Source organism: Crassostrea angulata, chromosome 1 (genome assembly GCF_025612915.1).
Source record: "Crassostrea angulata isolate pt1a10 chromosome 1, ASM2561291v2, whole genome shotgun sequence".
Classification (NCBI taxonomy): domain Eukaryota; kingdom Metazoa; phylum Mollusca; class Bivalvia; order Ostreida; family Ostreidae; genus Magallana; species Magallana angulata.
In genome coordinates this window covers 10,789,130-10,933,308 of record NC_069111.1, presented here as the reverse complement: position 1 = coordinate 10,933,308, position 144,179 = coordinate 10,789,130, and the positions used below count along the sequence as shown (strand labels likewise).

The window sequence follows — 144,179 nt, the reverse complement described above, 5'->3', positions numbered from 1 at the left end:
ACACTGCTTTTTATTTTTCAATTTTAATGTTGTGTGAATCAACATTCCTTTAAAATATGACACTTTAAGATCTGAATTTCAAATGTTTAAGATGAATATGAGATTATGAGACTAAAGATTATGACAATCAGTTTTTCTGAAATCCAGTACCTTTATTATTTACTAGCATTCCTTTACAAAATTTACAAGATCATATCTTTTTTCTCTGAATACTCTGATGATGATGTTGATGTATATATCTAAGAGATTTATTTATCAATCAATATTCACAATTTTTGGAGGTTTTTTTTAATATACAGCAAAACTTGTTTATAGCGAAGGGACCATGGAAAAAACTTCTCTATAACTGTAATTCATTATATTCATAACGAATTCATAAGAAATCTTTTAGCAAATCTGTTATAAATAATAAGCTGTCAGTTCTTAAACTGATGTAAGTTATAAAATCAATATAACCGTCATTTATAGAAAAATTGTCGACATTATCTATTCACTTCATTTAAAAAATAAATCTGTATAATACAGTACCAGGTAATTTGAGAATTTTATGTACGTATCTTATAGCCATGATTGTTATATGCGGTAATTATATATAGGTTTAAATAACAGTGTTGCCGAGACATAAATAAGCCTTAAATTCGCTATATCCATGTTCGTTATATTCGAGTTTTGCTGTATATATTTGATAGTGTACAAGATGTTAAGATGGAATCTCTTGTTGCCATTTCAGTTTGTAGATGGTGCTTTTGAATTGTAAGAATCTCAGTAATGTAGAAGGTAGATAGATGTTGTGTATGTTTGTAACAGAAGGTTGAATATTCATAAAAGAAAACCAAACCTTTTTTTTGATTTATGCATATTTTAAAACTTGCCAAAATTGTTTTATAACGATAAAGATACCAGTAATTTCTTTGCTTTGGTATTGGCTTTCATGTAAGTATTACATCAACCTTTTTAAAATCAAAATGAAATTTATTCTTAAAATAACATTTTTTAAACCAATGTTTCTCAGGAAGCGTTGCTTCAGATTAAATGTTTTCTCATTGATTAATAATGTATTCATATTGAAAAAAAATAAAATTAAATTTTTGAGTTGTTAGTAAGGGGAGAAAAATATTGTGTTGCCCCTTTTCAGTTATTGTGATAAAAATTGAGAAGCTGTCTGACGCATTATAATCTAAAATTTTCGGCTCAGAAACTTACAGAAGTTAAAAAAGAATGCGGGTAATTAAGCTATAAATACTTAAATTTTTGTTTTTGGAATAAGTTTACAAGGCGGACACTTGGCAACTATGAAACTGGATTGTCTCACAAACATGCAATATAATCAGTTTTACCGTCCTGTTTCCTTATCACATTTTTGTACATTTTATTATCATTCAATTTAATCAAAACTCATATCGTGTGTTTAGGGTAGGCCAATATCTAGAGGTTTTTCTTATCCTTTTACTTTGAACGGGGTTAAGTATGGAGACTGAATCCTGCTAGTTAGGACGTCCCTCATACGTTCCTAAACCCCACTCCCAGTGTGTGCTTGTTTAGAACTGATTTATGTTACATAGTTTTTGGGTTTTCTGTTGTAGACTACGCTTTTACAGAAATTAAGTATGCATTTTTTTATTGGAGAAGCAAGCATAAAATTTGTTTTGAATGTATTGTTTTCATTATATAATAAAGTTTTGTTTTGAATAAAAAAGTCTTCTCTTTCATTTAAAGGCAACATTTTGGGATATTATTTTTAATTATCAAAGTATATTTTGATTGTTCAGGTTGTTAATTATAGCATGTAGTCATGTAGACTGTCTCATTAATAAGATAGTGAACCCAATTTATTTCACTAAATATTTAATGGATATACAATGGAAATTTGAGCTGATAATAATAATTCAAATTAATTAAAGCTCCTAACAAAAAAATTAAAATCAGTTAGCTAGAGAATAGTTTGAGATACTAGTATACTCCAAGAGAATTTGATACCGAGTTGGGTAAATATATCCATAACTAAAATTTCTGAGCTCAAACTGAAACCATTTCATATCACCACAGTGCTTAAATCCAGTAAAGTAATGTGTGCAATAGCCTGGACTTCATGTACGGTATAAGGTTAGTTTGTTACTCTGAAGTACGGTATGTTATTCTTTTAAAATACAATAGGTATACTCTCATGTGAATTAACACTTCTTTATTGTTATATTGTACACAAACTCCTTTATGAAAGGAAATCAGTTGCCTGGTCACAATATTTTTAATATTAAAAACACACATATGTGTCAAGCACATGAAATAATATATTTATTGTATTTTGATGAAATAAAATCACAGACACACCTCCCGATCAACTCTTGCAGAACATAATGGGGATAATATGAATAGCTAATACAGAGACACAAAAAATCCTATAGATTGTTAAAAGCAAGATAAAAATCAAATCATAAAGATCAATCAAAACAAAATGAGAGTAAAAGTAAGAAAACCATCAAATGATTTTATAAAATAGTTACCATCAAACAATTAAATATTGGTACATATATTGTACCCCATACAAAACAATGCATTCAACATGCTGAGGACTATTTAAAATACTGTAACAGAAAAAAAAATGGCCAGTCCAAATGTTTCGAATGATAGTATTATATATGTTAGATACATAACCACAAGATGAGCAAGTACTGTGTCACCTTTGCTCAGTATTTATCGCTGTTAAAACACACTTCTTGACAATAAAAAACAACATTTGGTGTTGATTAATGATCATAGCTTGATCACAGCAGATAAGTTCTCATCTGGTCAATCGTGAATAAAAAATGATGCATATCATACCTGTACTTGGATTTTACAGTATAATATTTTTTACATCTTCTGTATCATTTCTACTAAGAGGCATTAATATTTGCTGAAATCCTTGAAATTTTCAATCTATTCTTGCCTGTGTATCTATCATATTAGAGGCCAGAATGTCCATAATTTGTTAAATCACACGGAGACAATTGTTTTAATGTATTGTAATAAAAGAAGAGACAACACAGATATACATGTAGTAAGTTAAATTCACTAATACCCTGCATTGGGACTTAATCTATTAAATATTCAGGAAACTTTCTCTGACATATGTTAATGATTCCCTCCCCCCATATGAAACTTAATTGATCAAACGTACACGTACCAAAGATAAATGTCAATGATTAGTCAACAACTCAAGTAAAATTTAAAGAGTAAAAAAGATACTGGCTTATAATGGGTTATGGGACTTGTCTTGTTATTTAGCCGAACATAAAAAAGGATCTGTTGAGTGCTGACCTAAGATCAGTTTTAGTTTAGAAAAAAAGAAACATTTGAACAAAAAAATCATTGTAAACCGGTAAATATTCTAATGATGCAACTGAGTATTAACAACACTCTTCATAGGTTGTTTAATGAACAATAATTCAAGGGCACTGTTGGATCACAGTTGATGGTACTTTGGCAGCATATTATAAAAGTGGCCACCACTACAACCAAATTCCAATAATTATTAATAAATTACAGAATGTTTCAATAAATATCAGTGAAATCTACTGATAGAGTTTATAACAGCTTAGAATAAATTGTTTTGTATAAATTGTGTATATTGAGGATCATGTTATCACACTGCAAATATTTCTAAGTTTTTCAAATTTGTAATATGCGGCCATTGTCTAGGGGTACATTCTTTTACCTTATCAGGTTCAAGTAATTTCACAATTTTTTTTTGTGGATATCATATTGTAACACATGCAGCACTTATAAATCTACTAGTCTGACTGTAGCACCCCCCCCCCAAAAAAAAAAATGTTACAATTTACATTGTAAATAGATCAAAAGCACATCACATGGCCTTTACATATAAAAAAATATAAATTAAAGTTCACAATTAAAGCCTGTGTGAATTTTTTTTTTGATCTACCTGTATCACTCCTGAGCTCAATAAAATTGCTGACTTAACACAGGCAATACAAAACACAATTCTACACATTTTGATATTTACACATAATTTCAGGATGAAAACTATTACTTCCTCTTACATCATCTTGCAAGAAATATTCTAAAGAATATGTGTTGCAATCCACACATACAAGAAAACATTTAAAGGCCTCTAAAGTTATAGAAATAATTCAAATTGGATAATAACCACTGAAATTTCAGTACTGCATACAGCAGCTTGGAAGAAATATTCTGGAAAATTTGTGTTGCAGTCCATTCAAAGAAGCACATGTCTAAATTTACGAAAAAAAATTCAAAGTGGATAAGGTTGATCTGTTCAGAAATGCAAGTCCTACAAGGACAATTTCAAACTCTTGTTCATTCCATCTACCAGTACTTAAGCCAACTTTCATTGGCATACAACATCTTATTTATTTTGCTATTCACCAGTATTAATTTTTTCCCCACTCATATCATGACTGAATACTAAAACAAATCAGTTACATTTACATATAATATAAGTTCTGTCCAAATATTTGTGACTAAGAAGCACCTAGAAGGTCGCAAAGGCATACAGTATCCAGAGCAGTCTGGCCCCACCGTCACCAACTTTCCTCGAGTCAATACTCAGCCTCACATCCAAGTAAAGACCTCAAATTTATGCACTTTTCTTTTACAGTAGTAATTATTTGAGATTTTGGTAACAGGAGGACCTGGCCATTTTCCCTGAGGAGTGAATCAGAATAAAATGAAACAACCTTTCACAATCTTGAGGGACAAGTTTGATCTAAGTCATCATAACCATTGTACAACTTCCAAGTACATTTTTACACACAATGGAAAGCACAGTTGACACCAACTAGTTCAATATCAAGTTGCATTGTTTGGAATACAGGCTTTGAGAGTGGATAAAAAGCTAAACAATCCATATCATATCCAAAAAAAAATTTATAAAAATACCCATTCAAAACATTCTTAAAATGAAAAAATAACCTATTGAATGTTGTATGCCAATACCGGTTATATATAAATGTCTGAGCATGCCACCTTTAAAGACTAGCCTATTGAGAGAGTGGATAGAAATACTGGATTACTATTCTAAGATTACTCCACAAGCTATAAATAAAACCCTGACCAATGAATGCATCACTTGTACCAAAAATTAAAAAAATAAAATGATTGTACACACTTTTCATACATAAATATGTAAAAAGAATAAAACATTTCGGCAGGTGTTTCTTGCACACGTCTCTACTATCCAATCATCTGGTTTGTTTGCTTGCTGCCGGTGATTCCTCTCATGAATTTTTGGTGGTCTTTTTAGGAAAAGGCGTAACAATATCAAAACAATATATCCCTAAAAATTGACAAATCTGTTGACACACGGCCATACAATAGCGGATAATGTCCTGTATTACGTAAATCTGAAAGTAAAGAAGAGCCTAATCATAATTGGTTGATCATCCCTCGGGTCATTCATATACAGTTTTTCTCTTTAAGTGATTATACTAGTGATTTTTAAAAAAAAAATCTAAATCATGTTTAAAGATCATACAACTTCAGCACTAATACTGCAGTACATAAAAGTTTTATCTATTTTGAGTTATCTCCCTTGCAATAGACCTTAATACTAAAGAGAAAAAATGTGTATTTACTAGATGAGAAATGTATTCTACATTTAATATAATTTAGAGCCAGAATTGGGAAAAGGAGATGAAATTTAACACCGAGTCCTTCAAAAACAATAGATTTGTACTTCCTGTTCGTATACTCACACTACTCTTGATTGTAACTGGTGACAACATTTGATACAGAGAGTATTGAAAGACTCTACATCATATGATCAAATATAAGTACTTACAAAGCAAATCCACAGGACCAGCGTTTCATTTACTAAACAGTTGAAGTATTGGTTCACGAAGAGCAACAGAGGACCTACAATGCCCAAGTCTAGCAAATCCATTTCACTCTTTGTCATGTGAGCTACCTGTAAAAAAATTAAAGCAGATGCATAATTTAATTCATTTACCAACAAGAGATGTTTGTAAAACACTTATGCTCCCCTTCCTTGAAATCATCTGCGAAGAAAACTGCAAAAGACAAAGAATTGTAAACTCTGTATCTTGCTTATAACTCTACGACTGATACTCAAATTTTCCTTAATCATTAGAAATGCAAAAGTCGGCAAAAGCATTGTAAACAATAAAAATAGAAAAATAAAATTTGACCAAAATTGTGACCATGCCCCTTTAATGGATTAACATTTTACTATAAAACAGCTTAAAGTACATGTACTTACTACTTATCTAGGTACTTACTATTAATCAGGGTACTAAATTTAACCTGTTGATAACTTTTGCTGACAGTACTTACTATTTATCTGGGTACTTACTATTAATCTGTTGATAACTTTTGCCGACAGTACCTACTATTAATCTATTGATAACTTTTGCTGACAGTACTTACTATTAATCTGTTGATGACTTTTGCCAACAGTACTTACTATTAATCTGTTGATGAATTTTGCCAACGGTACTTACTATTAATCTGTTGATGAATTTTGCCGACAGTACTTACTATTAACCTGTTGATAACTTTTGCCGACAGTACTTACTATTAATCTGTTGATGAATTTTGCCGACAGTACTTACTATTAATCTGTTGATGAATTTTGCCGACAGTACTTACTATCAATCTGTTGATGACTTTTGCCAACAGTACTAACTATTAATCTGTAGATGAATTTTGCCGACAGTACTTACTATTAATCTGTTGATGACTTTTGCCGACAGTACTTACTATTAACCTGTTGATAACTTTTGCCGACAGTACTTACTATTAATCTGTTGATGACTTTTGCGGACAGTACTTACTATTAATCTGTTGATGACTTTTGCGGACAGTACTAACTATTAATCTGTTGATGAATTTTGCCGACAGTACTTACTATTAATCTGTTGATGACTTTTGCCGACAGTACTTACTATTAACCTGTTTATGACTTTTGCCGACAGTACTTACTATTAATCTGTTGATGACTTTTGCCGACAGTACTTACTATTAACCTGTTTATGACTTTTGCCGACAGTACTTACTATTAACCTGTTTATGACTTTTGCCGACAGTACTTACTATTAATCTGTTGATGACTTTTGCTGACAGTACTTACTATTAATCTGTTGATGAATTTTGCCGACAGTACTTACTATTAACCTGTTTATGACTTTTGCCGACAGTACTTACTATTAACCTGTTGATGACTTTTGCCGACAGTACTTACTATTAACCTGTTTATGACTTTTGCCGACAGTACTTACTATTACTCTGTTGGTGACTTTTGCTGACAGTACTTACTATTAACCTGTTTATGACTTTTGCCGACAGTACTTACTATTAACCTGTTTATGACTTTTGCCGACAGTACTTACTATTAATCTGTTGATGACTTTTGCTGACAGTACTTACTATTAATCTGTTGATGAATTTTGCCGACAGTACTTACTATTAACCTGTTTGACTTTTGCCGACAGTACTTACTATTAATCTGTTGATGAATTTTGCCGACAGTACTTACTATTAATCTGTTGATGAATTTTGCCGACAGTACTTACTATCAATCTGTTGATGACTTTTGCCGACAGTACTAACTATTAATCTGTTGATGAATTTTGCCGACAGTACTTACTATTAATCTGTTGATGACTTTTGCCGACAGTACTTACTATTAACCTGTTGATAACTTTTGCCGACAGTACTTACTATTAATCTGTTGATGACTTTTGCGGACAGTACTTACTATTAATCTGTTGATGACTTTTGCGGACAGTACTAACTATTAATCTGTTGATGAATTTTGCCGACAGTACTTACTATTAATCTGTTGATGACTTTTGCCGACAGTACTTACTATTAACCTGTTTATGACTTTTGCCGACAGTACTTACTATTAATCTGTTGATGACTTTTGCCGACAGTACTTACTATTAACCTGTTTATGACTTTTGCCGACAGTACTTACTATTAACCTGTTTATGACTTTTGCCGACAGTACTTACTATTAATCTGTTGATGACTTTTGCTGACAGTACTTACTATTAATCTGTTGATGAATTTTGCCGACAGTACTTACTATTAACCTGTTTATGACTTTTGCCGACAGTACTTACTATTAATCTGTTGATGAATTTTGCCGACAGTACTTACTATTAACCTGTTGATAACTTTTGCCGACAGTACTTACTATTAATCTGTTGGTGACTTTTGCTGACAGTACTTACTATTAATCTGTTGATGACTTTTGCCGACAGTACTTACTATCAATCTGTTGATGTCTTTTGCTGACAGTACTTACTATTAATCTGTTGATGACTTTTGCTGACAGTATACCAAAGCTAAGGAGGTAGAGACTTGGATGGTTTTCATATAAATTAGAAGGAGACTTGTGGGCTATCACCACGGCTAATGTTATCACGATTCCTATTGGAAACACAGGAAATATGGTACTGGTTCCCTACAAACAGTAACACATCAAAAATTATTCCAGTAATCTACAAATAATTCAATTCTAATAAGATTGTGACATTTCATTTGATTGGCTAATTAAATTCATTTATATTGTTTAACATATCTTGCCTATGTCATAATACAACAATATGCAAAGCATATTAATTTGCGTAATGTTACATTTAAATTTTGAATACTGTAGATTCCTTATTATATGTGAGTACTACAGTTTCCATCTAATTGCAAGAAAATAAAATTGGGAAAGCAGAAATTTTATCATAGTTTCATGTTGTTTACCAATGTCAGAAAATTAAAAGCATGATTGTAAAGTCACGATACCGCTTCTCACGATTTTACGGAGCTATAAATTCCTCGCGTTTAAATAGGAATTAACAGTATACAGGGTAAACTGCCCAAGTTAAATTATATTGATTATATCATATAGCATAGGTAGAAATTAAATTAATCCTTAAATATCTAAGTTACAAAGCATCACTAATTTACATTTTGAAAATGGCATTCGAATATTAACTGTTTCTATTTCAGCATAAATTTTAAACCAAACATGCCGGAGAATTGCTGTGATATCTTTTAGTAGCCTAGTGGCCTATTATAACATTACAGTATAACTCACAGCTATTGTGGATTTATTTTTCCCAGTACCACCATGCAGAATGATGGCTATGTTGTTGTAAAACTGTAAAAATGCCGGAACGAGGCTCAGGTACACTACAATTTGACGTAGCGGAATTCCCAGCACGGGAAGCTGCAAAGTAAAGCAAAGTTCTATAAAGATGGCTGTTTTCAGGGTTATATTTTGGAAATTACAAAGGTTCACACTAAGGCACTGAATGAAACATAGGCTTATGCAAAATAAATTTGCATGTATGTTTAGTTTCTCGGGAACAGCCCCATCTGGCCATTACATATATACTGCTACATGCCATGTTAAAAGGGAAATTACTTTAAATTTCAATTTCATGTTTGATATCTTTAAATTTGAGTTATTCCCCCTTTAAACAAAAAAAAAAACAAAACAAAACAAAAAATGAAAATTCCTTTCATGACATAAAAAATCTGTACAAGATGTTAAAATATTATAAACAAAGGATGAAATCAGTTTTTTGAGTTTCATCTCAAATATTTCTATCCAGTGTGTCTTTAGTCAATGGAAAACAGTCATTTTGATTGGTATATTTGTTAAATAATATTTTGTATTATTGAGTTTTACCTGAAAGCTCCATATATGAGATCCAAATAAAAAGTTAAACAGGTGTAAAGTCATGATCATCACTTGCGTCTCTGTGACATCAAACCTAAATTAAGCAAAGAAAAAAACATGCCAATGGTATGGTTCTTTTAACAACATTTATTCCTTCACTATCTTTTACTTTTATTCTAATTTGTATGGTATTAACAGGTATGTCAAATATATTAACAACTTACACTGATTTGCAACAATAAACTTATGATTTTAATTAAATAAAGAAGACAAGAATCATCCCTATTGCTCTAACTATTGAAGTGGGGTCTTTGTATACTCAAGCCACAGAGTTATACTTACTGGGAGAATTAGAGGGCACCTGCATGTGATGTACTTTACCAGTGAGTAATACTAACTGGGAGAATTGGAATGCTCCTGTGACATAAGTCAGTGAGTTATACATGTACTTACTGGGAGAATCGGAGAGTTCCTGTGACGTAGGTCTGCCAATGAGCCATATAGAACAAGAACAGGCCCAGAAAGACGTTGAACATCATCCAGTATACGTCCTTACCCAGCTCCAGGGCGATGGTCACCCCAAGGCTCACAAACACTGCAACAAAACCTCATAGCATTCATCAACCGCTCAGGTACAGGTCAATCATCAAGAATTATGACCTTCAATTTAGGGTCAAATTTCAAAGTGATTTCATATTTATTAATTATTTGAGTCCTTGGTATGTTTATCTCGACTATACTCAGAAAATGCATAATCTATACTCTTATCGTTAGTAAAATTTAATCTGGCCCAGGTGAGCTAAATAACATGGATCTGACAGTGTTCTATAAATGTATGTGATGCAACAAAGTTCATTGACATCATCTGATGATCACCCCAGATAGTTGTTATGTAGGTAATCAGGATGTAATCTACATTATAACATACATTAATTACACCCTAATTAAGACCAGCTTCCCTTCAGTCGTCACAAATAGCTGCATGGACTCCCTAACGTAGTTATGACATTGTCAATCTGTGAATGCAATTGACAGTGAGTATTTGGAAGCTGTCCATCTGTTGTATTGGATTACATACCTTACCAAGTAGTAGATAAAAGTACAGGAAAAGTGTCATAATTGACACATCAATCAAACAAAATTAACATATCGTACACACCCACTTGTTTACTCCATCAGCTGATAAATCACCTCCTACTTTCAACAGAGGTCTCTAAGTTTATCTTTATATTAATATTTAAGCTTTTAAGTGATTTATTAACAGTCTTACTTATCTAACGTCGAATTTATCCACATTCTTTCATAAAGCTAAACACAACTCAAAAATAAGCCCCTTCAGTCCTGCACACAGGTTTATAAACCCTTCGATTTTGTTACATACTTACAACCAGCTGCACACCTGACACTTGTTGCCACTTTGTAGAATTCCTTTAGTAGTCTTTGATTTTGTACATTTATTTCTTGTTTCATGTGCATTTTCTGTTCGTAAATAATGCATTAACCTTTATGCTTGATGTTAGTATTTCTCTGGCTTGGAAAAGGTGCATAAAATTTGATAATTTCATTGCGACCGAGTAACGTAAGATGTACATCCACACAAGTGAGACCTCTAAAGCAAAATACTTTAAACTGCTAAGAGGTTATGGCTTATATAGGGGTTGCAGGGAAAGTGGAGATGAAAGAGAAATATGGCAGACAATGCCTTATATGAGTAGAGTTCAGCTTTGATATGGATAGTCTTACTTTTGCACTGTCTTACTTATGATAACTTATCCACAGTCTTACCCGTGGATATGGAGTCACACCCATGGTCAAACAATTCTCCCAGAGGAGTGTTGGTCTTGGTTCTTCGTGCCTGCTTCCCATCAATTGCGTCTAAAGCCTGGTATATAAAGAGGCCCACAGCACATAGCAGGTACACTATTCTTGGAGCCTACAAAAGAAAGTGAGATGGTAGAATTTCTTGTTCATTACCATTTCATTTATTTGTTCTTATGTATCTTCATGTAATGTCTGTCACACTTTGTTGCATGCGATATGGATGAACAATGAACTAAAATGAAATGTGCAGGCAAATACTGAAAACGAAACAGAAATGAATGAGCAAATTCACTTTTACAGGCTGTGGTATACACAGTCATATACAAAACTATACATTATGTATATTATTTATACATTAACTAAGATCTTTAAGATTATTGACAAATTTTATCTATAAATAGCCACAAACAAGTTTTGCAATCTAGTTATCAACAGCAAATTATGTAATACAACATGGACTGCTGATGAAATAACATGCAAAAAATAACTAGAATATCATGTCAAGAACAGTCTTATTTTAGCAACAAAGAAAAACTACAAATAATAACTAATAACATGTTATATATTATTTTTTTTCTTCTTCTTTATGAAATGTTTCAAAATTATATAATACATGGAATTTGTAGTGGCTCAAATTTTGTGGATTTGATGTGGGTACCCCCACCCATAACATACGGGGTAATCCAACTGACTCAGTTCATGAACAGGATATTCATCTTGAATAGTTTAAATTTCAGATCTATAATCTTTTGGAAAAACCTTTAATTTCCCGGATATTAATAAGTAATAAAACCCAAGCTATTAACATAAATTTTTCAAAATTCAATGGGCTTTATTCAATTAGTTTTTATGGGAACTACTAAAGTACACATTTTTTCCTTTAAAACATTTCCATATAGAGCATGTACCAGTATATACATTATAATGTACGTCTTATTTAAACCTGTACAACTATTCCCTTTCAGTGTAACTAGATACTTTATAAATAGATTTCTTTGAACTCATGAAAATCATTTACTGCCTATTAAGTATATAGTGTCTTCTATTATATTTTAACAGCATTTAAAATTTAGTCCTATATGAAATAATTTGTTTTCACAGCAAAACTGAAAGCTTAGTTTTCCTGTCTAAAGGTCAATGACTCAATCATCTGTCTCATGTGATCTTTCATTTCCAAAGAGTATTGTTGTTCAATCTACAGCTGTTAACTACATGTTAATATATTGGATGCAATATTAGCACAAAAACAAAATAACTAAACCTAAGCAGTCATCCGTAAAGAAATTAACAGCTGTACGTTGATAAACTTTCCTAACTCCTGAGAATTCCCCTAAAAATGTTCATGAGATAAACCGGAAATAGATATTGGCCAGAATATTTACCTCGGTTGCTCCGTCTGGAGAACAAAAAACTAGCAGTAGAGTGGTCAGAATGTTGATTACAAGACCGAGTAGAGTGATGCTGTTGGGGGCCCATGTCAAAGGGACTTGTTCGATCAACCACCGCCAGAAGACTTGAAACCACGGCTCGATAAGCGACTGTCCCGAAGCACTATATTGATGCTCTTTTAAATGTTTTAACTGTGTTGGAGACAAAACCTCTTTCATTATTTCCCACAAAGAAGTCCAGAATCCTTGAAAGATAATGTCGATCTATTTTTGAGCTTCTAAACAAACTGCGTTGCACATTGTCAGTGTACTATGACCTCAGCCTTCCAAAACAAACAGGACAACATGGCGAGAAGCCATTGGACATGCGCAGCCGGAAATTCTCGACTAGGGGAATGTCAAAAGTGTTTATGACCTACGTCTTTAGATCTGTGGATCAGTCAGAACTTCCATTATAAAAGGGGTAGGTGGGTGGGATGAGTGGATATTCAAATGATAAAAAATTTCAGTTCACGAGAAGCTGTTTTAGCTCACCCTGAATGAAATGGCGGAAGGGGGGGGGGCTCGATATGCACCTCCCCCTCTTAAAAAATCAGTTTAGATTAGTTAGATAAATTCATATATAGAGCAGAGGGGGAAACTGCAAATTTGGGCAGGATCAGGATGAACAAATTTAAAAGGTTATTTTTCTCTGAAATTGGAGACGATGATTTGTTATATTAAAACATGGTTATAAAAGGGTTGGATGACTGTGGTTATTTAATATTTAAAAGAGGGTTCGGTGGTCGTGACCATTTTACAGACTGCAGGTATTGATCTCCTTAAGAGGAAAACAGAGACATAAATAGCATTTATGTCTCTTGAAAAAAGTTCTTTATAAAAAAAATACCAAATGTATAAGGTCAAATATATGGATTTATTTTTTACTAAAACAAATGTTTATAGTTAAACAAATCGTATCTTAACATTTTAGGTAGATCTGACCATGCATCTGTTGACCGTGCACCTAGCCTCCTTATCAAGACTATATTCCACTGGCGTCGGAAGCAAATTGAAAGTGGGGGGGGGGGGGGGGGGGGCTAGACTAATCCTCTGAAATATTGAGAAAAAAGTATTTCCCAAAATCATGGAAATCGTAATCCGTGGGGGGGGGGGGGGGGGGGGGGGGCGGTAGTATGCTTCTGAATCCAACTTTTCAATCTTTCAAGGTAAATTTAGAAACAATAATCTTTCCTGCGAGAAAATAGTGGGGGGGGGGGGGGGCTGAACCCTCTATTATGCTATGTTTCTAATGGTAAGGTATAAATTTGCAAAAAAAGTGGGGGGGGGGGGCTAAGCCCCCCCTAGCCCCCCCCGGTTCCGACGCCTATGTATTCAGTCTTGTTATTAATAATTAAAACCAGAGAAGTGTTTTGTAGAAATATTTAGAAAATATTCAAATTAAAGCTGAAATTTTTAGGTTTTCAAGGTAAATCTGAATGTTAATTTGTGGACCATCCAGTCTCCTTAATTGACACCGAAACAATTTAAGCTAGGTATGTACCGGTATATTTACATGAAGTGGTGAAAATGCAGCAATCATTTCGAATCATAAAGAGGTCACGCGAAGAATAGTCAGTTTTTACATAAAAATCACAGAAAAGAAATCTAATGAAAAAAAGGAAGACTGTTATGAGTAAAAGTAATATAAAGATACAGGTAATTTATTTTCAAACAAATATTCAGTAGACTGCTACCTATGAATGGATCTGGCGGGGCGATGTCACTAGTTGAGTGAGGAGTAGGCTAATTGATTACATCTAGATAAATACACATACTAACATTCATAACAGAATGAAATGAGTACGTATTGAGTACTTATTGATATTTTTGAACTCAAATGTTTGCTTTCTCTAATAATCAAGTAAACAAACCGAACACACTACAACAAATTAGCTGTATATACAGGCGTTGTTTGTTTAATGGAGGCGGGGTATGGTTGCATTGACAATACTCGATCGGGTCACGATATGAAGTAATGATATATTTTGTTCCCCACCTTTGCGATATAGAGCACAGTAGTAACGTATCAACAGATTAAATGGGACCTGGAATCTATCAGTTTATTTATGGCAAGAAAAACCTGACGATAGTGTAGTTTGTCTTTACATAGTTTTCTATCAACAACTGTTCCATATATGCCGGTTTTAAATACAGTAAATACCAAATATTCATTTTTTTCACTTGCGTTATATTCTATACTTTCATTTTTATTCTAAGACTTGAACCAACTTGTAATTGAAATTCAGTTTGCACACACATTGACTTCCACTTCAGCAACATATGCACAACCCTGAAAATTGACCCAGTAGGAGTTATCTCTCTTGTCAGAGAGATATTGTACTGTAAGTTGAAATCATCGTATCATGCGCGGATCCAGGTTTTTTTCCGGGGGGGGGGGGGGTAAGTCCGACGGTTATTTAGTTTGCCCCGGGGGGGGGGGGGGGTCCGAGGCGTTTTTTGGTAATTTTATAATGTGATCTAAAGAAATTAAAATTTTGCAGGTGTGGAGGGGGGGGGGGGGGGTCTGACCCCACAATTTAAGAACTGAAGACCTGAATATTTCAGCATGACACAAAAGCAGGATAAGACTTATCCAAAAAAATAACCCAGTACATGTATAAACAGCTAGTAGCGAGGATGATGAATAAGAAAGACTGACGATTTTCACCTCTGTTGCAAGAATGTCAACTTACACAATCATCTGTATAGACTTATGCAAACAATATGAAATTAAATTATCAATGCAGTATAATTACAACTTTATTGATTCTTCTACATTTACCAGCATCATTTCCGAAAAAAAATCTTGGAACTTGAAAGCCTTAAATCTTTAAGACTGCTTTTTGTCTAGTTTGGATAAAATTTACTCCGTTATATTATTTAGCAGCATATACTTTTATAGGAAGGCGCAAAGGAGCAAAACGTTATACCCTGATCGTTATAAAATACAATAACTTTCTACATGAAATTTCAGTCATTTTTGGCAACAAACCGCTTCTGCTCAAACCATAACACACGATAAAAAATATGGCATGCACCGAAATTAATTTTAGAAATAAATGGCCGTTTTTAATCCAATCAGACTCTGTTGCTAGGTTTCGTCAACATAGCCATCGGACCTGATCGAGTACCTCTTCATTGATAAGAATGGCCATTTTTCTGAAACTGTCGCTAAACAATATTCCGCAGCAGAATATGAGTTCTATATTAAAACGAGGATAATCTTCCTCTAGACAATCAGCTGTCCGTATGCTTCATATCCATCCACTGCTTGACAACACTGATGTTTTACGCACGCGGTATTAAGGTGCTTTTAATTTTTTCTTGATTATTCGGAAATTCATAATTGATCGCTTTGTGATTTTCTAGTGCTTGAACCCGACGATAATATGATGGGAATACATTGGCTGATAGCGACATATAAAGAGTTAACTCTTTTGTACCCAAAAATACCAAGAATTCTGGCGTGTGATGTTACAGAGAAACCAGAAAGTCATGTCGAATACGACTTTTCAGTTTACAACAAGAGACGAGATATACGCCATTTTAACTGTGTGCTCCTCATCATTGTCGATTTTTGGAGGCGTCGGAATCATTATCATTTATGTTTACTTTAAGGATCTTCGGACGTGCGGCCGGAAGCTGTTGGTGTATCTAAGTCTGATGGACGCCTTGACAGCGTTCGGTAACATTCTCGGTGTCGTCTGGTTGCTGTGTCGCGCGGGAACCACGTGTTGCAGTGTGTATGAGAGCATGGAGTTCTGTCGTCTACACGCGTCTCTCACCATATTCTCCAGCATCAGTTCTTTCCTATGGATGGTCATAATCGGTGTGAGCTTACTTAAAAGCATCATCTGGAATATGCCCTCTTTTGCACGGAGATATATGAAAGTTTTCTACATTATTGCATGGCCAATTCCAGGTTAATTCTATTTACAAAAGTTGCATGGATCTTTGAGTGAATCATTATCCTTTGATAAATGAATAATGGTCAACATTACCATGTACTTATTTTCAACCAATCTGCTTAATTTTGTGAATCAGGTTTAATGGTACATGTAGTTCCTTTTTAATACATTTCAGATAGCAATATGTCTTTTATTCTACATAATTCCGTGTCATCTTCTTTATCATCGCAATTATCAAGATGACCGTTAAGAAACATGCAAAAGTATTTATTGGAAATTGACATAATGCGGATGGTCGAGTTGTACTGACTCGTTGATTCCTCTTCCAGGTTTGGTGGCTGTAGTGACTCTTTCGCTGGGTGTGATCGGCTACGACAAGAACATCGCCAGTTGGTGCTGGATCGACCCGGACACTCCGGCCATTCTGTTCTGGCAGTTCTTCACAGGGAAGGCGTGGGAGATGTCCACCTATCTACTGACCATCGTCATGTACTCTGTCGTCAGGGGCTTCCTGTTCAAACATGTAAGTCGACGACTTGCTACATGTTGTAAATGGCCTTGTTCTCTGGTCACTAGGGATTGGGCTTGGTCATCCATTGTTTTTTGTCCGCTCTGCTCAGACTATGAGTTCCGGAAATATTCATTTCCATATCCGTTCGTTCTTAGGTATCGCAACAACACAAGCACCTGACGTTATATATTTTACTCATAATAAAAAATATGCCCTCACTTAATAAAACACTTTGTGCAGGCACGTAGCATCACTTTATCTCGCAACAACAAATTTTTTAAAATTGACATTTAAAAATTTAAATTATCATGGAGTTGGCTCCCTCCCCCCAATTTTTGGAAATTGAAGTTATATACTACGCCAGCCCCCCCCCCCCCCCCCCCCCCCCCCCCCCCCGGTTTAGGATTTTGAAGATTTGAAGATTTTGGGAAATTCCAATTTCCTTTTTTTTTTTGCTTGTCAAGATTTTTTGGACGAGTCTGCCCCCCCCCCCCCTTTCTAAAATGATGCTACGTGCCTGTTGTGTACACTGCTTTATTAGGTAGAGAGTATTTATCCTGCAACTACCCCTTGCACTGACCGAATAAAGGTAACCCAATAAACCAAAGCTATATTCGGTCAAGCCTCGTGACGTACGCCATCTTTCTTGCTTCGTTTACGCCATGGCGTCATAGTTTCAACTGCAAAATTGCAACGAAATTTGTCGAATAAAGCTCATTTTAGGCGCAAAATGTGATATTTTGTTGCAGGATAAACAAAATAGATGACAACTGCCTTGAAGTAAAAGCGATATTTGGGCTCGAGTCGAAAACCTGAAGAAGGATTGGCAAGCCTCGTGCTCTGTCACGTTTTCTTACCTTCGCCCAAATAAAGCTTATATTTCAAGATAGTAACCATGTATTTTATATATCTTTAATATGAGAAAAATATATTACGCCAGTTGCCTGTGCACGAAGAGACCACCGTAAAACAGAGCTACCGTGCCGTTTGCTACCGATGGTGTTCGTCTGTGTGCGTATCAAGAAAAGGTCTAAATAGGTGGATATTGGTAAATTATCTGTTTTCTAATACGTGAAAGGTTCTCGAAGGGACACAAAATAATCTTTATGTACAATGTATAATTTCTAGGCAAACAAAAGCTTGGCGGTGAGTAAGAAGAAGTCCAGAAAGGCTGCGTTACAGGAAGCCAATCTGAAGTTGACCTTTGTCCCCGTAGTGTTCATCGTCCTGCGGGTGTGGGGTACTCTCCGCTTCCTCCTGGGGAGCCTGGCTCACTACGACGCCCCCTGGATCTCTTACCTACAGGTCAGCTACTTTAAACTTATCTTCAAGTTCGTTGTCTATATACATGTGTAAAATGCCAGACATCTTGCCAAAACAAATACAGAGTTTTGATCAAAACCCATCTTCTTTTACATAGACTTAGTGACACAAAATACTTATTTCTGAAGAACCCGTTTTACCAAAGACTAATTATATTTTAGAAGTTGTAAATGCTGTAACGTCAAGTAGTAACCCAGCGGGTAAGATGGCGTCATTACGATGTCGACGTAGATTAGGCGTCCAAGCTAAACGTTGTTGAGCAGATACTTGCACTAGCATTGAAAATATATGTTTTGGTCGTCATTAGCAAATGTCTAAATTACGACATGTAAATACCTTTGAAATTAGATTGAACTACTGTCAATATACATGTACTCTATTCTCCATGTTAGGTTTTATGTAGAACGCATATAACCTGTATTAAACGATTTTATAGTATAAAGCAGTTATACGTCGAGAATTTAGCGCCCGATCGAGGATTCTTGAAAATGCGTCGAGTACCTAAACATATTGTGCCATAGCAACAGATGGTTGTATGAAATGTGTATAATTGATGTATTTTCTGTATGAAACAGATTTACATGAGAAACGAGTGGCATAAAAATAATGAATTACACACAGTACTGTAACTCACCATGTACCATTTGTCATAAGCTCATTTACTTTAATGAACAAATATGGTTGACATCACTTTACACTCCAGCTAATGACGAAATGCTGTTGTTTTTTCAGGGAGTCGGAGATAGTTCCCAAGGTTTTGCCAACTTTATCCTGTACTGTGCGCTGACTGACAAAGTCAGGGAGCGGGTATTTGCCGCCATCTTTCTCCGGAAACCCAATCACCACTCGACAGGGGATAATTCCCGCCGACTCCGGGCGTCCACTGTGGAGACCCAGCCGTCGTCACACGAGGTCACGCGGACAGAGGAAGTGGTTAACTGACCTACAATTTATATAATTAAAAATACATACAACCATACCAATTAAATTTAAGACATTATATAGTCTTGTAATGTATGCACATGTACTTATCAAGCTGAAGAAGCAATTAAAAAACAAACAAATAAATAAATAAATAAATAAATAAAAAGACACAAAGAAAAATAAAATCACCAACGTCTCTAATGGTTCGGGATCGTGTTATGATGGCATGTTGATTCTTTTCGACATTTCTGCCAAATAGGGTGTGTCTTTCTACCATTGATTATTGTCTCAAGAACACATTGAGAGCTGTCCTGACATCTCACAACCCAGTGGCCACACACTCAGTAACCTGCAGCAGCTAGCGGCAATACCTGAACAAAACAATCGAGGACTGATTAAAATTTTAGAATTGATTTGAAATGACAGCACTTTATTTTTTTAGAAACGTGACAAAGGGGGGGGGGGGGGGGGCGTCTTGGGAGCCCCCCCCCCCCCCACCACAACGACGGATTAAAAATTATTTGAGGCTAGGTGAAGTACATGTAGTTTGTTTTGTTTATTCATTTTAATTTTTTGCATGGCAAATGGCTTTAAGTAGCCCCCCCCCCCCACCCCCATTTACATAACTTTCAAATATGTCTATGTGATTGGTGTAAACATGGCCTATATAGACTGCAAACAGTTACATTTCGGATGTATATTGTATTTTGTTGTCTTAATGGGTGTCAACATCAACTTACTTTTCGTGATATTCGAATAAATGTGAATAAATGATATTGGTTATTTTTATTATACTTTTGTAACATGCGAATGCTTAAAATATGGAAAGAGCGGGTCTCTTTCTAAAACTCTAAATAGGAGGACAGATGCGATTCAAGATTTTTTTTAACAAAACAAATATAAGCTGATAATTGACCGACACATGTGATCGTGATCAACATTTACTGTTGAAAAGATCATAAGTACTTTTTGGGGGAGGGTTAAGAGTCCTCTTCGTGAAATGAGGTCTCATAAAGAAAAACTTTTAATGTAGTTGTTTATATGGTCAAAAATTGTTTCAAACACTCAAACTCTTCTCGGGGGACATTATTTATTCGTACTGCACTTACAATCTGTTCAACATTTGGAGCTTTAAAATATTTCAAATACGTTTTCTTTGGCTTTTTTTTTGTGTGGATTTGATCAAGGTTCCGACTGTAATGATTACCTCATAAAAGTCAAAGAATGATTCCCTAGTCCTTAAATTGGTATATTCAGAGAGAAGAATTGGAATGTGTAAAAAAAAGAAGCTGAGTTTTAAATTTAATATGTTAACAGGTTGCACGTTTTCGCATCGCTGAGGCTGCATGCACGTTGAAAAATCAAGATTTTATATAGTTAATGAGTATGCAATGTCTTGTCTCTTATTGTACAGGTAGATATGTTTTTACAGTTCTTCATAAAAAGGTCAGTTATGCAAAAAAGTTAACTGCTTAACTAAGCAGAATCGTTGCGTAATTGAACTGTTTGTGACTGGGTTAACCCACCATTCCATATTTCTGTCTCAATTCCAATAAAAGTTGGGCTTAAAGAAAGTATAAAAGAATGTGATTAAGAGCTAGTTGCTAGTTGACTAAGGGAACGCCCACACGGACAACAAATACATGAAAAAAGTATGACACCATAGAAAATCTTCTAATATTAGAACTTCATTCGGACTCTTAATTGCTGGGAACTCTTAATTGCTCTAAACAACTGTGAGGAATTTGGATGCTGAATCAGTTAGCATGTGACAAGGAGAGAACACACAGCTTTGATGAAGTCATCCAAAACTTGACTCATAAACAATTTAATGCCATTTGTCGTTTAGTTTTGGGTTGAAGACTCATGTACTAAGTATATATGTACAAGAATTTATATATAAAAATTTGGACCTCTAGCTGGCGTCTCTTATTATCTTTTAAAACGACTTGCAGTGAAAATGTAAATAAATCCCTAAAGTCAACTATAGTATCAATACTTTACAAACGCAAACTTTTCATTGGATTTTAAAAAATAATTAAATACGTATATTGTAGTGCAACTCCCAATCGTAACTACTCAGCTCTCAAAAAAATAATTTTTAAAATAGCGCCGCGAATCGTTATTGGTACAAGTTAACAAAAAAAAAATAAAGATCGGAAACTCTCTAACTTGACCCTTCTTCACTGTTCGAAGAAAAAATGGCTTCAGGAGCATTGTTTGGCAGTACCGGGCGTTCCCAGAGTAAAAATCTGGTCGAATTCAGGGCCGGTAAAATGTTTATGAAGGGTAAAATGGTCCATCCTGACAAGAGGAAGGGAATGGTATACGTCTACCAGTCGGACGATGCTCTGATGCACTTCTGTTGGAAAGACCGTACGAACGGAACCGTTGAGGATGTAAGCATTTTTGATTTGTCATCATACCGAATTTCCTCTGTCGTATATTTTTAACTTCCTAACTTTCAAATCAACAAATTTATTATAAAGTGTAAATGCAAGAGTATCTGCAGGAATAATTGTCACGCGAATAACGCTAGTGTTAGATTAAGGTAAACTAATATGAATAGAATATTTCTTTCTTTATTATGGAAATGAGATGATGGTTTGCTACCAATTAGCAGTAAGCTATATAATGGTGTTGTACCCAATTTATGGAAATAAGATGAATTTTAATTAAAATTTCTCAGCAAAACTCGAAGGTGAGAGATAAGATTTTGGAGTTTGATAAATTCCTTGTCGGGTTACATGGTTAACTTGGTCCTTTGATTTACTTGATTTTGTATACTCCATCCGAGTTTTTGCTTCCACCACTTTTTGCTTGATATTTCAATAATAGTAAATACCGTTGAGCTCAAACTGCGTTCATTCACTAATATGTAAAATGTCCAGATTATCTGTTTTGAAACGCCCCCTCTACCGCTTCAGGTTTCAATACACATCCCAAAATTGAAAGTCTATGTGGAGATTTTGCATTGCATCAGCCATTAATAAGCCCGGATAATAACGTTAAAAAATTGCGCAAGGTATCCCGAGTACTTCCGAATGGAGAAAAGATGTAAACATTTCCCATTATAAATCTCTGTAAGAGAATTGTTTTCGTTCCTGTGAAATTTTAGGAGTGAAAAGGGATAATTGTTCAATGAAGATATCTTTTATATATTCCCTTTTAACGATTTCAACTGTATTTCTTTCACATGAATGTGTAATTTTATTAAAAATCATCAAAAAGCGATGGAAGCAATAACTTGGGACAGACTATAGCTGCTTTTTAAACTCATGTATTGTTTTGTTTTTCTTTTTGCAGGATTTAATCATATTTCCAGAGGACACAGAATTTAAACTTGTACCACAATGCACCACTGGGCGAGTCTATGTACTAAAGTTCAAGTCGCCTGCACGGAAATTCTTCTTCTGGATGCAGGTGAGTAAAGATCTGGTTCACTGACCAATAGAATACAAAACTAATTCACAATCTAATGCTGTTATATTTTAGCAGATTGAAAACTTAAATATGGTGTTCTAAAAGTCTCTTCAAACAAGCATTCTGAGAGTATTGCATAAGCAATACACGTCCCCTACCTGTGTGTATTATTCTATGAAAGCTTCCATGCACACAACTATTTCAGAGCTATGTAAACGAGATGTCATGCTTTAATCAGAGATAAAAGAACAGAGGAAATTAAAATTGTATAGCTGATATAGAAATTATATACAAAATAGGTAAAATAATACTCTTTATTTCATCTCCTGTAATTTCGCCAAGTCTATTCTGTATTCACTTTTAAAAATTTGTGAAAACAATGCACTGATATGCACAATATCATTTCTTACCGTCTTCTGTACCCCGAATCAAACCAAACAGTTAAACAGCCCAACCCGACAACGAACCCGATTGTAATAATACAAAAAAAAACCCTGCCGATTAAATTTACAATACAATGTTTGACACTATTTTACAGAAATTATTTGTTTGTTAGAAATGATAAAAGGAATGGTACAAGTAACGCACGATATTATTACTGACTACACACTGGCCTCGTTTATTCAGTACACACCGAACCCGATAACGAACCCGAACATTGAAAAATTGGAATATAAAAAATTAGTTTTCTCGAAAATATGTCAATCAAACGCTACAAAAGTGTAAACTTGATCTGTAGTTTGACATTTTGAAGCTGTTCAGCAAGTTTCATATTATTCCTCAAATGCATAAAGAAAAAAGTGTGGAAAACTGAAGTGGGACAGACAGATGGACAGACGGACGCAGAGGAAAGCTATAGTCCCCTCCGGTGAAACCGGTAGGTGACTAATAAGTAATTCAGGAGCTCTTTACTTTAGAATTATTGAAATCAATGCATATTATTTCTTTCAGGAACCGAAGACTGACAAGGATGAGGAGTTCTGTAAGAAGGTCAATGACAGCCTGAACAACCCCCCAACCCCTGGTTCCAGTAGAGGAGGCGGACTAGCCTCAGGGCTCCCCTCAGAGCTCAGTGGACTGGGTAGGCAGTTTTAGACTCACTTCAAGACAGGGTTTCCATTTGTCAATTATTTTGTACAGGTTTAATGAAAACACTTGATATTTAAGAAGTATTTATACAATGAGAGATGATTGGAGAATCTGTTTTACATGAATTTTTTCTCTCCAGGTGACCAGGATTTACAGAACATCCTTGGAGGAATGAGTCAGCAACAGTTTATGCAGCTTATTGGTGAGAAACCTTCAAGGATAATATTTTCTCTCATCAACTTGATTTTGAGTTTGCTATTTGATTATTTTTACATGATTTTATTACTTATCATTAACTTGATGTGCTGTCACTGTTTGAGTACCTAGCATGTGTTTGTACCTGTAGGTGGTATCGGAATGGGAGGACCAGGTGGGGGTCTGTCTGCCCTGATGGGAGGAAGACCAAGCAGTGCCCAGTCAACTGCATCAGAACCGTAAGTATTAAATGGGGTATGTCTACCATATCAAAAATAAAAGATATTTACTGTGTGTATACTCAGTCTACCATATCAGAAAATGATATACAAAGTTCAGTCTGTGGTTCAGAACATTTTAGAATGAATCCATTGCTTTTCTTATCTTCAACAAAATATAAATCAATATTTTTTAAAAATTTACTACATATAACATGCCATCATGTCTTTGGATGAATGTTACAATTTATGTGAACACCTCATATTTATGGAATAATGATGTGTTTTTAGGCCTATGAGAGTGCAGTCATCCCCGGGAACGAGAGGGAGTGGCGGGACATCAGAAACCTCCCAGAGACCGGTGACTGCAGCGGCCTTACCCTCCCAGACACCCACAACAACTGCATCCCAGCCCCCTGCAGCGGGGACCACTACCCCGCGGCAGGCCATCCGTCTGAGTGACCTACAGAACATCCTGTCTACCATGAATGGTCAGTAATGATTGCTCAGAATGTTCATGACTATTGTTTACTTCTTGTATCTATCCCCTAAGTGCTCCAATCAAGGGGAATTATTTATCTTCAATAGCTGAACATAACATTTGGACTAAGGAAATGGAATTTTGTTGTTTTTTTTCCATCTAAACAGCCAATAAGTTATGTCTTTGATATTTTACACAGTTTAAAGCAGATTTTTTGCTTTTAATACATTAAGTTTGATTTTATTTTCAGTTCCATCAGGACCTTCCAAAGACCGTAAGTACTACAAAATATGATCTTTATTACTGTATACTACCCAATAATGTTAAAACAATTTTTGTTGACAATGAAAAAAATTCAGGCTACTCAAAAGGGATATCAGTCCTAAAATTATAAATTGAAATTATAGTAAGTTGTAAGCAAAATTATTTCATAACTCTCCTACCTAACAAAGTGGTAGACTGACAGTCCATATGTGCAGTTACTGATGTTGCATTGATCCCTTGTAGAGATTGACCTGGTGAATGCTCTGAATCCTGAGTCGATGATCCCCATACTGGCCAACAAGGACGTTCAGGAGAGACTGATCAAGTTCCTGCCCGAGGGCGAGTCCCTCCCCAAAACTGAGGGAGAGCTACGTAACACTGTGCAATCCCCACAGTTCCAGCAGGTAAAGGACTACGTGTTCTCAGACATTCTAGTTAGAAAACCTCTCTGCCTTTCAAACCACACATGCTCACATACCTGTATATTCCAGCAGATGTTAAGATAAAAATTTAAATGCTCTGTACTTTCTCTTGAAATACAAGTATGTGTATTTCTGATATATTGTAATAATGTTGAGATGAGCAAAAAGCAAATGTAACGCTTCTATTTTATTTAGTCAAAGTTACGGTACATAAAAATGCAACAATTAACAAGGTTTACTTTAGGCAGAGATTGATGTCATATAGCAATACTTGTAGTTATATTTTTCAATTTGTTGATATTACCTGGTAACTAGTTTTATATCTAGTATTATGCACAAAACTTAAGCAGCCAATTGCTCACAAATCCCTTTGCAAAGATTAATGAAGAAATAACACATAACCCACAAAGATTTCTTAATTTACATGCTAATCATTTGATTCTTCTTTTCTTCACTTACCTGTTAGCCTGTGAGCTTTTGCACTTGCTTTGAAAACTGATGTTCAGTGCCAAACTCTGAACTTTTAACAAAGATTTTCAATGTTGCTACAATTACTGGTATATGTAAATTAAGTATGTGTAGATACTGAATGCAGTGGAGACCTTACTGTTTTAATTTTGTTTACAGGCACTGTCATCGTTCAGTGCTGCCTTGCAGTCTGGTCAGTTGGGCCCCCTGATGTCACAGTTTGACCTAGGAGAGGACGTAGCTAATGCTGCTGCCGAGGGAGGTCAGTCATGCTTCAGTGATCCTATTAATAAAATGTTGATCAATACCCCCCCCCCCCCCAATAAATGCAAAGTTTGTTTTGATAATTATGGATGTTCTTTCTTCAACAGATCTTGATGCATTTGTGAAGGCTATGCAGGAACAGCAGAAAAAGAAGGATGATAAGGGAGAGAAAAAAGAAGAAACCATGGACACTGATTGAAAATAATACCTGAAATACCCAAGTTACATTTATGTGAAATAACTATATTATGAATTCATAGCAATGGGTATATTTCAGACATTTTAAAAGTGTTGGACAAAAATTAAAAAATTGTGAAATAAAACTTGGTTATCTTAATCACCTTTGTTCTGTCCTTTCTAGTGATACAAGCCTATTACGGTACATTGGACACATTGGGAAAAAGATCATTCGTGATATGTTTCACAATATGTTTCAATTCAAAAGTTACATGTAGATGTATATATGTAATTAAATAAGTCACTCTCTATATATTTTGAAAGGTACATGTAAAAACCAAAATTGTTAATATTTATGAAGCCAGAGGCGTGTTCATCAGAGCAGTTACTCAGGCCCTTGCCAAAAGTCTCTATACCTGCAAAACAAAGTTTAGCAAGCGCTCGCAAGCACTTGCCCTGTTGAACACACCTCAGATATATATACCCGTAATCCATGTGTAGCTTCTTGCACCCTCAACCTCTTGAACTGGTCACCAGGTACATTGTCAAATTTACATTAATCCAATGTGTGAGGAATTTGTTTGCAGATACATGTACAAGGATAATCTTATAAAAATCTTAACTACCTTATATTTACGTAAACTGAACAGCATAATATTACACTTTGGATATGTGCCAAAGTCAAAAGAACTGATTGACTGTGTGAAGTATCGCATGCAGAACAATGCATTTCATATACTAGATATGGTGATTAATGGACACTGGGTCATACACAAAGTCAGTATGTAAACATGGTAAAGTTTTATTATTTCATTTACCTGGAGTACGTACAGTATTAAAAATTTTACATTGTGTGATTATTAATCTTGTTCTTTTACCTACAAATTAATAATGAATTATATAATAAAATCAAAATATTTCAAATAATTTACCTCAAAAATTTCTACTTTCTCAAATAATTTTCCCGTTGTAAATTGCTGTATGCATCGTGCAGAATAATTTTGTGTAATGCGAACAGTTTACGTACAAGTTATTCAAAGAACTCTCCAGTCAAAGGAAATAAAAATGACAATCTGAACTAAAGGAAATTCAGATTGGAGTTGACACTTGACTGACTTGTCAAAACATTGATAATTTGATTAAATAACTAGGTTATAGCTAACTTATTGTAATTAGTTTTGGAAGATAAAGATTAATACAACACTCTGGTTCTGTGGTAAGTACTGCGTTACCCCGAATTACAAAATTTTTGTTGACTGGTACTTGAAAGTTCCCTGTACAAGATTTTGTTATAGACACTTCACTTTTTCTCTCTCCAAAGTTAAAAGCTCAATAATTGAAAAAAAAAATCAAAGTTTCATCTTTAATAGACTATGTCAATACGCCGCTAATTAATGTAGGTTCAAGAATTTAAAAAAAAAAGACATTGTTTTTGGATTTAATGCTGAAATTTGTTGTGTTTTACAATTTAAAATAAACATGTTAAAATGTTATCTTTAAAGGTGTGATGTGCTGAATTCCAATGTCATTGGTATGTCTTTAATTGTAAATGTAGTTAAATGTATTTAATAGAATGATTCTTCAGTATATAATTACTTCTTTGCTAGTTTAAATCATAAATTTTATGATTAAAAATGCACGGACGTTGAACTATAAATATTTACGTATTATTATATATTATCATATATAACCAATATGAAGAGAAAAATATATTTTCAGTCAAAAATTTACGCATAATTTGCTATAGCAATGCAATTAATAGAGGTTTGATGTTCACATCTTTAAGCTAAAAAAGTAGAAATATCGTAAATTGCTTCTCTTGTAGAACTGTGCATCTTGTACGAAATCTCAGACACTTGATTCAGGTGGAAATGTGCCCTATTATAAACCAATGAAAGTGGTAAGTTTTATACTAAAGCATCAAAGCTAGTTGCTAGACTTCATATCAAACCACTTTTTTCTAGAAATCAAAAGATTTCATTCTTCACTAAATCAAATTTAATCAAATAGGAAGAAGGAATCTAATTACAGTGTACTAAATTATTAAAGTGACAGAGAAATAATTCATCATATAGTTGCATCATATCTAACTTTCCATTATTTTTTTTTCGTGCCGCACAACTTCTCTCTTGTGTACACAATTTTGTATATATTCCAAGTGTATGTTAGTTGGGTTTCACATGTGTTGGGGGATTAAGTACCGAAAGCTATATTTATTAATTTATATATTAATGTTAATCAACATCGATCAGGTAAAATTAAAATTTTGGATATGAATCATTTGCTTGTATATATCTCATTTTATTATTGTTGTTTTCAGATAAATCTACTAATATAGTTAGCAATAAAATCCTTACAGGGTGAATATGCATAAGGTAATGTACGGATAACCCTGCAGCGCATGCCATACTGTACTAGTTCTTCTGTAAACGTCTCAACCTTCAAACTTTCACTTGTTAAAACTAGCATCTGTCATTCATAGTTCATTCGTTGTACAGCACAATTAATTGATAAGTTTGCTTTCCATTGTTTTTTTTTTTCTTTTTTCTTAATTCTGTAATTTTTTCAGTTTTCAACAATTTCTGTTTGTCACCATTTATGGTGTTGTTTGATTATTATATATTCTTGTCTCAGAATGTAATGGAATTAGTGGACATATATAATTATATCATGTATAATTTACATATATGCAAGGTATGTTGTGTTGTATACGTTTTGGGGGATTCAGTTTTAAATACATGTGTATTAAATTAGCATGTTGATGTCATGTAAATTTTCATTGTTGTCATTTATTGAAATTTGTTTCAAGTCAGTGTTGTGAGTATGTTTCCTAAAAAATAAATTAATCATGGATATTTTTTTCCAAAGTTTCTTCTTGAGGAAAACAAACAAAATCATTCTTTACATCAGCTTAATTTAATTTATGATTTTGGATTCAAATCTTTCCATCCACACTCTCCCCTTTTTCCTCATGCTTTATAAAGTTTACACATTTTTTACATTCTTGAAAGTGCATATTTCAATTAGATTCAGGTTAAAACACAGGGGCATCGTATCCGCTCATATATATATGTCATAGAGTGTAGAGTGGATACGATGCCCCTGTGGTTAAAACTAAAACATTTACAAACATAAGCAAACACAAAACATTTGTATATATCCTTCACTGGAACAATATTGTATTTAAAAAGATACTGAACATGGACAAAAAAATCTTTGAGGGTAATTAAAAAAAAAGGGTGACAAGTAATATAAAGTGGTATCTCTTAGGTTAAACTTTGTCAGGTCAAAGTCATGAATGAGTACTGTGATTTGCAAAAGTATCTAGTAGATGCGGATGTACATGTAAATAAATAGTTGTTGGGATTTAAAATGAAATCACTTTAAAATATTGAATAATTTAAGATAATGAATAGATGTTGAAAATATCAGAGGCTGTACATATAGATCAATGAAGCATCTATATCAGTATGTTTTCATTCACTCAGTGTAAGACTGATCGTTGGATACAAATGACAATCATGTCGATGAGTAAAGTTGTAATCACCGGTGGGGTTGGGATCTGATGTGCAAGACTGTATTGAAATTTGGTATTTCTCTGACTTGATAAATATCTTAAAGAATATTAAAAATGAAGAATAAATCTAGATTTGTTGGACAGTGACTGATGGAGACAGAAGTTGGTTTGTGCTGATTATCTGGTTTTTGATTTAGCCTGTATTGGTAGATGACTGTAATAACGCTGATCTTAGGGTTCATTATGCTTTGTGTGTTGATTGGTTCCGTGTGGTGGTAGTAGGTATTTATAAGTAACACCTTCAAAAACATGTAATTTGTAATTCTAAGTGTAGTTACTAAGCTGAGTTTGTTTTAAAAAAAAGATTTTAATTTAATGCGTTGTTGTAGCTCATTATTTTATTTTCGTAGCAAGATTTTTGTCAAATATCATTGAGCAGCACTTCATAGTTCGTAGCAAGAACATTGTCACTCATTATCTCTTTGGATATTCTATGTTAGGTATCTTATAATGAATTATTTTCATATTTATCATCATTATATCAGTACTTGATGTAGATGTTTGCCTACAAACCATCAAATTTATACATGTACTGAAATTGCAAAATATGGAACACCATTGCTCTGGGCATATGTTGCCTATTTTGACACAATATGATCAGAAAGTGTATTCAGGGGATGCAGAAATGAAAAGTTTTTAGAATTGTTCACCAGTGATTGTTTGTATTATGTATAGGCCTCGAAGTCCGGCTCCCAGAGCTTTGGCAGTCAGGAGAGCAACAATGGACGATTCGGTGACATTGTGTTGCAGCCAGACACCACCAAGTATAAACTTCATGCCGTCATAGGTTTGTATACTGTAGATTCCTAATTATACATAAAGAATTAATATCCCCGTAAATTCATGAGAAATACATCTCACAGATTTTAAAATCTCACTTTTATTTTTCGGACACATGTAAATGAAGCAAAACTATGATAAAAATTTGGGGTTTGCAGTTTTATATTCTCATGATTTGATGCAAAACGGTTGAATCACGGAGTTAAGTACTTGCATAGAATAAGGAATTTACAGTACCAAATGATCTGAAACTTCTTGTACATAATTTTCCAATGCTTCTCTCCATTTCCATCTGGAACACCTCAGGCCTTTCTATGAAAGGCCGAGGTGTTCTGGATGTCTCCACCCCCTATCCATGTAAAGCAATTTTCCCAAAAAGTCCTAAACTTTTAGGAACTAATCACAAGGTTATGATTATATAACTACACACTTGTAATTAGTAATTACCTAAACCATGACATTTTGAGGTAATATAATTCTGTTCATTACCTTATTTTTATTGAGTTGGAATTCAGATGAGCATCTATGATTTTTTTCATGTGTTAATCCTTTACTTCTGAAAGCTAGAAAATGATTGTTGTTGTGTTTTCCTTATTTTTACAACAGGTAAAGGATCCTTTGAAAATGTTACTGTTCACCTAGCCCAACATATCCCTAGTGGACAGAAAATAGCAATAAAATGTATTGATATTGAAAACAGCCCTGTGGAATTCAACATTTTTCAGGTGAAAATGACCTATTTGATAATTTATATACCTTATATGCAGTAATTTTTGTGGTGCTCTATAAGATACTATTAAAATCACGAAAAATAACTGATGCAAATAAAAAAAAATGACATTTTCCCTATTTTTGTCAGTTTTTGACATGCGGAAAAAAACTTGGATGTACTGTATTTTTATGTAACCTATTTGGATCTAATTGGTCAAATAATGTTTGATATACTATCTCCCAGATACCATAGATGTTGAAGTATTAGCTCCTAAGCACATCCAATTCTGTCATGTACAAAATGGCTTCTTCTTTCTGCTCTCAGGATGAAGTGATTCTATGCAGACAGATGTGTCATGAAAACATCGCCAAGTATCTGTGTACTTTCGTCCATAACAATGAGCTGTGGAGCGTGATGCCTCTCCTCGGATATGGTAAGTGAGAAGCCAAACTGTCTTACATGTTTTCACTTAATTTATATGAGTAAGTGTACTGTATACAGGGAAATATTCACCTCTATTTTATTTTTGCCCCTTTTGTTCTCGTTGTCAGCGGGCGAATTTAAGACTGGGCGAATTCCAATGTTTTGTATTATCTTTCCTTAAATACAACTATGTCTGGGTGAATTCAAGATGGAGCGAATCCGCATTCATGTGAAGAAAGGCAAAAATAACATGGGGCGAAAATAACCCTGATTACAGTATTCATCTTTCAAGGAAGAAAATGTAACAAGAATATCTGTAGATAACTTCTAAACCACATGATATTACAGTGGCTTATTTTCTTTATAACAGGGTCAGCTCGAGATGTTTTACACGCCTATTTTAAGACTGGTCTGCCAGAGACAGCAATAGCCTACATCCTGCGGGATGTACTGAATGCGCTCGAATATCTCCATCACCGAGGAATCATACACAGGTGACACTTACTACCTCAAAACTATCTAGATCTGATTACTTTTAAATACTAAATAACACACATGGACCCATTTGATAGCATCTAGGAACAAAGACTCTGTATTGAGCCATGGATCTGATTTAAGAAACTATTATATTTAGTTTCAAATTACTTTTTGAAGCCCTGACCATCTGTTTCAGACATATCCCTGATTTTTGGCAAATGAAATTTTAAATGCTTGTAGGAGCGTGAGGGCAAGCCATGTTTTGATTGGTGGCAATGGCAGTGTGTGTTTATCAGGCCTACGCAAAGTCTACCACATGTTCCATCATGGCAGGAAGTGGAACCAGGTTCATAACTACCCCGAGGCCTGTAGTGCCGACTTGCAGTGGCTCAGTCCAGAAATCCTTGAGCAGGTAAAAACATCACAATCACACACACTAAATAGAATCCATGAATTTATTAATTCATATACGTGTACTGTAGATTTATCATTTTTCATTGAACACTGGTAATTTTCTTTCATGGATTTTGTTATTGAGATGATGTATAACACTATGTGCTCAATAAAGTGAAAAATATGACCAATTTTACGAGTAAGGCCACTGTTGACAAATTCATGAATCCTCAAAACAGTATACAGTACATATATTCTATTAATGCACAAAAACTACATTTTTTGACTTTTTTAAATATTATTCTATTTTTGTTTTAGAGTTTGTCTGGATATGATGCAAAACTACATTAATTTATTTAACTGTTTTTAATACATGTATTACTCTATTTTTGTTTTAGAATTTGTCAGGATATGACACAAAACTACATTATTCTGTTTTTAACATTATTTTATTTTTGTTTTAGAATTTGTCAGGATATGACACAAAATCAGACATATACAGCCTCGGAATCACAAGTTGGGAGCTGGCCAATGGTTATCCTCCGTTTGAGGACATGCCAGTGACTCAGGTTTGTAACACGTTTGAGATACATCACCCTTTAAAATAATTGTACTTTATTTAGGATGCATATATATATGCTGTATATTTGAATAGATGCTGCTTGAGAAAGTGAATGGTACTAAGCCAATGCTGCTGGACTGTACAACCATCTCAGACCTCACTGGAGAGGAGCATGGTATGTCATTAAAATCATGGCCTCCATCAAGTCTAAGGCTTCACACATAACACTGTATATCCAGTAATTTTCGCAATGATCTAATTTTCGCTTTATTTGCGATCTCTTTCAAATCGCAAAATACTGAATATTCAGAAATTATATTGTGTATTACATGTATTATCTATAAGAAACTCAAAAAATCACAAAAATTGACTGACGCAAATTAAAAATGCTACATATTTTCCCCATTTTCATGAAAAAAAGGAAATATTGTAATTAAATAGTGCAGTGAGCTATTTTCACGTACTCAGTAGAAATTCACACTGGCCTTTGATGAAATAATTTTGATTCTAAAGTTGGGAGTGGCTGTCAATTATTCCTTGTCTTGCTTTTTACATTTACAGCTCAACACAATGCGGAGCTGGAGAATGGCGGAATTGATATTGTTGCCTTAGCAAAGGCTCGTAAATTCTCCTCCCATTTCCATAGCTTGATTGACAGGTGTTTAGAGAAGAATCCAAAGTGCAGGTATGAATCAGGAAATCTACCTGATGTGTGCTATTTCATGGTAAATGTAGGCCATGTTACTGTGTAAGATTAAAATTTAATTCAGATACACGTACAACATTTGAGTTCTCCATGGTTTTAATTTATTTGTATGGTTAATGTGTTTGAATATTCATTACGGTGTCTTCAATTCTTGAAATTTTGGAGGAGTCAACCTGATGTTTGATAATATCACACAGTGACACACACACACACAAGATCTTTCTATCAGTAACTTATGAACTGTTTTCATTTATAACTGAGTTTTAAAAATAACCATCATACTGATATACCGGTACAAAATGTCCTAATTGGGGTCTTGTTCACAAAAACTTCCATCAAGAGGGGCAGCTACAAAAATTTACTTTGTACTTTTTCATTAGTATATCTAAATTTTCTTCAGACCTTCAGCTGAGGGCTTGTTATCAGATCCAATGTTTAAACACCTGAAGAAGAGGTCCTCAGAGGCACTGCCAAATCTCCTACAGCCACTGACGCCAATAAACCTGGCTAACCTAGCCAATGTTTCTGACGGTAAGTACAGTAAGACGAGAGGGTATCATAATATCTCTTACATTGATGCCAATAAACCTGGCTAACCTAGCCAATGGTTCTGTCCGTAAGTACAGTAAGAACAGAGGGCATCATAATTTTTCTGACATTGATTCCAATAAACCTGGCTAACCTATCCAATGTTTTTGACGCTAAGTACAGTAAGAAGAGGGGTTTCATAATTTCTCTTACATTGATTCCAATAAACATGGCTAACCTAGCCAATGTTTCTGATGGTAAGTACAGTAAGACGAGAGGGTATCATAATTTCTCTTACATTGATTCCAATAAACCTGGCTAACCTAGCCATTGTTTCTGATGGTAAGTACAGTATGAAGAGAGGGTATCATAATTTCTCTTACATTGATTCCAATAAACCTGGCTAACCTGTCCAATGTATTTTATGGTATGTTGGCTTCTTTGGCCATGTTTCTTACGGTTAGTAAGATAAAAGCTAAGGCTTTCGTATTGACCAAATTTTTTACCATTTCTGACTTCAATAAAATAGGATAACTCTAGCGTTAGTTTAAAAGTACATGTATTGTAAACAGTTAACATACCCTTGTCATCCATGGTATGCATCATATACTTATATTTACCTTTACAGTTTGTTCACATTTCAGTGAATGAAATTTTAAAAGTGAGAAGAAAGCTCTAAAATTCCTGTAATAATTCACTGTATTCTGCCATCTTTTGTAGATAAAGCAGTAGATTCTGTGATAAACTCGATGGAGCAGATGGATGTGACAGAGGAATGGAGTTTCTGAAGGCCACATGAACCTATACATCTGTGTTGTGTGTCTGTGCGTGTGTGTGTGTTAATGTGTACGTGTTGTGTAGATGTGAGAGGGAGAGGTTTTATTTTTCATACGCTGCAGCAGTTGCATGGGTTACATAAATTTGATACTGGGTTCTGTATACAAAAAAAAAAACCCACACACACACACTTTTTCTGTATCAGCAAATATACAAAATGTTTAACAATTCTTCATAATGTATGTCATTTTATTATTATTAAAGGCTTGTTATCAAAAATACTATTATTATCAATAGCGAAATACTCTTCCTAATGGAATTATTTTGTAGATAAACCATATGACTCTCATCACGTGATCTTCACGTGACCATCACCATCCTCCCATTACTTGTCTCATCATTCGTCTGATGCCTTCCTCCTGGAATCCTTTGTTAGTAGCTGAAATCAAAATTAAAGTTAAGTACCCACATATTAAATGCATTTACGTTTCTATCAATTATAGAAAATGAAAAACATTATACTACATTAGGAAACGTACCAAACATGGCGCCGGTGTATCCATACCCATCCCAACAACCGTAGGGGTTGAGGGGGATGGGGACGACCTGGGGGTAGAGGATGATGACGTCATTCAGCTCCCCCACCTCGTTATATCCCCCGTGTCTGACGTAGTCCTCATTTATGTAATGTCTGATAACCACAGAACAAGCCGCCATACATTACACATTTCAATCGTACTAGAACTTAATTAAACAGCAATACAAATTAACAAAGCTACTACCCACGTGCACAAAACAATAAAAAGCAAAAACACTGCCTACCAAACAAAAAACACCCACCAACCACAAAAATAAAATACTATTCATAAGAACCCCTACACATTTTCTATCGTAATTAGAAAATGAAACCTCTAATATCCGATTACTATACGCATCCAAAATAAGCTAAGGGTTATCGCAGATATAGCGTAATAAAGAGCTTGCGCATGCCTGGGAATAATGAGGCGGTCTATTAAAGATGCTCTCGTTCTGAATCTGAGCGGAATTTTATCCCGGTATTAACTAAATCTGGTTTATGAACCTCACCTGCCCATTTTACATCCGTGCAGGGCCACGTGGAGTTTGCATTCTAAAATTGAAAAAAAAACAACAACAAAAACCAGACGTAGAATTCAAAATTGTGACATTCTGATTGCTACTTGCTAGACCAATAGTTTAATAAAAGTTTTTAACACCAAATTACAAATCTGTCAGTTTCTAGAAGGGGTGTGTGTGTTTTGACTATTAATTAATTGTTAAGAGTACTAAGAATATCCGAGTACACATGCACTGACTGTGTGATTTGTCCCGACATCTAGATGGTATGTAGATATACCCGGTGGTGTCAAAACTATAGGTCAGGGGTGGTGCCGTGAAAAACTCCGCCTGGTTAAACTTCCGCAACTACATGTACAAAGATGTCAAGTTTAAGGACTGCTTCGAAAGTCAAAAATTGTTTGCCCTCAAGTCTGCCTGCTCCAACCAATATTAAAGTCAAGAGTATTGTGACCAAGAAACATTATAAACACAGAGAATGATCGCGGTCACAGAATTTTGAATCTGAAGACGACTTAGAATATATAGAAATACAAAGAATCAATGTTACTAGTATACAACAATTTTACAACTTAAGTTATTGCACAGAGTATGTGGGGCCATCCACCACTTAATTACCTCGCCAGATAGCGCTGTATTACTGGATGGTCTCTGAAAAACAAATATTTGTGTGAAAAAAGATGATTTAAAAAAATGTTTTTAAACTGATAAACGTGATGAAGAGTAAAGAGTTGCTTTATAAAGTCATGCATACCACTAAATGTCCCCCATAAATGAAGTTGAGGATTTCGAACGCACCATTATAGCCACAGTTGTTGAGATAGTTTGTGTCTGAGAGTACTGTACAGGAACCACCGAAGTTTTCCGTCGGCTGCAGAAAATGTAAATATAGCTGAGCAGAAAATATTTCAGATAAAGTGAATTTTATGATAATTCTCCATGTGTTAATTTGACTCCATACTAGCATTACCATCTAAGGTAAGCACAGACACGTGACGTTATGTATTTCCTAATGCAATATACATGTACATTAAAAACAACCAAAACTTAGTATTATCATTAGCACTCTTGTTGTTTAACTGTGTAGCCCAGTCAATTAAATTAAAATATGTGAGTCTGACGGAGATTTTAAATTGTTTACCTTTGAAATAATTTTATATGAGCAAACATTTAAGCCACATCAATATAATTCCTTGTTCGTCGGACCCGCGCGCTCGTATCTAAATAAAACTATACTAATAATATTAAAATATCCCGCATCCAGGAAATTCTGCGCTGCATGTTTTGTGTTCTATTTCCGCTCTATTTTTCGCATTGTAAATAGTCTTAATTTATAAATCAGAAACAAGATGAAGAAATATATAAAAAAAATACTTTTATTATTTAATTGCTCGCTCGCTCGACGAACAAGAAAGTACGTTGGTGTGGCCTTAACAATTTTGACATATTTGACAATTCTGATAATGTGGAATCCCATTCCACACCTACTCGCTCTGGTGTTGCGGAAGTTTTTCTTACGTTTGCATCATAACTTGGTGGGGGGTTTTTTCGATAAACATATCCAATTACTGTATAACAACATCATGAATGGCGATATATACCATGCAGTGTTCTGTCTGCAGGTTGAAAACCTTCTTGATATTGTGGCTGTCGTGGATGAAGTGCTCATAAAAACGAGCGATGTTTGGACCGTTGTCTACAAAACAGGGTGTACAACCATTCCATTAAAATTCATTTAGATGTAGTCCCAATCATTCACTTTTAATACAAAGCTATATTGTACATGATGGAGGCATATGCCTAAGCTTGAAAAACGCCACACTTTAATTAATAAATAATCTTTTCCTGCAAAATTACAATTTTCAAACTAAATTATTGAGTTTCTGGTTTCAAGTATATCGACCATTCCCTTACTTTTATTTCTTGGCGGGAAACTGTTTTGTACCATTTACATCAATAAAATGTAGCCCTTTTCTCAAAAAACCTTACGATTCCAAGTCAGGTTTAAAGTTAAACACATCTTATATAAAACGCACAGCAGATATGGAGGCGTCATGTCTCAAAATATGCGAAAAAAATTCTCACTCACCCGGATGTACCACGGAGTCTTGTTGTCCGCAGATGATGAACACTTTGTCGTGACGCATGTGGTAGGTGGCGTCCACGTTCCCAAAGAATGCCCCCGTGGTAACTAGGGCCGTGAATGTGGCAACCGACTCCAGGGACGGGACCTTCATACACGTGGACAGTCCCGCCAGACTACCCCCCGAGCAGGCGAAGGGCACTTTATCAATGACGTCATAGAGTTTGGTTCAAACCCCCAAAACCATAAACTGAGAACTTATCGACTTACTACCGTCATATTGTAAATTTTGAATTAACTGGGTGGTTATAAAAATAAATTTACAGTTATCATATCGTTAATTATATATTTACACCCACCCAGTTATCAATAAATTACAATATGAGAGTATATTTTGCCAAAGTTTAGATATCGCAACTTTTGAATGAAATTAAGATATACAAAATGCGAAGATTGATAATTTTTTTTCTTTAAATATATTCTCTGTCTATGGTCTTGGAGGATGATATTGAGAATCTGATCTGAGCACTCTTTTTTTTAATGTCGATGATGAAACGGCGGTATGCTTGTAGACAATAAAATTTACAGAATTATTTATGTTGTGATTTGTTTCAAGTAATACGTATAACGAAGTTTATATAAAGCTGATGTCCCTGAAATCGAATAAATATAGGTCAGTTTAGTTTTCAAACCGACCTCCTGCTACTATTCCGACGCCCATGATTTTGCTGGAGTAAATGACGTGTAGTTGTGACGCCATGATGGCCCCTGATGACACACCGGAGACTGATATCCCGGCTCTGTCAACATTGTAGGTCTCTGTGGAGACAAAAACACCGAATGACATCAGCAATGGACAAGGATTAGCACAAAACCAGGGTTGGATGGCCGTGGCTATTTTTATTTTTAAGAAAGCTCTTTTTAAAGATACAAGAAGCTACAATATTTAGAAATTTTATAAATGAAATTTTAGTCTAAAAGAATCATAGTCAATCCGATAAGTATCAATAATTTGTTGAGCATCAAGCCTGCGAAGACTGAATATACATGTTTTCATTGATTGGCGTTTTTTGCGTGATCTATGGCATTTTGGACTACCATATTATTTACTGTGTACATTTGTGTACGTACATAAGGTTCATTAAGTATTTCAACTTACCGAGAGGGGGGTCTGTTGCCAGTCCCCAAGTTATGACTGAGAGGACGACATATCCCGTGATGCCCCATTTACCAGACATTATGAATGGTCATATACCAATAGTAGTGAACGCCAAACCAATAAGGACAGATAAGGACATAAGTACATGTACGCTAGTGGTATAAATAGGCAGAAATACAATAGGAATACCTGCTGTTCCAATATAGGTAGATGTAGATTATATCCTATAATCCTATGTGTATCTATTTAGGGTTTTCCGGTGTGCCGTTGTATCCTCAGGGGATGGCCACGTATCAAAGTCTATTAAGTTTACGTCCCCTGTTAACTATATATAGAATATAAAACCATTACGCCCATAAAAAATTAACAAAGAAGGCTGCTGTTCTTTGGAGGCAACAGTTCGTTTTTTGTTGTTGTTTTTATTTCCTCTCATAAAATTCAATCTGAACCCGAGTTACAACGTTTCAAGCCACGGTCGGTCCGGAGTCCGCATAACTCCTTCCAAGATGGGAGAGGATTGTATTCAAATTGGCTGTGGTTTGCGATGTTGTCCGGTAATAGAAATAGGGTAATAGAGAAAATTGCTGAATTCCCAACAATATATATATATATATATATATATATATATATATATATATATATATATATATATATATATATATATATATATATATATATATATATATGTGCCTTCTAATCTTTATTTAAAATATATTTTTTTTACTGCTTGACTTATTACAATCCAAATTTTTTTTACATGTATATATTGATAAAGAACATATTTCGTCTACTCGATATTCTTAAGCATAATAGTAATATGAAATAAAATATTTTGTCTTTTAAATTTTTGGCATTAGTTGTTTAGCATTGTAGCGGATCCTAATAATCTATCATTTGACCAATGCGTTTAAAAGACTTATTTGTGAATATGAAATATGCATGCAATAAACGTTGCAACAAAATTCATAGGGAAATTTTATTCTTTTTTTTTATATATATATAAAATCAATTTTTAAATTTTAAAGTTTATTTTACCAAATCCTTCTTTTCAAACAATAAAAAATCATTACGTACCCAATCTGTGTATATTGTTTCAACTTTAGAAATTTTTTTTTTGCTAATTTAAGGAAAAATGAGTCGATAAGTTCACCAATTACCTCGACATTAAACATGTCGCATCAAGTCACCCCCCCCCTCCCCACCCTCAATTCCACTAGGATAGTACAGCTAGGGACCTCATGTCGTCTCTTATTGGTAACTATTGGATTTAAAGATGACTTTTAAAGTTTTATATCTATGTAAGTATACACGATCTTTTCTGTCCTATAAAGAGAGGGAGAGGAATAAAATCCCCCTTGTTCGGTGCGGATACCGCATCAATGGCTCCATTTATCAGCAAGTTTCCTGTGTTTTATATGAGGACTGGCTAGTTTGTATGCAAGCCATCAGCACGCCCCAATGTTTAACGACACACACGAGAGCGAGTCAAATTGCCGTCACAAAGCACTCATTTCATTTATAGACTCCAACTTTTATTGCACTTGAAAGATACGATATGGCCTTGTAAAAATTTTTCATTTTCTAAATCCTTGTCTATGCTTGAAATTGGTTCTTTTAATGGAAAGGTCTTGTGACGTAATCTTGAGAGTGATTTCCCCTCCTCCTGATTTAAAGGTTAGTGTAATTATATGGACGAATTATTCAGGTTTGGGACGATACATACAAATTAGGTACGATAAACTATTCCGCTGCATTTCCCCCGTATTAACGAGGCAGGACATTGAGATTAATGCCCAGACGTGGCGGGGGATATAAGACGCTGCCCCCCAAAGTTTGTCTCACTCTGCCGCCCTGTCCCCCCACCAACATGGACGGTTTGTGTACGATGATCCTCACAGGATATGCACAACTGAACCGGGTAAGATTTCTTATTTAATTTTATTTAATATGAAATGAAAACACGAAAATAATTACACATTGACGCATGTTATGCGCTATATTGTGTCGAGGAAAAAATACACACCAGGAGAATACATTTTTGAGTCTTTATATTAATCAACGAATTAATTTATTGTTTAAAGTAACGAAAACACACATTCTTTTAAAAATATGCTTTTGTCTTAAAAATGAACTTTAGGGAACCTTTAACTTTCTCTCAGCTTTTTTTGGTTCTCAGTGTAAATAATAACGATCTTTTACTGCCTTTACACATGCCATATAAAATTTATTGCGTTGCTGGCAAATATTTGTCCCTCTTGATATAGCGCACCTCTACCGCTCGTAAGATTTTTATATCTCAGGAAATTCGGCAGATCCCGGCATGTATATAACCGATTGTCGTCGTTTCCACCTTAATCTTCAATGAATAACTTCCCCGCCAAAAGCAAAATCGCCAGGATGAATTCTGATTTTATGCATACAAACATGTGTATACCTTTAAAAAAGAATAATTAAATACGCGAGATGAAACAAATATACATGCATCATTGTTGGTGTTCCATTTTTTTCAGAAATCGTATTGATATTTTTTCATTCATGTAAAAATAATTAGATTTTCACAAATATTGACTAAGAGGTACAGTATGTAATTTTTCATTAAACGCTGAGTTTGACAGATCGGTGATTCGCCTGTTTACAGACTCAATGAGCCTGATTGAGCCCCTGATGCTGGATTGGACACCCCACCCCCTTCAACCTTGTCACTCGGTGTAAATCAAAGCCATTTCTCAATTTAATGCTAGTCGAAAACCGCCGATTGATCATCAGAAAACTTGTAATAGGTTGTGGTTTAAAAGGTACGCCTGGTAAATTGCATTTGATTAAAATATGTGCTGTTTAGTGGAACTTGATAAGGTTTGGCTGGAACAATACCTGATAAACAACGCAGGCTAATTGTGCCGAGATAACAAGCTAGTATGGTTTCTCTCACCCCAAAAAGGGGCGTACCCTTTCTGCATTCTTTGTTGCTGATTCTGAATTTATGCATAATATGCCCCCTTTCTTTAATTTTTATAAATATTATTGTATGCGTAAGTGAAAGCAAAAAATTGTCATTTGGTTAAATTTCTTCGAACGTCCACTTTCGAAGTAGAGAATGATCCCTCTAAAATACATACACAATGACATTAATATTTTTCTTTTGTTATTAAACAGGATAGACAGATGGTGAAATGATGAACTGATCGTACGATGAAGGGAGCATCCGTTGACAGTCAGAAATGACGAGCTGTCATGGAGTTGCTCTCTTTACCGAGAAGGTCTATGACGTCACCGTGTACTTGCGTGGGAGATGCTCCACAGTGATTGTAATGAACAAAATCCAAGTACATGTGTATGGTCTTAGGTGAGTGTTCGAAATGACAGCGTACATGCATATACTTGAAAACAATAATTTCATTGAGTCAATGGATTGGAATACCGCATCACATTGTCAACCATATCTATCAACATACATAGTCGATTGTTTTGAAAGTGTGTCATCTCTTTCTACAGTCAATAAATTGTTCATTTACCAGTACCTCTGACCGGTCATATCCACGCTGTGAGAGAATGTATGTTCTATATGAGAGATTTCCTTCACTATGTTTAAAAAAAACTTTAGTATTCAACAATCTTAACCGTTCCTTTTTAATGGATCTTTTGATCATTTTTTCACTATATTTTAACAAAATTATTTTTCTAGTGCCTTTGTCTTGATAACACTACGAACCGATTTTGTAATGTACATTTCATCAATGGCTATTTTATTATTTAATCGTACAATTGCTGAAAAATTTAAAACAGTTTATAAACAGAAGAAATAATTAACAATTCTGATCAAATACGGTCGGGCATGAACAAATCTATCGTAAAACTCTTTTGACTTTTTTGGATTTGATCACCTCATAATACCCAAAGAATGATTCCTTATTCCTCAACGAGAAACATTACATATATGATCAGTGTGTCCGTCGATTAGCTCTTTATTTATCATTCATTGATATTTTTTCGTTACATTCAGAATACAGTTTGCTCTAGTGACAACGTTTAAATAAATATAAATCATGGCTGAAATGGGCGTATTTTTCCAATTTCTTGCGAGTTGAATTTTGAACAGAATTGAATTCCAACTAGACAACTTTATAACGGAATTATAGGGGATAATAAAATTTGAGAGTTACCTCACTTTTCTTAAAGGTCTACGCACCTTAATGACTTCTATGGTTTATTACACCAGGACACATAATAGAATGGATTTCTATCAAATCTGACGCTGAAAGAAAACGATTTTAAGGGCCTCTCCGACAGAGCTTGGAGAAACATCTCAATTCTTTAAGAAGTTTTCATAGAGTTGCGTCGCTTCCCATTAGATCTAAATTCAGTATCTACAAAACAGCTTGGGATATCTTCTCTTTGGAATATCTTAAGGTATATTATTGACATTAAGCTCAAATCCCATCCGATAATTCATTGTCCTGTATTTATATCAAGGTAAACAAAGGTGTTGGTCATGGACGCCAAAATTAATACGTTGTAATAGATTGTTTTTCCGCTTGCCGGAAAGGCTCGAGATTTTCAATTGCAAATGTTCTAACTTATAAAGTTATCTACTGTTTAAATGAGAATGACCAAAGACTGGTACGAAGAACTGAAGTTTCCAAAATGTCATAATGAATGATTAAGTAAGTAGACTTTTTTTAAGGTTGGAGTTCATGGGGGTGTTTTTATTTTTTAATCTTAAACGGTAAATACTAGAACTTGTATTAGGATTCCTAAAGAATATTGAACTCATTCCAGTTAAGGTATGGAATATTTTTCTGGTAAAAACATTGATATAAGTCAATAAGACTTATTAGGGCTCGATTGTCGTGGCAATCATTAGACTGTATTGATCTCCTTTAGAAGAAGAGTTCTATATAAAAATTTAGGAAAATACCTAAATTTCAAATGTAAAATCTATGGTGGATTTTTTCTTTACTGAATAAGGCAAAAAAAAAATAATATGTGTGTTTCCTATTTCATCAAATTTTAAAATAGAGTAGGTAGGTCGGCTTTTTTTAATGAGCTTTTAAGTTTCCCCCTTTCCTAGCATATGATTTTTCTATACAATAAGAAAATATATTTTTCGGTTGGAGCTCTTAAATATAAGATTAATTTGGAATGTATACGAAGATTTTATTTTCATGTATAAATAGAAAATATAAATATGACAGCCACTATAGATTAACAGAGTTTAAAACTCATTACCACATATATTTTATATAGTAGTTACTAGTTCTATTTTCCTGGTCAACTGACATAACAGTAGACATTAATATCGTGACTGTAGGTGTGAATTCAGAAACAGAGGAAATTCTGGTTGATCAGACGAGAGCCTTAGAATTAAATCTTTTCAATAATTTTTTTTAAAAAAATGAATACATCATTAATGGTTTAAGACTAATTTTAAAAATTTTATTTGCAATTGAAATGCAGCATTTTAAAATCATATTTTAAATGTGAATGATTGTTAGGCCTATTCAAAGACTTACGATGTCTGCAGTCTCCACACCCAGAAATAAAAAAAACAACTTTGCCTCTGCTTCTTACTCATGTACATCTTTATATTAATTTATAACACATCACTGCCCTAAGAAGCAATTTGTTGTATTGATAATTTAGCTAAAATAACCATGCAAGGATAACTTTCATCCATGCTGTCAATCTGCACTTAAAAATCTTTAAAACGCTTTGATAAGTGGTGTTTTCTATTGATTGGTAAAGACTCTATTGTTTAAACCAAGTACGGTCGGTAATCTGGATTTGGAATAAAAAAGTGTTAGGGGCGGCGCATAAAAATAGGGTTGGTCGGGAAACCGGAAACACACACATATTTTTTTGGCCTAATAGTTTTTGGGCAAACAAATCATATCTTAAAATAAAAGTTAGATCTGATGGTTAGTTTGTTGACCATCCAGCCTCCTTAAATTAATCTTAACTTACATGTATTTACAAAAACACTTGCCTGTAATACAACACAAATTGTTTAGCACAACAAGTCTAACAACTATTAGTAGATAAATATAGTTACTGTACAGGAAATGTTTAACAGAAAAGAAGTGAAAAACTTTGTATATTCAAGAGTCTATGACACTCTATAAATAAAGGGGAAAATTAATAAGTTTAAAAGAAAGTGCTCAATAATTAAACACGGAACCATATAACCATCCTCGGTCAACGCTAAGATAGATATCTCGACACGTCCATTTTACAGGTGAAGGGGTCAACGAGAGAACACGTGACAGAAAGGTTGACAACAGAAAGATTTGGTGTGTCCACGCAGTAAATATTAGGGTCTTGAAAGCATTGGAACCCGTTCAGGACTTTTCTTAATTTAGCAATGGATTCCAAACTTAACAACTTCCGGTCAAAAGCTTCGTAGAATTGGAAAAATTCTCCAACCACTTTAGTGACGTCAACATTTGCTTTCGCAGCAATGACGTAGTTCATCCGGGTGTCGATTTTGTAGACTTGCGCCTGCCACGTCGGTATTCTCTCGTCCGTTTTCTGGTAGATATACCGGATGTAGGATAAGTCAGTGGACGGAATCACCCGTTCGTCTTTAATTGTTACGGTGGTCAGCGGAACACTCTGATCATCTCTATAACCTACGTAAACAAAATTCAAATGTCAGACACCAAGATATGTTACATATCTCACTTTAGTAAAGGACTCTTTCTTTAATTCGTATGTATTCCAAAAACATGGGTTAAACGTAGAATTTACTTTGTACAGCCTTGAGAAATGCGTCATCCTATCAGAAGACACTTACACTTTCCACGAATCTCAATCTCGATTGGATAGTGGTCACTAACGTCCACGGCCTGTTAAAGTGAAATACATGTAACTTCATTGTACATAACCGCTTTATGTAAATCAAACAAATTACAAGAATTGTCGCGGGTCCTCTATATTGGGTAGAGGCTGCATTGAAAAATATGACCATGACCTTTGTCAATGACCTCAGAACAAAACTCCCGTTTTTTTGGCACTGATTACCTTAGTGACGTTACACCTTACTACCTTTGCTAACCCTTCTTGTAAAAAGTTAGCGTTGGAACAGACATGAAACTCAGATACAGACAAACGAACGGACATGTTTATAGATGGACGGACGAAGTGTTTCCAATAGAGAGAGAGAGAGAGAGAGAGAGAGAGAGAGAGAGAGAAAGAAAGAGTCTGAGTGTGTTAAGTTACCAGTTCTTCGGGCAGCTGATATTCGACTTCAAAGTAGAAGATCTTGACGCCAACGATGTTATCAAGCCAGTCGGTTCCTTGAACAATAAATCTGAAATGGAACCATTAAACCAGATTTGGGAAAATGTGTCTAGATCTCAAGTTGGGGTAGAAAATGAAATTATATCAACTGTTTGATGTAAATTAAACTACCTGCACCCGTGACCTTGCTGCTATTATGTCAAATGCTCTCTCTGTTGTCGATTAATTTTGTTCTTGAAAATCTTGTATGATGAAATATTAATTCTGATGAACAAACCAATGAACATTCCCTTTACTTATGCCTCTTTTAAATTTAAACTTTTTTGGAGGAAGTGTTTTAATTTTTCATTACTGCACATGGAAATCTTGCTTTCAGTTTGCTTTAAAAACATAATATGATCTAACGGCAAGACATCAGACATTCTCTTGCTCCCTCTCCCACCCATAGTTCCATAGTTTACACTATCCACTGTTACCTGTCTTGGACCGTTTCTCACCTGTCGTAGGCACACGACGAGGAGCCGACCGTGGTGTCCTCATTATCGGAGATTAGCCAGGTGTAGGCGGGGTTCCGCCGAATAGAGAGCTCCTTTAACTCCTGCCTACTGATGTAAGAACAGTCCGCGTTTAAATCTCCCGCGATCAGGATATTCTAAAAAGTATACGGTAAACCTAGTGTCAGATGCATGTACAAGAAAAAAATCGTCATATAACACCGGATCATCACAACTCTACAGCAAACCGACGTCACAAAAGCCTAGAGAGAACAGTAAGGCCATACCAAAATAATTTATTGTTCGTCGGACCCCGCGCTGGCATTAAACTGTGTGAATAATATTATTGTTCATTTCCCGCATCCAGTAAATTCTGCGTCGTTTTCTGTACTATTTCTGCTCTATTTTTCGTATTTATATAGTTTAAATATATAAATCAGAATATAACCGTCCGCACATTTTTTATGTACTGTCTAAAAATGTTACCTACAATAAAAAAATATTATTTAATCGCTCGCCCGCTCGTACTTTCTTTCATTGGATGTCCGACAAACAGGAAATTATATTGGTGTGGCCTAAAATGTCTACTTACGGGTGTAGCGAATAAACTGCTAACAACCTCGTATACTCTGTCTAATTCATTCAGTTCGTTAAAGACATCATCTGGTTTTGCATGTAGTCCGATAATTCCGAATTCATGCATCCCTGATACACAGGAAGATATCAAACATATAATTGATCTTTAACAGTGGCTTTATTCGTTGAAGATCTTTTTTATTTTATATTTATTTTGATTCTTTATTATGCTAACGAAAAAAAAGTCATAACAAATAATCATATCTTATTTAAAAAAAAAAAAAAGATGTATATATCATACGAACCATACATATCCGTATGGAATTTCACACAATATGGAGGCCTCTCAAATTTATCTAAGGGGTCCTCATACGTGTATGTTTCACTCAGATGAACATATTTCTTTCTTCAAAAAATGAATAATAAACATTTATAGGATATAAACTTTAGACTACGCGGCATACACAATAACTACGATTGATGTGCTGGTGATTTCACGGATACCTGTAAAGGTAGGCGTACTGTTCCTTGCTGGTGGACCGTCCCAGACGCTCACTCACAACGAGGCTGAACGGCTCATCTTGTCGTCTGCAAAAAAAATAAATAAATGGATATACAACCAATACTTTTGAATCATTAGAATTCGTGGTGGCTCAAATTTCGTGGTATTCGTTGGTAGCCATCTTCCGCGAAAACAAAATTTAAAAGATTTGGTTTACATGTAATTACTGAAACTGAAAACCGACGCATCCTCAAAATTACATATATATCCACGATGAGGCAAAAAACCACAATCCTTGAAAATTGGCCCACACAAATTTAAAGTATTCCACAATATTGAAATTACAACCTTTCAATTAAGTTTTACAAGTATCCGAGATATCAAACTTAGACACACCTTCTTTGCAATTTTTATTACCGTGGGTCGAGCGAATTGAACATCATAGTATACATCAATGTCAGATGTTATTTATAGGACAGTAAGGAAAATATAAGCCAATTCAATCGTCGATATTATGCATTCATTATACCAGTTCTTAACTCAGTTCAACAGCAGAGGAATTCAATAATTTCTCTCAGAAAAAATTATATAGTGGGTTGATTTTAGAAAATAATACGCTCTCTGAAACTTCGCCACTTTAAAAAAAAATCACCACTTTTTGAAAAAACTCTGTAAAAACCACAAAAGGTTCGGTGTTCTTTGGAACATATGAAAACCGGTACCGTATAACTACATGATTGTATGTTTTTCTGCGGGGTAATACGTTGTTCTTATTTTTGCGGTTTCATCTCAAATGCAAATGCAAAATATACCTTACATGCATTTATATGTAAATTCTAAGAGTTCATCCGTTATTAAACAAACCACGTGGGCAGATTCCTGTAACCTACACCAAACAAATTGGCAATCCATACACAGTTCTATTCCCTTTTTTGTTTCATTTATTTGATTTCTTGATAAGAAATTCTTTTACAAGATTTTTAAATTGATGACAGAGATATTATGTGAGTCGTAACCGATATAATGAGATGGTTCAACATATTCTGCTATACAGCCATGAAATGAATTCAACCGGACAGCTTTACAATAATTTTTGCCCCAATGAATCTGATTTTTTTCCTGTTGGGTATTTTTCAATTCCGCATTGTTGTTTAGTGTAACGTATATAATTATTGTAAAACTTTCCACAATGATAACGCGTGTCTATGTACTAAAATGATAATTGTCTTGAAGATGAGAGTAATCTCATTACAAATTAAAAGGAAAGGCAACATACTTAGCTTTGTTTATCTCTTCCACCAGTAGGGGTAGGTAGAGTCCAGAGGAGTCTCGAATTTCTTGTATCAAAACAATTTCATACCTCGATAAAATCTGAAACATTTCAAATAGTTTATAACGAATTAAACAAATGTATATCACATTTCAAAAAATAAGTACAAAATTGACAGTTTAAAAGGTTTTTAGTTTGCCCTGGTTCAAAGATAAATTCAAACGCGATATGCAAATTCATCTTTTAAGTGAATGACTGCTATTGATTTACCTTTATAAGTTCATGGCGTACTTCAGATTTCATGAAAGTGGTCTCTCCAAAAATCTGTATGTTAAAGGCCCCGATTCTCAAAGGTTGCACGTCCTTAAAGATGTCCAGTTCTGATATATCTCCCTTAACATGGGCCAGGCCACACAGAAGTGCTACAAACGTGACCAGCCGCATGGTCCTAAGTTCACAACGCTTTCTGCATCTGTAGAGTTTCTGTAGGTTATCTATTTGCCCCATCCAAACAAATCACTAATCCATGACTTGCCATTCGGTCTGCTTTCACCGATTGATGTTTTTTTAATGTATTAATGAACTTGGTAGTCATGCTTCGATGATGATTGTTATTGAAGGGATTTAAAGCTGCGTGGTCCTATTTAGAATGCATGAATGAACTTTCGTAAAACTTTTCTCAGCTATGGTAATCAATACCGGGTGTAATATTTCAAACAAAACGATAGTTATATCCTGTTTAAGCTTTCATGTTCTATATAATAGTATAAACTCATTTTTTTTTTTAAATTATTTATTGTTAAACAATCTTTTGATACAATAAAGCGCATTGAAGTGGTAAAAATGTTCGTTTGAATGGAATGTCCTAAACTTTGTATCGAACGTCAATTGTTACATAAGACACGCCCATTTCCTTTATAACGAGGAACAATGCTTTCGGAACCGCTCATCTTCCAAACAGCACAAGCAGGGCTGCGGACCCTCGAAATGTGGACACAGGTTGAATCCCGATATTTTCTCCGTAAATGTTTTCCATGGCCCGCGCATATCCCAGTTCCCTCAACAAGCTGCGAACACAGCAACAAATGCAGAAGATCGAAGAAGACGAAGAACGTAGCTTACCCCTCTAAAACGAAAACCTGAAATATGTGCTGAAATATATGTTGTAAAAAAAACTTTTCCTTATTTGCAATACAATACATGTAACAGGAAGTTCAAAACACAAATTTGTTACTAAAAATATTCTTATTTTGAACAATATCACTGTTTCTGAACATAGTTGGAAAGAAAGAAATAAAGAAAAGAAAGAAAGAAAGTGTTTTTGTTTTTGTGTATAATGTGCGTGTGTGAAATTCCTGCTTGTGTTGTTTAGAAGAGGGGCGGTTCCGAAAGCATTGTGACGAATACTATTTTCCTCGTTTCAAAAGAAATGGGTGTGTCCTATGTAACAATTGACGTTCGATACAAAGTTTAGAATATTCCATTCAAACGAACATTTTTACCATTTCATTGCGCTTCTTTTAAGAATTCTAAATTGGTTTACGGAGGCTGGGTGTTTAACAATTAAGTATATAACCGTCAGATCTGCCATAAACTTTCAAATATGATATTTTGGCCATTAACTATTATTTGGTGAAGAAAAATTTAAAATATTTTAGCTTTAAAATTTGAACATTTTCCTATATATTTTCATACAAAGCTCTTTATATAAAGGACATAAATACAGCTTATAAGTTCAACCGAGCGTTTATGATTACTTTTCGCCGAAAATCCGGTGTAATGAAGAATAATGACCCCCGTAGAATAATGACCCCTTTGCCTGGAGAATAAGTGTCATTTTCATAAAAATAATTTCGAACATGTAATCACCATCTACCCATTGAAAGTGGACGTTGGGCAAATATTCCCAGACATGAAAGATTCTGTGCTCATTGTAATAAGTGCGAAATAGGAGATGAATTTCACTATATACTTAGCTGTAACTCGTTGCAGCAAGAACGCAAGCAATGCTTATCAAATATAAATATAAAAATAAAAAAAATGCTATTAGTTTTAAATTTATAATGGCAAGTACAAAACACTGTTCTTTGAGGAAATTATGTGCTTTTATTAGAAAAATAAATAAAAAATGCTCCCCAGGTTAGAACCCCCATACTTCACATTTGTATTAACGAGTCAGAGTTGTATATGGTTCTCTCTCTCTCTCTCTCTCTCTCTCTCTCTCTCTCTCTCTCTCTCTCTCTCTCTCTCTCTCTCTTACGCATGCATTGTTAATTATTAAGAAATACCACATATTGTATTATTATAATCTCTGTGTACCATTGTGCAATGGTGTTGAGATTGAAATAAATGAATGAATAAAAATGAGCACACTCCACATTAAGAAAAGTGACCCCTGTAGAATAATGACCCCCTTGTAGATTAAAGTTTTTCAGTATATTTTTTATTATTTGTGAAATAGTCTTTACAATAATTTAATTTTTACTGCTGCAGTTTACAGAAAGTAACAGAAATTATAATTCATATTCAAATAAACTTAAAGTGAAAGAAGGGTTATATCTTAGAAAATAAAAATCCTTCCGTTATAACAAGATATTGACGCATTGCATTGGGGTATGGTTGTTATCTTAAAGGGGCATAGTCACGATTTTAGTCAAATATAAGTTTTCCGTTTCAATGTTCACAATGCTTCAGTAAGGCATTTTTAATAGGCAACCAAAATTTGAGTGTCATTCGTTGAGTTGTAAGCAAGTTACAGAGCTTGCAATTCTTTGCTTTTGTTTACATTTTGAATGTTGAAGTGAAAATTCCAATTTTAGACCTAATGAATGTGTTAAACGTAAGAAACTGTTTATTAATGCTTCAAATGAATAAGAATATCGACAAATCAACTTGAAAAAGATTTTTACTGGTAAATTGAACCTATGTAAACAACAACAGGGCACGTGCCTTGTTTACATGACAAAGAATTGCGAGCCCTGTGTCCTGCTTATAACATTACAACTGACCCTCAAATTTCATTTGATCGGTAGAAATGCTTTCCTAAAGCATTGTAAATAATGACAACAGAAAAATAGAATTTGACCAAAATCGTGACTATTCCCCCTTTAAAGAACATATTGCATGTTTTTCAATTTTCGGAATTTTTAAATAAAAATCATTCTATACTCATTAAAAATGAAGTTAATTATCGTTTTCATAAAATAATCTGGCTAATTCGTGAGTTTGAAAGCGATGAAATTCAAATGTCGCGATATGCATATTTTCTCTCTCGATCTACCCGCCATGATGTGTGACGTCATATGCGACCTCGAGCGAGAAGGTGCTGTTAGCCATCGTTGTAATTGGATTAAACAATTAAACTAATTATCACCTATTAAATTGCCAATCACGGGACATGATGGTGTTTTGTGCTTCCTGCGGGTGTTCTAGTCGTCAAAAATGGGGATTTGGACTGTTGGTTTTTTTTAAAGATTTCGCCTTACGAAAGTATGCGGAAATCTTGCGACAAATAGGGGTTTATCTGTCGACGAGAGGATATATAAAGAAACATTCAATACGTGTAGTTTCATTAATGAATCGTATTTATTTTTCAAAGAGAAAAAAAATAGAAGTTTATGCACAGGGACCTGTGTACAAAACGCAAGTTCATCTGAGAAAAAATACAACAAGAGACGACGCCATTTTGGATACCGCCTCGCTTCATTAGCTGTTTTCTTATTGTTATTGTTAAACTATACGTTCATGTATGCGTTGGTTTTGATTTCTTCATTCATAGCTCACCGCTGAAGAAATCATAATTGAAGTACAGGTGGTAAGATTTCTGTGAGTTTTATTTTTTTGCGGGAGAAGTCAAGGATCGAGTTGTTGATATTGAATGTTTACGCGAGAAATAGTAAGACAGTTTGTTGATATACATTAAAGGGACCTGGACACGATTTCAAATGAAAATTTTATTTTTTGATTTCTATGTATAAAATACTTAATATTTGTATTTTTAATGATTCACCAAAATTGGAATGTTAGAAGTAATGTTACGAGTGAGATACAGAGGAAAGAAGTTGTTGTTATGTAAACAAAGCTCGAGTCTTATCTGTTTGTTTACAAATACTGTAAAGTAAAGAAATTGCCATTTCTCTACCAAAATAACTTGTGGAAACAAGATAGATTGATTCAGTGGGTTCATAAATAATTTTATTACAACAAACAGCAACATTAGATTGAAATTTTTACCAATACAACAAATATGTGAAAATTACCTGGACTCCAGCTTTGTTTACAAAACAAAGAATTATAACCTCTGTAACTCGCTTGTAACTCGATACTTGACTTTTAAATTTAGTCAAAGCATTGAAAATTCTTTATTAACAATTCTAGACATAAAAATTGAAAAAATAAATTTTGAAAATTTTGAGCTCAAATCGTGTCCAAGTCCCTTTAATACGCAAATGGATTAAAGATACGGAGATTGGATCTTACAGAAAAAAAATAATAATAAAGGAAAACGTTCTTGCCTGCTTTATGATATACAATGTATATATTTATTATACAGTGTAATATGAAGTAAACAACCTTAGAAAGTTGTGTCCAGTTACGGCCGAAGAAAACACGTCTTGTGCACCACAGTTTTACAATAATGAACATTCTGAGTCGTTATGAACGCCAAAAAGCACGACTATTGTATATTTCAATATAATAAACACCTTTAACCAATTTTTTTGAGCTAAAATCCTTACTAAGTTGTGTTTACAATGTTTACACGTCGATAAATCCTTACTAAGTTGTGTTTACAATGTTTACACGTCGATCAATTTGATCGTTATTGCCGACGTCATCGTCGCTTCTTCGGCTATATCATCTTTTTTTATCAGTACTGGTGGCTCAAATATGTACGACTGAATAATAAGATTCTTTTAATTTAGTCAGCATGTAAAATAAACAACGTACATGGTGAATAAATGTCAGAGAAAATGCTAATCCTACAATTTGTTTACAATCAGCCGTTCGAAGAAGGTCGCATGTGTCGTCACTGTACCACGTGACACGCTATCTAATTAACGAGTTTTTAAACGATCGGGGCTATAATTTAAATTGATATCATGGCTAATTACCGCTTTATTACCGTTAACAAACTGTTAGAAGTAATTATTTGGTACACAAGGAAGCCAAATCAAAGTACTGAAAGTATTGTTAGACGGTGGCTTCGTTTGAAAGTGGCACATTACATGTAACAATGAGTGATGTATGATAATTATTGTTGTCGAAAACCGACGCCAGTATCGTATACATGTACTAATACTTAACGCTTACTCGCACAACTGGTCGTGAGTTTCCTACATGGATGACTCTGTGGAAATCGTAGCTGTGATCTCAATCCACACTTTACAAATGCTGTGTCTCTTGGCCGTCATCTTTTGGGGAAAACCCAAAGATTTATCACAGTAGCCTTTGTAGTGTAGAAGTTTGTATCTATATGTTTGTATCTATATGTTTGTATCTATATTAGTTGACATTAAAAACTCGTGTTCGGTAATACTATGTATTTTGATTGCCCCAGAATGACTCATTAAATATGTGGGTTGCCACCACATATAAAATGAATAAATCAAATCCAAGGCGATTTCATCACAGTACGCCCAAATATTTGATTGTTTGAAGAAGGGGAATTTTGGTTTTTTCCCTTTTGACCTTTGGGTTGACCCCGCAAAGGGGAAGAAATTTTGAAAAGTGTGGGTTGGACTATTGTGCTTTAAATATATTGTAGATTTCCCAAGTAACGAGAATAAATTCAGCTTTGGTATGATAAAATACTTATAATTTTTACTAACTACTGAGTATTTGGGCATACATATAGAATGCTAATTGTCCCTCTCGACAGCATTTTCCCTCAATTTCTTCACGAGGAAAAAGTTGCAGTCTTGTGAACCATCACACTTGCTTTTGTCCTCATAGTCAGTTAATACATTTAGGTGTAAAGAAAACGGAATGGGTTTACAAGAACCTGTTTGATAAAACTGGTATTCTTTGGAATGCACGTCATCATGAAACAGAAGAGTCAATCAATATTTTATCTTCGACTTTAGTGGATTATTTCCATTTGCTCACAACGAAAGTGAATGAAAATTTGGAAAAAATATCATACAATATTCAGTCGCGGCAGTTTCATTAATCAACGTTTTAAACATTTGTTCTATTGTATTTAGCTATAGATTTATTCAAATCATTTGAATGAATTCGGGAAAGTCACATGTATATTTTATCGCTTCTTAGTACACTTTAACACGCATAAATTACTTGCTATATTAAACTTTTCTAGTAAACTTACAACAAATATTGATTAATTATACAAAATAAGTTTTTAAAAACACCAAACAAACAAAATTCAAGTTGAACGCACGTTTTTCTGACCGTGCAGCTGTGTATATAAAGAAGATGGGGGAATGAGTTGTGCAACTGTCCTTTTGGTTAAGTCGTAAAATACATTTTCAAATTTAGCATTTTTTCAATTAGATATATTTGATATGTTATAATACAAGTTTACAAAATGGTAATTTCTAACTATATTCAGTTTGAAATATTTAAAAAAAAAAGATAAGAAAAAAATAATAAATCTTTCAGTTTTAGTGGTATCGAACCCACAACCCAAAAACCCAAGTTCTATAAAGTGTCCTAATGTCAGGTGCTCTAACCACTGATCCATTTCATTCACATCAAAGTGGGTTATTTAAATGCTATATGAGAAGTTGACCACGAATTTACGGACTTGTATTATTTTTCTAAAACGTTCAACTGTTTAGCTACGAAATGACATTTTTTAACTAGCTGTAGTGGGTCATCTCTCCACATTTTTGTAGAGTAAAATCGGTTTAAATTCCATTAAACCACATTTAGACTGTGACAAAAAATATGGAGCTCAGACCCACTCTATGAAAGAAAAGGCATTATAAAAAGTACATTATTTGGAGGTTTTGACACACACGCGCCAGTTTAAATCAATATATTGCAAGTATTTAAAATATTTTAAGGTTACAACCCGATGTTACGTTAAATATACATTGTTTTTAATTATTTTTTTAAAAAGTATCAAATTTTATGATATCTTAATTTTGCCGTATCTAATCATTCCTCATATAGGCATTTTACACGCCTTATTCACCCACCTTCTTTAATTTTATTCTTTGCATGTACTAGACAATAGATCTAGGATTCGCAAATCCCGGCAATATTTTCGGAAAGCTATAGTTCTGTAGCTCAGAAGAATTCGACAGCCATCTATGAAGCACCCTTTTTTTTTGCCTTCATGATTCATTATTTATTGCAAATATAGCATGGATGTATACGCTACGGCCGATGTAGCATTGCGTTAAGTGATGACACTTTCTAACCGGTGTGTATTTCAATTGCGAGTCGACAACAAACTGACGCATTATTTGTAAATGCATGTTGACAAAATGCTAACACTTGGAAAGAAATGTCGAAGAAAGTTCATAGTAGAGTTGTACTCGCGAGTTAAAAATTATTTGAGAATACATATGTAAATAATGTTATCTGTTAGTAAAAAAAATGCCCCCAAAACCCTAATACATTTAGCAGGGACGGGCGCATATGAATTAAAGTCACTATTTGTACTTCGCTCATCGAATTGCGTTATTCAGTTCATTGTGAAAAAATTCGACAGAAACTGTTTAGTTAACAAAATTATCATATCTTACATTACCGTTCACAATGTACCATAAATGTATATGGAATATCGCATGAGTTGAACTGATTCTTTTTTCTCACAAAAACGCTAGCGTTTGCTGCAAATTAGAGATACGCGAGCTGATCAATGACACGCCGTGAAATCCATAAGACGTTTTACAGCAAATGTCTTTAATCCCTTATTTGCTTAAAAAAATCTGAACTGAAAATCTTTGAAACATATCGTAAAATGTAGTTTATATACATGTAAAATGGCGACTCGATTTGCACGTGAATTTTACAATCCGACGTCGATTAGCGTGTTTGAGAGAAAGTCAGCAGCAAGTAAAGCGTCAACATCAGTAGTAAATATTGTCTGATGAATATTGAAGTGCCTGTAATAAAAATAATGTTTCTACAGACTGAGTGAGGTACATTGTAAATCACAGGTCAGTCCAAAATTAAACACATTTGTATCGTAAATTTTAATTTTTTTGTGTGTTTGAAAACACATGCACACTTGTAGAAGAAAGTGGCACTGTGCCATTGATCGGTTGAAGTTCAATAAAATGTAATTTATGTAATATTCATCGTCAGTATCTGTTGTGAATTCTTTGGAATAAGCAACAACAAAATAAATTTTCTGCCTCAACTAAAACTAATGCGTTGAAAATGGCTGAATTTATCGATGAAGCATAATTGCTGAAATATGAAATGGCAAACCAGTTTAAATAGTGTTCCTGACAATTGTTTACATCATTAAAAAAAAACAAGAAGCAATTATTGTGAGATCTCTTGACAAATTATCGCAGTGATATAGTTTAAATGCAGTCCTGATACAGAGTTAAACGTCACAACTGGCAGTTGGTGCTTAAATCATTACTACCGCGTAAGCAGACAGGGTAACGGCTCATTTAGAATAAAACGCATGTTAATTTCATACATTATGTAAATGTATGTACAAAATAATTAGCAGCTATAATGCTTAAAATATCTGATAAGATGAAAATTAATTCTCATACTGAAATCGACACATAGATAAAACATTGCCTGTAACCCTAACAGAGTTATCGTTCCTTATCCGCTAGGGTCCCCGTGAGAAATACTCTTCCGGTCAGGACCGTAGCAATAGACCGTGGCTATTTATAGCCACCGTCTAAAAAATGTAAAATGCCCTATACTTTAGAAACATGCGATATGTCCTTTAACAATTACATTTACATATATCTATGGTGTTCCGATATGGCCACTTCGACCTTAGGGCGAAGATGCAAAGTTTCAAAGGCGATGGAGCAAAAGATGCGACCACGAAGCACGAAGATTTGAGGGCGAGAGTGCGAAGTTGCGAAGGCGAAGGAGCGATAGTAGTATCACTTCTTCGCCTTCGCAACTTAGCACTTTCGTCTTCGCATCTTCTATATTCTTCATATTGTTCATGAATTATACTTGCATTGAGGATTTCCACTAGACAAACTGCTGGGTATGCAAGTGCATCAACCAGAATTAATGATGAAACCAAAATTATGAAAAGTTTACTTCACTGTTAAGCATTATAACCAAGCTGAAGTTAGTAGGCACTGACAGCAGCCATTACGCCAGTAGAGGTGAACGGCCAAAAAGGAAAATCGTCAAAGTACTGAGAGTACTCGTACAGAAAAAATATTTTACTTTATCATCGGCATACTTTAGTAAGTTTAGTTAATATCAAGATGATTAAAGCATCAATAGTTTGTATGAGCATTGGTAACTTTTAATACAATAAAGATCGTGCGATCAAAACCAAGGGGGATATAAACCCTTAACACGGGCCCTAACCTCTTATCAACGCTTTTAGAAACAATCTTTCTTATCAACGCTTTTAGAAACAATCTTTTCTTATAATAATCGATCAGTGTTTATTATATATTAAGATTTACTATAGTCAGGTACTCTTCACACATTTGCTCTAAAAGAATAAAGTCTATTCATGATCACAAATACAACATTACAACAAATGTTTAGAATTATGATGTTCATGTATTACGCAAAAGAAAACAAAACTAACCCAAAATATTTTTGAAAATCACTTTCCCAAAGAAATGTAAATAAGAAGTATTCATATTCCTACGTTACCTGCCCTTAGTCTTTTTCCATAAAGATATATACATGTATCATTCTTCGATTGGCAATTCATTCACCAATGAATATTGCTTAATATATTATAACAACAATTATTCTTTCATGATTATTGTTCGTTAATTATCACACAATATCCTCATTGTGTATGAATTTTTCTTTATTTGCGTCATTTCCCGCCGTATGTCGTCGAGAGAAGTGACGTAACTGTTAACAATCAATTTGTGGCAATGTAAGAGTGTTTTGTGTGCGCTTGCTACGGATATGAAAAACTATATACAGCGATTTAATTACAATTTCGGTGTTTGTAACTTCAAAATCAGTTGAACAAAGTGAAATATTACGTAATTTCAAAGTCATATCTTGGATACGGAGTAACCAATTTCTATTCATGTTTACGGGGGGGGGGTCATTTTTCTATGGGGGTCATTTTTCTTCACGTTTGACATGAAGAAAAATAACCCCTGGGTCTTTTTTCTTCAGAAAAATCCAATTATTCTTCAGCTAGGGGGGTCATTATTCTACGTCGAAAAATGACCACCGGTCATTATTCTACGGGGGTCATTATTCTTCATTACACCGGCCGTGTCTTCGTTCGTTATCCTTTCATCGTTTGACTGCACCAAGCAAAACAACAGGGCCAATTTCAACCAAACTTGGCACAGATTGGTGAATCAACTTTTGCGTTTATTCAAATGAAAGGTCAAGTATCCTTCCAAGGAGAGATCATTAATAATCAGGACTTACATTTACAATGGTGGCTATGATTACGAAAAATTGTGTAAGGTTATATTTTAGAAATTTTAAATGGCGGCGGGACATTGTGTTTAATTAAACGTTTTCTTTTAATGGTGTCTGTGTTTTACAAAGACGAATAGGTCCATATAAAATATTGTTTCTATCTCGTAATTATGAGAAAAGATCTCGTTAATACGAGTTAACTGATTATCGCGCTATTACGAGAAAAGATCTCGTTATTACGAGTTAATTATTTCATAATTACGAAAGATTTCTCGTTATACTAAAAATGCATATAGTAGTTGTTATTTGATTTATACAGAAGAATAGGGCCACACAAAAATATTTTTATCTCGTTATTACGAGAAAAGATCACTAACGAGATAATGAACTCGTAATAATGAGATCTTTTCTCTTAATTACGAGATAAAAAATATTTTTATATCTGGCCCTATTCGTCTTTTGTAGTTTTTGTTATGGCTTCAGTAAAAAGTTTTTTTTAAATAAAAAGTCTTTACGAGGGATGCTCGGAGTAATCCCTTGTCAAAATCGAAACTTATCGTCCCTATAAAGTCAATTTTTGTAAAACTGTTCACACTAATGAACTACTCTCTTACTACACGATGTTTTATTGTACTTTTAAATAAAAACTCATTTTACTCCCCTACAAATGAAAAAAGTGTTTGGTTTGGCCTATAGTGTATTGATAATTATAATAAAATAACCATCAATAACAATGATTTGGACATATTTTTATTGTACTAATATATAAACAATTGGAATCGAGCATAAGTTCTGTAACTTAGATCGCTCTCTCCCTAAATAACCACTATAATGATTTTGACAATAATACTATATAGCATTAGTATTAGTTCATGCTGATTGAAATCTTCACGTTGCAATGCAAAACTTACTGTAATACCATTAAGATAATTTATAGATTTTAATATTTGACAAGTACACAAATCTAAGTTCTATAATTACACGAAATTTAAATAATTATATTTAAATTATAATACCATCTAGAATGCCTCCCAAAAAGCATTGAGTCCATCATTGATTTTTTTACTATACATATCATCTTATAAATATTTGAGGTATTTCAACACAAAATAACTTGTACGATTATATTGTAAAGATTAAGATTTTAAAATGATTAGTTCCAATATGAAACTAACAATAACTTATGCAAATACTTGAAAGTCCATATAAATACTGGTATATATAATAAAAAAGTAAGTGATAAATCAATTAAAAATCACCCAAATAAGTGAATACTGTAGGGAAATACTTTCAATTAATAAATTAAATTCAAATCTTCATCAGAATCAGAACAATAACAAAACAAAAACAGAAACAAAACCAAATGCAGAAACAAGAATTGGTTTGACGAGGCCTATACCCGAATCTTTTTTAAGACAGATGTCTTGACACGTCCATCTTACAGGTCAGAGGGTTAACTAGAGAACACGTGACCGAAAGGTCAACGACAGAAAGAGATGGTGGGTCCATGCAGTAGATATATGGACCCCGGAAACACGGAAACCCGTCCAGAATCTTCCTTAATGTAGCAATGGATTCTAAACTTAGCAGCTTCCGGTCAAAAGCTTCGTAAAATTGGAAAAATTCTTCTACCACTTTGGTGACGTCAACATTTGCTTTAGCAGCAATGACGTAGTTCATCCGGGTGTCGATTTTGTAGACTTGTGCCTGCCACGTAGGTATTTTCTCGCCTGTTTTCTGGTAGATATGCCGGATGTAGGATATGTCAGTGGACGGAATCACCCGTTCGTCCTCCACCGTAACAGTCAGTAGAGGGGTGGTACTCTTGGAATAGTAACTGTTACCTGTGTATATTAAGTATAAGATAAATTAAAAATGTATTTTTTCAAATTGTTTTCAATTTAAATGGTTTTGCAATTTCACTTTCAAAACTTTACGATTATTTTTATAAAAGACTAGTTTGTGCTCCCCATTTAAATTTGTAAGTAAAAATTTTAGCTTTCGATATTTAATGAAAAATTTCATTCAATTTGATATTGTGTTCCATTTCATTCGTTAGAGATTTCTTATTTGTGGATATTAAAGAATATCATCTATTAAAGAAAGTTTACATAAATTTTCAAAAAGACAGATAAACATTTAAAACTTTTAAATTCTGAACTTTTGAGATATTTCCGACTGAGCTAAAAAGCGGAATTGCTGATATATATAGTGCTTGGAAACAATTTATCTTAAGATAGAGAGCGCATGTATTAATGATATTCTTATGAACAAAAGCCATGCATTTTTAGTAGTGCTTAAATAGAGCCACAATCTTTGTGTACCAAATGCATTAATGAATTTATATAAAAAATCGAAGAGATAAATTCAAGGCGACAAGGTATATTTTATTCAACATAAAAGTATAAGTGTAAAGCTGCCATATAAGGTACACGTATACAGTGTCCATGTTAGTAAGCCCTTGTTAAAAAAAAGAGAAAATTTCAACACAATATCAGGGTTAAAACACAATAGACAAAACTTGATTGCGGTTAGTGGCTATCACACAACAACGCTATAAACAACGTTTATCGACGTATGAAAATTAGGTTAAGGATGACGTTTACTCAGAACGAAAAAAAATTCCACTGATGATAATGAAAAACCAACTATTGTGTGTTATAGACCTTTTATTGTAGTGATAATTTTCATTTTCAAAAAAGTAGGTCAATGACCTACTTTTTGTGTCAATGGCCATTGTATATTTTTGGAAAATTAAAGGAAAATCCCTTAAAATTTTACACTATGATTGAGATTTTCTTAATTATGAAAATAATACGAATTGCTCAACACTTTTGAAAATGAAATACAATTTATGAATGGCAATGGCATTAAATACATACAAAGCATTAAGTTTTCGTTCAAAATTTTTATAAATATTCCAGTCCGAATTTCCTCTATCACTTTTCAAATTCCTACCCATTTTTGATCCAATTTTACAAAAAATTGAATGATGATAATACAAAAACATTTAAAGTATTAAACTACTTATATTGATCTCATTCTGTTGGCATATAATTTATATGAGGTCAATGATCAAAATTTTGAGATATGGGGTCTTTTCTCGTTTTTAAGCATATTTCAATATTTTTTAAATTCGGGCTATACGGTTATTATAATGAATAAATGAGGTATAACTAACAGAAAATATGCAAAATTATATAGACTAAAATATAAAATCTTAACTTTTAATATTAGGGTACTTCCAAAAATATTTAAGCGGAAAACAAAATCTGCAAAATTTAGTCCGAATTTCCTCTGTTTGGCTAAAAGTCTATTTTTGTTTTGGCATAATTCCATAATATAGTAGAAATATCGAATGTTATGTCAATAATAATTCATTTCACAGATACTTTATGTGTTTAGCACAAATTTTACTCATGACATTGAACTTTATAACAATCCGAATTTGAAAACTCAAACCCTGAGTAAACAACACCCTTAAACACGCTGGCGAACGTTCAATGCACGCTGAACGCTGAAAATCAAGCTTGTTTAATGCTGACCAAACATTTTTGCAGGCATAGACTTTTAGACGTTGTGTATACATAAGCTTGCAGATGCTATGGGTTTTATTAAGAATTTCATCATGAGTTATCATGTTCGTTGTATGAACTTATTGTAAGTGCTATTTAATTGTACACCAAAAGAATATTCGTCCACAAATCAACATTATTGTGATTTTAATCGGTGTGATTTATCTTACGCCAGCGTGTTTTAAATTTTTTCCCATACGTTGGTATAAGTTGCTTTTTAAACGTTGAAGTGTGTCAAAAGCAGCTAGTAGGGTGGGAACAAACACAATGATGTTTCTGTGGTCACCTGAACGCTCTGTGGAGGACACTTCCTATTAACATCACCATCCATAGAGAATAGTTAGGAAGCAGGACGTGAGCGCTGTTCCCATCTACCAAGACAACCACGGTTTGACCATGGGATCATTTATTTTCAAAATCTCTCTCTCTCTCTCTCTCTCATATCATATTCCTCTTAATCAAAACCTTATACATTTATCATTTAAAATAAATTTGATAACTCATGCGTAAATCATAGCATTTAAAAAAAGCTTTTTGAATTTCATGCAAAGTAATATGCTTATTAAAAGTTAAAAAATATAAGAATAACGCAAATATCATAATACAACTTTTCTTACCAAGACGGCTGCCTATTTTTAAGATTTGAACTCATAAACATATTCATTGGACATAATTTGACAACAATTTTTGCTAAGATGTTTTATTGATAACGTTTACTTAGATTCATATGTAGTCTAGTGCTAGAACTCACATTTTCCTCGAAGCTGCAGCTCTATTGGGTAATGGTCACTGATGCTCCCTGCCTAGACATTAAATGTACATTGATAAAAATCTAGATAAGAAAAGATCTATTAAAAAGAGATACATGTATAAACAGTAGTAAAATATTTATTTCTGACTGCAGGCACATGACGTTATAAATTTTTGTCATAATAAAAAATAAATACCCAATACCTTTTAATGTATCATTAGGTATAAGATTTTTTTATTATGACAAAACTTATAAGTCAGGTGTCTGTGGTATGTGTTTTTGTTTTTGCTCTTTTTTTGAAAAGCGTTAACTTTTTAATTAATGCTTAAACTTCAGAATCTGTGTTGTACGATTCAATGTTGATAATTTCATAAATTATTGAAATCTGAATATTTCCCCTGATCTGAACTTTCTCATTCAAACATGACGAACAAAATTGATGGAAAAAAATGTCGACTTATCGACCCTTTAAAAAATCTTAATCGACCTGAACCAAAAATATTTTGCCCTCAGCGCCACGAAATAAAAAAGAGAAAAACTCAAAGGATATGAATATCTTAGTTTCAGAATTTTCAAGAACCCCCCCCCCCCCCCAAAAAAAAAAAACCCACAATGAACAATCTTCGGGATGAGGGGAATTTTACGTTTCATGGGCTGCCAATGCGAGCAAAAAACCCTTTTTAAAAAAGAAAATTTGTAATATTTACCAAATCCTCTGTCAACTGAAGCTCATCATCATATATGAAAACATGGACGCTGTTTGGAAGGATGTTATCCAGCCACGAAGAGTTCCTCTTCACGATGAATCTGTACACAATGCATGCGCAATCATTCAGATGGTCATACACCAACACCATACTAAATCAAAGTACTGAAGTACTGACGTGAGTTGATTTTATCGATTTTTATTTATTTTAAAATCAACGATATGTTACTTTGTTTGGCAAGTAGTTTATAATATGTCTTTGAATTACGCACATTTTTATAATATGAATTCTCGGACTGAAACTTTATTGAACTCTGGCGTATGAATACATACGACGGCAAAAAATATCTAAATTGTTAATTCGTACTATTTAACGTCTGACTATTTTCATAAGTAAGTTTCTTAAAATTCAAAGCTTCAAGATACATAATATCGAATTTATCGATTATTTTCAAGAACCAAATCTTGTCAGCGGTGATGATTTGTGCTTAGGTCCAAACACTGTTTCACTTTCGGTATGCCAGAGTAACTGCATAGGAGAGTTGATTAAAATCAACTCCCAAAAACCTGTTTTCGCCGATTACTATTCTATATTCCCCCAAAAAAGTATCTTTAAGTAGTTAGTATATATATTTTTAATTTATTCAATATATATGAGTAAAATTTATAACGCTAGACTTAATTAAACTGTGATGCTTTGGATCGACCTGTTACCATAACTCAAAAAAAAAAATTGTGAGAATTATTAGCGGATCCAAAATATTGAACTTTCATTCACTCGTCATAACGCACCTGTCATAAGCACAGTCCGTGGAGCCGACCGTGGTGTCCTGGGAGTCGTTGATCAGCCATCTATAGTTGCTGTCCCGGCGGATAGAGAGAGCGGACATCTTTGTTCGGCTGAGGTAGGAACAGTCTGCGTTTAGATCGCCGGCGATCAGGATGTTCTGTAAAAAACAGAAGTATTACATGACATATTATAGCATAGCTAGTATAGCATAGTAAATATATCATTAATATAGTAGAACATACATGTAGCATGGCAAACCAAAGCATAGAATAGTATAGCATATTGTTCTGTGAACAGAGACAAAACAGTGTGTATACAAGTAGTATAGTGATAATGTTGATGTTGCGATGAACAAAGACAATACTGTATCATGTATAGTGTACAGCGTCGTATAAAAAAAGTGAATGGTACTTAACACAAAGCTCAGCGTCAAAGAATAATATTGTGTGCTCCTCTTGAAAATAATGATTTATAAGCTACTCACTGGCGTTCCAAATCTCTTCTCGACTTTGTCGTACACAACGTTCAATGCATCAATTTCTGTAAACGCCGCATCCGGTTTTGTGTGAAGTCCGATAATTCCAAATTCATGCATTTCTTGCAACGAAAAATGAACTCAATACAATCTTTCATCTTTAGATATGCCTAAAATTTTGTGAATTCAAATTGATTTACATTATGAATATCTAGATACATACCTAATACATCGGAATGGAATTTGACCGAATACGGCGGCCTCTCGAAGATGTCCTGTGTGTCCTCATACTGATACTGGTCCATCACATTCACGTACTTCTGTCTGTAAAAATAAATCCACAAGCTAAGAGAGAGAGAGAGAGAGAGAGAGAGAGAGAGAGAGAAAGAGAGAGTTTTAGCTTTGGAGTTGTTTGTTTCACCGCATGAAATATAATTTTATGATTGATATAATCATTTATTGTTTTGACAGCGTTACTGGTTGTTTTATGGTGCACGATAAGAAACGGGGGAGGGGGTGGGTGTCATGCTCTTACGTACCTGTAAAGGTAGGCGTACTGTTCCTTGCTGGTGGACCGTCCCAGACGCTGACTGACAACGAGGCTGAACGGCTCATCTTGTCGTCTGCAAATATATATCATACCTTTATCATGTTTGTTATTTTGATAACAAATATTTATTTTCTATCAAATGCATGTTATTGATTTTATTTATAGATATAAAAAAAGAAATTCTTTGTTGGAATATTGAAAAATTCGCATGTCTGTATGACTTTTTTTTTTGACATGTTTTATGAAGAATGCTATATTTCTGTGGCTAAAATGTCATATTCGCTGCCATTTTTACCATTTTCCCTTTAAATATGTGTTTATTTAAATCAGGTAAAATAATTAAAAGCTTTCTTTTTTCGGCCTTCAGTAACGAATCCATGCTTCAAAATAAATCTAAATGTCAATTGTATTCAATGAAATATTTGTGTGGCAGCAAATTGAACCCATGTTTGTTGGCAAACAATATTTATCACACTGTTCATGTAGGTATAGAACGCGCTTACTGCCAAGTTCCGAGTGAATTTTGGAATGTGTCTTTAACCTAAATCAACAATGTCCGTGTTTACTTACATATATACAAATAAACGGATTTTTACTTACGTTGAGTTATTGACCACATCTACCAGTTTATGTATATAGGTTTCAGAGGAGTCCCGAATCTCTTGGACCAAAACGATGTCATACCGAGATAAAATCTGTAAAAAGTTATTTACAAATATTTAAAACCTGAAACAATATATTTGTGATACAGTAAAAATTAAAACGGAAAGTAAGTAAATTGTGTATTGTTATTTTTTTCAACGAGTACGTCATTAAAAATAGATTGTACATCAACCACAAATAACATGCATCTATAGTGTGCTAATTTAGGTTGACAAAACATATGTTTTGTACATGCATTCATTGTTGTATGAACATTCCACACAGCCTTACCTTCACGAGTTCGGGCACCACGCCCGGGTCATTAAACTTGTTCTTTCCAAAGATCTGGATGTTGAACGCACCGATCCTGATGGGGGGTTGGTCCCGGAGACCATCAAGTTCTGAGACGTCCCCCCGCACGGCCAAGAGTCCGCCCCACAACAACAACAAGTGTACCAGTATACCCCTCCCCATGGTAAAGTCTATGGTGACGTTTTTCCTGGGAGGTGAATATTAAAGGCTCAAGTTCGTCGTGTCACTGCAGCGAATCAGGTCCGATTTGGGCGACCATTTCCTGTGACTTACTCATGGCGAATTTGTTTGTTGATTAGCTTAGTGTTGTGTTTAGTTAATCACACGGACATTTTGAATATTTCCATCTAGTAATTAATATTAATTTTGTACAGTCAGCACAATACGTCAATGGCCAGTGTTCAAGTACAATTTAAGTGTTTAAAATATATACTATATATACTACACCAAATGGAACATAAGTATAAAACATATAAAAAGAATACACATTCGCATGTACAGTCTTACGCAACGTTAAGGTTGTATTTTTACGCTGTGTTCCGGTTTGTCAGTCGTAAAGAAACAAAAGTAATAGTTAATTTAAATCCTCTTACAATAATTCTATCAAAACTGCCTTTAGGGTGAAATGAAGAGAAACAGCTTCCTTGTTTACATCTCGGAAGACGATCCACTTCCTGTTTTATTTATAAGGGTGACGGCGATTACACATCATTTTGATATGACAGGAATTAATAGAGCTAAAAAATTGAAATCTAGAAGAGGTATTTAGATATTCACATACTTTATCAGTACAGTATATCAAAGGTTGTGTAGTGTTTTGCCGTTTATAAATTACGCGTATCATTGTTTTTGAAAGTGGGGAGGGGGTGCGAAAATTTCTTTGCACGAAAATCCAAATCCGTGCGGGGGAGGGGGGGGGGGCAAGGGCATGCATTTCAATTTCACTATTAATTTCCTTATTTTTAAGCTTTCACTTAAAATGTTCCTTACAAAAGTGGGGGGGGGGCAATGTCTTTTTGATTTAATTTTTTGTATGTAAAAAAACGTCTGCTGCGAGAAAAACTGTGTGTGTGTGTGTGGGGGGGGGGGGGGGGGGGTTTAGTTACCGGTATTTACCTTTGATAGAAACATTTAATAATGGATCCTTTGGGGAAAAAATGAAGAAATGCAAGATATCTCATTGTATATTAACGTGTGTTGCAAAATGGTACTTTAATTGTGTTAATGTGTTTTTTGGTATAAACATTCATTTTAAAATAAAGGAATTTATAGGATATACAGAAAATACTTGTTTTACCATTGTATTATTATGCAAGAAAGCTTTTATATGTATGTTCATTACATTTTCGAACCATGCAATCCCCTTATTTAAAGTTTTAGATAAAAAAAACAACTTTAGTACACAAGAACTGTTTTTCAGATGAGAGATGTGACCCATGGACCTTTATTTTATCTTGCATTTTGTTTTGCTTTGTTTTTGTTTTTTGTTTTTTTAACAAAAAAAAAGAAAGAAAAACGGGGCATCGAAAAAGGGGTTGGGGTACAGACTCCCGGGAAAATTAAGACTTTTCACCTAGTTAAGTAACAAATTGGGCTCCTCCCTCCCCGGCAAACAATAATAAATATTAATCCTAGAACCCTTACGCGCTGCTCATCTAAATCAGTGTGTATAAAATCTCCATCCCTATTGTATAAAATTTTGTTCTATAGGGATGAACATTTCCTATACGCTGATTTATACGGAAAGCCCCTAAATGTTTGGACCTCTGCACTTTTCCGGAAAAATTCTGGATCCGCGCTTGAGGGGAATATCATGCCCCTTGTTTAAGTAAACAAAATAAAATATGGGAGGATCTATGTATATTAAAAGTGTTCGATGGTCGTGGCCATTTTTAGACTGTATTGATCTCTTAAAAGAAAAAGAGCTCTATATTAAAATATAAGTAAATGCCCCAATTTTATAGGTAAAATACATGTTTATGGAATTTTTTATTTTTTAAATAATTGCAGATGAATTTGACAAATAAAAAAAAAGACTTTTAAATTTCTTGTCTGTATCATTCTTAATTTGCAGTTATTAAATAAAAATAGTGACCTTAAGTTTCAGATAAAAAAAATATCTTTCTTTATTTCATTATTTTTTTTTTTAATTTCTGAAATGTTTTTTTAAGAAATATACAAACTTCTTTAAATTGAAAAAAAAATACAACATGACAAAAAGATAAAACATGTACAATAGAAGTATAACATATTGAATGTATATCTGAATTATGCTTTCGATGAATGGAGCTAAATGAGTGACTTTCTCCATATATACCGGTGTGACTACGTGATTAATGCCCAAAAGAAGTGCAAGTATATTCATACAAAACTACCTGTCCAAGGAAAAATGAAATAGTTATCAGTCAACAACTGCTTCCTCGTATGAGGCACAAATATAAGACTTTTTGCAATGAAAATATGTACATGAATAATGCCCAAAAATGTAAATGTATATTCATACAAAACTCGCTAAGTGAAGGCCATATGTCAATAAAAATACATTTCGGTCAACAAATGTTTCCTCGTATAAGGCAAATATAATGACGTTGGTTTTTTGGCAATGTATATGCATGCACTTAAAAAGTCATATCACAGCTCTCAATCTCCTCTCATACAAATATAAAAAATGTTGTAGTTAATATGTACAAAGACTGTTTGGTGTGTCGTTTTTTGGTTCGTCTGTAATGTTACATCATATACTTAAACGACGGCCGCCTTTTCTTTCCTCAGATCCTCATCGGAGTCTGTAATTCTGACGGATTTCGTTGGGCTCCTCAGTTCGCGCCAAATCAAAAAGAACACTTTGGCTCCCAGACACAACAGCGCCAAAACGACCATAACAATAGTCAGGATAGAGTTTCTGGACCCGGCCTTGTAGTTCTTGGCCAGACTCGCCCCCAGGGCCATGGGCACCACGCAGAACGGGGTGACGGTGTAACGTGTATAACGGTCCAGGAAAGCAAGATCTACAAAGGTGTATCCCAAGAGCTCGACCACTAGAATGGAAAGAGCCACGGTGCTGGCGTCATCGTTGGCTATCCGTGGGTTGCCTTCGTAGATCATGACGATCGCCATGTTGAGGAGAGTGGCAATGGTGGTCCAGGTAGCGTACACGCCGAGGCCATTCTGTACCATGATGCGGATACACCAGATGTCCATCTTCCTGCCGTCTTTCTTGAGAAACTCGATGTTCTTGTCAAGATGGCGGTATGAAATAAACATGCAGACGTACAGAGTGAAGGCGATGAAAAACAGGACGACGAAAGCGACGATCATGTGTTCTCTGTCAAAGAGGAGGATCCAGGACAGATTCAGGCACATGTTGACCATGAAACAGACGAAGAATGTCCAGGGAAGGAGGGTGGGGTTACAGTACAGGGGGCCGGAGGAAGTCTTCCGGAACAAGTTGACGATGGTGTAGACGATCCAGACCGCCTCCCACACGTAGATCACCCCCCAGATACTGAACATCCATCCAGCGGGGGTAATATTTACCTGGTATTTATTGGAAATAGTACCCGTGCCGTTTTTGAAGATCCCTGTAGAAAAAAAAAATGTTTGTTTTTTTTAAATGTTTAATGTTGAATACTGTAAATTCGTTATATCACGCGAGTACTTAATTCCACGATCCACTGTTTTGAATGAAATCGCTCGAATATGAAATTCCGAACGCGGAACTTTTATCCTCATTTCGTGTAGTTTTCAGCTCTCAGAAAATATTGGCGAGATGTTAAAAATTAAATTCGCAAAAGGCGCTTCCCGCGATTTTACGCGGATACTAATTCCTCGCGTATTACTGTTAATTAGGAATCTACAGTATATAATTATACTCAAATCATTAACGTTACGCTCAATTATCATAGAAGATATATAATTGTAACTGTGTTGAAAAATACAAGATCAAGTAAAACTTACCTAGTTTGACTCCCACATCTCCGGATAAAGCGTTGAATATTGTTGCCACCGCGTATACTATCGGGTTAATGACAGTTAGCACTAACAAAGGAATGTTGTGACCCATGTTGTACTGTAAATAAGGGTGAAGATAAAATTAATTATCATGGATGGAAGAAAATGATATAACTTATTATGCATTTTTTAAAAAATCATACAAATGTATAACACTTGTACCTGGTTGGATAATATCAATGAAACGATATATATAATTGTAATTAATTAAAAATAAAATGAGCAAGCAGAAAAAATGTTTTAATTTAAACTTACCCGTTCTTCTTCTCTTTGCTGTGTCCTGCAGCGTGAGTGTTGTTTTGTTACGTGTTCTCTTCACGTGAAAGTCCACATGTTTATATATATCCGACAGTTACACAAGCAAGCTCCTGGGTACGATGGCACGTCAGTGCACAAACCAAACAAATATACCGCAATCCTACTTTGTACTGTCGAGTCATGCAGTGGTTATAACGTCAGGGAACTCATGAATATTCATCAGTGTGCACATCTTACATAAGGTTGTGTCATAAATACCAAGGTTGTTAGGATATGATGATAATTAAATTTAACTAATGCATATATTTATTACCTGAACGTGTACCTATCGTTGTTGAGATTCACGTGGTACACCCCGTGCTTCGATCGTTGACCAATTCAATAGACGCCACGGGTCATTTCACACTTATACATTTAATTGGTTTGGCCGAGTCAGTCGCGGTCAGTCAACGGTAAATAAACAACGCGCCGTCATCACAGTCCGAGCAGACTACGTGCTTTGATTGAATACACCTGTATTTACCTGTGTGTGGGGACAGGACATTGGGTCCCGGCGCACTGCCCGAGAACAGAGGTACTCTCATCAGTGCATCGATACTGGGGCAACAAGTACTAGAGCAGTAGTCATGCACTAAGCTAAAGGCTGGGTGCACGATGAAATCTAATTATATTTAAATGCCTCGTTTGTCACGTTGTGATCTTCAAGAGCTGTCTTAAAATATAGGACTAATATTTTGTTCGATTAATGTACATTTTTTAACATGGACTCACACACCATTTAGCTCAAATTTTTCGACATTTATATTATTTTCCCATTTTGAATGTCTAAAATGTTTAGTATTGGCATTTTTAATACGTTGTCAAAATTTGAAAGTCAAATATCGAGTTACAAACAAATACAAGGTTTGAAAATCTTTGTCATGAACAAAGCTTAGTCTTGTTATAATTTACATATGTGTTGTATTGGTCAAATGTTGCTTTCTTTTGTTAATAGTACTTATTGTTTATGAACACATTTAATCACAGGTGCTTAAGGGCAGGACCGACCCTCCCCCTCCATCCCTCACCCCCAAGTATCTAGACCCCCGGGAATATTCTTCATTTGATCATATATGGAACAGCTGTTTGAGATTGATTTTTATGGTAACACAATTTAAAATAACATCTTTGATCCGCTCCAACTACAAAGAAATCAAAGATCTTTGTATCAATCTAGTTGGAGTGAGTCACAGATCTACTTTGATTAAATTGACGGCAACAGATTATAAAATTATTGTATAGATCCTTGGTGTTGTCCATGTATTATATTCTATTGTAACAATGAATCCAAAGATTTCCTATATCGTAACGATATATAGATTATTTACATCATTCATTCAATGTCAGCCAGAGATACAATCTCGTTGTGACTATTCATAGGCGTCGGAACCGGGGGGGGGGGGGGGGGGGGCTATCCCCCACCCTCCACTTTTTTTTGCAAAGTTAGACCTAACCATTAGAAACATAGCACCAGGGAAGGGTTCAGCCCCCCCCCCCCCGCCCCACACTTTTTTCTCGCAGCAAACAAATTTGCTCCTAAATAGACCTTAAAAAGAATGAAATATTACCCCCCCCCCTCCGGATTAGGAATTTCATGATTTGGGGGAAAAAATTGGGGCAGGTAAGATTGGAGTTATAGGTACACCTCCCCCCCCCCCCCCCCCCCCACTAAACGGATTAGGATTTTCATGATTTTGGGAATTCTTGTCAAGATTTTCTGTTGATTAGTTTAGCCCCCCCCCCCCCCCAACCTTTAAATTTGCTTCCGACGCCACTATTTAATGTCTATCAGATATTGTTATAATTTTATCTTTTAGAATTAGACTTTTCAGTGCTGTAATAATGTATAATTCGTTAGAAACAAGTTATTATAACAATAACATACATGCCTATCGTTTGTGAGGGATCGACTCTTGCTGTTACCGTTTTTTTTTAGCTGTTAAATTATATTTTTGTACATGTAATGATACAGATGAATTGATTCTCAAGGTAACATTTTACCTTCCGCCAAGATAATAATTTAAATTTTGTTTTAACTGTGTTGTTAAACTAAGAAACGGTGTCTTTGATGAAATTATATAATATCAGTGCGATAGTGAGTTTCGTTGTTAAGGTTTACATTAGTTAGAATAGATAGATTTCCTGGTGTGACCACGCAATGTACGCTATAGAAAGATTCTTGTTGTAACCTTTATCCTTCAAAGAGATACATGAATATTCTTGTTTTTATATTCATGCAGTGTCTTGCTGGTTAGAGACAGGTTATCATTTTTCCTAGTTGTTAAAGATAAATTTGAGTTGTTGTCTAGCTGTTAGAGAAAGGTTTTTGTTTTTGTCTATCCACAAGAGACAGTTTTTTGTTATTGTCTATCTGTTAAGGATAGATTCTAGTTTATGCCTCGCTGTTAGATATATATTCTTGTTGTAACCACGTGTATCGTCTGTACGAGATAGAATCGCATTATCACATACTGTCTGCTTGTAATTTGTAAATGTTTTTGGGACATTGTATCGTCAGTTAGAATTAGATTGTAGAAGACTCAACTTATACTCGTGCTGAAGTTTTTTCCTTTACTACACACAAAACAAGTAGTTTTTGGCAGGACACTCCCTTAGTAAATAAATAACAGCTTGTTGTCGACTCTGGTAAGCTTTTCTCTCACAAACCAAGTTCTTGAATTCAAATTGCATAAGCCATCAAGATTAACATACCGTACCATTTCAAAAGATGAGGATCGGTCTCCCAATAACCTAGATACAGAATGTACCAACATCAAAATTAAAAATAAATGTCATGATTTTACAATCTCCGACCCTCATAGGCCATATTTGTCGTTCAAGTGTCATAGATTTAACAATGTAATAAAAGTTATAAATTCATAAAATTGTTGTTGATCTTTTATCGGGAATCAATGTTTGTTCTGTTCATCCTAAATTGAGTTGTGGTCAACATTTGAATAATGACAGTTGGTTGCAACAAGGAGATGGTTAGACAAGGGTTAACATGGCATAAGGAGAATTGTTATACTTTCATGTTAAATACTGAAATCTGATTGGTTAAGACGCAGTTAATAATATTTACTATTACCCTCAGCGTTAGCAACGCACTTGGCAACGGGTAACATTAAAAAATGTTACATGCGCGAAAATTATGCGCGTACGGTTCGCTGTAGAATTCACGTTATTCCTATATAAAAGCAGTAAAATTTTCTTAAAAATTTTAAAAAAGACATTCAGTATAACAAAATAAATAGTGCCTGTTTGGGAGGATAACAGTTGAAATTGACACCCCTCGAAAACCATTGTCAACCTCCGCTTCGCGTCGGTTGACAATGGTTTTCTCGGGGTGTCAATTTCAACTGTTACCCTCCCAAACAGGCAATATTTATATAATAGTCAATCAATTGCCGTTTTACAGAAGAGTTTGTTCTGCACCAATTTTTGAAATTTTGCTTAGGATGATTTTCCATAAGATATCAAACAGAAGTTGAAATGCACACAACTTGGAAGAAATCATCGTTTCAATTAATGTTTTAAAGGAATTATAATAAATCAATCTCAGTAAGAGTTATCTGGCTTTTTAAGGAGTCAACGCACCTTAATCTGGCCAGTACGCAGTATATAATAGAGAACCCACCCACAAGCAGCACGTGTTGTCTACTGCCCAGATTGGAGTGAGATATTAATGTTGGGATACAAAGTACATTGTACCACATATACACTGAATCAAATTTCTAAGTGTTCATCCAGTATTATGTATTTACTATAAGAAATAAACACATTTATTTGTCTTGCAGTTTGGGTGACCGATTTCCACTTAACCTCTAAGTAGTAAAGAAGACACATTGACCCTGACCTCTGGTAGTAAAGGAAGACCTTGACCTTTGCTTAACATCAAAAACACATTCTGGTTGGTTTAATTTTGCTCAGAGCTTTTGTGTTATTATAGGTTGCCATTTGAAATGACGTTACACCAATAGAAAAGAAATTATATTTAAATAACATTTTCTTCTGATTGCTTAATATTTAAACCAATGTAAAGGACAAAATAATTGGCAAATTTAGAGTGAGTACAATCTGTCACAATAACAATGCAGACCCCAATATTCCGACGGCTCTGGCTGTGTTTGCAGTGATCAGTTGGCCATGTTTAGTGTTTTTCTTTTAAAACTATCGCCAAAGACTAATATCAATCACAAAAAGTTGCCAATCATATCATGCACATGCAAATAAATACCAATTTAATGTATTGACATTTTGTCACGGGTAGTTGATTCAATCATTATTTTCTTCTTTTCTTTTCTTTTACATATCGGTTATGAAATGTTAGAAAATTCACAATATTTAATTTCGTAAAGAACTATATATGATATGAGTTAAATTTGGCCCCCATAATTTACCATCTTTTTAAAGTGTTTCGGGTACAATAAAATGTTATGTTATTTTTTAGAAGAGTTGTTATAAAATATATTTTTCACCTATTTATTTGATTTATTTGTACTCACTGGTAGTATATGACGTCAGAGGTGACGTTTTTTCTGTAATTAAGTCAAAATCAGTTAAAAATTGACATTTTGCTTATCATTTTACGAATGGGAAATATAGAGTGCATGCTTGAACAAGGAAAAATTTTTTGTCACTTAATAGTCTTGGCTAAATACATCTCTGATTAAAATATTTTGTTTGTTCAAGGATGCGCTCTATGTTTTCTAAAGAGAATTTGCTTGAAAATAAGCTGTTTTATGCTAAAAATGCAAAAATGGCAGGAAAGGGTTATCTTTACGATGTCATATTTCTTAAAAGTGGGCACATGAATCAAAATGAACATAATGTAAAATCATCACATATTTATCTGAACAAAGAAAACAAAGAATTACAGTAAAACGACGATGTTCATTTTAGGGGACCATTTTAGGCCCATATCATATATAAACCTTTTAAATCATTCTATTTATCAGGTTGAACACTTAGAACTTTTGTTAAGTGTATGTCAATTAGAAAAAATTCATAATGTATTCTGGGGGAAAAATATTTTAACATATTTATTCAGAGCTTCTTAACTTTTTCAAACCCATTACACACACACAGTAAGTACTCTATCTACATAGCAACTGCACAAGTCCATGAAATGGGTAGGAAAGGGGGTCCTCTAATTTTATTTTCATATTACAAAATACTGAATCAGCTCAAAATGTAAAACATAACAAATTCACTTTATAAAAATATTTCTTAAAAAATTTGATCATGCATGTACATCAAGGAATGAAATCAATAAAAGAAAAGACAGAAAACTTGCTGTATAATTCCCTGAGATCACAGATGAGTCAGTTAATGCCATTGGATGAGAGTATGAGAAGAAAGGGATATAGACAAGGGGTAAAATGACAATGTATCAATGAAATCGATGAAACCTTCTCATACATAACATAAAAAAAAAAATTATCAGGTATCACTTCAAAACATACAAAAAAAAAATTACCCTGCCCTTGAGTAACAGAAAATTACCGGGTAATGTCTGCTGCCTAGACTGATGAAATAAAACAAAGAGAATCCTCTATTATTGAAGTAACTCAGATTTTTTTTTTTCTGTCACTTCCTACCAAATATTTGATCTCCGCCTCTTGATAATTCTGTGTTCCTGCTGTAGAGCATGTAAATCATGGCTTCGCTTTAGGGATTTCACTGCTGTTTCTTCAGTCAAAGGCGACTTGAAATTAAACGTAATGTCATCGTCCACTTTCCGAGAGAAACTGTCATCTGCAGAATTACTAGATTCAGTGGAGTATGTAGAGTCAGTACTTGGTTCAGAGGAGATAAGAGGAGACAACTGTGCCAGGACAGTTTTGGTGTACACAAGGATGTAGGCCTGACTCAACAGCACATCTTCCTTTGAGCAGAGCTTCACTTTGGAATCATTGCAGTTCACCCAGGAATCTAGCAACAGAAGAAGGATACAATTCAAATATGAAAATAATTTGATCTTAATGAGTTGTTTTTCTTCTATTCACATGTTTTCTTCTTTTTTAGGGAAATATAGATGTTCATTCTAATAGAAAGAATACAGAAAACACAATAAGGTTTGTGATTTATATTTAAGAAATAAGTGTTATACGAGGGTCAATCAAAAAATACGAAGACTTCTGTCATAGCTATGTTACTTAACGTCATATCATTACTAAATTTGGTAGACATAATTTAACAATAATTTGAAACAATTTGCAAGAAAAAAAGTTACTAAATTCCTTTACTTCTAAGAATTGTTAAGAATCTAATTCTGCAAAAATGAGGTCACGGCGCACGGTCAAAATCTGTCAACAATAAACTATATAATGTTGAAAGTAATATCTCTATAAATTGGGCTAAAAACCAAATAATATTGAAACCTCAAATTAAGTATGGTCATGGTATTCTATGTTCCAAATAATGACGGGGTATCTTTTTTTTTCGAACAGATATTAGTAACTAAAGACAGATAGTACTCTTTAGAATTGACTAAAAACATCGACGTCACCGGACGTCACGGCACAACGAGAAGTACTAACAAAACAGATTTAACTCAGGAAAAGGACGATACAAGCTGTGAAAATGCACAATGGTGCAAAAAATAAGTCAACAATTATTTGCAAGTTTGTGTTTAACTGTAATAAATTTTGTAGAGGTGGTATTTTGAATATCAAACTGTCCGAAAGAGAGTAGAATATCTGTAAATATTTGGTAAAAAAATAAATAACGTCAACCGGCGTTCAGAATTATCCTTACTGTAAACTAATAAGATTTAATTCGATTTGAACATCTTTCACAGTGTTAATTTTGAATGAGAGTTACAGTAATGATAATTTGATTATCCTTAAACACTCAGTGTGCATTTTGTATACATTTTGTATACATAATCTAAATCAGCTGAGGATTACTTGTATAGCATTCATTTCTTAACAACCTAAATTTTAAGAAGAAAGGATTAAAGTTCTGTTGTCAGGGCACTTATTAGGTAATTCAAAGCCGTAACATCCTTTTATTACAAGTATAATGTCAGTGTAATAATACAATTTTCAAGTGCAGCATATTGTGAAAAAAGTAAGTTAGATAATCCAGATATAATATAAAGGTAGCTTGCTCTAGTAATTAAATTGTATATGTATTTTACCACTAAAATCACATTATTTCAATCTACCCTTAAAATATATGTTAATGTTCTAAATAACATCTTAGGACTGGGTTGCTCAAAGCACTGCTTAACTTTAACCACTGGTTAAATCCCTTATCCCGTGGTTAAACTATGTTGCTCAAAAGTTAACCACTGGCTAAATTCTCTTTGAGCAATACAACTTTGACCACTGGTTAGTAACCATTGGATACTAACTTTAACCACTAATTAAGTTAACCAGCGGTTAAAGTAAATCAGTTTTTTGGCTACCTGGTCCTGATGTATAAATGAATGGTTTGGGTATGACTTGATTCAGGGATGAAATGATAAATTCAATGACATCTTAGGAATAATCTGATCCACAGTAAACAAACATTTGTTTTATTTTTTGACTTACTAGCCTCGGCGTTCCAGCAGCAGGCGGTGTAGTGACCACTCCCAAAGCCCCGCCCGTGGTGGATTATGACCCCCATCAAGTTATAAGTGTAACTCTCTTCCCCCTCAACCTCTGACTTATCACATAAAGGTTTTATGTCCAGGACTTCATCAAAGGCCACCTGTGTGGAGATCTTCTCCCGATGGTTCCTGCCCGACCATCTGTGTATTAGAGACCATGCATCGTATCAAAACTGTACCAACATCGTATCGTATCAACATGGTATTGACATTGTATCAACATTGTACATGTATCAATATTCATGATCATTGGCACCCTTCAGTGGCTATTGACAATTTAATTAGTCATCATATAACATTAAATAAAATAGAAAATAAACAATAAAAGCTTTACTTTCCATGATGCAGGTTCTGTATTCAATCCACATTAAAAAAATCTAAATAACAAAAAAGCTTCGTTCTGGGGTAGATTATTGACAAGGGTATTTAATAAGAGTTATGTTCCTTTATTCAATGTAAAGTAACAACCAACAGGTTCTGAACAGTGTGGTATCAAAATACACATGTACCTGTATTACATTAGATTTGCATGGGATTCACGGTCACCGGTACACAGACATAGTGGTTTTAAAGTTCTTACCAATTTGGCACTGACAAGAAAATACTGTGTCACACCAACCTGAATCTTTTGAGGTGAAGTCTTAACACATTTGGCAGTTTCTTCAGCAGTAGTCTTTTGTGAGCCTCTGAATAAGTCTGGCTTGATGATTTTGACTTTCTGCGAGCTGAAAACAGTGTAAAAAGTAAAGTGTGTTTTTAAAGTGTAAAACAGCACACATGTATAGTTTGTATAAATTGTGTAAATTAAAAAATATCAGATTAAGTAAAAGATTCATTTCCGTAAATTTTCTGCTGTTGAAGAGAACCTACCATTGCATTTTTCACAGCGATAAATTTTCCCTTCTAAAGTCTCTTCTTCAGTAAACTTGTACAACATTTCTACAAATAAAAGCAAGTTAATTTCATTTTATTATCCATAAAATAGATTACCAATCAATCTTATTTTTAAATACTTTTATTATTAATATTAAGCAAAATTGCACATTAATATCTGTGTGAACTGCATTTTATAATTATCATTGAACCTTGTAGGTATTACCTTAGCCACTAAAATCTACAAGAGATTAAAGATTAAGGGGGGGGGGGCTGGGTGACTATGGTTATCCAGCCCTTTCAATACAATATTTACACTATTGCAGTTTATGCGAAAGATATTAGCCGTCGGACCTGACTGATGTGCAGTGTCTCTGGTCCAATGCATCATTTATTACGCCAGACCAGAATGTCCTATGCCTCAGTTTTTGGTTTTGAGCCGTACTTTTTTATTTTTACTTTTATCCTCCATTTTTCTAGTGCTGTCAGATTTCTGCCATGCTTTCATGATTTAATCTAAATTCTAAGGACACTTTATTTAAACTACTTTAATAAGTTTTTCATCAAACATAACATTGACAGAGAGTTTAGTTAAAATAATGAATGATAACATATAATAGACGATTGCTGGCCAGAATTTACTCAGTCATATGTGACATACTCTGGTCGCAAAATTTCTCTGTCTTGTGTGTTTATTGAATACATGGGACTGAATGTCCTGTGTGTCCAAAAACCAAAAAACTTTTGCATAGACTGATTAAGGCAGTCAGTCATTATGTTACAGGTCTACTTACCAGTGATGTGACAGATGTCCTGAGCAATTCTCGCATTTATACTTGTGAACTGGTACCGGTGTGGGAATTCCAGGGAGAGGTCCATGAACGATTCCCTTGTTTCTGAGACATTTTTACAGACCAGGCACTTCACCTACACAAACAAAGCGTAAGATGCTTAAGGTGTAGTCTTTAATGCATCTGGTTTTAACTTCTTTTGTAAATATCTTGAAAACAAAATAAAGTTCACATGATTGATATTACATGCATCAAATTTTTTTGCAAATTTACCTGGCTTACTAGTTGACCTTGAAACATATCTGACACTGCATCAAAAAGGTCAAGGTCATGCATTTCATTCTGAACTTTATCAATCAATTCACTGCAAAAGCAAAACAAAGAAAGGTGCAAATTCAGAATTTAAAACCAATTTCATCATATAAATAAATATATTCACACAAGTATCAAAGAAATTTAATGAACAGTGACAACATGATCTGTACCAGAGGAATTCCTGAGCATCCTGTTGAGCGTGGCCTTTGAAGGTCGGGATCCTCTGCCACACTGCTTGAAGGAATCCGTGGGGGCTGACCTGGGCCCACCGCCCGGACCACAACACTCTGAACAGTCCGTTCAATTCCTGGCACAGGGAGCTGTAATGTAGAAAGTCTATAGAATTCACAATGGAAATACATGTACCTATACATACAGCCAATCTTTATTTTGAACTCCATGGGACCTAGAATGCTTTCAGATCTATAAATCTGAGACAGCAATACACAGCCTGTAGACTTTGCAATGGTAACATAAATTTGTAAATGTGATTTCAGTAGCTCATATAAAAATTTTATCAATTTTTGAATTCAAACAACACACTAAACTCTATTTGGTGGCTACATTTTCTTGTACCATCTGATACCAAGTCTAAACCCACAATGTTTCAAATGTTTCAGAGATACTTGTATACACTTGAAAATTTTCAAAACTCATAGTGAAAATTTTAGTACCCGGTACCTTAATCTTTCAAATACAAGCTGTTAATGTCAGAACCATATTACTGACACTTTGTTCATGACTATGCTTTAGCTTCTTTTTCTCAAAGAGAAGAACTTACATGTTACTTCTGAAATCTTCCTTTTCCATAGTTGGGAGGGGTTTTCCCTTCACAGGTGTGACCATTTGTGAGCCTCCATGCAGTCCCCCTGTCCTCTCCTTGACAGGGGTCGGTGGACTTTTCTCAGGTGTCATCAAATGCTGAACAAGTAAGAATCTCTTTGGTTTTACATCTTTCATATTTTTAAAACCAAAATTAAATCATAACAAAGACAAAATTAGAAATAAGATAATGCACTGACAAAGAATTTATAAAATATTATCAGTTGGACAAGTTATATTATCAAAGAATATCAGAAAGCTAGCTAGCGTTGTATGCAATTAACAGACAAGAAAGAGCAGAATGTTTTTGAAGAATATTTCCGGGCTTTTATTTTAAGGTTTTCTCATTAACAGGATCAGAAAATACTGCGGAATAAAAAACAAAGCAAAAGGTTAATTTTGTACCTAAGTGTATTCCAAAAATCTGAAAGAGTTTCATAAGCTTTTCCAAGAATTCATGACTCTTGGTACATGTATACACATTTTGAACAAAAATACACAAAGGGTGGTTTCCTTGTGTTATAAAATAACTTGGGATACTATTCTGTTGTTTTACCTCAAAACATTCCATAGTGGTTTGACGTTTAAATAATTTAGCAGACTTGGAGTAGAAACTGTGAGGCGGTCTGGGTGAGAGAGTCATGGGCGTGGAGGTGGATCGTCGACCGATCAAAGAATGGGGGCTGCTCTCAGGGGAAGTCACTCTACTTGGTGTTGGCTGAATCTGCTTGCGAAAAAAGTCTCGGAATTCCTCCAAGTGGCTGTAATGCATAGTACATAAAAATAAAGATTTCAAATGCATGCACATAGTTGAAATACAAAATTTAAACAATTTTTTAAATTGTTTTATAACCTGTGTACCTTAAGACCTGGAGAACAGAGTTTAGATAGCATGTGTTGCCAAGGTTACGGAGTCCTGTCAATCCTGGGATTAATGTCCTCCGTTTGATGACGGGGCTCCATGTCAAGGACAACTCACGTTTCCGTTTTGTTGGCGTCCTTTGCTTCTAAAAATTTTAAAAAGCACCTATCAATACACTCCTGTACCTTATGGAATGTTCAAGGACTAGTTTGTTACTCATCACTGATAAATCACAATTTCAAATTATGATTTGAAATAATTTACACTTTTGTTATTTTATTTGGATTTAATTGGGAAAAAACTCCAAAAAGTGTCAACTGCTAGCTGAATGAAACTAAAATGAGAAAAAAAATATGGCTTTTTTTGTTAAGTAATTACGACTCTGTTCTACTACTAATCAGTAAAAGTAGTGTTTACCCTGAGAATCCTTTCCTCTTGTGTGTGCTGTCGCCATGCAGAAAAAGACTTTCTGAGCAACACCTGCCTGTAAACAGTAAATCACTTTGTTAAAAATTCCAAACAGAAAAGTTGACAGATAGAAATTAAATAGCACTGTTGCATAGATGTAGGAAATGGATCTTATAGTATAATGCAAGAAAATATTAGTTTCTTACTTTCTATGGAAATCTGCTGTTATATTCTTGTCATCTTCATCTGCTGTTGACCTAAAAGAATGAAATGCAAATCATTCCATATAATTTGAAAAAGAAAAATGCAAAATTTTTCAACTTCCACAAAAGACACAAAAAAGAACAGTGAGGGGGTAGAGGGCTTAATAAGAAAAAAAAATTATCAAGGGGGGGGGGGGGGGGGTTCAGAGGACTTACGGTGAGACAACAGCTGTGTGGGAGTATGAGCGGAGCAGTCTCCTACCCCGGGACTCTACGTCTGTGAAGGACTGGGTGGCTATAGCACTGAGGGCACTTCTGAGCACCTTCAGATCGCCAGACACATTGTCATTGAGGACATAGTCATCACACTGGTAGCTGTAATAGCAAACAGGGTCACCACACTTTAAGAGCTGGGAGAGTTAACAGTTCTATACACTTGTAAAAAAAAAATACTACACATTTCAAATTAGAATTCAAAAGATTATAAAAATTTAAACATCTACTTTTTTTTTGAATTATTTTTCCTCTTTCATCATCCTTAAATACATTTTTTTCCCAAATACATCTGAATGTTTGCATTCAACATAAATTTACAATACAATGATTCTCGATCATTACATAAATTTGAAATATACAACAGCTGGGTATGATATCTTTCAGTTAAAAAAGTGTATATGCCCTCTAGCTACTATAGAAATTTTAGTATCTGTACTTTTACTAGGTAAAAAAATACAAAATTTACAGGTCTGATATTCATATTGTTGGATGATTTTATCAATGAAGAGGAAAATTTTTCCAAAAGCAAATATTTAGCAAATGTATGTTGTTTGTTGCTATATGAGATAAACTTACCAATAAACATATTTCTCATTGACCTCAAGGCAAAGGGGATGCTAGATTAGAGAATTACAAGATAAAAGTCAATAAAACCCAAAACAACACTGCATAAAACAAATAAATACAGGTAAGATTTTTTTTCAATGACATAAGACTTGAGACATTGCTCTTGGATCATTGATATCACATAATTATGAAAATTACTGATTTTTCATATGACATACTAGGTTCTCACCTGTGTTTCTTGAAAATGTTTGAGGGCATGTTCCTCATTAAATCTCCCACAGGCTACACTTGGACAACTAAGGCAGGCCTGTCAAAGATAAAACAATACTAGTATACCAGTACTAAATATATTAATATATTTGCATATCCATTGTTCTTTCCCACTGTAAGCCAAAACAGAGGAGTTGCAATCATTTCTCTTTAATCGCAATTGCTCTGTCTGTATGCGCAATTGCCCCCATAGACTTTCAGGTAGCCAATTCTCAACAAGTAAAGAATGATTTTTAATCATATATATAGTGAATATTTCTAATAAAAAAAATGTGGTGTTTAATATAAATTATCTTAAGTTTAAAATAAAATACAAGGTATTATAGTTTTATTCATATTTAATTTTAATCAATTACAAATTTTATTTATTATTGTATGATAAAAATGTGCCTAAATAAAACGAAAGTGTTTGATTTTTATATTTTCATGTACAAAATTGATAGTATTGGAACATGGCACCCTATAGTTAAACAGTACTGATCAATTTCAGGATTGCACAGAAAGCAACTTAAAATTCAATATTTGTCCCTGGTTCAAAAGAACCTAACTTCTTGGCAATCATTTCCATAAATATCAAATCTTAAGCTTAAGAGTATGAGACAAGAACATTTTAATTCAAATTGATACTGCAATAAAAAGGAATCAATAATGGCTTTATTAATACCAAATTTACCAACTAATGATCATATTTGGGTTTATTCTCAATGAGACGATGAGGAATTATACAATTCAGTGATTTGTTCAAAAACATACCCATACACTCTCTGTGGTCCCACACACATAACACATCCACTTCTGAGGATTCAAAATTGAATGGTTCCATTTCTTAATAGTATTTAAGTGTTTACAGTTATCCATTTATACCTGAAATAGTTCATAGTCAAGTTAATGATGAATAGCAACACATTTTCAAACACACACAATACATTTATCAGTTTATAGGGTCGCATATAACTGTATAACATCTGTGTAACCACTGATTTTAACACAAAGATACATCAATGGTTAAAAAATAGGTATCTAAGCGTGATAGTGAATTTAATGCTATACTTTGCAAGTACTGTATACATTGGTATATAAAAATTGACTGTAGCTGCATGATACTGCCGAATGAAAAGAATAACGTTATTTCTCATAAAAACTTAAGGATTATTTAAAAACTGAACTTGGAGATGAATTTCACACAATGGTATATATTACACTGAATGTTAGTTTAAACCAGAGCACTTGTCGATCTCATCTTTATAAATGTATTTGCAATCCTAAATTCTCCCTCTAGTTTATGTTCGAACTAATGATTAAATCAAAACCGGAAGTTCTAAGGAATACTTGCTAAAAACTTCACCGGATATATTTGGATTACACACCCCCCCCTCTCTCTTTTCCATAAGTCCGTGGGAATACTTTTTTAAATCCATGGCATGGTGAAAGCATCGAAGTATCTCCATGCGACGCATCGAAAACATGGAGGCGAATGGAAAGTTCTATTTCAAGCATAGCAAGATTACGATTGGGGGATTAGACCTCAGTGTAGACCCCCCCCATTTTTTTTTTAAGTAACATGTTCATTGACTTTTAGTCCACCTACTTTACACCTCATACGGTGTGTAAGTACATGCAGATCTACAGCAAATAATAAATATTCCTTTTCAGATCGCATTTCATGCATGGTAATTTGTTACTTATTTTTAAAAAAAATCATTGAAATGAATACTTGCTATACCTAAAATAAAACAAGATTTTAAAATTGCATGTACAGTTCAGGCACGTAGCATCGGGGGGGGGGGGGGGCAGCCCCCCCCCTTTTTGGGAGTATGTAAATTAAAAAATTGATATGGACATAAGGAAATGAGGAGTGAAATTGAAGTAATATACCACGCCAACCCCCCCCCCCCACCCCACCCCCCCCCCCCCCCCCCGGATTAGGATTTTGAAGATGTTGAGAAACTTTAAATTCCCCCCCCCCTTTTTTTTTTTGCTTGTCAAGATTTTTTGGATGAGTCTGGCCACCCACTTTCAAAAACGATGCTACGTGCCCGCAGTTGTAGTTACATAAAATCTTAAAGCAGTATTTGCATTTGATATATCAATATAAGTTGAATTCATCTATATTCCCCCCCCCTCGTTTTTCCTGTTCTTTACTGATTTAATGAAAGATTCATAGGCCTACCTGTTACGTGTAAATGTTTTATTTCAGTGAGGTTTGACATTCCTCTTTTAAAAAAATCAAGACAAAAAAAAAAAAAATAAAAATAACAAACAAAAAATTAAAAAAAAAAAACCAGTCTATGAACACTTATTTCAATCAAAAGAAAATACATATGATCAATGGATCTTAATAAAAAAATCAAAACAAAAAAATAAAATAACAAACAAAATAAAAAAAACAGTCTTTGAATACTATATTCCCCCCCTCGTTTTTCCTGTTCTTTACTGATTAATGAAAGATTCATAGGCCTACCTGTTACGTGTAAATGTTTTATTTCAGTGAGGTTTGACATTTCTCTTTAAAAAAAATCAAGACAAAAAAATAAAATAACAAACAAAACAAAATTTAAAAAAACCCCAGTCTTTGAACACTTATTTCAATCAAAAGAAAATACATATGACCAATGGACCTTAATAAAAAAATCAAAACAAAAAAATAAAATAACAAACAAAATAAAAAAAACACAGTCTTTGTATACTTATATTTCAATAAAAAAAAAGTACATATGACCAATGGCCCTTAAAAAAACCAGACGCTATGCAGGCTTTTTTTCATCGGGTGATATTCATGCAGGCGTTATCGAAGTTTTCCCGCGAAAGGAGTCCTGCATTTGAAAATGGAATCGTCCGATTATCATGATTTTGTCATAAAACAACTGTAAATGAAATGATTAGCTGAAATTGATTTAATAAAACACGCTCATTCAGCCGATGGCAATTGATAGGTAAAACACTTATCGACTCGAGGAAAATGTAACACCCCTGCCGGCAGACGATTCCAAGTCGCGGAAATGTCAACATGGCGGACGAAAATATGACATCCGCCGTTAGCGTAGAAAGAAGTAGTAAAATAAGTGAAGATGTGTTTGTCAATGGAAATACGGATATCATGGAAGATGATGTGAAGGAATTAGATGATCCTCAAACACCAACTGAGGATAATTATTCAAATGAACCCACAATGCCACGGAAAAGTAGCTTCATGTGCAAAGATGGGAGCAGAAAACCACCTCGGAAAAAGACTGTATCATTCAGCAGCATGCCCACAGAGCGAAAAATTGCAACAGGTAGATATTTTATCAGACTGTTGGAAAGAATTATCATCGCTGTATGAGTATTGTAAACATTTTATCTCAAGTAGTTAAACTTAATCTTACAAAAAATTTCAAAAGCTAAAACGCGATGATCATGCAGCCACGCCAAAACTTTATGTGAAGTTGTCAGTTTCAGTATGATAGAGATGTTGATGTAGTGCAATACACATGGCATCCTTTTGTTGAAGCAGGTAAACTAGTTGGGTTGTTTTTTTTACACACCATGTCAGTTGTCATTATTTTGCCAGGCGAAAGTGGAAAGTACAAGCAACTTTTTTCAAAACAAAATTAAGTGTAGTTTCATATATCATATTCTTTCCTTTAAAGGCAACTTCTTATTATTTTGGTATTGTCATGTGGTTCAACTATGAAATCAGCAAACAGACAAAAAGAAAGCATTTCATGAAGATTAACGGTTAACAGATCTTTGAAGACCAGCGTGAATCAATATTCATTAATCATAAAATAACTATTTAATCTGTGATGATGAGTGATTAAGAAAATGCTTTTTGAAAAGTTAATGATTTTGATTGCCAAAAGACTTCTGTGTCAATTAAATCCATGAAGCGAATACAGTATTTATTATATATATCTGTCATAGGACAATGCATGCAATACCAAACTGATTTGTTTAATTCAGTCCTTGATAATGATACACACATCACAATAAGGTTGTCATCATCTGTAATGGTAATGGCATTGAATGTTTTATGTAGTCATAATCAAGCATCATTACACATTTCTATCTCTTTTGCATGCATATATCTGGGATGCAGACTGTTATCATATAAACTCATATCTGGTATTCAGCATATGTTGGGATGTTGAGAATCTTGGTTAAATATTCAAGGTGTGCTCTTTCTTCTTATCAAGTATGGCAAGTTATAAAACCTTGAATGATTCCAAAAGAATTTGAAGAAACAGCTCTCATAATATTTTGGTAGCACAACTCAAGATGGCTTCCTTTTGAAATAATACGAGTGTTTGCAGATTGCAATAAAATGTCTATAGTATCGTCTTGCTCCTTTCGTGGACAATTTTTGGTTGAATTATCTCAAACTAGATTAACATTAATCATATATAGTAAAACAATGTCAAGTGTAATATGAAGATGCCCGTCAGCTAGATTTTTAAGAATAAACATTTGATGTTTAAGTATTGTCATTTCATTGATCCAAGAAAGCTATTTTTGGATCTGTTTACTTGTCATTAAATCCATTAATGAATACAATTAAAATAGATTTAAATTATTTAATTACCATAAAAAAGATTATTTTTTTCTTCTAAAATTCTTAATGTGATTCGTGCAAATGGTTGTCATCAAGGTGCATTTTAAATAATCAGTCATTGTTAACTTAAAATAATGCCGTCCTTTTCGTGAATTACAGTACATGACTTTGATGTTTGACTGACGATATAAAACTAAACCACAAAGCTATGCATTTGTTTGTCTGCATCAATTCACAGATATAAAAATCTTTTGCATATTATGCTAATGATTTCAATGTTTGGTGGCCTAATGTGTTACATATTTTGACAGAAACATCTGCAGCGTGAAATGTTTTTTTGCAATTGATTAGTTGTCATTGCTATTAAAATGGAAATAATGTCACCAAATGGTGAGTCCCCCCCCCCCCCCACTATATGTAGATTTATTCAGTACTATTGATGGGCAATAATTCACTGTTGTTTCTAACATGGCAATATAGGGACAGGAATGAGGTGATTTAGTTGGTTGTGTTTTGTACTTTTGTGGTTATACCATTGGTAGTCAACCATAGAAAACCACACTTGGGCTTGATCTCTGGTGTTTAGCCATTTTGCGGTATTCATAGTTTGCAGTTTAGAATCTCTTGACCTACATGTCACCTCACTAGCTTAACCTCCCATTTCCATGCATTAATTACTGCTATATTTAACAATTAACTTTCGTTTGTGTTAATAAAAACACTTGACTAGTACATCATCTGCAACCAAAAACAATGTATTTCGGACCTCAAAATCTTAATGTAACTGCATGACCAATAAATTTTACATGTAATGATGAATTTTTTTTTATCCAACATCATTAATTTTGACATATGATTAGGGGTTAAGATTTTAATTAATTAAAAGTGGAAAATGATGTGTTTGATATGAATATATAGTTGAATTGCTAGTTTTTGGTTAAAATGCCTCATGATCCTCTTGTAAACCTCTTCAAACTCTATTACTAGTCGGAATTCTAAACTCCATGATTCATGCAAATCGCCACATAGTTGAAAATTAATTGAATGGGTTCTAGTCTTCCGAGAGAAAAAAAACATTTTCATGTATTTGTCCTAATTGTCATGTACTTTTACTAGTTGATCGAAATTAATTAATTCATTAATAGTTTATACTTTATGTTTAGTTTATCATCCTTATCAATTGATTCAGAAGATAAAACAATGAAATAGACTCTGATAAGGCCATCTTTAAAAAATTTGTTTGTTTGGAATTGCCGCATGAAGATTTCTAGACCCAGGAAGGAGGGAGGTTTTTTTTTTTTCAAACTTGATGTTTAAGTACTTAAAAATACCGGTAGGTAAAAAATACGAATTTCCATAAAAAAAAAAAATCCATATTTTTGGCTAATGAAATTTTATCAGGGGATATTTCAATGTGGCAGCTAGGAGGCAATTCCAAACAAACAATAATTTTATTTTGGCCTAATTCAAGGAAATGCATAGTACTGTACTGGTAACTAAAACCTATTCTTAGTTGCAATCTCTAGTATGACTAAAACTATTAAAGTTATGGTTAGTTTGACTCTACAGCTGTTTCAAGTAAGGATGTAGTTCAAAGAAAACGATTTTAAATACATATTCAATTCTTTTTTGCTTATGAATATCAAACTTGTGTATCAGTACACTTTTGAACATGCATGCATGCAAATCATAGTTTTATAACAATCAATATGTATGTAGCAAAGGAACCTACCAAAACACATATTCAGTTGAACTTCGATATCTCAAACAGTGATATACTGAATACAATGGATATGACGAAGTGATTTGCAAGTATCAACCACTTATTTTTTAATCACTTTACCCTTGATATTTCAAATACTCAGATATCTCAAAGTTTTTAAACAGTCCCATCTAGTTCCAGATAACGAAGTTTGACTGTATTTTGGTGCATATGCCAGGTAGTGCTAATATTCTGACTTCAATTATTTCTAAGATGATTTAATGTATTAATCATACAGAAGTGTAATTCAAAATTACTAGATCACTCCAAGCTATGGTTGTGTAGCTTACTGTATTATACATCTATGTACACTATAGTGAACACGCTTATAATGAATTGACGCTTACAATTAAGTGATTTTCATTCCCCGTGACTAAAATTATATGTTGTGAACTTGACGGATATAACGAATTACGCTTATAACGAAGTTAAATCACCCGTCCCTGGCACTTCATTATAACTGTGTTTTACAGTATATACAGTCCACTTTTATATGATGGGTACTTGTTGGCTATTTACTACCTTTGCTGTGCTGATGACTGTATCTGTACATGTATTTTTAGTATATGTGCATGTATAATATGTGCTAAATTGGGTTGTCTGTAATGCAGTATGAAGGAAATAATAAATATTACGAAGCTTTATCTTGATAAATATGTATTTTGTAAAAATCCTGCAAGTTCGTATGATTTCCTTTTGCAATCTGACTAGTCCTAGATAACATTGCGTAATTGATACGAGTGAGTTATATATATAATCACAACCTGTTAACTTGTCGATCGACATCAAAAAATCGTGGTCTTTGTTATCAACCATTACCTTCCTGGTTTGTGTGTTTACAAGTTTGTTTAATTAGTTGTGGCTCAATGTTGGAAAGTAAAAGGGCAACTGTTGGTAAACTTCCTGTTTCCTCCACTGCATCAATGCAGCATGCAGATTTAGTTTACAATGGCCTTAGTTTACAGGGGCAGTCTCCAGTGATGCCATGTACTTGACCACTCTTCCTTGTTTTTTGTTTTTATATTGGGGACAACACTTTTCTCAAAAAGTAGCTTTTCTTTTTGTATTATTAAAGTATTTTTTAAGTGTGCATGATAGTTTTGATGGTGTCATTTGGGAATTAAAGCAAGCCTAGAATAGATTTCCTGGTAATTATGCAAACATGTAACATTCAAAGATGTGCTTATTCAATTGAGGAACAGGAATAAATCGTTGGCATGATTTTTAAAAGTATGGAAAAAATAATATAAATATGATCTCCCTTCTTTATTTTGAAATTGGGTATGGAGGTGATTTATAAAACGTGTTAAAAAAGAATTAATCACGTAGATGTCAATCAAAGAACTGACAACCTCAAGTATGCCGATGTGTAGCACACAGTGTGTTAACTGTTAAGGTTATCTCTGCAAAATGATAGGAAATCCCTCATCATTTTGGCAGTTTGGAAGGAAACTTTCAGTGTGCAGGAAATTCCTATTTGTTTGACAAGTATATGGTTCTGACTAAACTAAGCACAATACTGAGAAAATAAACATTTCTCTTGGAGGAAGGCTCCAAAGCAAAGCCAAGGGTTATTCTGAGAATCTTCAGCAGACATTTGATCTATATTTGTTTATTAATTGTTTGGGCAGACAGACCAGAGGTCTTTTTATTCTAAGGAGTTTTGAAAACCTAGATCTATTTACAACTTCTATAAGTAGCTCCGATTGTGTTATACATATGTTAATTTGGCAGATTTGAAAATAAAAATGCTTCATTCCTAGCTGCGTCACGAATGATTAAGTGTGTTTTTAATATTTATGAGAAACATTACATTGAGCTCCGGAATAGTAGTCAACATGCAAATCTGTCGGACAAAACTAGATACAGTGATGTTCATTGGTCACTGAATCTTGAACTTACTGAATTTTGAGATGTTTTCTGTCAGTAGTCGCTGTTATCATTACACGACACAACACTTTGCTACATGCTTGCAATATTTGATACAAATTTCTTAATTTTAGTCAAATCCAGTCAACAAATACATTTATTTTACATATAGACCTAATTTTGATAATTAAATATCATAACGAGAAGGGATGGATGGGTTTTACTAAGATTTCACAACAAATTTGTAAAATCTTTTAGTTCCGTAGAATGATCCAAAGTATCATCTTAGCTAGCCAAGAGTTTTCGGTCCATTCTGTTCCCCACCAACCCTGTTTGTGAGGAGAGTGTGGATCAGAAATCCTTGACTTGGGAAGATGCCCAAGTATATATATGTAAAATTTATACAGAATTCTTTTATAGTTCCTAACCATTTCAATCCCTATCATTTTGCTTACAAGGTAAAACAATTTTGTGACTGATGGCTGATGAATTTGGTTATGTCATGAACATTTATCATAACAGTGCTCAAAATGTAAGGAGGAAAATGGGTACAATAGATAATAATGAGACATACTTGCCAACCTCCAACATGTGAAAATCTGGTCATGACCAGATGTGGAAAGTAAAAAATCTGGTCATAGCGCGTAACGACATTCACGATATATTTATCATGCATTTCATAGGTATATACAATAGAAATATGTGTTAAAACTTATGTGTAATACATGTACTTTATTGCAAAGAAGCATTTTAACTAACAATTGCTGATTTTGAATTTTGTAAAGTGATCTAACACAGAAAATAGTAGGTTGTGTTCAGCTGAAAAAAAAAATGCAAAAAGAGTTTCTGCTACATTAACCTTGCTTTTGAACTCTGTAAATGATGGCATGAAAGTTGTAAGCGACTTGGAAGACTTTTGTGTATTAAAAAGCATTCTATACATGACTTAGCGTTTTTGAATGTTTAGTCAGATCATTTTGAGCACAAAATCCAATATTCAAATGTGCGTTACATAGAACGCAAAAGCCTCGTTTTGTACTCGATTACTTTGTTTTACCTATGGAAATTCATTTTCCCAGATATGTTGATAGGTAGCGACAAAAATATCGGTTTTGATTCCGTTGGCCCCGATGAAGACCTTTTCTTATTGGAAGCCATCAAACTTAATGATTTAAACCTTCGCTTAGTCAAAACAACTCACGATAATAATTACACTTATTAAATAATGTGTCTATTAAAGCCATCGGCATTGTTTACGCGTTACGTAAATCCAAGCTTAGCTTGGGTTGATAACTGGAAGTCAAACGCGCAACGTAATTTACGAACCAAATCCGGAAATCGGGAGATTTTCGGGTTGTTCGACAAAAATCGGGTGAAAAGCATGACCCGCCGGGTCATAAAAAATAATCGGGTGAAGGGTTGAAAAATCGGGTGTGACCCGACGAAATCGGGTCAGTTGGCAAGTATGTAATGAGATGTTGCATAATATTTATGAAAAATCAGGTACTAGTAATCTTATGTATGTGATGAATCCTATGATATATAGATTAGAAAGATAATTTCACTGTCAAAATTGTCCAGATGCAGTTGAATGGTTTTATAAAGAAAAATTACCCCAAAAGTGTAATGTTTGCCTTTTGCATGGTAACAGTGGTACCTGTAATTTGTTGTGTAAGAGGTAAATAGTGATATAATCTAGCTGCTAACTTAAACAAAGCAGAGAGAATAAGAAGGTAGGTCAGGCGTAAGTAATTGGTAGAATTATGAATAATGAAGGACAGGGGAGGAAAGGGTGTCATTTGTATGTAAGCTTTGGTACAATGCAATAGATTGGATTACCCCCATAACTGAAAATAAGTGCCCCAGTTCCCCCATAATGACGATATTACTTAGTCGGTCTGACAAACACACTGAGGTGAACAATTCTCCATCAGACCCCGCAGAGTTTTGGTACATTAACAGTCGGTGAAAGTTAAAGAAATCATTCAAAAGAGCATTCAGAAAATCAAGTTCAGAGCCTTTGCACTGAAAACCTTAACTTGGAAATTCCAGACGAGGAGATATTTTAATAATAAAGGGTGTTAACAGGGCAGACAGTCTTATTTATTTTGGTTTTCAGGGTGCTGACTGCGTGCTACCTGATGCTGATTGATGGAGATTGGAGTGTCATAAGTAAACCGCTTTGTTTTTGTGTTTTGTAGCTCAAGACTGTCTTCAATGTATGCAGAGTGGCAGTGAGTTAATAAAAGTCCGCTCCAACAGTCGTCAATACCATCGCATCTTCACACTCAACCCCGACATGACAGAGATTCGGTGGCAACCCACATCCAAAAAACCACATAAAGCCAGAAGTAAGTATGCACAGGTATATAGCAAGCCCAACAATACAGTCGGCCTAAGATACAAGTCATATATAATACATGTTTGCAATGCAGGGTCCTCACACCTTGTAGGTCACAGAAGCAGACCTAACGCCTGAATAAAGCCATTGGTCTGGGTGTCTGCTACCTTCATTTCATCTTGTCAGTAATCCTCTTCTTCTGAATCAACCTCCCCTCTTTACGCCCCCACCCTCCAAAAAAACATAAAGCATACAGATCACAAGGAAAAAGAATTTTGTGCTTTAAGATATATTAGTTTTTTTTGCATGTGAAAATGTGAAGATTTTGTGATACCCATATTTATTTGTAAGCAATATACATCTCTAGTCATAATATACCAGTACATGTAATTGTCAAGTATTGCTAGCTGAAAAAACCCAAACACAAAAGGTCAGAGGACGATGAACTTGTGTTAATCTGCAGTAGGCTTCCTGTGAGGGATTTACTTGATAGAAACTATACATGGATCATAATGTATCATCTAAGTTTCATATATAACAGACTTGTAAAATTTAAGGTACATTTATATCATGAAAAAATCATATTTTAAGCCAATGTATTCCTAGTGAAGATCAATCACAAGACTCCTGATTAAAGTCAAGCAATGATTTTCACCATCCATATATATATATTCATTAAGACATTTCTCATTACCCGGGTTGATGAGGGTTTATGGCATGTTAGATATGCCTGACTGTCGGACCATGTTTCTCCTGAATTGTTTAATCAATATCAGATTCTATGCTGGCTTTTCTTCTGGACAGAAACCTCATTGAGCATGACAGAATTTTCTCCACAACAACTGCCCATCTGTAAATGAAATCTGCAAGTAGCCCCCAGCCTTGTATAGAGCCTGTGGAATAAAGTTCAAAGGAATTATTATTTTACTTTGTTAATCACACCATTTGGTTCTGACCATTGCATGAAATTGCCTATAGCCTGCTATATTAGGTATAAATTCTTTGGGGAAGTTATTGGCTTGTTTCTGGAAAAAAGAGTCCATGGATACAATAAAAACATTTATTGAAACAGCAAAGATGAATGATTCAGTATATTTATCTCTGGTTATAGATTTGATATTTAAAAATGTGGTCTTTTAAGGAGGCCGATTTGGGTTTTTTTGCGGAAAAACTACAATAGCATAACTCTTTATTTTTTAACCATATGTAATTTAAACCAACTCTAGTTTATTTGCGAAGGTTCATGAAAATCGACCTTCTGGTTCTTTTTAGGGACCATCTCAAAATAGAGGTCATTTACTGTAGGAATATATAGGAAACTGTCATTTTCCGCACATCAAAGCAGTTTAAAAAAATAATACGATAGCTTTTTTTCTCAAATTGTTATATATGATTAGTTATATCATTTCCTACCTTTTATGTAAAAAACACAAAATTCTACCGTCTGGTTTTTACTGGGGGCCATCTCAAAATATTAAAATGCACCAAATTTTGGTATATATTTGGATCATCACGAATGATGATTGGTATAGGAAAATGTCCTCAAGGATAGCATCATTCTGTATATAAAATTTCAACAGCGTACAATTTTTACTTTTTCTTTTATGTTATTTCTTATAACGTACTCCTACAAATCTTAATTTTATCATAACGTCATAAAAGCGCAATGGCTATGCTCCCCTACCGCACAACGCAAAAATCGTGTTAAAAATAAAAATTTCCTTTTAAAATCTAAATATTTTTATCTGTATTTTGTTTATTGCGTTCAATTTTATAAATGATATCGAAAAAAATTCTTAAGAAGTATAAATCAACTGTATTATATTAGAATGCGCAAAAACATGCGCAATGCAAACTAAAGTCGGCCTCCTTAAGCCCATCCTCCCAATTCAGGGGTTTCTGATCCGCTACATTTTTCACAAGGTTTCTGATACCCTCTACTCTACGAGATTTTTGATCCACTCCTTTCTTCACTAAGTATCTGATCCACTTTGCTCTTCTTGTGAAGAGCGGAGTGGATCAGAAACCCTTGACTACAGGAAGATGTCCATGCCTAGTTGAGATCTACTAATCGACACTTAGGGATCAAGCTAATTTAGATCAATCGTAGGATACTTGGACCATTGATCCTATGATAGGTGCTAGCTATCATTGGGACAATATTGAAAAATCTAGATTCCAGATATCCTTTAATAGCAAGAAGATTTAGAACCATTTTAACAAAACATTGGACTTTCCTTAGGATGTAAGTATCTTTTTCTTGTGTCAAAGCAAGTTAAAAATGACACTGGTTTCAAGAGAAATATACACAGATTGTGTAGTCTTAGCTTAAAAGCCAGACAAATCTGGTTTATTTCAAACAGCAATGCCTGAGTGGCCAGCAATGAAATGGACAGGCCTACGTCACACTGCTGTTTGACACAACTATCTAAACTCCAAGCTCTTGTTAAAATGGTTCTAGTGTGCTGTATGCATACGTAGATTTTGATACATCTACATGTACTTGTGTGTGTCTTGAATTTTGACACCTCCTGAGTATGACATTTTTGTTTCTGTTTGATGGTGTATCTCAAATATCAAGCCTTGACATACTTTCTGTCTCGGTGATACACATTCATTTTAGTTCCCTGTGATCATATTGATACAATCTTCTCTTCTCTTTTGTTTTTTGCCAGATGTTTTGTTGAATACATTGTAGTAAACAATCCACACAAAGTCTTAAAATTTGCCAGAAACACTTTGCTTCTGTACAAAATAAACTTGCAACCGATACATGATTTCATTGACTGTAGTTAGGGGTCAACTCCATTATAAGGGTATTTAGTTTCTTCCACATCACTAGAACTGAAGTTTTTCAGCATCATTTCCATGTATAGAGTGTTATGGGTCATTATTGCTATGCCCTGTAAAAAAAAAAGATGAATGCATCGATCATGTTATAAAGTCATTCTGTCGGGAAGAAATTGGAAGATTACAACAGTTCCTGATCAGTGACGATATCCTTTTTAGCTTTACATCATACATGGATCAACTGTTGGTACCAGAGTCGACATATCTTTAATTCCAGCACATTTTCTCTTTCTTATTCTTAGAGCGACTCTAGTTTGATCTCGATTGACCCTTACGGTTTTGTGTGGATTACAAAAGTTGTTTTATGCTGGTAATCTTTTCATTTTACCCGGTACTTTGTTCATTCCTCAAAGATCAACAGTGGTTTAATCCCTTTAATCATAACATATATGTCTACAAATTAATACTATCTAAAGGGTTTAATAAGCATGAATTCACACGTGAAGCCTCAAAGGATTGAGCATATTTTCTTTAACAACTATATACTTTGAAATTTGAGGATATATGTGGGTTGTTTTTTATTTCAACTTCAAGTTTTATTTGATTTCTAATTTGATTCCTTTCATACAATCTAGTAACTCCAGTCATAATAAAGTTATCATTTTATTTACAATTAGCTGCATGTAGATAGCAAGTTCAGAGCTGTAGTCAGTGGTTAAATATTCTTAGCTTGGAAGTACTAGCCGGGAAATGGCAGGTATTTATATCACTGCTCTACACCAGGCAGAGACAGAGAGAAAGAGAGTAAAAGAGATATTATAGCATTTTAAAACGTAAATCAGTCAACTCGCAGCAGATATTGCATAAGATGGGCTCCCATGTTTGAAGGCAATTATTACTGCCTTGTAATGTGTATCTGAAGGGAAACACATTGATTGACATCATATGTACGGGGGATTTGACTGTCTGTTAAGATATGCATCAAAAACATTGATACTGTCAAATTGGATAAGACAGTCTTGCTATCACTGGCTTACATCACTGAGAAGGCCCTTTTAGAGTACCATCTATATTGATATCAATAAATGTGACTCAGTGAATTAATGTGAATTGTTCAACAACACATAGGGCTACATTAAAGCTAAATTTTGTTTTGTGTAAAGATGTTGTTTTCCTTAATGTCTATATGAATGCTTTCCTAAAGGGGCATTAAATGTAAAAGTGCATGATGGCAACCAATTTTAGTTAGGTCACCTGAGTCAGTCAGTTGACCTGTCACTTACTCACTATCTGTTTTTGTCCGTCATCATGCATGAATAATAATTGCAAATTTTCAGCTTCTTCTCTAAAATGGCCGGACCAGTCTTTTTAATAAATAAATTTTGTGTCTAACTCATGTAGGAGAAGGGAAACATGAACATTTATAACCCCAGCCTCCGAGTACCTATAGACCTTGGTGGAAAAATTTGAACATCTTTGAAATCTTTTCAGTATTTGTGGACATATTGCAGAGAAACTGAATACTTGGCTATAATGAGCAAACGTGCCTTTACAAAAAGTTTAAAATTTATGTTCAAATTGTCCGGAACTCTGGTGTTTCACAGTGCTCTAGTGTGGTGAACACGCATTAAATCTTTAACAATCCTCCACTCTTCTACTGGGTGTCCATTATTATATAGCAATCATACTAAGTGAATGGTTAAATTTTACTATTAAAATTTGTTCAGGTCAGACGACATGTTCCTCGAAAAATGATTATTATTTTTCAAATTTTCAATGGCCTGATAATATACCAAATAGAATTATTATTTATTTTCATTTTTAAAATGATCAAAATTTTTTAAAATTTAGGTATAAAAGACAAAGAATTTTATATCAGCAATTATAGAAAGATGAGATAGAAAATTGCATACTCTAGTATCTTGCACAAATGCTAGGTAAGATACCCAAATTTTTTGCAAGAAAGCTTGTCAAAGCAGTAGTAAATCAATAACAATTTCTTGGAAATTTATATGCTTAAAAGTTACGTAAAATTTAGGAATTTGTCGTCTGACCTTAAATTTATGGCATCAGGGTCTGGGGTACTGGTGATAAGACAAGCCCTTTTGAAAATGCATTAATTCCTTAAAAGTCTAAATTTCATCTGCTACTGGGCATTAAGAGGACAATCTATTAACACAAAAAATGAAAAATTTGCATTCTTTGATTGTAGTAGAGTTTTTTAAATTCATGAATTTGATATATTAACTGGAGCAATTTTCATCAAAAAGTTTTTTGGTCTAGAAAAAAAAAGCTAATGGCCCTTTAAAAGACTTTTATCAGAAAATTTAGCTGGTAAATTCTGCGTTGGATAGTTTATCTATGTAAGCAAAGTGACAGTTGTAAGTTATTGTATTAGTCAAAAAAGAGAAGTTTGTTTGCACATATGTAGGTGTAATTCATCTGCAACAAATCTGATTTGACATGGATGGTGTATTTAGCAACTGCTTCATAGAGTGAAAGCTGTAAGGTTTAAAAGACACAACTGCAGGTTTTTGTTTTTTTTAACTGTGGCTGTGTATCATGGTATGTCTTCCAATAGACTTTAAAGATCACAGTGGACTTGAATGTCCTGGGATGGGGATTTGACCAATTACTGGCATTATGCCATGTTCTTGTGACTGTCTATACATGTATACGAGTGAAATATATGCATTCTTAGAAGAAGCTTAAGCTTCTTAAATTCTTAAACACTGTTTTCAAAAATGAATCTAAATCTTTTAAATTGTTCTGTTGATTTCTGTGTGAAAAAAAAAATGATTTCATCAAGTCATCAAGGCAACAAGTGCCCTTAAAGTGTTATGATTGTTTGTATGGTACTATATGAATAGAGTCTTTTGAAGCAAAGTTAATGTATCTGATTGTTGAAACCTCTATTTTCAGTATCCATAGCATCTATAAAGGAAGTGAGGAGTGGTAAAACCACAGAAGCCCTGAAGAATAAGGAGATAGCCGGAATCTACCAGGATGAGTGTGCTTTCTCCATTATCTTCGGAGAGGACTTTGAGTCCATGGACCTCATCGCGAACACTCCAGATGAGGCCAACATTTGGATCACCGGACTAACATGTCTCATAAACACAAGTGCCAAAATTGGAACATGTAAGCTATTATGTCTCTGCTTGAATTTTGAGTTAGCAGTTGCTTAGACTTAATACCTTTGGTGGGGAAAATGAAACGGGAGCCTCTTTGCTGTAGTACGTAACCAGGGTTTTTATGTAGAGTAATGGCATTGCATCAAAATCAAAATAGAAGAGATGGAATAAATATGTTATATATTCTTACTTTAGAGGTTTCATTCACATCAGGTCTGCATCTTGCAGATATTAAGTGATGTTGAAGATTCATACTTCAAAGATCTTGGTATCAATTCAATTTACAATAATAGTATAAAATTCAGTTTATGAATATAACCTTTGGAAAATGGGTCTTGTGTGTGTTAAATTGTATTTGTTTAGAATTCTTAGCAATTAGTCATTCAAAGTAAAATTAATATTTAAATACTTTAAGTGCTGCTGCTTTGATGGAGATTATTAATTTCCAATAGCTGCTCTGCTGTAGTTATTGCTGATAATAGCAATCTTGTTATTAATGACAATGCAAGAAACATCTGATGCAGATCAAAATAGAAATTCACAAGTTGTTTCTCTGTAACTTTCTTCAACTGTCAGTAAAATATAAACATCGGAGAAACCCATCATATTTTATCGACAGTTGCGGGGCCGAATTATTCAGTGGATTTTATCAGGCTTCCCCTTGTCTTCGCTCACTCACTGGCCATTTTGGGAGGATGTTTAATCGACCTGTGAAGACGTCAGGCGATTTCCCAATGTAAACAACGGAGTGAGCGCTCTGTTGACTTTTCGTATTATTATAAAATACGACTACAGGTTTTAAGATAAGCCTAGACAGGACAGTCAACTTCCAGGCTGCGATGAATCATTTCCTCTTGATAAAGTCACAAGATTTCGGGATGATGATGGCCGATTTCCTATGTTGTGGTGAGACTCCGACCACAAGTCGTAGTAATGTGCAGTTTTATTGTGAGGATCGAACCAATAGCTCATCTCCTGTTCATTGTTTGCCTCGATTTTATCAAGGTGCATGCATATTATGCACTTTACTGTCATGCACACAAACCTGTGCAATATGTGATTAATACATGAATAAATCAAGGACATAAAAAAAACCTAACCTTCACAAAAATATATCAAGGTTGCACAAAACTCTGTTAGTTAAAAATCTAATGGAGTGGTAACCGTATTCTTTTTAAGCAAATGAATTATAGGCAGATGTCAACAATTAGAGAGATAATTATTGCTAAAACATCTATTCTCTAATATTATGAATACTTGGTGTTTCTCCATTCTTTATTATGATTATTTGTCAATGCTAACATCTCTGACAAACGGAGAGGAGAAATTGGCTTTCAGTCATTTGTGAATTAACATTTACTTCTGTCATTAGAGGGGAAGAAGATAAAAATCAGAATTGTTACTTCACTGCCTGAAGTAAAATAGCTCTTTATTAGTTAGTCAGCTAAGCATGAAGATACCTAGGAGGTTTTGTAATTGAAATTAATTTTACTTTTATCTTTCAGCCCCTGAAGCCATAGAAGAAATGCAGCAAATGAGAGATTCATATCCTTTGTCAGCTACAGAAGTATTTAATGTATTGACTTAGATGACCCGAGAAACTTTGTAAAAACTACAGTTACATGTCATCGCAGTAAATTTGCATCCTTATTGAAACCTCCGCACTCAGACTGAAACCATCAGAGTCATTACACAGTTTTTATTTCCTGAAGAATCTTTGCCGTATAAAACCCAGATTTTCATCTTAAAACTCAGATGTGCCACCGATTGGGTTAATGTGTATGCTTGCATAAAAGTTAGATAATCAATTTTTTTCCCCTTCCCATCAAATCTTTCATTAACTTTAAAGAATGTAAAAATGTCACCCATCAATATGATGCCAGAGCAGCACTATAGCAGGGTCTGTTGTACTGAGTAATCAAGGAAATGTACTAGTCGTACCAGTGTATATAAGATACGTCGAAAGGGGAAGCAGGCAACCCCCGCACCTCTAGTTGTTAATTAGCCTCCAGTTCTTTTTACTGCTTCTGTTAGGTATTCATCAAGAATTTTATGTATGTCTCTTTAAACTCCCATTACCTATTATTTATTCCAATATTTTTTGGTGGATTATAGCATTATACAGATTTTTAGGTGATTCATTCTGCATTTCATCAGAAAGGGAAACATTTCTCGATATGCTTGATGAAAAACGGTCTTTGAATAATATATTTCATGATAGAGAGTTAAAATAAGAATTAATTACCCGGTAATTAATCAGAAATTAATATCATTCATATGATACAGTCATTGAGAGATATAAGTATTTATTGCCATTTCAAAAAACTGCTATATCAAAGTGCATTTTTTTAGGGATGTGATATTTTTTGGGATGCATACCACCTTAATTATTTAATTAATGAATATAATGAATAATAGTGAAATAAGGAAATGAACCTTAACTCCATCAGTACATGGTTACAGGAAATGTTTAAAACAGAGGCCAGCCAATCAGAAGGGACGCTGGACGAGAAGGGTGTGGTTAACTTGGTAACCAAGTTAAACAACAACATAGCTCCAGCACGGGTCCAACAGAAGGTCAAAGTAAGTGTCTGCCTACCCATCAAAACCACAAACCTCTCCCTCTCATGGTAATATTGTACTTAATTAGGCCAGTAATAGGAAAACCTTCCTCAGAGACCCTATACGGAGACTGGAGAATGTCCATAGAGAGAGGAAAATAGCTCAAGTGTTGAGTAGACCTATGGCAGTGTTGACCCTGTGTAAACTTCCTGCAATCTATGTAAATCTATATTGTTTCCGTTGGGGTCAGTTTAGCTTCCTCTCCTGATTGTTCAGTCCCTACTAAGAAGTCACTAACAATTGTTTCCATGGCCTTAATTCACACACAAGGAACAAATTGTAGAGACACATCTGAAAATTATATCTGGGTGGGGCAAGATTTTTGTGTATGTTTAGCATTATGTACTTGTATGATTGTGATATAACATACTTGTTTGAATGAACAGTCTTGCTGTTAGAAATAAAAAAAAAAAGTACCAGTAAGTACTTTGCACTAGACACTAGTGTTCATGGGGATGCTTGGCGAGAGAACCTGTCAGGCTAAGAGCTAGATGTCTTTGTGAGTTACATCAGCCTCCAGAAATAGAAGGTTGACATCAGGGGAAGGCTTTCCCCACCTTATATTGTCTTCCAAGTAAATGTGCTGGGTTAACTTTATTAGAGTGAAAAAGGAAATGGCAAACACAATTTATTGGGGAGAGCTATGTCTGGTGGTGGTTTAGACTGTGCTATAAGATGGCCGGGGCTTCTAGTCGTGGATCTGACCTGTCACATTACTAGGGAACAGGAAGTTGGGAGGGAAATCAAAGGGTATTGATCTACGGTAAAATAACCATAGCAGTCAACTGACGTTTCCCAGAACTTGATACTGTAAAATAACCCCAACATTCAAGTAATCTCTTCCAGAACTTAATACAGTAAAACTTGGTTATAGTGAATTCCTAGAGACCCATAAATCTACAATTTATTTTTATTAGTGATTTATGTTGAAATAAATATGTAAAAAAAAAAAATCAGTTTAATGTGTTAATTTTATATGGTCTCTACCTCTGTTGGACTAAAAATCTATAAAAAAAAATTCACATCAGATTTCATTATAACCGTTATATATAAAAGGAACTGTCATAAACTTTGCTTAGGGTTCCCCTCAGAACTTCCTTATATCTGTTGCAGATTGTGACATATCAGTGTTTGTATTGAGTTTATAAACTGTTCTGTGGTGAAAAATATTTCATGTCGAATATTATACACATGGTCATTAAGTGATAAATAATCAGAGAGAAAGTAGGAAGGTGTAATTCTGTAACCCTCTGATATAGAAGGTAAATGGGAATGCTCTAAGTCTCATAGGTAGAATAGGAAAATGGTTAAAATGGGTTAATTTAAGTTAGTGGCTCATTCTATGAACTTGGCCAATAATACTTGTATGATTGATTTTGTTCATTGATGACTGGAAAGTCTGACCCTCTGCTGCTCAAAGCAAAGTGTCTTATTGGCATTGCTAAACCTTGGATCAACTCATAGATTTGGTCCAGCATAATCCCTTACATAATACACTGAAGTTTGCACCTGACAATTAATCACCCAGTCAATTAGTGATGGTTACCTTCATGACTATAATCTACAAAATAGATGTGCATTATTGAAATGTGAACACGGTCTTTAAGCCTATCAGTACTGTCAATACTTTGATTTTGCTATCAATCAATTATAATAATTTTAATAACAGTTGATAGTCAGCAATGAGACAAAAAGTATGATTGGCTGGTGGCATGCCAGAGTTGATAATCAGTGCAGTAGCAAATATGCCCTTGTCGTTCATTAATCCACGAATGATGCCAACGAGAAGACAGTCATCAAATTCTTCAGAGACTGCAAATTCAATAACCCAGCACTGCACCGGATTCCACGACAGTACTTCAAGGGGTTTTTTTCTTTCGTTTTAATGTGAAGTTGAACAATACTGTTTCTCCAAAGAAACCAGGACAATAAATGTTTGTGCTGTCTCTCCTTCTCCCCCTCTTAATACATTATTAGCAGAATATGATATTGACAGGGTATTACAGCAAGAGGAATTCAAATAAGTTCAGAGTCCTCATGATGTATGGCCTTCTATCAACTGTTTATTATAGGGGGGAGTCATTCATGCTCGCTGATTGTAATACATGTAGAAATCTTTGCAAGAAGGAAGAAAGAGAATTGGTTTCCTTCAGACCATATTTTGATTACCTATGGTAATTTTCTTTGTATATTTTACTCTGACATTGAACAATATATTGCTTTTATTTTAAACATATTCAATTTCAATTCTTTATGAGATTACCTTAATTTGCTTTACCTAATTGCACTCATCTCCATCAATCACACACAAGTTCTTGGTAACACAATCGTAGGAGGAGGGAGCTATATATACATGTAGTTCAGATTGTTTACCCATTGTTTTTGGTGTACATTTGGTGTACATTTTTGTGATTGACTCTGAACCGTTTCCCTGCACTGTTATTTAAGCAGATTCAGAGTCTGAATTCTTTGTCCAGGATAATGCAAAGTCTGTCTGTTTGTCAGTTCTCAATGACTTGATTGACTAACAGACTTCTTCCTCTATTGTAAATGAATCAACCTTTTATATGTGAGAAATGCTGATACAAAGTTGAGAGATACTGAGAAATTGACAATAGATGTTTAGAAATGTGTAATAATTAAATGATTTAACGAGGCACCAGCCAAGAATTCAATAGCTGTAAATTTTAATGAATATTTAATTTATTACTTAAATCAAAAATGAAAAAACCCTAATTTTAATGTTTTGTATTTTGAAGGAGATTGAGTTGAATCGAGTTGAAGCTGTTGAGAGAAGGGGGCGGATAAACAGCGATGAGTTTGTCAGCCTGTTCAAGGAGATTTCAACCCGGCCAGAAATCTACTTTTTGCTTGTTCGGTAAGAAATTCATACTTGCCAAATCATCCGTCATAGAACTCAAAGGATATTGTTATGTGTTAGTCAAGAATCAGGGCTTGTGTGCTACCTAACAAACTTGTAATATCTTCTCTGGTAGACATACGGCATTTCATGATAATTGATTGTAGTGATGGATGAATAATGAAATATTACATTTTTTGGATGTATCAGCACCATATGTTTTGATACAGGAAGTGTTTTGAAATTCAAATATTTCCTCTCTTTTATCAAGAATAGTTGACAAGATACAAAATAGTAAATTGATGCAAAGGAACATCCCCACAAATCTGTTTGCATTTTGGAATATTGTTTCTATACATTTGATAATGAAATTCAAAAGAAACAAACTGCGATTTAACTCTCACAATGTGGACATGCATCCACACTATTTGAATTATTATAAATTCTGTTAGCTCAGACTTCTGGGGGAAAAAAATAAAAGTAGCTTCTGATAATCAAATCAGATTGAGAGCAAAACTCAATACAAAACAATTCAGAGAGGGACACATTGTCTGAAGAAAATACAGATCAAAGCATGATGGAGTCATCTTTAATTGATAAATATGCCCTGATGTTGAATATGCTGTACCTATAAATTAATCTTTGACAAAGAGGTACATTATGACATTTTTACACTTTGAGAACAATTTGTGTTAAATCTATTGGAAAATTCCATTGAAGGGAATTCTTCAGGGATAAGAAGATAGGTATCGACTCCCTTTATATGTCGTGTAAGCATCATCTTTAATATTAAAAGGGTATTGATATTGTGGGAAGATTATTTTGTGTGAACAAATGCCACTGGGAATGTTAAACATGACAGGTTGATTAAAATTTTGTTTATGTTCCAAATGATGTAAGAAAAAATCCAGCCAAATAAAAAGTGCCTTACAAGGAGGAGTATGATAATGTTAGAAGTGGGGCGGCGTGGATTAGGTGGAAGTTTGAATTAATGCAGGAATGTCGTAAATACCCATATAGAGTTAACTTGTTAATTAATTGATGCCATGCAGTCATCCATTTCAGTCCAGACAGAAAAGTGATTGTAAATATTTCATTTTTCTTTAAAATGAGAAGTTGTAAGAATAAAAAATATGTCCTTTGATCATTATTGATCATGCTTAAAAAAACTATAAAGCCATCTATACCTTTAACCTTTTAAGATTCTGTGAAACACATCAGTAGATCTGCCCTAGCTGATCTGTCAACCATTAGATAAATGTTCACCTGTGATATTGTTCCCTTGAAACAAATATCATACATGTACGTGTATGACTGAAAACTGATTGGATTCTAAAATTCATATGTATTAATTACAGTTGCACTTCAATATCTCAAACACTGATATCTCGAGTACAATGGATATGTCGAAGTGATTTGTAAGTCCCAAACATTTATTTTTTTAAAGTACTTTGCTCTCGGTATCTTGAATACTTGGATATCTTTAAAATTTTAAACAGTCCCATCTTGTTTGAGATAACAAAGTTTGACTGTATATAGATTGTGTATGTTTTACAGAGGTCATTCAAATCCACATATGCCCTTGACCTAACAAGTATGTTTATCTTTATATTGATAAGACACAGAGAATTAATTTTTACCCCATTCTGATTAAAAAGATGGATTCAAAGGGCTGACTTTGCTGGAGAATATAATGATTAAGTAATTTCCATTGATTAAACATCGTGTTAAACCTTTATATAGCCTACCCATCAGCATTGAACCAGCATCAACATTGGTCAACATTGGCTATTAGAAGCTTTATCATGGCCATAAAAGGCCTAATTGTATTTAGACCATTTTATTGGGTATTGGACGTTTGGGGCCTTGGATCAATATAGAAATGTAAGAGCTGACATTGTTATCAAATTATACTTCTGGAACAGAGTGATGTCAGGGGATTAGGGTAATGTTATGGGCACAGGGGGGCGATATGGTCATAAACGAGATCAAATGATAGGGATGTTGGTATATAGAGTCTCGAGAGGGCATTACATATATGAGGTGTCAGATTATATGTGGAATGAAAAAAATGGATTTTAAGAAATACAGACAATGTGCCCTTGGTGTATTAGAGATATAGAATAGATGTTTGACTGTTCAGTAATTGAATGAACCAAATTAGGACATGTCTAGGAATGCTGGAGGGTCAACAAATTGACCAGCAAATCAGACATAGTTTCTTTAGCTTTTTAAAGAAAAAATCTTAATATTTTAGTTCAAAAATTTTAACATTTTTCTGTATCTTCATACAATGTTCTCCTTCAAAAGGAGACTAATATAGTCTAAAAATGGTCAAAACCATCCAGCCCTCTTAATTCAAAAGTTAATTATTTTTTATTTACAGAAAAAACAGTGTAACTATTATGAAAAGCTCACTATTGATACATGATTTGAAGAATGATATCCATTACTCTGATTTACATATCATTCCTTCCCTCTGCTAGTCCTGGGTATCTCACATGTGTTTCTGAAGTTGATGGATCAATCCACCAGCCATTCTTTTTGTTCTTCATTACAAAGGAGTTAATATGCCTCTTCATTCCTGCTAGTCTTCAAAATTTGTATTTCATTAAGCTGAAAGGTCTAATTAGATACTTTGATACTATAAATAGATAAAGGACTTTTGAATGACTTTGACCTCTTTTTTAGGTATGCCAGCAATACAGACTACCTCACCACTGATGACCTACTTTTATTTTTGGAGGCAGAGCAAGGGGTAAGTAGTGAAGAATCATTCCCAAAGCATAGAAGTCAAATGAATCATATTAAAAGTTTTATCCCCAAGAGAAGTCATAATGCAAATGTCACTGGAATTCTCGGTAGAGTTTTATGAAGGTGTGAACACGAAATGATTTAATGTTCAGTTAATCAGGGGTCAACAAGAAGTAACAGCCACAAGGGGCACTCTGTGTACAAGGTTACATTACCCCCCCAGGGGTTAACCGTGTGCATGCATGTATCTGATTTGAAATACAAATCATGGCTTGGATGACTGTTGATCAGGATGTGTGTGACTCAAATTGTTGACCACAGAGGCATGCTCTTCATTAAATAGGGGCTTAAGGACAACTGGGCAAATTGCAGCACTAGGCTAATGGTTGAATTTTCCAAGAAAGGATTGAAAAATCTATTAACTAAAGGCTTTTTAAGTGTCTCTTAAAGAAAAAGAATCACAAGTGTCTCGTAATTTTCCTCAAAGCTAATGAAAACAGTGGATCCGATGCTTTTTTTTTTTTCAATGGTGTTTTCAATTTATCTGTAAACTCTTCACCCGATAATGGAACTATGGCTCTTATGGAAATTGATTTTGAACTTATATTTCAAAGTAAAATTTTGTTTTTTCCCCGTGCTTTCAATAAAGATACCCATTTGCTGCAAAATGAATGGACTTTAATTGATTTTGTGTCTGGCAGTTTGGAATTAGGAAACAAAATCATTTGCCATTAACTTAGATAATTCTGATTTAGAGGAACTTTTTGATTATCGATCATGACAATGGGAGTAAAGGGTCCTTTTTCACTAGCTTCCTTTTTGAGTATGAAAGCCCTACATGCCCATTGTATGGATAAATCAAATTCTTCACACAGAAGGTACCAGATTATTGAAATGTCAGATACACTCAGTTTGGAAGCTAGGGATTGGATTGCATTAGAGTATTTCCTTTTATGCTCAAGCATTACATTTAAATTACAAATTGAGTAGAAAGGGACTGAGTTTTTGGTTCTTTATTATTACTAGCATCTATTCATAGAAGGGGAGGAGGTATTTCAGTTGTTAGATGGTCATTTGATTTGGTTGTCAGACGGTCTGTTCATTTACTTCTAAGATGGGCTTTAGATTCAGTTGTCAGGTGGTCAGTTGATTTAGTTGTCAGATGGGTAGATTCAGGTTATCATAAATTTGTCCAGTTGTCTGTAGATTCAGTTGTCAGGTTGTCTGTAGATTCAGTTGTCAGGTTATATTTAGATTTGTCGGGTATATTGTCTGTAAATTCAGTTGTCAGGTTATCTTTAGATTTGTCCAGTTGTCTGTAGATTCAGTTGTCAGGTTGTCTATAGATTTAGTTGTCAGGTTATCTTTAGATTTGTCCAGTTGTCTGTAGATTCAGTTGTCAGGTTGTCTGTAGATTCAGTTGTCAGGTTGTCTGTAGATTCAGTTGTCAGGTTGTCAGTAGATTCAGTTATCAGGTTGTCGGTAGATTCAATCATAGATTAAGTTTTAAGTCTCCAAACTGCTAGGACTGAAGGAATCCTGAAATGCGCCTGTCACTCAAAAGCCTTATGAAGTTTATACAATGGCAAATAACAAGACCTTTTTGATGTACTTCCAGATGCAAAGGGTGACAAAAGACAAATGCATTGATATAATCAATAGATACGAGCCCTCTAAAGATGGGAGGAAGAAAGGCCAGTTGGGGATTGACGGTGAGTGACAAGGAGAACACAAATTTCCTGACACTGTTAAATTGAGCTGACGGATTGCACACTCAATGAATATTCATAGATTTGTTAATTTGTGCACTCGGGCATTCAAAGCGGCATCAATTTCATTTTGAATGTTGTTAAAATCACATTATGTATTATTCACTTCCTTATTTTAGTCAGTAACTTTTAAGAAAGATTATGGCATCATGTCTTATGCAATGTTAGGAGATATTCTCCCCAGGTTTATCCATTATTAATAAGGACCCAGCTTTAATTTTGCTGCAGCAGAGAGATTTCGATAGCATATTTTTCCATAAATTCATTAGACATGCTACTAGCTGTTTTAATTTTGCATTCTTCTGACAAATGGTAATTGAGTTTATTGGAATGGTTTTTAGGATTTACGGATTATTTGTTATCGGATGACTGTGATGTATTTGATCCAGACCAGAACAACATAGTACAGGATATGAACCAGCCCCTCAGCCATTATTTTATAGCCAGTTCTCACAACACGTAAGTTTCAAACTTCGCCCACACACACCCATCAAACCTCCCCTCCCCTGTACTTCTTCTGAAGTAGACCTACCTTATACTATACAATTTTTTTCTGCCAAATTTTGCAGGTATCATCTCAAACACAAAAAGTTCATTTGCAGAAAATGGTTTGATACTACTCATTATTTATACATGTATCATGAACAATTAAGGAATTGAAAAATGTAAGAATTAAAGTTAACTATACATGATTTAAAATCAAAGAGCAAAAAATTAAGCTTAAAGAATAACCCACATAAAATTATTGTACATGCTAGTCTCTTCTTACTGTTCACTGTTTCTAAGCTCTGTATCAGTAAACAATTTCTTAATGTTTTCTAGAATAGTGTGAATTCTGTCATCAGCCTAAAATAAAGAATGAGCCTGGCATGTTAGGCTTCCATTATCAAAATTCAATGCAAATTGTAATACATGTAATAACAACCGAAGGAAGTATTAGTATTGTCAAAGCCCCTCTCAAGGGTAATCTGTGTAGATCCAGATGCTGTGGAAGAATGCTGGGACTGTAATTGGTCTGGAATGATGACCACTTAGCTGACGGAACCAATGATGGATATAAGATTACCCCCGGTGTCTGTCCTGAGAAGTTCAAGCTGATGACCATCGACAATACAGAACTAGCTTGTGTTTTCTTGATTCAGTGGCTTAATGTATTGTCAGTATGAGTTCCGATCAGAATTCTCACCGGCATACTGTTGAGTTACTTGATTATCTCAAAGATATTTCATACAGAAATAGTTCAAAACTGTAAATACAAAGTTACAATTTACTGTGGAACCGTTAAAGTTGTGGGGGCCAATTTTTGTGGAATGCTTAAATTTAACAGGTTCATGGGGACGTAATTTCGTGTATTCTCTTATATCTACAATAAGAAATATTACTCATTACCCTATTTTATTAATTCATAGAAGATGTTAATTTGTTCCACAAAAATTGAGCTGCCACAAAGTCAAATGATTCCACAGTATTTTGTATGAATAAATGGGGGGACTATAGGTTGAATATAGCTAAATCTTGTTTTTGCTTTGTATGTTTACAGGTATTTGTTAAAGGACCAGCTACAGGGTCCATCAAGTGTAGATGCCTACATTCGTGCTCTCGCCAAAGGATGTCGCTGTGTTGAATGTGAGTGGAGGAAAAGCATGGTTGGGTGATCGGTTTTCAGACTTAATATTTCTAAGCTAAGAAATTTGAGGGTTTTGGTTAATTCATTTTTATTACATAGAGTGCATCATCCAATTATCTGGTGAACAAATAGTCCTCCAAAGAAGCTGTAAATGGTAGATTAACACAGGCAGTGTTAGCGGAAACGTTTACAAATGGTGGCATTAGTTAGTTTGCGCTGCCATCAGGTATTCTGAACATTGAGAGCACCACACATGGGTTATTATGATGGCCCATTTGCAGCCAGTTAACACATGATTAGTGATCCAATTGTCTCAGCATACAATCATGCTAACATGTCACAGGTTTCTAGATTTGGTCGTGAATTCTCCTGGGGGCAATTGAACTGGGATACTTTGCATATTCTTATTCCCTCCGAAAATTAGACTAGAAAGGAGCAATAACTTTGATATAAAAGTAAGATCGACTGAAAAAAAAACTAAAACTTGTATTGAGTGCACAGGAATATATAATATTTGAAGCTACATTTTAATTAAGATCTGTGTACAAAAGATTTTATGCACAAATTCTGCTGTCAATAAAAATTAAACCAAAATTTTTCTTTCGCAGAAAACTTACCATCTCTCATTGACTATATCATAGACTGTCTCCTTTAACATCTTTTCTATTCAAGTATTTAAATTTTCTTGGATTGAGAAAAATTCTGGTCTTTGGGGTCCTTTTTTTTGGGATCAGCTTATTTTGGAAATATATTACCGGTACTAACAAGAGAAGTTTGTGTGTGAATGGCGTAGGAACACTGAAAAAACATTTCAATCAATTAAATCTGTTAAAACACTGAATAACACATTTACCATGTGGGGAAACTTATATTGAGGTTCAAGTACTCTTAATTATTTTGAAATAGGTAAGAGGTATCGTGTTACATTATTCAATTCACTGAGAATCACTACTCTTTGTTAATTCAAATGTGACCTGCACAGTTGGAATCTTTTGTTATGGATTTTCTTGTCAATATAGCATGTTACACAACTTGGAGGTTTTTATTCCGATCCTGATTTATCAAAGTGTATTACAAGGGGTACAAATTTACGGGGAATACAATCTCTTAATCAATATGAAACTGAGCAATTTAAAGGAAGTTAAAATTGATTTAGAGCATGACCTGTTTTTGTTCTGTTTTAGTGGATTGCTGGGACGGACCAAACGATGAACCCATCATTTACCATGGACACACTTTCACTTCAAAGATACAGTTCAAGGCGGTCATAGAAGCCATCGATACTTATGCATTCAAAACCTCCGAGTAAGTGGGGTGGAAAAAACCTGATGAATTGTAAACTAGAAAGCCCACAAGGGTTTAGTTTAAGGTATATTTGATCATTTGACCTTGATAAGTGACTAAAGCTGACCTGACTTATGATTTGATCTTTTTCGTTCACTTGACCAACAGGGAATTCACGATCATTTTGGAGTACATTTATTTGTAAAGAAGGATTTACACAGCATTTGGATATAATATTAATTATTGTAGCATAGTTCAATTTATTGGGATCTTGAGGGCCATGCAGCAAAGCATGCATACCAAAAAATAAAAATGACATTTGAGAACTCAATTTAGCAATAAAAGTTATGAATAGCTAAAATTTCATATATTTTGTAAATTTTAAGATGATTAATGATACATTGGGGAAATTTATACCAATTTTGCAGTAATTGAAAATTATGTCGATTTCCTCTTGTGTTACATCATGAGAATGTTTTCAAACTGATTAAATTTTTCCTAATATGCTTTTGTGCTTTACACTAATAAAAAAAATAAGTGCATTAATAATCTACATTTACCATAATTAATTTTACAGTTTAACCTTGATATTTAAAATATGGTTAACTTGAATATCAATTTGAAATTTTTTGGCCTGGAATTGCTAAGTGCTGTTTCATTTTAACCTTTACATTTTAAATCCTATGATATGGGGGGGGGGGGGGGGGAGGGGTCATCAAGTTTGAGATAACGATGTTTGACTGTAATGGATGATGTTTGCTTGCAGATATCCTGTGATACTATCAATAGAAAACCACTGCAGCATCAAGCAGCAGCAGGCCATGGCCCACTACATGACCACTATATTCGGGGAAAAGCTCTGTCTGGATTATGTCGGGGAAAATGAGAGTTGCCTCCCTTCTCCAGAAACCCTGAAGAAAAAAATAATTGTTAAGGTACCAAAATGTGCAATAGATACAACACTGTTTGTGTCTCACATATGACATTTTGGATCAGAGCACAAAGTCTGAAAAGAAAAATTTGTTGAGATTGTGAGTTAAGAGAGTTTTGTTTTCAGGGCAAGAAACTGCCACCGAATTCTGAGGATGACTATGTCACTGATGAAGATGAAGGTGCAGAGTCGGACAAAAAGAAAAACAACAAAACCAAGGTAGCATGAAGTACAAAGTTATCCTGTACATTTGACATATACAAGCAACAATCTTCATACTGTAAACATGCTTAAATTTGACTTGTGTTCAATTACTTGTTAAAAAACAGTACCTTTGAGAAAAAAAAGTAGTTTTCTATATGTATTTTAAATAGATTTTAATTAAGTCAAATTTCAAATAGATACAACGTTTTGGTTTACCCAGTTTTAAATTTTCAAGTTATGAGTACTGTAATGCTGTTATGACGAAATAATGGAGTGAAATTACTTGTGCAGGATCACCCAGTAAAGAAACACAAATTAGCCAAAGAGTTATCGGACTTAGTCAACTACTGTGTGTCAACTAGATTCCAGGACTTTCAAGTCTCGCAACAGAAACGTACGTAGTAAATCAATTATGCTCAATTGATAGATATTGAATTAAGTAATCATTAGCTGTTAAGATAAAATTAATTATTTACAAACTTGCAAAATTTGAACACTTTTGTGGAGAGAAATTAAACTCTTCAAAATCTTACAGTTGTTTTCAGTTTATTGGTCCGGGGCCTGGCCCCAGAACCATAAAACTTAGACGAGCTCTTTTTTTTTTTATCTCAGTCTCACTTTTACAAAGGGAATATATAGAAGAAAATTGAGACTGAGATCAAAAGTGAGTTCATCTTAGTTTTATGGTCCTGGGGCCTGGCCCTACACAGCAATTTCACATGATGAACAACAATGGACTGAAATGTATGATATTTGATTGCAGAGAAATTTTTTGAGATGTGTTCATTCAGCGAGTCCACAGCTATCAAGCTGGCCATGAGTTGTCCGGAGGAGTTTGTGAATCACAACAAGAAGTTCCTGTCCCGGATCTACCCTAATGGAATGAGGGTGGACTCCAGTAACTATAACCCCCAGGACCTCTGGAACTGTGGATGTCAGATGGGTAGGTCAACAAACCTTTGATATTGAACCTGCTTGAAGATAAAATTTTCTTGGTGTTCAGGAATGGCAAAACTATACCTAAAAAACCTTGACCCCACAAACCATTTACTTTTTTTAAAAGTTGTTTTGGGTTTGCCTGGTATTTTTTTCTAAATTATTATTGTAAATTTAGGGGTCTTAAGGGGTTTAAGTGAACATTAAAATTGAAACGAAAAATTTTGTTCCAGGTGCAAAATTTCAATTCTAGAAAATATTTCTTTAATTTTTTATTGAGAATGTTTAGAAATTTTTTAATTTTTACAGTGGCCTTGAATTATCAAACACATGGTTTAATGATGGATCTCTACAACGGATTTTTCCGACGGAATGCGAACTGCGGATACATCCTGAAACCTGCCATCATGAGAGAGGAGATAGCGTACTTCAGTGCCAACACCAAAGACGTCATTCCAGGGGTCTCCCCTCAGATACTGCACATCAAGGTACGGTTCACCATCATAACAATAGATAATAGTCAACTAAGATGTATGTCACAGTGTACCAATAAGAACTATAGATAAAAGTCAGTCTCACACAGTGTAGTCTAATGGCTTGATGTTGTGGATACAGGTTATTAGTGGACAGCATTTTCCCAAACCCAAAGGTTCTGGTTCCCGTGGTGATGTCACTGACCCGTACGTTACCATAGAGATTTTTGGAATCCCTGCGGACTGTGCGGAGGAGAGGACTAAGACTGTACCACACAATGGTAAAAAACTTTGTGTGGATTGTTTCTACTCTAAGATCATATTGTTTCCATGATAGATTGAAAGAAAAATTGAGATTTGAGCACTAAAGTTACTTTTTAAGTTTCTGCTTTGTGGGTTTTTTCAATGATCTGTTTTCATTTTCCAGACAAAAGAGGTATTTTGTTAAAACTAATTTTGATGAAAAATTTTCAGAAGTTTGTAATTATTGATTCTTTTCATTATGTAGGATACAGTCCAATCTTTGATGAGAGTTTTGAGTTCCAGATCAACCTCCCAGAGCTTGCCTTGGTCCGGTTTGCTGTGCTAGACGATGACTACATTGGGGATGAGTTCATCGGACAGTATACTATTCCTTTTGATTGCATGCAGACAGGTTTGTACTCTTTAACTTTTTTTAGGGTTGAAGATTTTTTTACTTATGAAGAAATCTGTTGTAATTTAGCAATTTTAAGTTTATTAATGTAGAAATGCCACCATAGGAAAATCAGACTTTTCAAATCTGTAAATTATCATATGCATATAATTGATTAAAAATCAAACAGTACATGTATGTTTCTGTGATGGAATGTTGAGCACTTTATGCAAATTGCAGCTGTGTTGATAAAGAGAAATTTTTGATTTACAGGTTTTAGACACATTCGATTATGTTCCAACACCGGGGAAGAGATTCCAAACTGTACCCTGTTCATTCATGTGGCCATCACAAATAAACGAGGGGGAGGGGTAAGTGGACCCTTTCCTATAAATATTGTGTGGTCCGTCTTTACACAACTGTTACAATACTTATTACATGTATTATATTCCTCACTGTAACCCTTGTACAAAGTCCTTATAAAAAGGGGGCATGTCATTTATTATTAAATTGGTTCCAGAAAGGTAGCATGGAACCTGTAGGAACCTGGTTCTATTTATGACAACAAGATCATTACAATAAATATCTTTAGTAACGAAGCATTCAAGTATGACTTGTTTAAAAAAAAAATTTCATTTGCTTCAATGCCATCGAGTAAAACTAGTTCAGATTTATTATCAATATTTGGACATTTATTTAGTTTTGTCTTTATTGTAGCATGTTTTTTTTTTTCTGAAAATTACATACATAATAAGTCTCCTCTGTCTGTGTAATGTCAGATTTTATTGTTTTCAATAGAAAGCCAATAAACGTGGCATGTCTGTGAAGAAGAAAACCAAGCGAGATTATACAAGTATGAAGTCAGTCGGAGTAAAAAACATTGATGAAACATTCAAGGTAATTTCATTGGAAACTGAATTATAAGGAGAAAAAATCCAAAATTCGGATCAATATTCATCTTTCCATAGTTTATTTAACTTGTATAATATTGTATATTAAAAGCAGTACATGTATTGATAATGTCAAACGGAATAGTCTAGAATCTATTGGGAGAAAGTAGTAAACAATGAAGTGAAATTTTAGACAGCTAGGTTTCAGCAATAAAAGTCCTTTCTTCTCTCCCACAAATCTACTACAGACAAAATTACAATTACATTATCTTAGGGAAAGCAAGAATTAATGTTTCACCTGGGTCTACTTAAATCTGAGGACAGAGTTTACATCTATGCTACATTTATTTAATTAAAAAGCCGGTACACATACCTATTGGTTGACTCTTAAAATACAATTTTAGGGACAAAAATGCTATTTCAATTACCATAAAAAATAATTAGAGTACCTGCAATTAATTTCATAACTTTTCAGTCCATGTTTAATATTTTGTCTTGTCTTTCTTTGTAGGTAGCCATCCAGCCTTTGCGAGATGGAACGGACCTCAGGGATAATGTGCAGGTAACTCTAGCAGACTTCAAGGAAACGTGTGGGTTATCTCCCATTGCCAACATCAAACAGTGCTTCCGACTGATGGGTACCCGGCTGTCCAACTCCACAGAGCAGGCCAACCTGACTCTCGTCATGAGAGGGGAGGTAAGACAGATTTACCTCTAGTGATATAAATCAAAGTACTCAAAGTACTGAATTTGTTTCGAGTATTATAAAAATGAGTTGTGATGCTATAGACTAGTGTTACGTCTTAAATTGATGACAGAGCAATTTCTTATGTTAGATATTGTAACTGATGTACATCCTAAATATGGAATAGTGTGTTTTACTTTTAGTATCCAAGCCTAGAAGCTCAAGGCAACCTGCCAGATATTCTGAAGAAGGCTCTGATTTCTTTTGATGAGGTTTGTGTGTCAGAAAAATTCAGTTATTTGTTACTGTCACAGGATACTCAAAACCTTCAGAAAAATGACTCCTTGTTATTTCTTTCTTTCTAAAAAACAAAAGTTGGCTTTAGGGGAACTTTGTGCTAAATATGTAGCAAATGTATAACATGTACAAACTGTTATACTAATTTCTTTATTGTTAAACAATGTTATTTTAGTATCCTTTGTACTAAGCACTGTGTTTTTATGTCCTTTTTACTATATTTTAGTTGGTTGCTGAAATCAAGAATCTACTAGAAAATGCAGACAATGTGTATGAAAAGGTAACTATTACAAGCCTCATATTTAGTGTTATTATACTTAATTAAATACTGAAATCTGATTGGTTTAGAAACAGTTTATAATCTGTTCTAATACCCTCAGCATTAGCAACACACTTGGCAACGAGTAACACTATATAAATTGTGCCTGTTTGGGAGGGTAACAGTTGAAATTGACACCCTGAGAAAACCATTGTCAACCGACGCGAAGCGAAGGTTGACAATGGTTTTCGAGGGGTGTCAATTTCAACTGTTATCCTCCCAAACAGGCACGATTTATTTTGTTATACTGAATGTCTTAATTTTAAAGAAAACATCACTGCTTTTAGGTAGGAATAACGTGAATTCTAAGGCGAACCGTACACGCATGATTTTCGCACATGTAACAATTCGTATTGTTATACTTTCATGTTAAATACTGAAATCTGATTGGTTAAGACGCAGTTCATAATCCGTTCTATTACCCTCAGCATTAGCAACGCACCTAGCAACGGGTAACATTACAAATTGTTACATGCGTGAAGAAGGTTCGCTGTAGAATTCACGTTATTCCTATATAAAAGCTTTTCTTAAAAAAAAAAATTTTCTTAAAAATTAAGACATTCAGTATAATTTGAAAATAGTGAATAAGGATGCTTACTGGTGGTGGAATAAAAGTCTCATGAAACATTATTTCGGTAAGTTCTTGTATATAAACACAACCAGAGCGCTCTGTTTTCATCGCGTCTTCAGGATGAACTCCTTGATAGTTAACGTAATTTGTAGTTTTATAAACTTCACAAAGCAAATTGAAAGTTGGAAGTGGGCTAAATTTATCAAAAATCTTGACAAACAAGAAAAAAGGGACTTATGGTTACGGTTATGAATAACTTTGCAAAAGGGGGGGGGGGGGGGGGGTAACCACCCCCCCCCCCCCCCCCCCCCCCCCCCCCCCCCCCCCCCACTCACAATAGCCCCCCCGGTTCCGACGCCTATTCTACGCAGTTATGTGTTTTCCTTCATATTTGTAATTTAAATATTTGACAAAATCAATTTTATATTAATTTTTGTAGTAGATATAGTTATGTTGAAAGTACTTAGTCTAGCAAATCTTCGAAAATAGGTCACCGAAGCGTTGAAGCGAGGAGTTGTGTCAAAAGAAGTTCCGACCGGAAGTATTTGATATAGCGTCACCCGTGTGATATAGCAAAGGTTTATCACACGGGTAATATACACCATACGTATGAGATAAAACAAAATAAATAGTGCTTGTTTGGGAGGATAACAGTTGAAATTGACACCCCTCGATTCGCGTCGGTTGACAAGGGTTTTCTTGGGGCGTCAATTTCAACTGTTACCCTCCCAAACAGGCACTATTTATATAATGTTACCCGTTGCTAAGTGCGTTGCTAATGCTGAGGGTAATAGAACAGATTATGAACTGTGTCTAAACCAATCAGATTTCAGTATTTAACATGAAAGTATAACAAAACAAATTGTTACATTTGCATAAATTACGGTATGTGTGTATGGTACGCCATAAAATTCACATTATTCCTAAAGAAGTCAGTTAAGTTTTCTCTAAAATTAAGACATTCAGTATGATAAAATAAATTGTGCCTGTTAGGGAGGGCAACAGGTGAAATTGACACCCCTCGAAAACCATTGTCAACCTCCACTTGTCAATTTCAACTGTTACCCTTCCAACCAGGCACTATCTATATAATGACATTATAAGCAAGCTTTATTTAGGCATTTCAGGATTGGATGAAATTCAGGTTGAGGACTTATTATGATAATTATCATTAGTCATAGTGTTATTATTATACAGACTATAAAGTTTTGTAAGTACAGTCAAACCTTGTTATCTTGAACAGTAGATGGAACTGTTTAAAACCTTCGAGATATTTGAGGTATTGAGGGTAAATACTTAAGAAGTAAGTGGTTGAGACTTACAAAACACTTTGACATACGCATTGTATTTGAGATATCGAAGTTCAACTGTAATGTAAACAATATTACCTTTTTATGCTTAATAAAAGCCATAATTACCGTTAGTGAGGAATAAAATTTATTGTCCTTAATAATAATAATTTTTTTTCTAGTTACTTCATTGCAAGAGAGCAGGGATGGAGTGGCATGAAGATTTAGAGAATGTTTGTCAACAGGCGGGACTGAAGGGCAAAAAACTATCAAAGGTATTCTATTTCAGTAAAACTGCCATCCTGATAATATTGTCGAGTTACTTCCCTATGGCAATCATTATCAGTAGTAAATTGGAAAACCTGCTTTATTTTGAAAGATTGATTACAATCAGTTTCAATAAGTTTTTGATGGTTTGTTCCCTTGCTGAAGGTAATCTTGAAACCTGAGTTGAACTGTGGTTTGGGTTTTTTTCTGTTTGCAGGCAATGGAAAACTTCTCTTGGAATATCAGAGTGTTGAAGGGACAAGCAGATCTCCTGAACCAAGCAAAGAAAGAAGGCCAAGAATACTTAAGACAAGTCAGTCATATTTTAGCTCACCTGATTTGGTCGTTCTGATCACTTTGTTGTCCTGTTCTCTCTTAGTCTGTCTGTTCATCTCTCTGTCGGTCTACCCATTTGTCTGTGAACTTTAAACGGTTCTTCATCTTCTTAAGAGCCACTGAGCCAGTTTCAGTGTCCTTGAATGAGTCCTTGAGATTTTAAGTTCTTCAAGTGAAGAACCACTCTTCCACACAATGTGAGGTCATCTAAATATATCTTCTTGATTAAAAGCCACTGCCTAAGAAAGCAGATATTTACAGGAAACCTTCTTGTACTTTTGATATTGGTTTTTGAACAGTAAGATCCCATTGCAATAAAGGAACCCTTAGAGTTGTGCAAAGTTCAACACAGGAATATATATTGGGAAAATCTTTAAAATGTCTCTTCAAGGAAACCATTGATACCATTTGCAAAGTTACTATGCATGTGTTTTGATTTTGTTAGATTCAAGTTTACTTGAACTTTGATGCCAGGATGGTGCAAAATTCAATACTTGAGTACCATAAAGTCTCATGAATAATATGCACTCCTAAATGATGTGTTACTATATCTGTTTAAAAAAACCCTGTTTCTATGCTTAAATAAAATTAAAAAATAGTAGATGGAATGATCAAAACTTATAAAATGATAAACAGGTGAACATTGTTGCCCATGGACCTCTTGTTCATTCTTTCTTCTATTTGCTGAAAAAGTGTTAATTTTGGGTTTTGAAGAACATTAACAATTTTTGTGAGGACTATGGAAGTATCACCATTCTTATTTTCATTATAATTTGAAAAAAACTGATGATATATTTATAAATGTTTTTACTATTTTGTTGTTTTTCAGATCACAGAAGCAGCACAATCAATGGGGCTGGGAAAATATAACGAAAATCAAACAGAAATTCCGGAATCCATTGACAGTCCGTTATGATGACCTGTCCAGTGTCACTACGCTGTTCTCAGTGCTGGCGTGCCATTCTCCAGGGATGCAACTAACAAAAAATCGTCTACTGATGAAACCCAAAGGAATCGGAATCATGTCTAAAATCAACAACCCAGTTCTTGATTCGACCTTTTTGCCAAAACCTTTCGCATTTTTCTGTTCAGAAATACATGTATGTACATATATGTAGTACATACATGTATGAACATTTGTGGGTTGCTGGCCAACTCACCACTAACCAGAATCTCAGTGATAGTGCATTTAGTCTGTGCATTGCTCTCTAGACCTTGTATCCTAGTCTAACCCCACACTTACCATGCCAAATGCTTAATATACATGTTACTCATATATAATGGTTATTGTTACCTGTGTTACGCGGTCCGAAGATGATGTAAGGGCGATTGTTTAGTTATATACTGTATTGTGATGCGTATTAACTTGTTACGCTGTTTACTTCCCTATACAGATGTTCAATATTCATGACTTGCGTTATTGTTACATGTTATAGATAGGTTTATTAAGGAATTTCTTTACCTCTTGTATTCTTCTTTTTTTTTGACTCTTGATGTGTTCTCTATGTAATCTAGTCCACCTCTTGCCAGATTTTGTTCCTATAACATTGTGATTTACTTATCTTGATCTTTGATTAGTTTTTTTCAATATTTTAAATTACTGAATATTTTGAAGGAAGAGCATTTTTTCCAAAAGGTATGAGATTTATGTATGAAATAATTAGTGACAGGTTTTAGAATACAGACTTATGGTTGCACTGTGGTAATGGACTATTATATAGTGTTCAGTTCACCCAGTAGGGCGGTTTTTCAAAGTCTACATCTTTTGTCACAGACAAACCTTGACACATTTTCACACCTACTTACTGGTTAGTCGTGGTCAAAAATACAAAGTAGCACCATGTCTGTTGAAGAATATAGGCCTTCTAATTTAACCCATATCTTGAGTTAACCAAAAATTCAATTTCACAATAAAAAAAACTCGAATTGACGGTATATCTGTTTATTTCGTGTGTCACAAAATTTGTGAAAATGGGGATTAAGCCAATTACGCCAAAACTGATCTTGGAACCCTTTGATTTTATGATCACAAATATGGTTATCCAAAAATATTTTATGAGGGTTAAAATACTATTGTTGTTCATCAAAACCAGATTTTGTCATAAATTTTGACATGAATGAGTTCTCTCTAGAAGAAGGAGAGAGGTTTAATGCATCATATTCCTCTCTCTCTCTCTCTCTCTCTCTCTCTCTGGAACATCCCAATTAGCAAGCTTTCCATAACTATTAATAATGTATGGCTTATAAATCGATTCTGCAATTAATTGGTACTTGAATCAATGATGCAGTACGGTATATTGTGTAACGAAACCGCTTGATTTCATATTAAAGAAAGAACTTGAATCTGTGAAAATAAAAAGGAAGCGACACAGAATAAATAATTCAAATCCAAGGGATGACAGAGCTATAGCATGCCAATCAGGCTGCCCATTTTGTATTTTGTATAAAGATGTGCTCATTCTGCTTTCATTTATGCAATAATTTGTTCTTTCAAAAATTTTTTTTATCTTTTTCTTTTATTGTGATAATCAAGTGTGTTTCCCCCTTCTGACGTAAAATTACACCACGCAAAAAAGTAATCTGACATGGTTTATTGAAGTTATGTATTGTAGATTTTGTTTTGGTTAAATATTTCTTTAATTTGTTGGTGTATCTATGAAGATACATGTATGTTATAGTGTTCGAGATTTTGTTTACTAATTGATCTTTTTGTCTGTTAATCCCTCCTTTTTTCTCTGTTTTATGTAGCATGAAAGATAAACTTGCATATGACATATGTCAGAATCTGTTACTGATGAATTTAATTATTTTATGTTGAGTGATAGATAATATAAATATATTTTTATAGCCAGAGAAACCGGTAATGTTTTATTACAAGTATGGGAGAGATTGGCGTGAGATCAGGTTGCTCTAAGAGATAAATCTGTAGTGTTGTTTCACTATAACATGTACTCTGTACTTGGATTTATTAACAATTATTTACTCAGACTTTGGATTTGGAGTTTTTGATTGGCAACAGAGGTCACTTTGATCATTTGTTTGTTTTTTGAGTCCTCTCATATTTTCAATCTCAGAATCAGTTTCTGTTATTTTCTTGATCATGGGGAATGTAATTAAAAGATCTTTGTGTTCATTTACTCTCCTGAAATTTCTAATCTTATCTGTTTTTATCTCTCTTCTTTGATCTCAGTCCAGCACATCAGGTTTAATAATCTGATACTCAAATCATTCATAGTATCTGTTTATTTCAAAGCTTATGAACATGATTGAGAAAATAATGCTCACTAGATTCTGCACTTCAATAGGACATTGATGAGATAAGTCTTTTTTCTCATTGTCTATCTTTTCACAACTTAATGACTTTTCACAAGGCCTGTCATTTTTCTGTTCAGAGGTTAACACAAGTCTACTGTGTACCTAGCAACTTCGGGTATTCTGCAGATATCAACAATTTATTTTTCTGTGAATGGCACATATAAAAAAAAAAAGAATTTCAAATCCCAAAATGAATATTTTAAAAATGTGATGATTTTTGAATACCAGAAACTAATTTGTTTGAGATGAAGAAAAAGAAAAAGTTTGTAATAATGAATCAAACAAAATATAACAAAAAAATATCTCATTGTAAAAAAAAGAAAATCAAATAAACAGAATCCCTCTCATGTTAATGATAGATATATTGACAGATGAATGGAGTACACAGTCAAGAAAGTTTTATTTTGAAATATTTACATAATGATATATTCTGTATATTGTTTACAAGTATTTGATATAACAATCTCAGAAAAATTAATGAGATTTCCTTATTCATTTTGTTGTTATCTTTCGATTATGACATTTATGTATAAACTAGAATTGTTGAGGCCAGAATGCAGGTGGCCAATGTCTTTTATTCATTAGAAAGAGTATTATTTTATGTGAAGATGATTTATCTATTATAGCCAGTGTTTAGTTCTAAATGTAGGGTAGATTGAATGCTAATCTTAGTAAAGTCGTATATAACACTTCTTAATACTCGCATCAATGCTCCCGTCATCTTACAATAAAGACTGAACCATTTTATTGATATCTATTAATTAACTTCGAAGTATGTAATTAAAAGCAAATGTTCATGAATGTATGACAGGAATGAAAGAGCCCACAGCATAATGGTTGGTTGATTGGACTACTATTTTAACTATGTCCAAGTCTTCTGTGTTATATTTTTTTGTTTATTTGTTTTTTTTTTAAATCTGTTTATTTGCTAGTTAATTATCTCCAGAGCATAATGGACTAAATTCTGTGTCATTCGTTGTTGACTGTTCACTTGTTTGGTCTATATCAGATGGGACTATTGACTGTGGATATAGCTATTATTCCCCGTTACGGGTTTCCTTTGTTTCAGTCGTATTTCTCCTTGTTCTGATTTTTTTTTTATTTTAACTGATCAATTAATCAATAATTAAATGTAGAAGTCATCATGAATATTCATTTAGATGTATATATATTTCTGTTTGTAATGTCCCGAACGGAAAGAGAAAGTGCTTAATAATGATGTATTGAGAGTTTGTTGATTGCCAGTCAAACGTTTTATATGATTTCAGTGTAGATATATATATTTTATAGCTGGTCATTGAAACTCTACATCATTGTATTTTTGCTATTGTTTTTGTTACAATACCAATATTTAGGTCTAATAATTGAACGGATGTGTTGAAAAAATTGTAAGGCTATCTTTTTTATTTAGACTGAAAGGAATAATATTTTTGAAATTCTATGCATTCTAGCTTTTGAATGAAAAAAAAAAACCAAGTGTTGATGGTTTTCATCAATTTTTAAGGAAACGTTTTTGTTTCAATATTGTATGTTGAATAATTTAATATCTGTTATTATTTGAATTGTTATCTGCAACAGTGGATAGCGAGTATTCTAGTGTGCATATATATTATTCATCTGTCATCACTTTGATTAAAAGCAATAAATAATTGATAAATAGACTCATAAAATGAACAATGTTTATTGTTGATATAATTGCGCATTAGTCTCGTCTGTTCTTGAAATTTAAAGAGAAACTATTCATTTTTTTTTTATTCAATGACTAAAAATAAGATAAAGACTCGTGTGCGTTTATGAATTAATTATTCTTTAAAATGTTATCCGAACATAAGTCTTTAAATCTCCTAATTGGCTAACGTTATACTTGCATTAATTAACGCGACTTCATGTAAAATAACGTTTAAAAGTCTAAAGTTAGCACAATCTTTGGTAAAACAAAACCACAATGTCCTAATTTCTGTGCGCATTTGTAGAAAAATCAAAGATGAATTAATAAGATAGCTACTAAATTATCTACTTACATCCACAGAGTATTTACTCACATTTTTAAAGATACCCAGTCGTTGTCATACAGCAACTGACAAAACCAAATCACGATCTGAACAGTTGATCCTTCCGCGCATGAATTTACGCAAAACTTTCAAAGATTGCCTTAAAACTATTATTTACAATGTATCAATGGAGTGAAATGTTTATTCCAAAACATTTAATAAATGTTTACAATGTTGTTAAACGGTGTCTTATTGTATAAGTTTAAGATTTACTCTGCGTGGATTAATATTAGATCAACAGAAACCTAGCTGCAATGTGAGCACGGAATGCACAAACTGACGTCAGACTTGTAACTTTTCATATTTGTAAAAATTGGCTGTTCCTTCTATAAAACGTACGGATCGACTAAAAAGGAAAATCAAATACGATATCTGAGTATTCATTGGTCAATATTTACATCTACCAAGTATTATTTCCTCTATTTCTTTCGCAAACTTATAGTTAATTCATAGTTCTATGGAAACTGCCAGACTGAAATCTACACGCCCCATTTATCGATTGGTCGAAATCTACAGCGGCTGAAACTGACAAGATACTGACAGGACTGAAATTGACACGCCCTGTTTATCGACTGGTCGAAAGCTACAGCGACTTAAGAAAAATCACGGACTGCACGAAATAATCATGATGATGTCAGACTCAAAGTCTCACAGGAGACGATTTGGCTGTTTCTTTTAGCTTACGTTCTTATTAACAGCAATTTAGTGAATTTTACTAGCTTTTCATAATCAATTTATTAATAAGTTAAAAGAAAGACGTTAATATAAACAATAATATGCTTTCATTGACGATTTATGTGGGTTATGAAGGTAGCGATCATATTTCTTGAAGAAAAAAATGAATGAAGTCAACAAATAAATGGATAACTCTATGATTTTATGATTTGATTATACAAAATTGAAAACGTTTATAGGTTTTCTCTGCATTATTTTAATTTTCCGTACAAAAACGCAAGCTATATATGAAATTATATCTTGTCATTGAAAATGAATAACAAAAGGTTTTTTTTCTTCTTTTTAAAAAGCATCATTCGATCCTCATTGTTATGTAAAATCAATACATCCGGAAAATACTACAAAATGCCGCGCAACAATAGTTATATATAAGGCGACCACTTTCATAGAATATCAATATTTTATCCGGATTTACTAAACTCTAGAGCAAGGGTTTTTTACCACCAAAATCTCAGTCCCGCCTTTACGAAATTTGAAAAGTGAAGGTATTTGTAGTGGTTTTCCCCCGGAACCTAAAGGTAAGTGTTTGGTGCATTAGCTTGTTAGGGAATCTAACTGTGAACTTTAAACATCACATAAATAACTTTAAAATAGAATAGACATTAGGTAAAATATTCAAAACTTTTCGAGAGAAAACGCGTTAACTTTCACATCAGGCACGTAGCATCGTTTTTGAAAGTGGGGGGCCAGACCCATCCAAAAAATCTTGACAAGCAAAAAAAAAAAGGGGGGGGGGGGAGAGGTAACTTCAATTTGACTCCTCATTTCCTTATTTTCATATCAGTTTTTTACTTACTTCCAAAAAAGTGGGGGGCCAACTCCATTATAATTCATTTTTTTATATGTAAATTTTAAAAAATTGGTTGCTGCAAGAAAAAGTGTGTGTGGGGGGGGGGGGGGGGGGGGCTGATGCTACGTGCCTGCACATATAAACGCTTGTTAAATGCTTGCATATAAGTAAGACCATGTACAAGTATTATATCATTTGAGATTTTGAATAATTTAAAATAATTGGACCCCCGCCCCAAATGTGGCCCCACCCTACTCTTAAAAATGATTTTGACGAATTTGACACTATACTCTCTGAGGTTGCTTTTACTAAAGTTGCAGTTTTTCTAGACAAATGTTTTTAGATGAAGATTTTTAAAGATTTTTCTCTTTACATTCCTATGTAAAAATTCACCCCCTATTGTGGCGGTCCACCCAACCCCCGAGGATCATATAATTTGAACAAACGTGAAACTACACTAACTGAGGATGCTTTCACACAAGTTAATCTTTTTTGGCCGATCAGTTTCTGAGAAGAAGATTTTTAAAGAATTTTCTCTATACATTCCTATGTAAAAATGTAGAACCTCATATTCATTGCTTTTGCAGGGGCGCCTGTAAAGTGCGAAACGAAACGAAACCAATCAAAACGAAACGAAACCAATCGAAAAGAAACGAAACCAAACGAAACGAAACCAAAAATCGAAGCGAAACGAAACGGAATTTAAACAAAACTAATATCAATTTTGACTACATAAAAGTGAAAATAAATTCATTGAAATAAATTTTTGAACCATAAAATATAACTACATGTATGTTTCAGGTTGCCGCTGTAAATTTTTGAGCCGATTATCCGAAATTTGCAAAAATTTTATAATTATGTAAATAACTGATGTACATTCTTTTACCTTTTAATGTTTCTAATTTTTTTCATAAATGATATTCAGACGTTTTGTTTAAATTCCGTATCGTTTCGATTTTTGGTTTCGTTTGGTTTCGATTTGTTTGGTTTCGATTGGTTTCGTTTCGTTTCGTTTCGATTTCGTTTCGCACTTTACAGGCGCCCGGTTTCATAAGTAAAATTTGTGATTTTGCAAATCTGTATTATAACAATATCAAATACAATGTATATGTAGATTTAACTTGGAAAGAAATATATTTGAAATTGCATGAACAATTTCATTAATTTCTTTAAAAAAGAAAGATTATTGCAAAAATGTTGTATATGTAGTGCTTTTGTTAAACTTACTGACTATATGAAGTACATGTACATAATACAAGTTTGAAGAGAAATATTTTTCATTTATGCTGTGGCTTGCATAATCAAAGAAAATAGACAAACTGTAAGATGATATGATGATAAATTGACAATTTTATAATGTATGCTTCAAAAACTGTAAAGATTTTTTCACTAAACCTATCAAATGTAGACCTATTTCATGCATTTTCAACCTTTTGTGTGGGGTATATCGAATCAATATTAAAATTATTATTTTTGTCAGAATTTTTTATGTTCATATATTTAGCTACTAATTAGAAAAAAAAACCGAGATGACCTGCAATATACTATAATGCGGTGATGTTATAAAAACTACTGTCAAAGTCGCTACTTCAAAGATTGAAATATTTTTTGAAAAAGATCGGTTTCCTTTACATATTTTGCAACTTAATTGTAAGTTGTAAAAGAGACACGGGGGTACCCCATATGACTGTACATGTAGTTTTCCCCTTCATCATATAATTATCCATTGAATCAGCTTCCAATTGGCTCCGGGTCAGCAATTTTTCCTCAATCCATTTAGTTTTATATTTATGGTAAATGGACAAAAATGTAAAAGTCAAATCATCAAATCATTATTTTTCTTATCAGTGACCGGAAAATATCATAGTCTTTATATTATCAAATAAAAAAAATGGTGATAGTTATTTGACATAAAACACAACAAAATATTTATATTATTCCTGTTTCATGCGCTGATAAAACACGTGTAAAAATCCAGGTAAATCAAGGATCGAAAGCAGACTATAATTGCTTTCACAACACAAATCACACTTATTGTTCTATACCTAATTATCAAATGTGTGCAAAACGGGAACACACCCTTTAAGAGATTAACAGTCCTTGAGACGTGGTACTCTGTCTCTTTGAAATCACATATAGAGTCCGAAAAGTGTCAATCTTTTAATAAATAAGTAACTTTGTAAGAAATAAACTGTGAGAAAATATTACGAAACAGATGTTGAATTTTAAAAGTAAAGTCCAAAATAAAGTTATAATTGAACAGTGAATTTTGCACGGTGATAATATTTTGACTCCCTTTGTTAAGGGTAAGTATATTGGCAATTACAAAGTTCAAATTTAATCTGGTTCAAATTTCGGATTTTTAGAACTTATTTTCGCTGATTCAACGCTAATGGAAAAATGGCCTAATCGGCATTGGTACATGCTTATCTAGAATGATTGACAATTTTTGCCCTATTTACCGGTATTAAAGCACAAAAAGTCGACTCCATTTTCAATATACATTGTACTTGTATATATTCGCAAAATGTTTGAAATGAATTCAATTTTTCAGAACAGAAGAGATTTCATGGAGAATTTGACTTCAACAGCCCCGGATGTGACCACCGTGTACATTACATCAGCAGACCAAGATGCCACTGGTTTTCCTATCAAATCCAAAACTCTACAGGATTTATCAGACCTTCAGTCGACATCCACATCTCAGAATCCAACCAGCGTATATCAGCAAACCACAATCCCCGTCGACGTCGCTCTATGCTCAGTGCACGAGTTCCTAACCTGTTGGCTCATACCTGTCTCTTCCATTTTAAGTCTGATATCCATATCCGGCAATGTCGCCACAATCACCAACATACTGTGCAGGCGCATGTACAAAAACGGAACTTACTTGTGCATTCTGCTGGTGGCAATGGGTGACCTTTTGACGACTATCCTACTCTACGTCTTTATGTTTATTCTATTTCCCATCATGTTCGAGCTTTATCTTAACATTCCCCTTTGCGTTTTGTTTTTCTGGGTTGGGTACACTTCTCACTTCTGGGCTGGGAGTAACCTTGTTCTGCTTGCCTTTGAGAGGTATTCTCTGATCACAAACCCATTTAGATATCAAACATTTCATAGAAAGCATCGAGCGGTCAAGATATCGCTGCTTAATTTGTCCATTTTGTCCGTCTTGTGCATTGCATATGCCGTCGTTTTATCGTTTATCGAATCTTGTCCCGAATTCTTCCTGATAATGTATTACTTCGCTTTTATCGGCGTTCCGTTTTTCTTTATAATTACAGGAATGCTGCTGTTTTTACATTGTTATAAACTGATCAAGATAAAAAACATGCCCAACCTTTCCCTTCAAACCTCAAACAAGAAAGGATTCTCTGAGCTAACCACAAAAGTCTACCTCATTTGCCTTACGTATGTGTTCAGTCAGATCCCGTTTGTTATTAATGACTTCATGGTACTGTTTATACAATTCGGGCTCCTTGGTCCCTCTGAAATGTGGACGCACCTTCTGTATCAGATAGGGACGGTCTCCATTCTGGCAAACTACGCCATTAATCCCTTCATATACTTTCTCTCGTTCAAAAGAATGAAGTCTCTGTGTAAGGTAAAGCGTAGGGAAATCCCCTCATCAGCAATGAGTGTCTACAATGTCAGTAAACAAAATACATGTACTGTTAACCAATAAACTACAAGTTATAACAAATTACCGAATGTGTAAAAGACTTATGTTGGATAATAAATAAACGATATGATAAACCAACTCTTTAGTTACCTGTAACTCGTCAAACCACACACGGGTGGTTAGAACTGTAAGACAGGTATAGTGAATTTTTCACCAGCCAGACAACTTGTCAAACTTGCTGCTTAACTAGTTAGTTAACACACGACATATTAACTGTTAACTGTACAAAGCCGGCCAGTACACAACTAAGCCGTTTTAACTATAGCCGCCGCTATGTGGCTAACTATTCCGCATAGTTGATTAACAAACCGCTAACTAGTTAGTAACGATGACACACACAACATATCATTATAAAATTTAACCATAATAATTAGTTATGACAAGGTCGCAGTTAATTAACCACATGTAGTCATAATTACACACATCATTTCTTAGTTTACCGTTAACTAACAAGTCATAATACACACACACATACAATGTTATAGTTTACCGTTAACTAACAAGTCATAATACACACACAATGTTATAGTTTACCGTTAACTAACTAGTCATAATACACATTATGTTATAGTTTACCGTTAACTAACTATTTACAACATGTACTATGAAATATAGTTTACCGGTTAATTAAGAACTTGTGCCGTGTTATAGTTTACCTTTTGTTACTTAGTCATCGTAAATACCAAAGGATTACTTAACACTTTCCAATATAAGAGCCAAGGGTCACTGTGATTAGCTAATATACATGTACTTATATGTATAATTACTTTAAATGCTAGATCATTTCAAATTTAATCTCTTTGAATTAATGATGTCTGATCATCAGTATTCGATACTCTAAATTTCTGAATTTTTCATGTTTTTATCACAGATTTGCCGGTGTTTTTTGAAAATGTATTGTATAAAGAATTTTGGTTTTTTTTCTTGATCGTTGTTTTTGCCCAGCTGTATTAAGGAGAACAACAGTACTTCATATTTATTTAGCTATTTACGATTTACCATTTATAATTAATCACAATTCTTCTTTTACCCTTTTCATAACTCATCTTGGCAAACACGCTGTTACTTTTTATCGGATTACCATTTCTGTTGGTTTTAATTCATATACGAGGTATGAAAAACAGATATCATTTTTAGAATGAAAACAATACTTTGAGCTGAGAGTTGAAGAACCGTTAATGAATATAAAATAATTATCTCGGTTAGAACCAATCGGCTTCATTACTAAACGCAGCTATTGACCAAAGTAATCGGAGCCGAACGCTACAGTGACGAGTATATTGTTACTGATCTGTTTTCATGAACGGTTTTTAGATTATTGTATAATGTTTGTTATGTTTCCTTTCAAATGTCTAGAGAATAGATTTCGTGTGTTACAGCATCATAAGGGTATTATCAAACCCCATTTTGTCGAGGGGAATCTGTTAACCCGTAGTTCTGTGGGTGTTTCTGATACTTTTCCATCTTTTTTCCCCTGTAGAAATTACAATTTACTTTACTATACACGTATTATGTAAACTGATATCTTGATGTTGATTTAAACTGTGTACATATAAATATTCAATTTTCAATGACATGATATCATTAAAAGTATAGCTGATTAATTTTGTGTATGTGTTTCGGTTTGTTTTGGGATGTTTTATTAATTTTTGACTCAACCTTGTCATTGTTACATATATTAAATTTACAGTGTCAACTGTCTTTGTCTTTGAAAACATTGCGAATCAATTTTGAACCTTAAAACTCAAAAACTTCATAAAACATGAATGACACAAAATGGGCGTGTCTTATAGCATAACCGAAAAACGGTATTTGTGGCGCCGCGCAGTAATACATAATGTGCTACATAAAAATAGTGATTTTAAAATAATGTTGTTTTAATTAATGTGTACATTGTCAAATTGGAAATGATATAAATATAATTAATTAGAAATCATTCTATGAATATTATGAGGTGATAATTTCGGTCCGAGCATGGTCAAATCTATCATAAAGCCCTTCGGGCTTTATTGGATTTCGGTCGAAGCGTGGTCAAATGAAATCTGTCATAAAGCCATTCTTTGAATATTATGAGGTGATAATTTCGGTCCGAGCATGGTCACATCTATCATAAAGCCCTTCGGGCTTTATTGGATTTCGGTCGAAGCGTGGTCAAATGAAATCTATCATAAAGCCCTTCGGGCTTTATTGGATTTGACCACGCCCCGACCGAAATTATCACCTCATAATACTGAAAGAATGATTCCTTATTCCTTAAATACGATTGACTTTCTGTGATTCATTATAGCAATGGTCACACCCGTTACATAGCGTACAGGTGTACAACATTTCATTGTTTAAATAATGTTGTTCATTATTAATGTTATACTTTTCTTCAAAAGTTCGCTTAAACGTGTAAAAATTCGTAAGCCTTTTTCTGTCAGTGAGTATAAAACACTTCCACATGTTTGGGCGGTCTTGACACTTATATTTCTCTGTAGCTCATTGAATTAAGGTACCTCACTACGTCAATTCATACTTTTTAAGACACTACTTCACGAGGTGGCGATTTAAGTGTTTTGTTAAATTGTTTGTATCAGTTGACTTGGTTGAATACCATCATAGCTCAGTGGTTAAAGTATCAGGTTTGTGACTAGTAGTGTGTGCAAATTATTGTCAAAGTACTCTTGGTTTTCCTTTTTTCAGATTCTTAAACAATTGGTCAAAATCTAACCCGTTTTCAATATTTAATATTCCAAAAATGATTTAATTAGTAATATGGTCATACATGTACGATACGCAAATGTCTTATTAGAATACATAAACAAAGGCATCTGTAAGATACATGTACATGAGCAAAGATAATAATTACTTTAAAAGAACTTTTAATAAGTGACTACGGGTAGGACCTTTTCTTAAAGGGGAAAGCCAGACCCTAAATGTTAATATTAAAGGTCCGGCCGGATATTTTTTAGGGGTGGGCCTTAAATTATACGACACCGGCACTTTTGGTCATATTTACCGAATCATATTTTTTGCGCCTATTTGATTCATAAACTTCTTATGCATCATGCTATCTATCATAATCAAGTTATTTTCTGCTCGTCGGAGAAACTATCAAGGTGTAGTGAGCCACCTTAATCACTTCTGTCAAAACGTGGCGTACGTCCGTGCATGTAAAGTGAACATTCGATGTATAAGCTTTTTAAAACATATTGTTTTCGATCCAGCTGTAATGTGATCAGTTATGTTACTGTAGAAACAACGTAGCTTATAATTACATGTAAATTGTATTTTACATTACATGATAACAGCTTCATAAATCAAATAATAATTTTAAAAAATCCGCTAACCACCCTTTCAAACGGTTTTGTAAAGAATGCATGTAAACTGAATTGAGTTATCACTCTTTGACAAGGTTATTTCCGAAAAGCTGGCGCAGTTGAATATGGATAGCACAATGACAAATTCTTGCAAAAAATATTATACAGAGTACAGAGTTACATTCATTTATACTTGTACATCAATTTTCGTTAATTCGGATAACTAAACACGAGTTTCTATGATACCCATTAAAAAATATTGTTGTCATACTTCTGTCCTTTACAAAAATTAAGATTATTGAGAATCAAAATTTGTACATGTACATGACAACATGACATGTACAAATTTTGATTCTCAATAATCTTAATGATTGTAAGGACACTTCTCACATCGTTTATGAAATTCACCCGGTGCTCAACGAAATATGAAAATTAAATCTCTTGGGGTATTTGTAAAGATGTTTGTGTAAACTTGACAAATATTTTGTTTTCGTGTAATGTAGCGTAGTGACAAAGATCTAATGGGGGTATTGGGTGTAGGTTGAAAATTTTCATGCAAGTTTTCATCAAGTGCAGGGTAGTGTGTTAAATTTTTCCAGAATTCCTTCTGATGTTTCCACAAGCATTAAATCTAGGAAAGATCGACGGAAGGTTGCGAAATTTTGTAATCAAGTCAGATTTTTTTAAAACACCATATACAGTTCTTTATCAAAGAAGATGGGTGAAAAATCACGGACTGCACGAAATAATCATGATGATGTCAGACTCAAAGTCTCACAGGAGACGATTTGGCTGTTTGTTTTAGCTTACGTACTTATTAACAGCAATATAGTGAATTTTACTAGCTTTTCATAATCAATTTATTAATTAGTTAAAAGAAAGACGTTAATATAAACAATAATATGCTTTCATTGACGATTTATGTGGGTTATGAAGGTAGCGATCATATTTCTTGAAGAAAAAAATTAATGAAGTCAACAAATAAATTGATAAATCTATGATTTGATTATACAAAATTGAAAATGTTTAAAGGTTTTCTCTGCATTATTTTAATTTACCGTACAAAAACGCAAGATATGAAATTATATCTTGTAATGGAAAATGAATAAGAAAAGGGTTTTTTTCTTCTTTTTAAAAAGCATCATTCGATTTTCATTGTTATGTAAAATCAATACATCCGGAGAATACTACAAAATGCCGCGCAACAATAGCTATATATAAGGCGACCACTTTCATAGAATATCAATATCCTATCCGGATTTACTAAACTCTAGAGCAAGGGTTTTTTTTACTACCAAAATCCCAGTCCCGCCTTTATAAAATTTGAAAAGTGAAGGTATTTTCCCCCGGAACCTAAAGGTAAGTGTTTGGCGCTTTAGCTTGTTAGGGAATGTAACTGTGATCTTTAAACCTTATATAAACTAACTTTAAAATAAAATAGACATTAGGTAAAATATTCAAAAATTTTCGAGAGAAAACGCGTTAACTTTCACATATAAACGCTTGTTAATTGCTTGCATATAAGCAAAACCATATACAAGTATTATATCATTTGAGATTTTGAATAATTTAAAATGTTTCCTTTGTATAATTGGACCCCGCCCCAAATGTGGCCCCACCCTACTCTTAAAAATGATTTTGACGAATTTGACACTATACTCTCTGAGGTTGCTTTTACTAAAGTTGCAGTTTTTCTAGACAAATGTTTTTTAGAAAAAGATTTTTAAAGATTTTTCTCTTTACATTCCCATGTGAAAATTCACCCCCTATTGTGGCGGTCCACCCAACCCCCGAGGATCATATAATTTGAACAAACGTGAAACTACACTAACTGAGGATGCTTTCACACAAGTTAATCTTTTTTGGCCGATCAGTTTCTGAGAAGAAGATTTTTAAAGAATTTTCTCTAAACATTCATATGTAAAAATGTAGAACCTCATATTCATTGCTTTTTTATCTGTTGGCAACAGTTTTGGTCTGTTTCAAAGTTTAACATAATCAAGCCAATTCAAGAAATGTTAACATTCTTATCCTCGAATGTACATGTACAAGAAGGCCGCACATCCCCTTAACAAAAATAAGTCCGTAAATTCGCGACCAAAGTCGGACATACATAGCATTTAAATAACGGGTACCTGTAAAGTGCGAAACGAACTGGAAACGAAACGAAATATACCGAAACGAAACGAATGTGACGTCGCTGTGAACTTTGAGAAATTTTTAACGATTAAAAACATTTCTTTTAAATCAGATTATGCACTATCCAGGCACGTAGCATCGTTAATAAAGGGGGGGGGGGCTGATCCAAAAAATCTTGAAAAACAAAGAAAACATGGAAAATTGGATCGTCTTTATTAACTTTTTAATCTGTAATTTAGGAAAAATATTCGCTTCGTGAAAGGTTATACCTTTAATAATTTCAAAAATATTTTGATAGTTTCGTTTCGTTAGGTTTCGTTTCGTTTCGGTAGATTTCGTTTAGTTTCATTTCGTTTCGTTCCTTTTTCGTTTCGCACTTTACAGGAACCTCAAAAACAACACACTTTATGTGACTAAAATGGCTCAGTGGTTTGAGCACCAGACATAGGTAACCTTATATAACTAGGCTTTTTTAGCTTGTTAGTTCGATACCATCAAAACTTAAGGCAATTTTTTTTTAATCGTTTGTTGAATTATTCATAACTAAATAACACGTTACATAAGTAAAAATTGTGATTTTGTAAACCTGTATTATAACAGTATTAAAAACAGTGTATATGTAGATTTAACTTGGAAGGAAATATATTTGAAATTGCATTTTACGACTTAACCGAATGGCAGTTTCCGCTATCTTATCAACCAATCTTTTTAAATTTTGGTTTAAAAAAGTAATGACTGCATGATAGTTACCCCCTTTTTGGCTTTATTCGTCTCAGTTCAAGCCACATTTTTTATTAAATAAATGTAATCCAAACGCTTTTTATGGGCGTGACTACGCCTCTTCAGATAGTAAAGAGCACGGTGTGCAGAGATTGATTTCATGTTTTAAATGTTAATTTCACTTTTGGTTTTGAATTAAATGAAAAAGAAACCAATTTTTCCAAATTATGACTCCCTTTGTGAAGGGTAAGTATATTGGCAATTACAAAGTTCAAATTTAATCTGGTTCAAATTTCGGATTTTTAGACCTTATTTTCGCTGATAATTAATCAACGCTAATAGAAAAATGGCCTAATCGGCATCAGTACATGCTTATCTAGAATGATTGACAATTTTTGCCCTATTTACCGGTATTAAAGCACAAAAATTCAACTCCAATTTTCAATATACTTGTATATATTCGCAAAATGTTTGAAATGAATTCAATTTTTCAGAACAGAAGAGATTTCATGGAGAATTTGACTTCAACAGCCCCGGATGTGACCACCGTGTACATTACATCAGCGGACCAAGATGCCACTGGTTTTTCTTTCAAATCCAAAACTCTACAGGATTTATCAGACCTTCAATCGACATCCACATCTCAGAATCCAACCGGCGTCTATCAGCAAACCACAATCCCCGTCGACGTCGCTCTATGCTCAGTGCACGAGTTCCTAACCTGTTGGCTCATACCTGTCTCTTCCATCTTAAGTCTGATATCCATATTCGGCAATGTCGCCACAATCACCAACATACTGCGCAGGCGCATGTACAAAAACGGAACTTACTTATGCATTTTGCTGGTGGCAATGGGTGACCTTTTGGCGACTATCATAGTTTATGTCTTTATGTTTATTCTATTTCCCATGATGTTCGAGCTTTATCTTAACATTCCCCTTTGCGTTTTGTTTTTCTGGGTTGGGTACACTTATCACTTCTGGGCTGGGAGTAACCTTGTTCTGCTTGCCTTTGAGAGGTATTCTCTGATCACAAACCCATTTAGATATCAAACATTTCATAGAAAGCATCGAGCGGTCAAGATATCGCTGCTTAATTTGTTCATTTTGTCCGTCTTGTGCATTGCATATGCCGTCGTTTTATCGTTTATCGAATCTTGTCCCGAATTCTTCCTGATAATGTATTACTTCGCATTTATCGGCGTTCCGTTTTTCTTTATAATTACAGGAATGCTGCTGTTTTTACATTGTTATAAACTGATCAAGATAAAAAACATGCCCAACCTTTCCCTTCAAACCTCAAACAAGAAAGGATTCTCTGAGATGACCACAAAAATCTACCTCATTTGCCTTTCGTTCGTGTTCAGTCGGATCCCGTTTGTAATTAATGACTTCATGGTATTATTTATACAGTTCGGGCTCCTTGGTCCCTCTGAAATGTGGACGCACCTTCTGTATCAGATAGGGACGGTCTTCATTCTGGCAAACTACGCCATTAATCCCTTCATATACTTTCTCTCGTTCAAAAGAATGAAGTCTCTTTGTAAGGTAAAGCGTAAGGAAATCACGTCATCGACAATGAGTGTCTACAATGTCAGTAAACAAAATACATGTACTGTTAACCAACAAAATGCAAGTTATAACAAATTACCGAATGTGTAAAAGACTTATGCTGGATAATAAATAAACGATATGATAAACCACTTCTTTAGTTACATGTTACTCGTCAAAACACACACGGTGGTTAGAACTGTGAGACATGTAGTTAATTTTTCACCATCCAGAAAACTTGTCAAACTTGCTGCTTCACTAGTTAGTTAACACACGACATATTAACTATTAACTGTATAAAGCCAGCCAGTACACAACTAAGCCGTTTTAACTATAGCCGCCGCTATGTGGCTAACTATTCAGCAGAGTTAATTAACAAACCGCTAACAAGTTAGTAGCGGTGACACACACAACCCATTATTATAATCAAAGTACTGATAGTACTGTTAGACAGTGGCGCCGTTTGAAAGCGGCATATTACATGTATGATAATTATTGTTCTCGAAAATCCAAAGCCAGTATCCCATACATGTACTAATACTTAACGCTTACTCGCACAACTGGTCGTGAGTTTCCTACATGGATAATTTTGTGGAAATTGTAGTTGTGATCATAATCCACACTTTACAAATGTTGTCTCTCTTTATCGTCATCTTTTGGGGGAAACCCATAGATTTATCACAGTAGCCTTTGTAGTATAGAAGTTTGTATCTATATGTTTGTATCTTTTACAGTTGACATTAAAACTCTGTTTTCGGTAATACATGTACTACATGTTTGTATTTTGATTGCCCCAGAATGACTCATTAAATATGTGGGTTGCCACCACATATTGAAAGAATAAATCAAATCCAAAGCGATTTCATCACAGTACGCCCAAATTTTTGATTGTATAAAGAAGGGGATTTTTGGAGTTTTTTCCCGTTTGACCTTTGGGTTGACCCCGTAAAGGGGAACAACTTTTGAAAAGTGTGGATTGGATATAATAAATGGATAAAATACTTATCAGGTTTTTACTAATTATTTGGTAGACATGTAGTATGTTTATTGTCCCTCTCGACAACATTTTTCGTCAATTTCTTCGCGGGGAAAAAGTTGCAGTCTTGTGGACCATCAACTTGCTTTTGTCTTCATAGTCAGTTGATACATTTAGGTGTAAAGAAAACAGAATGGTTTACAAGAATCTGTTTGATAAAACTGGTATTTCTTTTGGATTGCACGTCATCATGAAACAGAAGAGTCAATCAATATTTTATCTTCGACTTTTGTGGATCCATTTGCTAACAGCGAAAGTGAATAAAAATTTTAAAAAAAATATCATACAATATTCAGTCGCAGCAGTTTCATTAATCATTAATTGTATTTCGCTATAGATTCATTCAAATCATTTGAATGGATTTGGGAAAGTCACATGTATATTTTATCGCTTATCATTTGCTCCCAGCGAAAGTGAATAAAAAATTGAAAAAAAATATCATACAATATTCAGTCGCGGCAGTTTCATTAATCATTAATTGTATTTCACTATAGATTCATTCAAATCATTTGAATGGATTTGAGAAAGTCACATGTATATTTTATCCTTCTCAGTACACTTTAATACGCATAAATTACTTGCTACATTAAACTCTTCTAATAAACTTACACCAAATATTGATTAGTTATTCAAAATTAGTTTTCAAAAAACAAAACAAACAAAATCCAAGTTGAACGCATGTTTTTCTGACCGTACAGCTGTGTATATAAATTTCATTTTATTCTTTGCATGTACTATTGGCAATCGGTTTTTAGAACACAGTTCGCAGTTCGCAATTGAATAGTGAACTGCGTTCTATCTAGAACGCAGTTCGCAATTCAAAATTTAGAATTCATATTTGGGGCCCGATTGTCTTATATGCAATTGAATAGTGAACTGTGTTCTATCTAGAACGCAGTTCGCAATTCAAATTTTTGAATAGTGAACTGCGTTCTATCTAGAACGCAGTTCGCAAATCATAATTTAGAATTCATATTCTGGGCCCGATTGTCTTATATGCAATTGATTTGTGAACTGTGTTCGATCTAGAACGCAGTTCGCAATTCAAATTTTTGAATAGTGAACTGCGTTCTATCTAGAACGCAGTTCGCAATTCAAAATATAGAATTCATATTTGGGGCCCGATTGCCTTTTTGGCAGTTCGCAGTTCGCAATTGAATAGTGAACTGCGTTCTACCTAGAACGCAGTTCGCAATTCAAAATCTAGAATTCATATTTGGGGCCCAATTGCCTTATATGCAATTGAATAGTGAACTGCGTTCTATCTAGAATGCAGTTCGCAATTCAAAATCTAGAATTCATCTTTGGGGCCCGATTGTCTTATATGCAATTGAAAAGTGAACTGTGTTCTATCTAGAACGCAGTTCGCAATTCAAATTGTTGAATAGTGAACTGCGCTCTAGATAGAACGCAGTTCGCAATTCAAAATCTAGAATTCATATTTGGGGCCCGATTGCCTTATATGCAATTGAATAGTGGACTGCGTTCTATCTAGAACGCAGTCCGCAATTCAAAATTTAGAATTCATATTTGGGGCCCGATTGTCTTATATGCAATTGAATAGTGCTAGATAGAACGCAGTTCGCAATTCAAATTGTTGAATAGTGAACTGCGTTCTATCTAGAACGCAGTTCGCAATTCAAAATTTAGAATTCATATTTGGGGCCCGATTGCCTTTTTGGCAGTTCGCAGTTCGCAATTGAATAGTGAGCTGCGTTCTATCTAGAACGCAGTTCGCAATTCAAAATTTAGAATTCATATTTGGGGCCCGATTGCCTTATATGCAATTGAATAGTGAACTGCGTTCTATCTAGAACGCAGTTCGCAATTTAAAATTTATAATTCATATTTGGGTAGTTTTAAGAATCAGGCTTATATGCAATTGAATAGTGAACTGCCTTCTATCTAGAACGCAGTTCGCAATTCAAAATTTAGAATTCATATTTGGGGCCCGATTGACTTTTTGGCAGTTCGCAGTTCGCAATTGAATAGTGAACTGCGTTCTATCTAGAACGCAGTTCGCAATTCAAAATTTAGAATTCATATTTGGGGCTCGATTGTCTGATATGCAATTGAATAGTGAACTGCGTTCTATCTAGAACGCAGTTTGCAATTCA

General features: G+C 34.1%; 13 protein-coding genes across 19 annotated transcripts in view; 7 read left to right on the top strand and 6 right to left on the bottom strand.

Annotated features, from left to right (window-relative positions):
- LOC128186987 (transcription factor SOX-5-like) overlaps nt 1-55 on the top strand; it is a 47,924-nt gene extending 47,869 nt beyond the window's left edge. Inside the window, exon 19 of the mRNA XM_052856989.1 lies at nt 1-55. This exon is cut by the window's left edge and continues 1,219 nt beyond it. The gene's annotated coding sequence lies outside the window, so the exon portion shown is untranslated.
- A 2,215-nt stretch (nt 56-2,270) lies between these two features.
- On the bottom strand, nt 2,271-13,246 carry LOC128186962 (choline/ethanolaminephosphotransferase 1-like). The gene is made up of 8 exons (XM_052856961.1): nt 12,868-13,246; nt 11,450-11,597; nt 10,118-10,259; nt 9,674-9,758; nt 9,077-9,208; nt 8,291-8,449; nt 5,801-5,926; nt 2,271-5,363 (listed from the first exon to the last, which is right to left on the bottom strand). The coding sequence occupies exons 1-8, from the start codon at nt 13,090-13,092 to the stop codon at nt 5,238-5,240; spliced, it is 1,143 nt and encodes a 380-aa protein (XP_052712921.1). The 5' UTR covers nt 13,093-13,246; the 3' UTR covers nt 2,271-5,237.
- A 2,913-nt stretch (nt 13,247-16,159) lies between these two features.
- On the top strand, nt 16,160-20,042 carry LOC128186972 (G-protein coupled receptor 157-like). Of its 2 annotated transcripts, XM_052856973.1 has the most exons (5): nt 16,160-16,837; nt 17,153-17,346; nt 18,463-18,639; nt 19,390-19,590; nt 19,841-20,042. In XM_052856973.1, exons 1-5 carry the CDS (start codon nt 16,387-16,389, stop codon nt 19,859-19,861), a joined length of 1,044 nt encoding a protein of 347 aa, XP_052712933.1. In that variant the 5' UTR covers nt 16,160-16,386; the 3' UTR covers nt 19,862-20,042. The 2 variants fall into 2 exon arrangements, with proteins under 2 accessions (XP_052712933.1, XP_052712941.1); XM_052856981.1 differs by having other exon boundaries at nt 19,390-20,042.
- A 1,703-nt stretch (nt 20,043-21,745) lies between these two features.
- Nucleotides 21,746-26,742, top strand: LOC128186958 (proteasomal ubiquitin receptor ADRM1-B-like). Its single transcript, XM_052856951.1, has 10 exons — nt 21,746-21,980; nt 22,888-23,004; nt 23,956-24,085; nt 24,233-24,295; nt 24,440-24,527; nt 24,798-24,997; nt 25,238-25,261; nt 25,495-25,655; nt 26,301-26,403; nt 26,513-26,742. The coding sequence occupies exons 1-10, from the start codon at nt 21,783-21,785 to the stop codon at nt 26,602-26,604; spliced, it is 1,176 nt and encodes a 391-aa protein (XP_052712911.1). The 5' UTR covers nt 21,746-21,782; the 3' UTR covers nt 26,605-26,742.
- Nucleotides 26,743-27,640: 898 nt separating this feature from the next.
- On the top strand, nt 27,641-35,801 carry LOC128158329 (STE20-related kinase adapter protein alpha-like). Of its 3 annotated transcripts, none has more exons than XM_052821130.1 (14): nt 27,641-27,798; nt 28,085-28,113; nt 28,408-28,482; nt 28,942-28,957; nt 30,835-30,946; nt 31,546-31,664; nt 31,976-32,084; nt 32,445-32,568; nt 32,792-32,963; nt 33,409-33,513; nt 33,600-33,681; nt 34,068-34,191; nt 34,613-34,743; nt 35,461-35,801. In XM_052821130.1, the coding sequence occupies exons 4-14, from the start codon at nt 28,949-28,951 to the stop codon at nt 35,526-35,528; spliced, it is 1,155 nt and encodes a 384-aa protein (XP_052677090.1). In that variant the 5' UTR covers nt 27,641-27,798; nt 28,085-28,113; nt 28,408-28,482; nt 28,942-28,948; the 3' UTR covers nt 35,529-35,801. The 3 variants fall into 3 exon arrangements, with proteins under 3 accessions (XP_052677090.1, XP_052677082.1, XP_052677073.1); XM_052821122.1 differs by having other exon boundaries at nt 28,903-28,957; XM_052821113.1 differs by lacking the exon at nt 28,942-28,957.
- A 16-nt stretch (nt 35,802-35,817) lies between these two features.
- On the bottom strand, nt 35,818-40,001 carry LOC128158348 (uncharacterized). Its single transcript, XM_052821141.1, has 10 exons — nt 39,855-40,001; nt 39,392-39,514; nt 38,702-38,896; nt 38,214-38,308; nt 37,367-37,483; nt 37,231-37,263; nt 36,852-36,960; nt 36,604-36,646; nt 36,057-36,208; nt 35,818-35,956 (listed from the first exon to the last, which is right to left on the bottom strand). The coding sequence occupies exons 1-10, from the start codon at nt 39,931-39,933 to the stop codon at nt 35,889-35,891; spliced, it is 1,014 nt and encodes a 337-aa protein (XP_052677101.1). The 5' UTR covers nt 39,934-40,001; the 3' UTR covers nt 35,818-35,888.
- Nucleotides 40,002-45,928: 5,927 nt separating this feature from the next.
- LOC128172468 (deoxyribonuclease-1-like) lies at nt 45,929-50,519 on the bottom strand. The gene is made up of 9 exons (XM_052838268.1): nt 50,203-50,519; nt 49,939-50,033; nt 48,665-48,748; nt 48,466-48,566; nt 48,177-48,289; nt 47,588-47,742; nt 47,070-47,160; nt 46,645-46,696; nt 45,929-46,480 (listed from the first exon to the last, which is right to left on the bottom strand). Exons 1-9 carry the CDS (start codon nt 50,437-50,439, stop codon nt 46,053-46,055), a joined length of 1,356 nt encoding a protein of 451 aa, XP_052694228.1. The 5' UTR covers nt 50,440-50,519; the 3' UTR covers nt 45,929-46,052.
- Nucleotides 50,520-61,202: 10,683 nt separating this feature from the next.
- Nucleotides 61,203-68,933, bottom strand: LOC128172479 (deoxyribonuclease-1-like). Of its 2 annotated transcripts, XM_052838276.1 has the most exons (10): nt 68,249-68,933; nt 67,916-68,010; nt 67,305-67,388; nt 66,989-67,089; nt 66,775-66,887; nt 66,293-66,447; nt 65,502-65,601; nt 64,795-64,846; nt 64,661-64,672; nt 61,203-62,312 (listed from the first exon to the last, which is right to left on the bottom strand). In XM_052838276.1, the coding sequence occupies exons 1-10, from the start codon at nt 68,429-68,431 to the stop codon at nt 61,879-61,881; spliced, it is 1,329 nt and encodes a 442-aa protein (XP_052694236.1). In that variant the 5' UTR covers nt 68,432-68,933; the 3' UTR covers nt 61,203-61,878. The 2 variants fall into 2 exon arrangements, with proteins under 2 accessions (XP_052694236.1, XP_052694242.1); XM_052838282.1 differs by lacking the exon at nt 64,661-64,672 and having other exon boundaries at nt 68,249-68,932.
- A 1,457-nt stretch (nt 68,934-70,390) lies between these two features.
- LOC128172495 (uncharacterized) lies at nt 70,391-72,938 on the bottom strand. Its single transcript, XM_052838288.1, has 3 exons — nt 72,536-72,938; nt 72,227-72,338; nt 70,391-71,850 (listed from the first exon to the last, which is right to left on the bottom strand). Exons 2-3 carry the CDS (start codon nt 72,330-72,332, stop codon nt 71,012-71,014), a joined length of 945 nt encoding a protein of 314 aa, XP_052694248.1. The 5' UTR covers nt 72,333-72,338; nt 72,536-72,938; the 3' UTR covers nt 70,391-71,011.
- A 4,763-nt stretch (nt 72,939-77,701) lies between these two features.
- On the bottom strand, nt 77,702-86,890 carry LOC128172445 (ubiquitin carboxyl-terminal hydrolase 44-like). Of its 3 annotated transcripts, none has more exons than XM_052838246.1 (17): nt 86,765-86,890; nt 86,318-86,428; nt 85,524-85,601; nt 85,304-85,344; nt 84,668-84,826; nt 84,455-84,505; nt 84,258-84,324; nt 83,840-83,985; nt 83,535-83,739; nt 82,938-83,077; nt 82,327-82,476; nt 82,115-82,205; nt 81,845-81,977; nt 81,048-81,116; nt 80,797-80,902; nt 80,119-80,318; nt 77,702-78,511 (listed from the first exon to the last, which is right to left on the bottom strand). In XM_052838246.1, exons 2-17 carry the CDS (start codon nt 86,420-86,422, stop codon nt 78,174-78,176), a joined length of 2,079 nt encoding a protein of 692 aa, XP_052694206.1. In that variant the 5' UTR covers nt 86,423-86,428; nt 86,765-86,890; the 3' UTR covers nt 77,702-78,173. The 3 variants fall into 3 exon arrangements, with proteins under 3 accessions (XP_052694206.1, XP_052694212.1, XP_052694220.1); XM_052838252.1 differs by having other exon boundaries at nt 86,731-86,862; XM_052838260.1 differs by having other exon boundaries at nt 86,784-86,823.
- Nucleotides 86,891-88,539: 1,649 nt separating this feature from the next.
- On the top strand, nt 88,540-127,731 carry LOC128173310 (inactive phospholipase C-like protein 2). Its single transcript, XM_052839018.1, has 26 exons — nt 88,540-88,839; nt 95,928-96,077; nt 101,780-101,998; nt 103,497-103,538; nt 104,447-104,574; nt 107,373-107,491; nt 110,165-110,231; nt 111,846-111,939; nt 112,338-112,455; nt 113,537-113,622; nt 114,808-114,928; nt 115,674-115,842; nt 115,965-116,057; nt 116,334-116,436; nt 116,806-116,985; nt 117,288-117,466; nt 117,594-117,732; nt 117,960-118,106; nt 118,359-118,456; nt 118,884-118,982; nt 119,487-119,672; nt 119,864-119,932; nt 120,184-120,237; nt 122,319-122,411; nt 122,621-122,716; nt 123,569-127,731. Exons 1-26 carry the CDS (start codon nt 88,572-88,574, stop codon nt 123,653-123,655), a joined length of 3,204 nt encoding a protein of 1,067 aa, XP_052694978.1. The 5' UTR covers nt 88,540-88,571; the 3' UTR covers nt 123,656-127,731.
- Nucleotides 127,732-129,184: 1,453 nt separating this feature from the next.
- On the top strand, nt 129,185-134,997 carry LOC128173321 (olfactory receptor 51V1-like). Its single transcript, XM_052839025.1, has 2 exons — nt 129,185-129,358; nt 132,185-134,997. The coding sequence occupies exon 2, from the start codon at nt 132,200-132,202 to the stop codon at nt 133,316-133,318; it is 1,119 nt and encodes a 372-aa protein (XP_052694985.1). The 5' UTR covers nt 129,185-129,358; nt 132,185-132,199; the 3' UTR covers nt 133,319-134,997.
- A 2,860-nt stretch (nt 134,998-137,857) lies between these two features.
- Nucleotides 137,858-141,940, top strand: LOC128163686 (melanin-concentrating hormone receptor 2-like). The gene is made up of 2 exons (XM_052827319.1): nt 137,858-137,976; nt 139,971-141,940. Exon 2 carries the CDS (start codon nt 139,986-139,988, stop codon nt 141,135-141,137), a length of 1,152 nt encoding a protein of 383 aa, XP_052683279.1. The 5' UTR covers nt 137,858-137,976; nt 139,971-139,985; the 3' UTR covers nt 141,138-141,940.
- The last annotated feature ends 2,239 nt before the right edge of the window (nt 141,941-144,179 follow it).

Coding starts and splice junctions, on each gene's coding strand:
- LOC128186962 (XM_052856961.1), bottom strand. CDS start 13,092: ATGAAAGAGGTTTTGTCTCCAACACAGTTAAAACATTTAAAAGAGCAT. Junction 10,260..11,449: donor GTGTGACTCCATATCCACGG/GTAAGACTGTGG, acceptor GTTTTGTTGCAG/TGTTTGTGAGCCTTGGGGTG. Junction 8,450..9,076: donor AAAATAAATCCACAATAGCT/GTGAGTTATACT, acceptor TACTGTTTGTAG/GGAACCAGTACCATATTTCC.
- LOC128172479 (XM_052838276.1), bottom strand. CDS start 68,431: ATGGGGAGGGGTATACTGGTACACTTGTTGTTGTTGTGGGGCGGACTC. Junction 67,090..67,304: donor CAGTACGCCTACCTTTACAG/GTACGTAAGAGC, acceptor TTATTTTTACAG/ACAGAAGTACGTGAATGTGA. Junction 66,448..66,774: donor AGAAGAGATTTGGAACGCCA/GTGAGTAGCTTA, acceptor TGTTTTTTACAG/AACATCCTGATCGCCGGCGA.
- LOC128158348 (XM_052821141.1), bottom strand. CDS start 39,933: ATGTCTGGTAAATGGGGCATCACGGGATATGTCGTCCTCTCAGTCATA. Junction 38,309..38,701: donor AGACTCCGTGGTACATCCGG/GTGAGTGAGAAT, acceptor CCTGTTTTGTAG/ACAACGGTCCAAACATCGCT. Junction 36,209..36,603: donor CACGGATGTAAAATGGGCAG/GTGAGGTTCATA, acceptor TGTGGTTATCAG/ACATTACATAAATGAGGACT.
- LOC128172468 (XM_052838268.1), bottom strand. CDS start 50,439: ATGGGGCAAATAGATAACCTACAGAAACTCTACAGATGCAGAAAGCGT. Junction 48,749..49,938: donor GAAGAGATAAACAAAGCTAA/GTATGTTGCCTT, acceptor TTTTTTTTGCAG/ACGACAAGATGAGCCGTTCA. Junction 47,161..47,587: donor TCGTCGTGTGCCTACGACAG/GTGAGAAACGGT, acceptor GTTCCATTTCAG/ATTTATTGTTCAAGGAACCG.
- LOC128172445 (XM_052838246.1), bottom strand. CDS start 86,422: ATGGATAACTGTAAACACTTAAATACTATTAAGAAATGGAACCATTCA. Junction 83,740..83,839: donor TCTGTTCTCCAGGTCTTAAG/GTACACAGGTTA, acceptor TATGCATTACAG/CCACTTGGAGGAATTCCGAG. Junction 83,078..83,534: donor CCACTATGGAATGTTTTGAG/GTAAAACAACAG, acceptor TTACTTGTTCAG/CATTTGATGACACCTGAGAA.
- LOC128158329 (XM_052821113.1), top strand. Junction 31,665..31,975: donor TGGAATTCAACATTTTTCAG/GTGAAAATGACC, acceptor TTCTGCTCTCAG/GATGAAGTGATTCTATGCAG. Junction 33,682..34,067: donor CCTCACTGGAGAGGAGCATG/GTATGTCATTAA, acceptor TTACATTTACAG/CTCAACACAATGCGGAGCTG.
- LOC128163686 (XM_052827319.1), top strand. CDS start 139,986: ATGGAGAATTTGACTTCAACAGCCCCGGATGTGACCACCGTGTACATT.
- LOC128186972 (XM_052856973.1), top strand. CDS start 16,387: ATGTTACAGAGAAACCAGAAAGTCATGTCGAATACGACTTTTCAGTTT. Junction 16,838..17,152: donor TATTGCATGGCCAATTCCAG/GTTAATTCTATT, acceptor TTCCTCTTCCAG/GTTTGGTGGCTGTAGTGACT. Junction 17,347..18,462: donor GGGGCTTCCTGTTCAAACAT/GTAAGTCGACGA, acceptor TATAATTTCTAG/GCAAACAAAAGCTTGGCGGT.
- LOC128173310 (XM_052839018.1), top strand. CDS start 88,572: ATGGCGGACGAAAATATGACATCCGCCGTTAGCGTAGAAAGAAGTAGT. Junction 101,999..103,496: donor AAGTGCCAAAATTGGAACAT/GTAAGCTATTAT, acceptor TTTATCTTTCAG/CCCCTGAAGCCATAGAAGAA. Junction 113,623..114,807: donor AGGATGTCGCTGTGTTGAAT/GTGAGTGGAGGA, acceptor GTTCTGTTTTAG/TGGATTGCTGGGACGGACCA.
- LOC128186958 (XM_052856951.1), top strand. CDS start 21,783: ATGGCTTCAGGAGCATTGTTTGGCAGTACCGGGCGTTCCCAGAGTAAA. Junction 24,296..24,439: donor ACAGTTTATGCAGCTTATTG/GTGAGAAACCTT, acceptor TTGTACCTGTAG/GTGGTATCGGAATGGGAGGA. Junction 24,998..25,237: donor CATCCTGTCTACCATGAATG/GTCAGTAATGAT, acceptor TTTTATTTTCAG/TTCCATCAGGACCTTCCAAA.
- LOC128172495 (XM_052838288.1), bottom strand. CDS start 72,332: ATGGGTCACAACATTCCTTTGTTAGTGCTAACTGTCATTAACCCGATA. Junction 71,851..72,226: donor AGATGTGGGAGTCAAACTAG/GTAAGTTTTACT, acceptor TTTTTTCTACAG/GGATCTTCAAAAACGGCACG.
- LOC128173321 (XM_052839025.1), top strand. CDS start 132,200: ATGGAGAATTTGACTTCAACAGCCCCGGATGTGACCACCGTGTACATT.